The 126415-nt window shown below is 36.4% G+C and overlaps 6 protein-coding genes and 1 non-coding gene across 11 annotated transcripts; 6 read left to right on the forward strand and 1 right to left on the reverse strand.

The window, feature by feature from the left end:
- The first annotated feature begins 36051 nt into the window (after positions 1-36051).
- LOC109001704 (lysM domain receptor-like kinase 3) lies at positions 36052-43852 on the forward strand. The gene is made up of 12 exons (XM_035695819.1): positions 36052-37065; positions 39491-39524; positions 39620-39627; positions 39753-39914; positions 40354-40544; positions 40927-41016; positions 41861-41957; positions 42043-42194; positions 42274-42365; positions 42930-43068; positions 43233-43331; positions 43415-43852. Exons 1-12 carry the CDS (start codon positions 36420-36422, stop codon positions 43577-43579), a joined length of 1875 nt encoding a protein of 624 aa, XP_035551712.1. The 5' UTR covers positions 36052-36419; the 3' UTR covers positions 43580-43852.
- Positions 43853-45935: 2083 nt separating this feature from the next.
- LOC108983025 (ribonuclease 3-like protein 3) lies at positions 45936-51212 on the forward strand. The gene is made up of 3 exons (XM_018954538.2): positions 45936-46510; positions 50285-50431; positions 50581-51212. The coding sequence occupies exons 1-3, from the start codon at positions 45974-45976 to the stop codon at positions 50866-50868; spliced, it is 972 nt and encodes a 323-aa protein (XP_018810083.1). The 5' UTR covers positions 45936-45973; the 3' UTR covers positions 50869-51212.
- A 5649-nt stretch (positions 51213-56861) lies between these two features.
- LOC118344419 lies at positions 56862-57076 on the reverse strand. Its single transcript, XR_004798193.1, has one exon. It is a non-coding gene; the product is annotated as a small nucleolar RNA U3 (small nucleolar RNA).
- A 3412-nt stretch (positions 57077-60488) lies between these two features.
- LOC108982678 (short-chain dehydrogenase virD-like) lies at positions 60489-61346 on the forward strand. The gene has a single exon (XM_035695822.1). The coding sequence runs from the start codon at positions 60504-60506 to the stop codon at positions 61344-61346; it is 843 nt and encodes a 280-aa protein (XP_035551715.1). The 5' UTR covers positions 60489-60503.
- Positions 61347-68013: 6667 nt separating this feature from the next.
- On the forward strand, positions 68014-71289 carry LOC108983016 (ubiquitin fusion degradation protein 1). Its single transcript, XM_018954532.2, has 3 exons — positions 68014-68388; positions 69297-70598; positions 70719-71289. The coding sequence occupies exons 1-3, from the start codon at positions 68206-68208 to the stop codon at positions 70944-70946; spliced, it is 1713 nt and encodes a 570-aa protein (XP_018810077.2). The 5' UTR covers positions 68014-68205; the 3' UTR covers positions 70947-71289.
- A 9342-nt stretch (positions 71290-80631) lies between these two features.
- On the forward strand, positions 80632-99820 carry LOC108982992 (CSC1-like protein At3g21620). Of its 4 annotated transcripts, XM_018954506.2 has the most exons (13): positions 80632-81193; positions 83102-83312; positions 83408-83447; positions 83716-83867; positions 84573-84708; positions 86295-86396; positions 86947-87066; positions 87202-87282; positions 87742-88082; positions 94414-94659; positions 96340-96664; positions 98682-98915; positions 99154-99820. In XM_018954506.2, the coding sequence occupies exons 2-13, from the start codon at positions 83134-83136 to the stop codon at positions 99412-99414; spliced, it is 2217 nt and encodes a 738-aa protein (XP_018810051.1). In that variant the 5' UTR covers positions 80632-81193; positions 83102-83133; the 3' UTR covers positions 99415-99820. The 4 variants fall into 4 exon arrangements, with proteins under 4 accessions (XP_018810051.1, XP_018810045.1, XP_018810058.1 ...); XM_018954500.2 differs by having other exon boundaries at positions 83102-83447; positions 83721-83867; XM_018954521.2 differs by lacking the exon at positions 80632-81193 and having other exon boundaries at positions 83270-83312; positions 83721-83867.
- Positions 99821-100368: 548 nt separating this feature from the next.
- On the forward strand, positions 100369-104220 carry LOC108982979 (uncharacterized membrane protein YuiD-like). 2 transcript variants are annotated; one of them, XM_035695837.1, is made up of 6 exons: positions 100384-100607; positions 100640-100843; positions 101385-101541; positions 102009-102059; positions 102195-102287; positions 103971-104220. In XM_035695837.1, the coding sequence occupies exons 2-6, from the start codon at positions 100671-100673 to the stop codon at positions 104028-104030; spliced, it is 534 nt and encodes a 177-aa protein (XP_035551730.1). In that variant the 5' UTR covers positions 100384-100607; positions 100640-100670; the 3' UTR covers positions 104031-104220. The 2 variants fall into 2 exon arrangements, with proteins under 2 accessions (XP_018810032.1, XP_035551730.1); XM_018954487.2 differs by having other exon boundaries at positions 100369-100843.
- Positions 104221-126415: the final 22195 nt, after the last annotated feature.

A 126415-nucleotide genomic window follows, 5' to 3' on the forward strand; every position in this document is an offset into this window, starting at 1 on the left:
TCCAACGGCAGGTAGCCCGATGCAGCCACAACCACCCACAACCATTTCGAAGCCAACGTTAAGCAGCCCGACACCAACCAATCAGCCACCACGCATTCCATCGACACCCACAACCACCATGAAGTCTGATAGTCACCAAGCAGTTTGGCGTGGCACCACTGTCGACCTCGGCGAGAGAGAGAGAGACGAGGGCGAGAGAGAGAGAGAGAGAGAGACGAGACTGAGTTCGACGAGGGGTAAATTTTTTTATTTTTTTTTTACCTGATTCGGTGTATTGCGTCTCATTATTAGTGAAATGGGTGGGTAACGTTGTCCTCTTATTGGAGGCTGTTTTCAGCCCAAGAACAAATGTACCGATTTAGGAGAGGTTTGGATTCAAAATCCACCTCAATTCATTTCAACTCATTTCATCTTATCATTATAATTTTTTTAAATTTCTATACAAAATATAATAAATAATTCAACTTTTTTAAATCCCAAAACAACTTTCTCAAATTCTCACACAAAATATAATAAATAATTTAACTTTTATTCTACCATTCACAAACCATTTCAACCCATCACAACTTATCTATGAATCCAAACCTCTCCTTAAAGATTTTCCCTTTAAAAAATCATTGCCAAAGTGTTGGTCAAGAGATGGTCTCGTTTGTATTCACAGTCCATCTCAATTCATCTCAACTCATCTCATTACATTTTATTACTATTCAGTAACTTTAACTCATAAATCTCACTACTATTCACAATTAATCTCATTACTATTTATAATTCATCTCAACTCATCTTCAAATTCAAATGACACATGCTCTTCTTCCGTATATCATCTCCCCTACCCAAAGTGCATGTCTAACATTAAATTTAAATTAAAAAATAATTTTAATAAATATACCTTTTTAAATAGGGTAAGGTTTATAGCATGTAGATGTGCATTTATACTCTTTAGTTTACAAAATTGAGTATAAGTTACAATAACAATATAAAATGAAAAAAAAAACAATATAAAATGAAAAAAGTAAAAAACTGAAAAAATAGCAAACAAAATAAAATTACTCAAAAAATTCCCATAGAGCAGCAAGTTGTAAGCTCGGTTGGCTGAAAAGAGACAAAAAAATAACCAGAAAATAGTAAAAGTACCTGGCAACACCCCCAACAAAAGAAAAAAAGGGTAAAAATATATATTTTTTTTCACTCCAAACAAAATGTACTATTAATATTGGGATAGACACTTTTATATATAGAATAGAGACTTGCACTTGCTAGCTAGTAATATTTGTCGTAAGAAAATCTCCGTTTATAATAATTTATTTACCTAAAGAATTATATATGCGATCTCCACCCAACCAAATGGTATGGAAGATAGGTTAGTTTTAAGAGGAGTGTTGCTAGGTCTCTAAATTAGATATATAAATATTAAAAAATTATCTTATAAACTGACGTAAATAGGACATATTTGAGTAATGAGATGAGATGTGAATTCTGTTAATAGTAGTAAAATAATTTGAGTTAGGATGTTTTATTGAGTTTTAAAAAATGTGAGAGAAAAATTTAAATAAAAATATTATAAAAATATAAAATTATTTTTTTTTTAATTTGAAAATTTGAATTTTTTTTAGTGTTTTATTTGGAAGTTTAAAAAAGGGTTAATGATTAATTGAAAAAGTTGATTGTTTGAAATTGAAAAGTGTTTGGTGTTTGAGTGATGTTTGAGAAGGAAATTATGAGAAGTTTTGAGATGAGATATAAGATATTTTCAACTCATCTCACTTCCCAAACATGGCAAAGCCTGGTTTGGATAGAGAAATGCTTTCACCTCATCTTATTTCATACCATTTTATCTCAATATCTAAACACCACAAACACAAACACTTTTTAATTTCAAATCTTCAATTTTTTCATCTAATCATTACCTAATTATTACAATTTTTTCAAACTTCTATACAAAACATAAAAAACAATTCAACTATTTCAAGTTCCATAACAAAAATTATATTAAAAAAATCATATTTTAACAATATTTTAACTTTATAATATTTTTATTCAACTTTTTATATTTCCTTTCCCAAAACTCCATAAAACTTTTTAACTCAAATGATTTCTATTTCATCTCATCTCAACTTAAATATCTTACTACTATTCACAAATCATATCAACTCTCTATCCAAACCAGGCCTGAGAGATTGCGAGGACTCTAGCCAATATGTGAAAGTAGTACTAAGACATGTCGGAGTGTCCTTCTCTCTTCATGTAACACCCTCTTCCCAAAGGTTAGGAGTGTCACGTAATTTTCATAAAATATAACCCGATAAGAGATCTCATATTTAATAACATGAAATTAACATTTATTTCATAAAAAGAATTGCCTAATAAAATGTCTTCCAAAAACATTAAATGAATAAACTGAAGAAAATTTGTATCACAAAGCCAATTTTATTCTAGGAAGTCTAAAATTAAATCAACAGCTAATTCTAATCCTAGTCTGCCTACTCGTGTTCATCATCCTCACTTGGGTGGTTAAAAACATAAAATAGACTAAAATAAGTCGAAAACTTATTAAGAAATTCATCACAACGTAAACATAATAAATATAAGATTTTTCATAAGAATTTTCATACTGAGAGCTTAAATCATGACTGTTCATACTAATGCTTATGCTATACATGACTGATTCATCTGAATTAACTACTAGTCTAATTTATCTGAATAATTTGACTGGCTAATACATTTAACCCTGTGTGCAAGGCTGTGCATCGGCCCCACGTCCCGCTGCAGTAAGGGGAGTCATTAATAGTATTCTAGCATAATATGGTGAACCACGCTTAAGTTCGTGGCTTATACATCTATCCTGAAACTGCATTAGTACCATGTATCTTAATAATCATCTAATTAAACTGATTTGATATTATCTTGTACTTGAACTTAAGATAGCTTGCGTGTCTTATGCGACGTGAAATGCGTGATATACATACTGATATAAATAACTGTAAATTTCTGAATCTGAACATGATGCTGAATGACATGATCATGTGTTGTGCTTGATGACATGATTGCTTATGACATGAGTGGTACATAAAAGAAAGGCTAACAAAGAATTAGCTCTAATAATAATTTATATAAGCTGAACTGTGATGATCCTAATTTGTGATCAAATTACTTACCTCGTATCGCAAATTCTAAAATCTCACTTTGTAAATTGTTACCTATACGAAATACCATATGTCACTAATTTCCTAAAAAATGAAGTGATATTCTATTTAATTAAATTGAGATCATAGGAATAATTTAATAAATATTCTGATATATGCTAAAATTAGGAAATAATAATATGATTAAAAAGTCACAACATATTCCTTTATTTTCCAATTAATAATATAGCATAATAATTTTATCAAAATCCAATAAAATAAACATTGGAAATTCATTTTATTAATTAAACTTGATTATACCTAAAATTCAAGTCCTTGTAATTTCTTATCATAATCAAATCATAAATGAATACTTAATATAATTTAAATTGTATACAAGGTATAAGTGTCAACTATATACAGCATGAACCAAATTAAAACCAAGTCAACATATTATATTTGTAAGTAAACACAGGCCAACGTAAAGATACCCATTTTAAACACATTTTGTCATGCCCACACAAAAGCTAAAAAGGTACTATTTCAAAGATTTCAATAGACATTTTACAAAAGTTGAAAAGTGGAGTGAAAAAGGTTGGAAGACATTATTTTGAAATAATCAAAAAACTTGTAGGACTTATGGGAAAGCTGATACACAAGCTCAAATAGTAGTTTTATAATGAACTAAAAAGCATGAAAATCTTTATGGAAAAACTAAACTAAGTTAGAAATGGTGATAAATGACAAAACCTAAAGGGAAAAAATGGGATTACACAAACAATGAGGCTTCCGCTTTTAGAGACTTTTTACAAAAGTTAAAATATATTGTATGAAGGGTAATTTGGTAATATGCAAAGAGGTGCATGACTTTATTGGACAAAACTGAAATAAAAGTAAAGTAGATCTGACACAAATGCACGAAAACATAAAGAGATGAAACACTGGAGAAGAAATACATCGTGCGAATCAGTGAGGTGCTCGAGCTTACCGTGAGAGAAAGTAGAAGCCGTGCGACGATGGATTTGGGTGGCTGGAAAAAAGATCATTGATGGCAAAGCTTCAGAAGCAGATAAATATTTTTAGCTTGAAGAAAATGATGGTGAAGCAAAGCAGAGATATCGATGTGGTCTTACCGAGAGGATGCCAGAGTGCAACGGTGGTGGCTAGTGGCTGGAGATCAACGACGATGGAAACTCTGAGAGATAAGTGGGATCTGTGTTGTTAGCTCGAGAAGGAGAGGGTCAAAACGAAAGAGAGTTTGGGCGACAGTTCAACTCACCCAGGGACAACGTGCGGTGGTGGGTTTAGTGAAGATCGAGGGCGGCGAAGAACACTGTGAGAGGCCTTTGTTTGTGGCATAATATCGAGAGAAGAAAAGAACAAAAATACATTTAGTCTTGATGTTGGTTACGGAAAAGGAATTATATGGAGGAAGTGTGTAAATCGACGATAACTTACCACAAAAGAGATGGGAAGTGACGAAGTTGGATGGCGATCTACGCCAATCACGACTCGGGTCTCCTTCAAATGGGGTGGTGGAGAAGCACGGACTGGCTAGTCTCTATTTGTTTTTGTGGAACAGAGGTTGATTTCTCAATTGAGTTTGTGTTGTTTGCTGTGTCAGTATGTTGAGGAGTTGACATAGGGAAAAATATATAGATGGAGATCGGGGTTTGACGTGTTTAAGTCGGAGTGGTTCTAAGAATTCCCGATGGGAGGGGGACTTAGTATGGTCACGAGATTGGAGGGATAAGCGTGGAGGAAGTGGTCTTGGCAGTTTGAGTCGTGAGAGAAGTGCAGTTTGCATTAAACATGTTTAAAAATACAAAAAAGTAAAAATTTTGACAGGCTCTTAATTTGTAATTAATAATTGATTTAAAAATGTTTATGAAACAACTGAAATAAATAAACATATAAATACTTTAAAAATAATGAAAATAATAATAATAATAATAAGTAAATTTAATTTATTGTCAAAATTTTGAACCTGCATGTTACACTCTCTCTATCTCCCTGCTCTATTTCTCTATCTCTCTTTCTAGATGGGTGTCCTCCGCTCAGTAGTTTTTCCCTAAACCTCTTCGTCACTTTTTGCCCAACCTACATGTAAATTACACTGTCAAACCTTTTACTCATCTTAAACATCCAGACATGAAACAAACACCCTTTTATGTTGACCTACTCATCTCCTAAATACATGCTTAAGAAAAATAAAGTGCTCATAAAATTTTAATGAAAATGCCAGATTGATTAAACCTACTTACCTCGATCCATTAATTTCCACTTGACAGCGATAACAGTATCACTCAGAATTGAGAGGAAGGAAAGAACTTGTGACAGATATGAGAGTTGAGGTGAGAATGCCGATGAAAAGGTGATTTCCTATTGTTCGGAACGTGAAGAACGAGAGATCGATCTGCCAAGAACACAATTTGAGAAGAGAGAAGTTTGTGTAAGTGGCGTGCTTCATCCTGTGCCTAATTATAGGGGAAAACATCATAATTTGGGTGGAGAAAACTAGGGCTGAAATTTATTACAGGGACCCATTATGAAACGACGACAACATACAAAATTCGAAGGGTTGGCGGCACTCGAACATTCTAAAATTATTTAGCATCGTGTGACATATCAATTTAATGGAGATTTGTGTGTGTGTGTGTGTGTGTGAGAGAGAGAGAGAGAGAGAGAGAGAGAGAGATGAACGAGATTACTAGAATGAGAAAGCGTGACTTGCAGCAAAGAGATTAAAGGAAGAAGAAGAGGCATGGCTGCTATGTTTCACTTAGGCACACAATTCATCTTTATATGTGTGTGTATATATATATATATATATTAAAAAGAGGAAGTCACCTCTAAATTTATTAAAAGTTCTCACTTAAGGTGGAGGAAAAACCGTGGAACACAACTAAAGATAAAGAACAACAACCAAAACAAAAGACTATGCAACAACCCAAAACAACCAAACTCGAGTTTTAGGGTTAATTACACTTTGCCCCCTCCAACTATCACTAAATTCACAATGTGCCCCCGAAACTATTGATTGCATAAAAGTGGACCCTCTTACTTTAATAACGTCCCAATCCCCCCCTTCCGTCTATGATGAGAGTTAAATCAAACGGAAAACTCACCCACGTGCTTCTCACATGCTAATCCTTCAATGCAAAGACAAAATCACCCCTCACTCCATCGGTTTCCATTTCCCCAAACTGAACTTCATATTCAAAAATCCCCAAATCTGAAATTCGAAAACCCTAACTCGGAAACCAGTGACCATCGATCGATTGTTGTTCGCATTGGTGTTCGTTCGTCCTCGCACCAATCTTAGTGGCTTCATAAAATATTTTCGTTCATCTTCATCGAGTTGGTATCTGTCTTCTTCGCGCAGTGGGTGTTGCAGAGGTGAGTCCATCTCAAAATGACTCCATCTTTGTCTTCATCGAATTTGTATATTTTTCGTGTAAAACTGAGTAATTTGGAATGTTAAAGTGTACTATTTTTTATTATGTCCCCCTCCAATATTGCACATAGGTGGGTCCAATGTTGTATGCTTCCTAATATGACGCTAGTGCATTGCTGAGTGGCGTTAGTTGTCCCAGTTTGAGAACACAATAACATGAGTGTGTTGTTGTTATCTTTATTGTCGGGTTGTGACAGAGGGACCACTGAGGTGGTCTCTTGCATAGGAAAATGACCAAATTTATCCGTTTGGTCCAATAGTTTACTTTTGTTTACTTTATGGTTGGTCTAATAATTGACTACGGTCCATGACTAATTTAATAGACAATATTTTGTAGGATGGCTACGAGAAATTTGTTATTTCAAGTCCATCATGGTGGGATAATTGATAGGCGACAGAATGAGGAATATGTTGGGGGTAAGACTGATGTGTACCATGAACCATATGATGAGGATCAACTATCATGGATTGAGATACAGACGATTATGGCCAAGTATGGTTACCATCCAGGTGACCTAGTCTACTATAGACACCCTAGCTTGAGAATGCACAATGGTCTTAAATTGCTTACATCTGACCATGATGTGCTGTCTATGGTGGCTGCGCTTCAGGATCAACAAGTGGCTCATTTGTATCTTGTGTCTCATTCTCGAACTTCAGTGCACCAGTCTTCTTTGCATGATCATCATGTCGAGGAGGATGTGAGTGAGGATGAGGAGGAAGAAGAAGCACGTCGCCTTGGACTTAATGATCCATTTTGGAAAGAAGTGTTGAGTAGTGAGGATGAGTTGTATGACATTGATGTCAATACAGTGGGAACATCGAGGTCAAAGCCTGCACAACCAAGGAGTAAAGGTGTTGAGTCTCAAGTGACAGTTGATGATAAAGAGCCACAATCTTCCTCAGATGCTGAGGATGAGGAGGATGAAGGGAGGAATCAAGACAGAAGTGGTCCAAGGTGGCCAGAGGAGGATGACATAGGTATACTCTTCTATTTTCTTGTTTATTATTTTAGTGTTCATTTTTCAGAACTTGCTAAACAATGCTTGCTTTAACAATTAGCAGGTAATTGTTCTGATATGACACCAAGTGACGTCCTTCAATCTCCTGTCCATAGTGGTGACGAAGGACATCATGATTTTAAGTTTCCCGAGTTTCAAGCTGTTGACTTGGAGAAGCCAAAAATATCTGTTGGAATGAAGTTTGGATCTACAGCACAGTTTAGAGAGACAATAAGGAGGTTGAACTTAAATATAGGTAAATCGATAAAATTTGCAAAGAATGATGGGGATAGGGTTACTATTGTCTGCAATACCCCTAAATGTCCTTACCGGGTTTATGGGTCTTGGATTAGAGGGCAACAAACTTTCCAGATAAAGTCTATAAACCCAAGACATGATTGTAGTAGGAGTTATAAGAACCCCATTGTCACATCATCTTGGATTGCAGATAAGATGATGCCACTGTTTATAAGCCAACCTAATGTGCCTATCAAAGCACTTGCTGATGAGATTAAGAGAAAGTGGGGAGTGGAAGTTCCTAAAATGAAGTTGTATCGTGCTCGAGCGAAGGCTCAGTTTACCATATTTGGCAGCCATAGAGAACAGTATGCCAAGGTATGGGACTATTGTGAAACCCTGAAACAAAGGAACCAAGGTAGTTTTTTGTTAGTTAGGGTGGAACGAATAGCTCCTGAGTTACCTCCTATTTTTCAAAGGATGTATGTAGGATTGGCAGCCTGTAGAGAGGGTTTTAAGGCTGGTTGTAGACCATTGATTGGTTTGGACGGTTGTTTCTTAAAAGGACCATTTAAGGGGCAGCTCCTATGTGCTGTTGGTAGGGATGCAAATGATAACATGTACCCAATTGCAATGGCCATTGTGGAGGTAAAGTTAAAGGATAGTTGGGGATGGTTTATTGAGACACTTATATCCGATCTTGGACAGCAACCTGAAGGTGGGTGGACATTTATCAGTGATAGACAAAAGGTAATTTTATAAATATTTTAATATATTCTATTAACTAAAACTTATTAAATGAGCCACTCATTGAATATTTTTTGTAGGGTTTAAAACCAGCAATGGAGGAGTTGGTGCCTTACAATGACAGCCGTATTTGTGTCAGGCATTTATATGCCAATTTTCGAGATGCTGGCCACAGGGGTGTGGCTTTAAAGGAGAAATTGTGGCAGGCAGCTACAGCATACACAAAGAGGGACTTTGAGAGAGCTATGGAGGAACTGAAAGCCCTCAGTCAGCCTGCATATGACTACCTAAAGGTTATAGACCCATCACAATGGTCTAGAGCATGGTTTAACACATTTTCATTATTGGTCAACTGCCACCCAAGCCCCAAGTGCCTCCTGCCAAGGCTAATGCATCAGTGCAAAAAGGGAAGAATGTAGAGTCATCTTCACGTGTGGAGAGGATGAACGAAGATAAAAAGGAGAAACAGAAGCGACCAAATTGGCAATATTGACTTGTTGTTATAATGGTGTAGTTAGGGCTTAATGACATTACTGTTATTGGAAAACTTTTGTTGTAATGATCTATAGTAGGGTGACATTATTAGAGTGACAATATTTGTTGGCAATATTGACTTGCTGTTCCAATTGAGGGATTTTGATATGTAGGGTGATATTATTATTAATCATTATCAACACAGTAAGTTGTTGTCACAAAATTCACTCCATAACCAAATTACATACAACAAGTGATGTTCAATACAACAATTAAATTCAAAACAACAACCACAGTCAATACACATCCAAAAAATTACATTAACCAATCCTACGCTATCATCAAGTAACGAGGACCTTCATCAGCATAATGAGACATTTTCATGTAGATAACAGCAACAACTAGAACAATTACAATGACACCACACCATGTGCAATTATTGTATTTCTTGTGCAAATATTTAAATTTTTCTTTCTCCTCATACAAAAACTGTTGGATATGTTTCATGTGCTCCCTCTCCATCACTAACTTAGCCTCCAATTCCGTAGATTTTTCCTTCAACTTATTGCATAACTCTTGGATATGCTCCCTACGCTCCCTCTCCATCACTAAGTTAGCCTCCAATTCAGATTTCTCAATCTTCAACTCACGACTCCGTATCCGGAGTCTATCTCGTAGCTGGCCAACCACATCTCCGCACGTGGAGCAATGGTCATCATCTACCCAATAAAAAAATGTACAAAACCTGTCTCCACTCCCATGTTGACAACCAGGAGTCCAATATGGGCATCTCCAGAACTTCCTTTTGTAATTATCATCAGTAGTTGACACTCTTAGAGGTGCTCGTAGATTGCAACGGCAAAATGGGCCATCTAGTGGTGCTTTACCACCCCAGCTTGTACTAGATGAACCAGTAGACATCTTTCACAACCTGCTGAAATATGTCAGGATTATGAGTGTAGAAATGAAACAGTTAAAAGAGAGGTTGATGAGCCAAAACATTTCTACTCTATAGACTTGAATCAATATTATTCTTTACAGACTACTGCAGCTTTATACAAAAGGAGAAAAGAATCTTAACAAACTGAACTAGAACATTATCTAAGCATGGTATCGAATCAATATCATGGCAATTAAATTGGAACATTGTTGAGTTACAATGTGCAATCATTTATAGCATTCTTGACCTACAATAAACTCGAATCATTTTTTCACCTTACAACGTACAGTCATTTATAGTATTCTTAAACTACATCAAGGCGGGAGATTTGTTATCAATATTAACAATCACTAAGGTACCTGCGATGGAGAAAGCAATTTGAATGAGAGCTCTACAAAAAAACTCCTCTGCAATGGAGTCACTAACAGTTCGAAGGGAACACCGACGTCGTGGTCGGCAGCTCACACCGTGGTTGGCAGCTTTGTTAGGGTTCGTCGTTGCCCACCTTCTTTGCAGTTGACCCTAGCTTATTTCTCCATCGCTCCTAATGGCTTCAAGACAGACGTTCTTCACTTTGAAACAAAACCATTTTTCGGCATTAATAAAACGAGTCGTTTTGGCCATGGATTTGGGGATTTTTGAATATGAAGTTCAGTTTGGGGAAATGGAAACCGATGGAGTGAGGGGTGATTTTGTCTTTGCAATGAAGGATTAGCATGTGAGAAGCACGTGGGTGAGTTTTCCGTTTGATTTAACTCTCATCGTAGACGGAAGGGGGGGATTGAGACGTTATTAAAGTAAGAGGGTCCACTTTGATGCAATCAATAGTTTCGGGGGCACATTGTGAATTTGGTGATAGTTGGAGGGGGCAAAGTGTAATTAACCCCGAGTTTTATGATCAAATACTTGGGAGCCCCAACTTGTCCAATCTAACGATTCCCCACAAAAGTCTTGGCAAACTCTCATCAACACCAAACCTATAATTCAGACCTTCCTTACCCATTCTAGCCAAAAAATCAGTTGCTTGGTTACCTTCCCTGAATTGATGCTCCACCTGATAATTTATTCCTTCCAGTTCTCTAAGGAGCTCATCCCAAAAATTCCATAAATACCACAAAGAGCACCTACGGGCAGCAAGCCAATCCACCACCACCTTGGAATCACATTCAAAAATAACCTGTCGGCAACCCATCTCCTTATAAAGAACCACCCCTTGCAGTAAAGCCTTCAACTCTACCTAATTATTAGTACCAAAACCAAAGTGAGCGGATAAAGCTCCCTTTACCTCACCTCTAGGGTTCTACAACACTCCTCCACCACCATAGCTTCCCAAATTCCCTCTGCAACTACCATCAACATTTAACTTCCACCAGTTGTACTGAGACTTAGTCCATGCCACTAAAACTGCTATCTCAACTAGTGATAATTATTCTGAATATCCAAAGCTCGTAGGATCTGATCATCAAACGACGATAGGGCCCTTTTATTTTCAATCCCATTCACCACTTTCCCTAGCCATAGACGAACTGACAACCATACCCCCTCAACACTGTCATGGACCCCTTCCATCCTAGCCTTATAGCGTCTTTGTCATAGGCGCCAAGTTAGAATGCTTGGCAACAACCCAATCAACAAATCCCTTTTAGTAGATTTTTTTCGCACAAGCCATCCATACTACTACGCGATTCCACCACATAGCAGAGTGCATGCATGGTACTCCCAGTGCCACAGCTGCCATTTGCTAAACCTTCTGTGCAATATCTCCTGAAGCAAGGACATGGTCTAGCATTTCCATTTGAGGAAAGACACAACAATCACAACTAGAAGCTAGAATAATACCACGAGATTGCACTCTATCATCTATAGACAGGCATTTGAAGCGGGCTCTCCACATGCAAACCAAGATCTTTTTAGGCAATAAACGATTCCAAATCCAGTCCATCCATGGAGAAATCTCACCCTTGACTCGGATTAATTCCCATGCACTAGCCGATGTAAATAGACCATCCTTTGTTGGTTTCCATATTAACTTATCATGCACTACCTGCACAAATTCTCTTTTGCACTTCCTCTGCAGTCTCAGCCGTAACTAATTACTTTAAAAGCCCTGAGTTTCAATCATCTCTAGTCCAAACATATTTGACTTGCAGGTTAGGATTCCCCACCATATTAACTTTGTCACATAAAGGGCCATCCGATATCCATCTATCGAACTAGAATGAAGCCCATCCCTCCCTCACATTGATTTTTACATGCTCACATACCTCTAAAATGACCGAGACCACTAACCTCCATAATCCCAACCCAGTTTGTGGGCAAGCCACCAAGGAGTTATGACCTTTTTTCACATATTTAGCCAAGAAAAATCGTGACCACAAAGAATCCGTAGACATAAGACGCCAAGCCAATTTCATATGCATAGTAGGTTGAATTTCCGAGAAATCTCTCAACCCCAGGCCTTCCTCACTTGTTGGCTTAGAGACCAAGCACACCATTTAGCTTTAGCCTTCCCACTCTATTCTCTCCAAAAAATGTAGAAAGTACTGCATTAATCTTTTTAATAACAATCTTTGGCACATCCATGACAACAAGCAAATGAGAAGCCATACTAGAGAGTACATGCTTGAGCAAAACGAGCCTCCCACCTTGCGACAATAATTTCGTCTTCCATCCCGCCACTTTTGATTGAACTTTAACAACCAACTGCACCAAATGACAAGCCTTGAGCCTACCATTCACCAATGGAACTCCCAAGTATATCACAGGAAAATAACCCTCCACAAAACCAGTAATCTGCACCAGGCCACATCTCCTAGCTGCACTAATGTTCTTGGCAGTGTATATGGCAGACTTCTCTTTACTAATCAGTTGCCCAGACCACTTCTCATAAATAGACAAAGTGCTCACAAGCCTTCTCAATGATCTTTTCTCTCCATTTAGAAAAACCAAAATATCATCCACATAGAGGAGATGCGATATCAGAGGGGCTCCCATGGGGTGATGGAATTTCCCAATGCGCCCCTCTTCAAACTGCTTACTTAGTAGATGTGATAAAACCTCTTCCATCAAAATAAACAAATAGGGAGAAAGAGGATCCCTTGATGAAGCCCTTTTCTAGGCAGGAAAAAACCTTTATAAGTATCGTTCATCATCACGTAATACCATGAAGACTTCACACACTCTGTCACCAATTTACAAAACCTGTGAGAAAAACCAAAACCTATACGGATTGTGAAAAGAAAATCCCAATGCACCCTATCATATGCCTTTGTCATATTTGTCTTTACCATAACATTCCCTCCTTGAACCTTTTTATTAATGGCATGAGCCATCTCTTGTGCAAGAGAAATATTTTCAAAAACATTACACCTAGGTATAAAAGCTCCTTGCTCAAGGAGATCAAATGAGGCAATAATCTTGTCAACCTATTCACTACGGTCTTTGATAAAATCTTGTACGCAACCGTGCAAAGACTAATTGGCAGAAATTTATCAAAACTCTTAGGATCAGGTACCTTTGGAATAAGGACAATATACGAAGAAGCATAATACCTCGGCAACTCAGATCCATTGAAAAAATCCCTTGTCACCTCCACTACATCCTCCTTCACAATATCCCAGCAAGAGATATAAAAAGAAGAATCGAAACCATCCAGCCCTGGGCTACTCTGCCTCAGAATGGAAAACATGGCTGCCTTAACCTCTTCCTCCGTCGGCACTTGACATAAACCTAGGTTAGCATCCACCAAAGCCATAGTATTTAACAAAGACGAAAGATCAGCTTGCTCTACATCCTGCTTAGTCGAGAGAAAATGTTTAAGTAATCCAACAAAGTCTCATCCGCAAGCTGCATATGTGTAATAACGGAAGCTTTTTGTCGTTGATTAACCACAACATGAAAAAATTTGGAATTCTGGTCCCCCACCTGAAGCCATTTCTTCTTGGCTAATTGGGCTAGTCTAATCTCTTCTCTTTTCTCCCAAACATCAAGTTCGAGCTTAGTGACAAGATAATCAGTTTCAGTCTCCTCTGAGTAACCAAATTGGAGTTGTTTCTCGAGTGACTCTAAGCTTTCTTCAAGGTCTTTTATATTTACATCCATATGACCAAACACAACTTTATTCCAAGTAAGAAGTTCAGTCTTTCTTCTTTTCAGTTTAGCCACCACTTCACAAAACCCGAACCATGAGTAGGCTTCTCCTAGACTTCCTTCACAAAACTGAGAAATGATACATGAGAACATCACATGTTTTGAAACTGAAAGGGAGAAGAACCATACCTCATCACCACCCTTGCTAATTGAACCACCATAGGACTATGGTCCGAAGATTTCCTCTTAATATACTCCAATTCTACCGTCTCAAACTGAAAAGAGAATGCCATATTGACCAGCGCCCTATCTAGATGTGCCCATCTTTTTGCATTACCACCAATTCTTGAGCAGTCCTCCCTAATTATGTTGAAGTCCCCCACAATAAGCCAAGGGTGATGACTCATATGGATAGCCACAAAACTCTGCCATAAATCCCTTCGTTCTACTTAAGTGCACTTAGTGTAAATAAAAGTCACTAACGTCTTCGTAGATGCCAAGAAAAACCATCCAGTCAACATCTGATTAGACAAACTCAAGACTTCAAGAACATAAGGATCCCTCCATAACAACCATATTTTACCCCTCATCCCTTCATTATAGCAGTAGCTATTAAAACCCAAAAAACTAGCTAACTGCGGCAATTAATTCACTCTTGCAAAAGGCTTGAAAAGAGCTACAGTAGCCCTATTATACTTAGTAACCAAACTATGCAACTTACGTCTAGAACTGCCTAACCCCATATGTTCCAGACAAGAATGGCGTTCGTCATAAATTTAATTTCGCGGTGCAGGTAGACATATGTTGTGAGTGACGTACAACCTGATTCTTCTCCTTATAACTTAACGCATAGCCATGATAATTCTCTGAGTCATACCCATTTTGCTTTGCTAACCCTGCAAGGTTTTCCTTTTCCTCCCCCATCAGAACTATGCGATTCACAGACAGACTCATCCTCCATATGCGATTTCAGCAGAATTCTACTTTCCATTTGTAGAGCTTTTGTTGCCCTAGCAGAATGACTACATTCCCCACCAGGCGTCATATGAGGGCCAAAACATGATGCTCGTCCATCACACTAATAGTGGGAATATCAAGCAATTCCCAGGACTTCACGATCGCTAGATGAATATCATCAATAGGTGGCCTAGATCTCACAAACTTCAGGACAAGAGCAAAATAAAAGTTTTCTATGGCCTTCGACATCTCTGGCTCCATGAAGACGAAACCAAGTTCTCCATCAACATCAACAGGATAGCGCATCTGAAGCTTAAAGGAAGATTGTGCCGCTTCCTTGGACACAAATTGAACATACGATAAAGGACCCCCATCCCCTGCATGAGCCCTCGCCGAGGAAGGAGGGGCGGAGGGCGCCGCCATGGGCTAACCCTAGGCGAGAAAACCAACGAAAGCCAAAAAAGGAAATCCCGAATTCTACGAAGCGATTTCAAAAGCCCCCCCTCCAACTATTTTATTGCAATGTCTTTTTTTTCCACAAATTTTTAAAACAATGTTGGGCTTAGGGTTTGGGGCTTGGGCATTACAAACCCACTTAGTCAACTCAACCAACCTCTCACAGCAGACAAGATAACCACTTTCATGCATGTGGCCTCTAGAGAACTTCATCATCTTTGTTACCCTAGCCTCTTTCACAATTTGAAACAATGCCTTTAATTCTTCCTAGTCACTTTCTGCACCAAAGTCAAAACCCTAGGTTCTCTCAGTGTTCAACTCTGAATCATCTATTTTCAAACAGATAATAGCTCAACTCAAAAGCTTATCAGGCCCATTGGAAATTCAGCCCCAAAGTCAATAAATTTCTCTATTGATAAACCCATCTGGGAAACCCTGCATAGCCTTTAACCCATACCAACTTGAAAAACGTCCAGCCTAACTTCAAAATCAAAACATCAACATGTAAACTCCTTCAATAATCCAAACAGAAGTCCCCTGCCTTATAAATGAATCTCCCCTCTCTGAAGAACACCATAACAAAACATCAACCTTGAAGAGGAGGATAAATCACTCACCAGAGAAAAGAGCTCAACCTCAACCTACAAAAATTTCTTTTATCTCAAATCGATTATCCCAATGACTACTGAAGAAGAAGAAGACTTTTCAAGCAAAACTCATCCTGCAGTAAACAAGAAGTTGAGTAAATAGAAGATCCTCAATATGAAATTTTGATTGCAAAATACATCAAGTCTGCTGGAAAAAAGAAGGGAGCACCGATGCGTCACTCAAAGAAGAATCGATTTTCTCCATACCAACAAGCAGAAGTAGAAAATTTGGGTAACAAGTCTCAGACCCAAATTATGAATCTTTTTTCGCTTTCTCCAATGACCAATATGGCGGGGCCAAAACTGCCACCACCTCAACCATGAGGCTTCTAACATAGAATAGCTTGGGAATAGCCCACCCCTAGGCAATTAGAAGTTTAAGGAAAAATATCAGGACTCAAAATCTTGATCTTGTTTTCCTATTAGAATATCTATGTTGTGAATAGATAATTTTTCTAGTACGTACATTTTTCCCTATTTGGAAAATGGGGAGGCCTTTTGTTTATGTGGAGTCAGGCTTTGGATGTTCTAACATATGGATCCTTAAATTAAGGCATAAAATAATTTTAGTCTATTTATTTAATTTTAATAATTATCATAAATACTTTTTGGATTATTATTATTATTTTAGGGGATAAATGTAGTTAAATTATTAGTTTAGATTGTACTAAGTTTTGAATCCAAATCCATTGATTGAGTTCCCCTTAAAATTTACTACCAACTTTTATCTAAAACTCTCATAGTTCTTAAAATCTTAGCCACTGATTGGATAAATCTTACATGTTTAAGTTATCGCCAACCAAATTCCTCTCAATCCCACAATGCCACAAGTATCGTATTATTCAAGCAGTAGATCATGATCCTCACAACTTCCTCGTATAGTTTCAGACCTTCACAAAAACTCCACGTCTGTCACCCTTCCTCTTTTCTCAGTGTTCGTGACCGAACTTCCCTCTGCGTCAATCACAAATAGAATTCCATCGAAACTCGTCAACGCCCTTATCCCGTCTATATATCTCCCATTCCTCTCAAATTTCAAAACACAGACCCAACTCTCTAAATTTCATTCTTCCTCTAGTAAGTCCCTGCCGAGCAGCCCTTCGTTTTTGAATGTCTGCTTGGTCTTTTTGTGATAGTTGAAAGTGGGTTTTTAAGTTTTTTATATAAAGCCTGTTACGCGTACGGAAGTTAATCCTTTTGAATAATATTACCCTTATGTGCCTAAAATTATAGCTTTTGTGGTCTGTAAATTTCTTATGGCAACATGTGGTACAAGTACTAGGGCTGGGCTTCGACTCGATGGAGTCAAAAAGCCCGACTCCGATTATAAGCAAACTCTGACTCCGATCGAAGTTATCGGAGTCGGAGTCGGAGTCAGAGTGTTGGAGCCACACAGAGAGAGAGAGAGAGAGAGAGAGAGAGAGAGAGAGAGAGAGAGAGAGAGAGGCCTTGGTGGCTGCCATCGTCGAATGACGGCAGCGTTAATGCTGCTAAAGCCAATGGAGCCACCTTTTGGGAGAACTTAAGTTGCCATTATTGCCTATCAAACCACTATCAAACCATCTCCAGACTAATGGGTTTGCTGGCCATAGAGACTATACTCATCAGAGTCTAAACCACCTGTATTTCTCCTTTTGCAAGATGGTTGCACAAAAACATAAAAGGAAATGACAGAGAGCAGAGACTCGATGTTGACGACGAATAGGAGCTCGGATATGAGAGACCAAAAAATAGGTATAAACAAACGAAGGGTGGGGATTGGTGCCTCGAAAAACACTAACGGTTTGAAACCTTGAATCAAAACTTTAAAAATAAAATAAAACAAAACAAAAAACTCAAAAAGAAAGAAAGTCTTGACAGTGATTTGAAAAGTAAAAACTCAAAAAAGATAAAAAGATAACATCATTTCATTAGTGCACTCAGAGCCCTAGAATAGAAATAAAAAAAAAAAGAAGAAAAAACTCAAAAAAATGAAGAGTAAAGTAAACAGAAAGGGACAAGATAGATGGACTGATAGACAAATGCAAGTCTCAAGACAGGCATAATGGTACATTGATAGAAAATATACTAAAAAAAAAAGACGGAGAAAGGCAATAGAAAATCGCTTTAGAATATTTTTTTTTAAGTCAGAGTTCGAAGCCAACATGGGCTCCAGACTCCAACTCCAACTCAATATAGAAATCTTCAGAGTAATTCAGACTCCGTGAGTCAAAGTCTTGTCAAAATTCGAACAGATTCGGAATGGGCGGAGGTTTTGCCTGCCCACACGTGGGTACAACTTGCTTTTAAATTGTTTTTAACGAGAAAAGACAACTCACTTGCTTTTGGAGAAAGAAAGTATCGTAGCTCTTTAAACCATGCACTTCCCTTATTTATGGTAATGCCATTCATAGATTTTACACAAAATTCCATGAAGCTCTTGTCATGAAGTTATGTAGAACATTTGAAAGATTTTTATTGATGTTTTTTACACGAGTTCCTCTTTGAAACTGTCCGGCTAGTTTTGGGCGTTTAACAGTCCTCAATCAAAGAACAACACATAAGCAAGTCTACACTAAATAACATAAAACTCTTAACACCAGATCTCCCCCTCTCAGCCCTCCAAATCTCACATTCGCAGCTGAGTATGAGACCCAAGGTCCTTTCGCAACCACCTATGGACCACCTTCATCCTCTTCGTCTCTGCCTCAGATCGATGCCTCAATCCCTGATACCACCATCGATGTCTCAAATCAACATTTGATGAAGTTGGATTTTTACACAAAACCCATTTGAATTACCTTTAGTTTTGAACAAAAAATCATAGCATCAAACCGATGACGATGGTGAGGATGATGATGCAAATGACGCTGTATTCGCCAAGTTAGTCTCCGTCAGGATGAGAAAAGAAGAATAGGTTCGCCTCGAGAGGGGGTCTCGGATGGGGAGGGGCTCGCCATGCAAGGTGGTGGGGGGTTCGAGAAGCAGATTTCTCCTAGGGGCTAGTGGGATGGGTTCGCCTCAGGGGGGCTTCCGTGGGTGAGAGTTTCCGAGAAAGGGTGGGGGGAGGCTCGACATCGGCATGAGATGCTGGGGGGAGGGTCCGACGCCAGTGTGAGGTGGTTGCGAGAGGGGAGAAGGTGGAGAAGAATTTCGAGAGAGGGGAGAAGATTTCTAAATCCTCTGTGGTGCGGTTACAATGTTGATAAAATATAACTCATACGTGACATTTTTTCGTTGAAGGGCTGTTATTTGAAGAAAAATAGATCGACCGGTTCAAAGTTTTTCTCTTTTTACATTATTGCCATTAATATATAAACCATGGCAGAAGACACTTTGGGCTGGGCGTTATCTTTAAATTTGGGTTTGAGTTTTAGAATCGGGTTGGGCTTGGCTATACTTTCATAGAAAATCATTATATATTCTTTTACATGGGCTTGGTTTTACTTGGGCATATACTAGCCCATAAATCTTAATTTTCATTTTTTAGAAAATATTTAGAATCTAAATTATGTATTAAGCATTTATGAATTTAGGTATATAACATAATAATTATTAAAGTTTTTCCTATAGTATCTATTTAATTAAATAGCGGTACTATAACATGTTTTCTATAAAATTTATTGATGCATAGTATATCGTATAGTTAACTAGTTAAGAAGTGAGATTTTAGAAGCAGCGCCACAAGGTAAGTAGTTTGATCATAAATTAGGATTACCATATGTTAACTAGTTATATATATTATTATTAAAGTCAGTTCTTTGAAAGCCAGTATTTTTGTACCATGCATGTCATGATATTTGCAAGCACGTCATTCTGCATATTTCATTACGCATATTATAGTTATTTATATATTATGCATCTCATATTTCATAAAACACGTAAGCTTTCATACGATGAAGTGTAAGATAAGCTCAAAATAGTTAATCAGGTAGCTATTTAGATCCATGGTACCAATGCGATTTATGGATAGACGTGTAAGCCACAAACCTAAGGGGATGTTGCAAATGTAGACCTTGTTAATATCTTTAGTAATATTATTGCTTTCTTAGTTTACTTTGATCTTTTACACGTTCCTTGGCTTTTGAATTTAGTTTATTGCCTTGTGCAAAATGTGCAAAAACCTCATTTTTGAAATCTCATCAAGTGGTAGACATTTTGCTAATACTTCTACCCCTAATAGTCTCCATCTCTTCGTGGATAATAATGGTCTAATAGACTTGGGGTACTCGGGCCCAAAATTCACTTGGTCAAACAATAGGCATGGACTTCAAAATATTAGGGAAAGGCTAGACAAGGGGATAGTAAATCTCCAATGGAATACCCTCTTCCCTGATGCTTCCATAAAAAACCTTCCTATTGTTTCCTCGGATCGCTCCCCGATCTTACTTGATACAACAAACACTTGGAACTCTCCAAAATCGTTCCAGTTCAAAGACTTTTGGACTAGAGATTTATCAAGTATTGAGGTAGTAAAAAGAAGCCTGGAATTTCCTTTTCACAGGGACTCCAACTTTTATCTTGACTAGAAAACTGAAAGCCACAAGAAAATCCCTAAAACATTGGAACATCACTTGCCATGGCTACATTCTATCTACTATCAGAGACCTTAATCTTACCCTCAATGAAATTCAGTCTCAATTGAATACACCTAATTCTATCTTTTTGGAAAAGAATATTAAAGAAATCATAATGAGCAGTTTAGAAGAGAGAAATCTCTTTGGCATCATATATCAAGGATCACTTGGTTAACTACCTCATATTTCAACACAAAATTCTTCCATGCACCCACTTTTATTAGGCATTGCAAGAATAATATTGAAAGCCTTAAAATAGGGACAAGGCAATAGACTTCTGACCATTTTGTAATCAAATCAAAGTTTCAAGAACATTTCCAAAAGATCTTCAAATACTTAAACCGTGAAATACAAGATGATCTAGGAAGTACTTTTCCTAATAAAATTTCAAATTTTGATAATGAATTCATTTGTGAAGTCCATTCTAAGGAGGAAATCCCGGATACCATTAGCAAGACTCCATCTTCAAAAGCCCCAGGTCCAGACGGATTTACTGGTCTCATTCACCAATCAAAGTTGATCTCTTAGCAGCCATAAAAAGTTTTTTCACTCATGAAAAATTGCTCAAGGAGTTGAATAATACTAATATAGCACTTATTCCCAAAATTGAATTCATGAATGTTGCTCATCAATTTCATCCAATCGGTCTCTCAAATGTCTATTACAAAATCATTGCAAAAATTTTGGCAAACAAATTAAAGACCATCCTTCCTAGTCTCATATCCCCTTATCAAACAGCATTTGTGCCATGCAGACTAATTCCAGAAAATACTATATTGGCACAAGACGTTTTTCATCCCCTGAAAAAAAAAGGGGGAAGAAATGTCTTATGACCATAAAAATTGATATGGAAAAAGCTTTTGACTTCATGAAATGGTCATTTCTTCTTTCTATTTTCCAAAGTCTTGATTTTAACCAGTTTTAGATTAATTGGATTGAAGAATACATCTCTACAGTCTCTTATTCCATCATGATCAATGGATCACCAACCGGATTCTTCCATCCATCTCGTGGCTTACGACAAAGAGACCCTTTTTTTCTCCCTTTCTCTTTATCCTAGGAAGTGAGGTTTTATCCATGTTGATCCTCATAGAAGAATTGCATAACAACATGGAAGGAATCAACCTTTTTAGGAGTACTCCATCCCTTTATTATCTCCTTTTTTAGGATGACCTTATCCTTTTTGGAATAACATCACCACAAACAACTCAATCTTTTGCAATCTATTTAAACTTTTACATTTCTTGGTCAGGACAAAAAATAAATCTTGAAAAATCATCAATCTATTCTAGCAAAAGCACTTCTTTAAGCACCATTAGAGAAATAAGAGAGTTTCTAAACTTTAAAGTGTCCCCTTCGAAACTTGGGTATCTAGGTCTTCCTCTTTACATTGGGAATTTAAAAAAAAAAAAACTCTCTTCAAAGAAGTTCAAGAAAAAATACAAACCAGATTGCAAGGTTGGAAACCAAGGATCTTATCTCAAGCTGGTAGAACTAGTCTAATCAAATCAGTAGCCAGCTTTATTCTATCCTACATCATGTCAACTCTTTGGGTTCCAAAATCAATTACTAGGCAAATTAGTGCTTCCTTTAGACGATTTTGGTGGGGTATTGATACTCACAATCTTCATAAATATATCCCAAAATCCTGGTAACCCATCTGTATGCCTAAGTCCTTTGGGGGCCTTGGTCTCAAAAGTCTTTCATTGGTCAATGCAGCCCTCATTTTAGAACTTGCATGGTACCTTATTCATGGTAGCAATAGTCTTTGGAAGTAGTTTCTAACTAGAAAATATATGGAAAATTCCACTTTCTTGGAAGTATGTGCTAAACTAACAAAGATTTCATCAAATCCAATATTTGTTACCAGATTAACAATGGATCTTAATAAGAGATTGGAAAGATCCTTAGATCCGCTCTTTACAATCCTTCAAGCCTCAACTAAATCAAAACAATCCCATAATTGATCCAAACATGAAAGTCGGAATTGATGCCTGGAGAACCAAGAAGATGGAACACTTTTCTTCTTCAGGCTCTAATCTCCCCAAAATCAGTCAATGAAATACTGAAAAGTCATCTCTCAATTTATAACTACATTTGTATTGGAGATGGGCTTAAATGGACACACCATTATACTAGAAATTTCTGTCAAATCTACCTATGTTGCCTTGCTTAACTTCCATAAGCCTACAACAATGCACCATACATTTAAACATGAAGGAAACCCTGGAGATTAAAACTTCAAGATAGATTAAAACTCTTCCTTTGGAAGGTCTTTAATGACATTCTCCTAACAAGATCCTTGTTAAAAAGAGTTATACCTTTAGAGGATGAACAAGTTCTCTGCCCACTTTGTCATATTGAAGAAGAAAATCTTTCCCACTTGTTTTTGAATTGTACCTTTCTAGGATACATTGGAGGTGGTCTAATTGGCCCATCAATATCCTCTCATTTTGCCTCAAAATCTATTTCAAACAGGATCTTAATGATTCTTAATCCTTCAACTGAATTAGCAATTTCTAAAGAAGACATTCGATCTTTCCAGCTAGTTGCCACAATAGCCATGGATAACATATGGTTTTTAAGAGAATAGGTAATCCATAACTCTTTCTCCATCACCAAATTGGTTTGTGTCAAAAGTCTCCAAAAACTTCAGGGAACACAACAATACATGGACCACAAAAATACAATAAAAAGAGGCTAAATGGCAACTCCCCCCAGCTCCCCCAAAGTATTTTCTTCACTCTCTCATTTGATGTGGCAGTTAGAAGCAATGGAAACACAATAGCAGCAGTTTGCATATCTGACATTGGCACACCTCTTTTTGTTTACACAAGCTTCACAAACACCATCAATCCTAATATTGGAGAAGCCACAACAAAATTAATGGCAATCCAGGAAGTAGTGAATAGAAATTTGAAAAAAATTGTCATCGAAAGAGACTCAAAGCTAGTAGTGTAGGCAATTTCCAACCAAAGCATGCAATAGATTGGACAATGTAGTCTATCACAAGAGATATAGAATATTTGTAACATTCCTTTGATGAATGGAAAGGGTAAAAAATTAATCAATCTCAAAATCGATGTGTGCATAATATTGTGCAAAGGGTAGCTTCCAACCAAATTTATGGAAGCACCCCGCTCATCTATATTCCCTAATGTTTATTAGAATTTCATAGTGGGAACGACCCACCCACAAGCATTGTATAATTATCGTTTCTCTTGTAATCGTACTTTGGTTTAATTTCATCAATGAAGCTTGCTTAGGAAAAAAAAACTAGCCTATACACAATAAAAAAATAACATTTGAATCTAACTATAGTTCCTAAAACGACGAATAGATACGAACAGGAAGTTCTCATCTCAAATTGTGAGTAGATTTGAAAGAGAACAAATTAAACTTGAGCCTATAATTAAAATTAAGAAAAGGGCAATGGTATCAAGAAAATGACCCGAGCCTATATTCCATGGCTATGCCAAGGAAATAACCCTAAAAGAAAGTAGCTTTTGTTGCAATCCTATGAGAGAAATATTGAAACAATGCAACTAAAGTCGGTAGCAAAGGCCATGTACTTGACTCCTTCAATTGTTAGATGGAGTGGCAAGTGGGCCCTATGCGCTGCTAGGTTAAATTCTTGCAAATAAGTGTCTAATTGCTACGAAATATTTATTTCATTGTTAATAATAAGTATTTATAACGGTTTTTTCTCCTTCCAAAAGAAATTTATCTGTAACGGGTCAAAACTCGTTGCAAATAACAAGTTTTTCCAACGAAAAACTAAATTGTTGCAAATAAGTGTGTATGTATTTGCAACGACTTTTATCATTTTCTTGCAAATAATAACTTTTTCCAACGAAAAGTTAAATCCTTTTAAATAAGTGGTATGGGTGGGGCTACTATGCCGCCTCTCCTTTATCGCTGGGCGTACTACCCAGACATTTTTTTTTTATATTTTTTAATACATTTAAATATTTTTAAAAAATAAAAAATATATAAATACATTTAAAATCATTTCTTTAATCATTAAATAAAAAAAGAAAAAATATTTGACCAGCGGTCAAACCAAGTAGCCATTCCTCCTTTGCCGTCTCTTTCTCTTCATGTATGTTTGGTTTTCTTGTAGATGGAATCTAAGATCTTTGAGTTTGTAGGTATGATTTTGAATTTTTGTCTTGTGCAAACTTGGGGATGGCCGCATATTTAGGGCTTTTGTTTTATCTTTCTTGGTTCGGCAACTCGCAGCACTTGTTGGTCCCCTCAGTTCAAAATGGTTTCTTTCCATTTTATTCTTCATTTATAGTTGAATATAACAATAACCCATTTCAAATTATGGTTCAAAAACCAAGTTATTTGATTTTGTTGTATGAATCGAGGTGCAAGAGACGTTGGTGGATTTGTTAGGCGTGGTGGGACAACATCCATGCCTGTCGATGGCCTTTTGTGCTATACTTCCAGCATCAAGCCTGACGTCGTCTGCTCCGCCATATCCAACCTCCCCTATATTTCTTGGCTCCTTTGGTAACTCTTCTTTCTCTCATTTTCTTTGATAATTTGGGTAATTTTGTATTGTAATTAGTTGCATATGTTCCTTTTAGTTTCCTGTCTAGTAAGTTGTGTTTTGTTAACGTTCACCTATAAAAGTAGCGATATAAAAGAGCATGCTGATGAATTTAGTTTCCCTTTGTTTGGTGTAAAGTGACTTATTTTTCCTTTGTTTCACTGAAAGTGAGACCGTGGCCGCAAAGTATTAGATGATACTTAAAAGGGTGAGAAATATATAGTACTACTGAAAAGTATTAGAATAATTGTTAAGCCAATCACCAAATATATTGTAAAATATATATAGTAGTTGGAATATTATGGAAATATATAGTATTTATATATTGTGACTGGACAGCAATAAACATTAATCTATTCTAGGGATCAGATTTGCCTTTGAATAACTTATTATTACCGCGTGCCTGCAAAGTCTTGCATGTGAGCCTCGAACATATAATGTAAAGCTCGAGGAATGTCAAATCTTCCTCTTCAACATTCTGATTTTAAGTCCTATATACTAAATAAATTACTTGTGGAAAGAACTGGATTAGAGCCTTGTGAAAATATAATGTAAAGCTGATTCAATGGACTGCATATTCTCTTCATGTAGTGCAAGAATGAGAATTTGCCCCCAAAACCTGCTAATGATTGGCTGAACTTTTATGTCTTGCATTAAGGATTATGTTGATTAGGAAGAGTTTCATTCTTTTTTAGTTAGAGGTTTTTCATGCATGACACTGACATCATTGACATGTACATTACTTTCAATGCGAACAAAATATCAATGGCATCCTGGATGGAAGTTGTAGAGCACCTGTCAGTTATTTATGTTTCAAGCTACTAAAGGCAAGTTTTGATGAGGTCAAACAGCACTGTCCTATAGGTAATTGTACTTGATCAATTTCCCGGTGAAGCACCTTATTTGTGTAAGTATCTTTAATAGTTATCTTTTATTTAAGGATAAGCATCTTTAATTGTTCAAAACTCATTCATTTTAGGCATTTTGCCAATTCTTCTTGAAATGACCACATTTCCAAAAAGATTAAATCTTTCACAATTCACATATACGTTTCTCACTGTGCTGTTGGGGTTTAATCCTTGAGGATTGGGGCTTTTTCCCCGTTTTGATTAGGTGTTGTATTTGAGTCTTTGGAATAAGATTGGATGACCGATTTTTTCATTCAAGAAATGATATTTGCAGTCGTGGAGTACGTAAGTAACGCACAATCTTTTTTAAAAAAGTGAGTAAATATGAGATTCACATGAAAAAAAAAACCTAATTTTTTAACAGTGGACCTTACTCTTTTTCAAATTCAAAGCAACTGCACGATACTTGCGTACTCTACAACTGTACGTAGCATTACTCCTTTCATTTGCATTTTGAGTTTGTAACAAGTAAATTATGGATATTGTGATTGGGATGTAATTTAACTTTTCTGGTACTGTTAATTAGAATTAATCATGACCCTTTATTTTATTTCCGTTGCGAATTATAGTTGTACACCATTTATTTTAAGCATGTGCGCAAACACTTGTTGTCACGATGAGCGAGGGGTGTATGACCCGTGTGGCCAGCATCCATTGCGGTCCTTGCCGAGACAAGGGTTGGGGGTGCCACAAACACCTCGAATTCGGTTGTTTTATCTTTTCCATTGAATTCAGCCTAATGTGTGATATTCTATTTTTTTCTCTTATGTAAGATTATTTGTAGCGAGATACATTCGCTGCAAATAGCTTTTTTCATTGCAAATAGCTATTTGCAACAAAATACTATTTGCAACGAAAGTATTTCCTTGTAAATAAACATACTCTTTTGCGACGAATGTATATTTCGTTGTAAATAAACATACTCTTCAACAACTGTACACGAATGTACATATTATCGTGAAGATAGTAGCAACGACGATAAATTTATTTGTAACAATAAAATGAGTTATGTGACTTGTATCATATCACCTATTATTTATATGGGTCGTGCATGTTAGGGTTTTAGAGTTTGACCTATTTAATTAATGAATCCACTCGAATTGATCTACATAGTCTATAATACTCATGACTTGACAAGACACACACACAATCCATGAATATGCATGTGAGCTTGCATTCTATATATATTGAAACCCTATGACAATGTAAGGAATTATACATTAATTGATGAGATTCTCGATACCGAAACTTTCAAAAGAAATGTACGTTGATCTATTGTTCTTGTATGCATGCGACAATTCAAACAATTGCAATGCATGCATGCACTCTGTTGCATGTGCTGTTGGAACTTGGTGATCTGGGTTTTATTTTTGGAAAATGGTCAAGTTGCTTTGAGCGAGCTAGCTAATGTATGCATGTGGTGTTTCAAAGTGCATGTGGGATTACTTGGCTTTGGCAATTCATACTGAATTAGTTGGAAAGTTCATCATCTTGTTGGCTGAATATTTATAAATGTTAATTTTCTGGAATCAGTTCTGCTGCATACAACCAGTGGTGGGAAAACCGGGTAATCAAACGTGGCATCATGTCAACCGATATATTAAAAAAAAAAACAAAACTGACAAAGGTTGTCGAGTGTATGTTTCTTCTACATGATTCCTTAACAATTTCTTTAATAGGAGACATTTGACAATTTCACTATTTGAACAAGTTTTTTTACTTGAATTTCATGTGATGGAGGTTAGCAGCAAGTTTGGGTCTTTTGTGAGTGATGGCATGGGTGTTTGCCGTGGTCTAAGGTGAGGTCCGGTGGTCTGCCCGTAAAGGCTGGCTGCTAGGAGCTGGATGACAATGACACAAAGAGGGGCAACAAACCCCAATCTGAACAGAGATCGAGAGAGAGATTGATTGAGAGAGAGAGAGAGAGAGAGAGAGAGAGAGAGTTACAGTTGGGCACAAAGGAGATTGTGAGGGAGGGAGAAATCTAGAAAGGGAGGTTATGGTGACCTTGATGCCGTGGGATGCTTGACTCCAGATGGGCGGAGTACGACTTGCAGTGGAGTGGTTCTCAACCTGCCATGACTTGAGGCTGGCGGTGGTGGCAATGGAAGGGAAGAAATTGAGAGAGTGTGTGTGTGTGTCTGAAACTAGATCGATGGCTTGGGGAAAAGAAAATGAGAGAGTGGAGGGAAGAAAAAAAAATCTTGAGAAAATGAGTACACGAAAAAATTGATAGAGAGAGAGGGAATGAAATGAAAGAGTGGGAAAAAATAAATTTTTTATGCAACTGCTTATGCGAGAGTTTCTTAACCGGTTGCAAGTATAGTTTTTCTTCTGGAATTGACATAGCCTTTAAATTCAATGTAGATATATATATATTAATATATATATATATATATGTATGTATGTATATATAACATGCAAGAATACTCTTCCATAATTCCATTCAGCGTCAGTACGGTGAATTATTGGCATGTGTTTTGGACTACCCTACTCGATCAGGCCGCCATCTGGCTGCTGACGATGCACACGTTGATAAGGTCCCAATATAATATAATTAAGTACTGGCCTTGAGTTATTTGACTATTCTTAATTTATGTCTGAACGTGTATTTGAATACAAGGGGCATCCCTCGTCACCACCATATTCTTTACTTCATTCATATATATATATATATATATATATATATATAAACTAATAGTAGGGAACGTCTAAGGGACATTTACCTAATTTATTATTAATATTCTTTATTATTAATATTTCTTTAATTAAATTATATAGATTAACATTACTTATATTATAATTTATTGATAAAATTATTGCATTATCATTTACTTTGGACGATGCATGATAGATGTTTTGATCTGTCATCGGTTATAAACTACTGAAAGAAACTAAAGAAATTGAGAAATTTTGTAATTTCTTTCATCTCCTACACTCTTTTATTTGGCAACCAAACAAAGAAAACCTAAAACAAATACCTTACGTCCTTTGATGAATTTTAATTGTTCATTGTTTAAGCCACTTTGTTTTTTGGACGTTGCTATGTCCACAGAAAAGTTTTATCGAAATTCTTTATTGAATGTTACAAATCTTTTTTTTTGTTATATTTTCTTTCACTATTTTTTAAAACTATTTAAATATTTTTTAAAAATAAAAAAATCACATATTCATTTAAAAACACTTATTTAATCATTAAGTAAAAAAATTAAAAAAAAATTCGGTAAATGATTTCGGTAGACATGTTCTGCAGGCATAGTGTTTTCCTTCATCAAAACCCAAGATCGGCAACACCATTTCTCCCTCACGCCACCTCTCCTCAGCCAGCCGCCGTCGCATGTTGACAATACCACGAAATGTAAAGATAATATGATTTTTTAAATAAAATTAATTAGTCAATAATTTAATGCACATGAGTAGAAAAATAAATTTTAACAAGCATTATAATGATAACAAAACGTTACAGTAATATGAGTAATATGAAAATTAAAAGATTTTGAATATTCTAGAAATAATTTTCTTAGCAAAATATATGAATTGTAGAATTCAACCACACTACTCAATGACTCAGGGGGCACTGAAAAAATACAGAGTCTTTTATTCTATATTGCTCTCATATTTTTTCATTATTAAAGTAAGTCTATTCTATTTTGGAAACTCCAAAAATATTATAATTGTAGAAAATCATTTTATCTAAATGATTTTAGTTAATTAAGAATATTATGAGATTTAAATTTAATTATTTATATGGTTCTACTCTCTTAAAAATATTTAACAGAACTCTATTATTTATTTAATGATGAAAGATTAATATTTTATAAATTAAAATTGAATTTATATTTTAATTATCTATTTTAAGTTAGTTTATTTTTAATGTTTTAACCTGCACTGTTGGATCAATTTTAGAAATTCAAGATGAAGGGTTGAGATTTAAAATCACAAACCCTAACTTTTCCTTTCATTTTTTCCTCTTCCCTCTCTTTCCTCCCTCCCTCAAGCCGCACGCTACTCTCCCTCTCAATCTCTCTTCTCCTCGGCTCCTCCCAGCGCCACTGGCTGCCGCTACCCCGCCACCACCAAGCCCAGTCACCGGCGACCTTCCCCACGCCGATCTTGTCCCCACAGACCTCTCTCTCTCTCCCCCCGCAACAGGCCGAAGCCCTTAGCCCTTAGCCCTCTCTCTTCCTCTACACACACAAGTTTCTCCTCGTATCACCGCCGTTAGTCACCCCTATGGCATCGTACCACCACCACCAGCCTCGTCCTTTGCCGGGCGACCAAACCCCACCGTCGAAGCCCCTTGGCAGATCCTCCCTTAGCTGCACGCGAGCAACTCGAAATGGGTCTCAACGCACGGGTTCTCCACCATTGTGCCACTATGGCTCAGCCCCTGCTCCACCAAACACCACCAACGAGTTCCCTTCACGCTGTGAATCACTTCTATAGAACTCACCACTCGTAGCTCCTCCCTAGCCCCACCATGCAGCGCCTCTACACGCACGGGTTTCTCCTCATAACGTCGCCGTGCCCAGATTTTGTAAATTTGTACATTTTGTGATTTTGTAGAATTAGAATGATTTACAGTAAGTTTGTAATCATCCTTTGAGATGATTTCGGTGAGTTTGGTCTGTGCTTACTGTGATTTTGTGATTTGTTGTTATGATTTTATGATGATTTTGTGTGGTGATTTTGTGATCTGTTGTGGTGATTTTGTGATGATTTTTGTGGTGATTTTGTGATCTGTTGTGGTGATTTTGTGATCTATTGTAATGATTTTGTGATCTATTATGATGATTTTATGGTATTTTGTGAAGAATATTGATTTGAGATGTAGAGGGATGGAGAAGAAAAGCTTAAAATAAGAGTATTGTTCATTACTATTTATACTATTTATTGGGCGACAGATGCTTTTAAGTATAAAGAGATATTATATATATATATATATATATATATAATTGTTATTACTTAAGCTGTCTAAGATAGAGAATAAAATCAATCGATGATGAGCTCGATGCATGATCTGGCCGCAGCAAAATTAAGCAGCCGATTCCACATGAGTAGTTTTGGCCAGGCTTATTTGGTTGATTGATTCTCCAGATCATGCATCGAGCTCATCATCAATGATTCCCCAGTTCTGATTAATTGATCATGCATGGTCTATTTTTGGTTGCAATTAATGCCTGATCACTCTTTCAAGCCAAGCTGGTGACTCAGATCATCATCATGATCATCTGACATTGATACTTAATGATCAGACATTTTTGCTGTAAATTAATTATACCTTAAATTTTTGTAAATCTCTGGTGAATATATATATATATATATATAAAGATCGTTGATGATCAAGAGTAGCTAAAAATTGTGGAATATATATATATATATATATATATATATATATATCTATATATATGTTTATATAAGATCATCATCAAAGATTCAAAACTCAAACGTACGTACGTGTTGGTTTAGCTTCAAATTAAGATGTTTAATTGGTGTGTTAAGTACGCGCGGTTGCTACCTGGAAATGAGGAATGATGACCCATTTATGCAGCTGGCATTCTAGTCCACGTACGTACATTCTTGACCATTTCTAGTCTAATTGCTATTTAGCGACCCATAATCATGTAATCAGAAAAATATTTCATGTTAAAAAGTGAATAGATGGAGTTTATTTTTATTTTTACTGCAGGCTATAAGCTAAACTGATTGAAGTTGCTACCCGTCGGTAATATATCTTCGGATCATGAAAAGGTTCATCAGAAGATTAATGGGTCCGATTTCAACCGTCTTTGTATTTTATATTACACAATAAAATATATAAAAGAAAATTGATGGATTCATCCTCATCGTACATGCCAAAAAAGAAAAAAAAAAATTATGATGAGGATATTATCGTCATTCTTCCAATTAGGTAGCGAGTCCTCGGCAGGAGAATATTGTCCAAACGAGTGGTGCGTGTGTCTCACGCATGACTTACAGTGTACATGAGATCCACGCGCTGGAGGAGTCATCTGCTGCCACGCGTGGCACCACCAGGGTCAGTGGCTTCAGCTCTCTCAGATCCGAGCGTTTTTCATTTTTTCTAGTGTGGCGCGTGATCTGCATGCGTAACCACTGCCGGTGGTGGTTCTATGTATCAGTTTATCTGTAGGTTGCTATTCTTCTATATTTCTGTTTTTCCTAACCACTGATCAAAATAAAATATCGATGATAGTCTCTCTCAGTCGGACCAAATCAGTAAGATGCAGCACACTCCTTTCGACTGTAACTTTTAGTTGTAATTTTATAATCTGTTTATCAAATAATATAATTGCTTTTATGCGGTATTTTCTTTGCGAGATATGGACTATAGTCAATCTTTTAATTCGAGAATTTACTTTTTTATTTTTATTTGTTGGTGTTGTTTTTATTTATTTTTGAGTTCTTCTATACAACTCCCCTACTGTTCCTCAACCTCCGCATGCCAAACCTACGTGGCATTTATTTATTTATTTTGTTTAAAAAACATGAAACGTACGTTTTGATTTGTGGAGGGATCCAAATTCAATTCAATTACATCCCCCCCCCAAATTGTTCTCCCCCGCGTTCTCACCCCCCACCCCCCAGCTCGTTTTCCTTACGCCGGCCTCACTCCTCCACCCGTATTCTTGCTGTCATTATTGTCCTTTATCTACTTCCGGTACCGTGTGGCTCCGCCGACAAGATTAACAAAAGTTCGAAAATGGTTTTTTTTTCAAATAATCTACTCAACCTCCAGCTTCACCATTCTCGCATGGCTTCACCCCTCCACTCGCATTCTTGTTGCTGAAATCATCACCATCCGTCATCTACTTCCAGCGGCGTCTAGCTCCGCCAACAAGGGTAAGAAATGAAAGTATAAGGGTTTTTATTTTTCTATTTTCGTCTCCTAGTATCTCTCCATTTCTAGCATTACTCATATTGTGTGTTTTTGTGTTTAATGGATCTGCGATTTTGTATTTGTTTGATCTGTGTTTTGTGGGTTTTTTAGTTGTTGACTTTTTGGGTATTTTATCATCCGAGAATGGCATCAACTGTCCACAGCACGCATAAATTTCGTATACCATGCCACATAACGCATCAACTGTGTTTTTTGATTCCTGATTTTGGTTTTTGGGTTGTTGATGTTATATACCATTCATTGGTTTTTGGTTTGCTGATGTTGTATTCCATTCACTGGTTTTTTACTTGTTGATAATAACTGAAATTGTGTAGCTAATTAAATATTAAATCAAACCAAGATTTAGTTACCAAAATACCAGCCCCTCGTAAACATGTTCTGCTTGCTAAGGTCTGCTATATTGGTCAAAGGAACATCATTTCACCAACAAAATTAGTTAACTTTATCCATTTTAAAATTGATTTATGAAATAAAATAAATCTGAATGTGATTAAGCCATATAGCTATGGTCTTGAAAAAGTTGGACTTGAAAAACTATATAGGCTGAAAAAATAAACCAAGATATTCGTACTCTTCATTTCCAACTTCTCTAAGGCCTCATTTGGATGTTGCTTTTGAGATGGTGATTAGTCTAAGGCCTCATTTGGATGTGGCCCCCATGATAATGAATTTATACTTTTCATCCCCAGGAGAAAGTCATCTAATCTTTAGACCTGAACGCTTCATTTGCTTTTACTTTTGGTGATTAAAATGTATCTTCTAGCATATCTAGATTTTCACCAGCTAGTGAAAATATGTTCAATTAGCATGTCTTATGTTTAGTTAGCATTTTATTTTTCCTTTGTTGGTACATGTATAACTAATAACATTTTATTTGATTTTTTCAAGATGTTAGTTAGTGTTAAGTTTAGTTATTTGACTTTTGAATTGTTGGCACAGGTATAAACCAGATACGGGCGAGCATTATGCGTATATATGTTTGTGAAATCAGATATGGGCGTGCAAAGGATTTATGCTTTCCGTATACACGAAGGATTATTTTCTTGAAGTGTAATATTTCTGGAAGTGTAATATTTTCTTGTCTGTAAAAGGGGTAAACCAGATATGTAATTTGATATGTAAAGTGCAATATAATATTTTCTTAAAGATGGTTTGTTTCCATTTACATTATATTCGTGGATTGGCTGCTACTTCTCATATTGCAGTTTGTTTTCACAATCTTTGATATAAGATTGCAGCAGAATGTATTTCTTCTATGTTTTGTTAGTTTAGGAACTTGGTGAGGACAAAGTTTATATGAGTGAGAACATATTGGCCTTTGAACCAGAACCTTTTGCTGATTGTTCAAATAAATTGTTGTTAATGGTTCTAGTTGCTGACATTTCGAAAGTGTTTAATTTGTGAGTGAAGATGGAACCCACTCAACTAAACATGCCATTTCAAAAGTGGAACAAGTTAAATAGGCAGGTGGCAGAACAAAACTAAGTAAAGATTTTCCATTAACAAAAATTTGCTATGCCAATATGCAACTATTTAATGGAATAACCCAAACACAAACGCAGAAACTCAAAGATTGTAACAGGTCAATTTTCTGCATTTTCAAAGTAGGTTGTTTTCTACAAAACTATCAACCACATGAACTCAAAAATATGAGAGTGACTTAAATGAGCTGCAACATGCAAGAACAACAATACAAAATAAAGTGTTCCATCCTGATGCTATTTTCCTTAAACTTTTCAACAAAATAAGTAATATCTTCATTTGCAACAGCTTCTCCCGACACACTTGCAGCTCGAATAGATATCATGATCATTATGATGCTTTTTAATTTGGTTGCAAAAGATATCATCCCTAACCCATACTTTCTTGCCAAGTTCTTTGCAAATGCATTGCTTGAAATGAAGCAAGCCATTGCAGCCACCTACAAAATCCAGGAGGAATTTATTTATTAGTATGTTGATCAATTCACCTGAAAAAACTTGCTTTGTAAGAAAATTTAGACTGCAATTATTTTCTTCTATGTTTACAATAATTATTACTCATCCAAGAACTTTTGACTCGCACAAATCAATAGTAATATCTTAATCATTCACTGTAGAAAATGTTGCCATGCATCAGACAAGAATGGCACCAAGTCTATTAACCTTCATCTTTGACAGCCACTCGTGAAGAGATGGACATAAATCTTTATGTTTCCCAGGTGCTCACAAAGAGCCTTCCATGAACAAGATAATAATTAGTAATTCAACCACCTGCGATGTGTCCTAATGTAGGACTCCAAACAAACCATTCCAAAATTGGAGCTCCACTTTCAATTCATTAAGACCATACCGACCCCTAATTTCAAACACATGCTAATAATCAAGAACGTCCTTTCAAACAGGAATCCAGTTTATTGTAGTAAAATATACAGCTAGCTTCCAAATTACATATATCTATGCTTGAAAATGGATCTACGTACATGTTTATGCTTAAAAATTTTGCTTTTATATTTTGAAAACTGGACCCTAATTTTGCTTGAAGATTGCCAGTGCACCAACCACAATGATTGTGGGATATATCTGCAAAATAAGGGTAAAGGAGTTTGTGCTAAAAAAATGGTAAAATATGAGATGCGCTTTTGCTTGAAATACCTATTCGCCACAATGCAGTGCATAAATTGAGGGAGAAGATATGGGTGCTAGGGTCGGAGAAGAGATGGGTTGAGGGAGAGGGCTTCGGCGCCATGGATGAGAAACTCATAAGGCTGGAGTCTGAGAAGAGGGAGAGGTCTGTGTCGAGTGGGAACTCTGAGGGAGAAGGGGGAGAATGAAGGAGCTCGGGAGGAATGAATAATAAACCGTGATGTGGCGACAAACCGGGTTCACCACGTCAGGAGTGTGGCGTGCGTTTAGGGGACCGGGAGTTGGGTAGCTTTTTTCTTGATTTTTTGACTAGTGTTAGAGACTCCATCCCAAGGAATCAGGTAGCGAGTTCATCTTCGTTACCTTCTCAAACCACCCAAAGATAACACTCCCAGTCTTCCCAACTGAAATACGTGGGAATTTTACTTTTACTTTTCTCAGGTCGGCTCCAGACACCGAAGACGACAATCAAACATTTGTTTAAACCTAAACAATGTGTCTGCTATAAGAAGCAAAAACCTCTTATTATTTCTTCCCCGCCAATCCCCATCCTTCACGTCAGCTGCAGATTTTAGATTTTCAAACCGCCCAATAACTCACCCAGTCAACGGTCCGAAGGATTCAACATATTCCATTTAAATTTGTTTCTTTTATCCTCGATCGCCTGAAACCCAATTCTCGATTTGCCAAAACTTCACACATTAGGGTCACAATTCTGCCAAATCCGATGAAACCCAAATTGGGATTTTTGGTATTGGTCTTGGTCGCGATCTTTTGTTCCATAGCCGAATCCAGATGTAGTAGAGAATGTAATTTAGCTTTAGCTTCATACTACGTGTGGCCGGATTCAAATCTCACAACCACAATCCTAGCTCAACTTTTCCAATCTACCCTTAGTATTGACCCTGAAACTATCGTGAGTTACAACAAGGAAAAGATACCCAACAAAGACACTTTCCAACAGAATATTCGTGTCAATATTCCATTCCCATGTACATGTATCGATGGCGAATTTCTGGGTTACACGTTTGATTACACGGTTCAATCCGGTGACACCTACGATACGTTGGCGCGGCAACGGTATGCGAACCTGACCACAACCGAGTTGTTGCGGAGGTATAATAGCTATAACGACAATAATATACCGGATACGAATGCGAAGTTGAACGTGACAGTGAAATGTTCGTGTGGGGACAGCTCGGTCTCGAAGGATTTCGGGTTGTTTGTTACATACCCACTTCGGCCAAATGACACTCTGGAGTCGGTAGCGGAGGGGGCTGGTCTTAATTCCAGTTATACAACCTTGCTGCAAAATTACAACCCGGGTGTGAATTTCAGCCAAGGAAGTGGTGTGGTGTATATTCCGGGCAAAGGTGACAATTTCTTTTTCCCTTTAGCTTATTGAATTCACAGGTGTTAAAAGTAGTCAGGATTTGATTTCTTTTAGAATTCACAGGTGTTAAAGTAGTCAGGATTTGATTTCTTTTAGCACTAATTGGATACTTTCTTTAACGATTACATATTTCTTAGAAGTTGTTGTTCTCTATATGTGAATGATGTAAAGAGATGCTATGGTTCGTGGCTGTATAAGAAATGGGCTCCCCAATTCTTCATTTTAGGAAGTGGTGGAAGCTTTTATGCTTACAAACTTGTAGAAAAGATATGTTAACTGGAATATTAAGGGTAAATTATAATTTATGTTCATGTGGTTCTTGCCTGATTAAGTTTATGGTGTATCTTGGTGTATCTCACCTTTTAATAGTGGTGGGTTTCTTGGTGTATCTCACCCCTCCATGTAACCTTTGATTGCCCAGCCATAAAAGGAAACGGTTGCTTCAAATTACTAGGCCTCACCGCCTGGGCAAATGAAGGGGAGAGTATGTGCCCACATTGGTGCCCCCCTCTTTATTACAATATATTGTGGTGAACCAGTCAAGTGATACTATGTTATCATTTATGTAACACCCTAGTTGCACATAACATTTCTTCCTTTGTTTTCAGAAAGATAAAGTGTAAGTAGGGTAATCACTAGAGATAAATTCTAACTAACCTTAAGATCATATATCAAAGTTTGTTGAGCTAAACATCGATTGTTTTGCCTGTAACACGAGTTTTATATCAAAATGTTTTATCTATCCCACTTCGTATAGGGTACACAATATAACCCTCCTCTATGATCTGTGCCCTCTCCAAGCAGATTAGCCACATAAGTATCTAAAATGACAGCACATCTAGCATAATAGTATCTACTGAACACCATCTACTCTTCCTAAGGCACCTGCAACTGTAGCAGTTATCAGATATTACTCCATGCACCCTCCCCAGCCTGCTGCTCTGCCCACTGTCACATTTTTTACTTTCTTTGCAGTGTCAGCTATGAGCCATGAACACAAAGAATCAGTTACGGGCTGTTTAGAAACATTACTCTAGCTTGATCTTCCCCTTTAGTGATAGTGAGATAGCTCCTCCTCCTCTTCTTCTGCTTATCAATAGGGAAAAGGCAATATGACCAAGTTGTTTGGTCCATACTTGTGTTGAACACATATATGAGTAGTGTCTAAGTCCAAGCTGACTGAGTCCTGTCATTAGAGTATTGGGGATGCTGCACGTATATACAAATACAGTTCCACAAGTCATAAATTGATCTCATACACTTCAGGTGCTAAGTGGACACAGAAACATAGAACTTGAACTTTAGGAGGTCACTCTTGACTACACTTTTTCTTTGGGTTAAGTTTTCATGAGAGACTGTTGAATGGTTTAATTTTTGGGATAAAATGTCTTATATTTAACAAAAGTGTTCATCTGCATTCGAATCACACTAATTTCATTTGAATGGTCAATCTAGGATTAGAAATAGAAAGCTCCCTTCAGAAGGTGTTAGATATCTCACTCTAATGTGGCTTCAAGAGCACATTATATTTGAAAGTTTAGTTCTAGGTGCATTAGATATCTCCAAAAACACTAGGTTAAATGGTCACACACATTGTGGTGTTCCAAGTTTTTTTTTTATTAAAAAATCTCAGATCGGTCTCATTTGAATCATCTTCGGAATTCATTTGAAGCACTGTTTTGTTGGTTAAAACGCTAGAGAAAACACTACTAGATTATGATAGAGAAATTGCATGAGGTCATTTCTGCACAAAGAATTGAAGAGTACTGAGGTTCAGTGCAGATGCTAAGGGGTTGGCACAGAGAACTTTCATGAATTTGATATATGGATATCAATGAATGAAGAATGAGGATCAAGAGGGTAGCAATCGGTGAACTAGCGTGAATAGTAAAGCATACAATTCGGGGGCTTGAGTTGGTTTCTAATTATGAGTGCCACATAGGTAAGTTTGTACCTGTGTCTAGCTAGTAGTGTAATCTCTTTTGTATTGGATTAGGTCCCCTGTTTTTTTTTTTCAATTTGGTTCTCCACATAATATATACAGCATGCGTTTGTGACTGTTAAATATACCAACGTATTTAGTCATCTGCACAACGAGATTTATCTTTGATATATGAATTATGCAATGATCAATTAATCTGGTTTTTATGTTATGACCGGTATATGATAGTAATTTGATAGATTTTCATTCTATCTTTCATGTTTAATTTACTCAAATAGTCAAGTTAAAATTTTTGTTAGCTTTTTTACAAGTAAACTTGATCTTTGGTATTTTTACAAGTAATTTCATTAAGTTCAAGAATCAAGAGTATATCATTTTTCCTTTCAATGTAGTTTCTTGAGGCTATGATTTTCATTAACTAACTTGCCTTTTCCTTTTTCTTTTTCTTTCTTTTTATTTGCAGATCAAAATGATTCGTATCGACCCATGCCTTCAAGGTAGCTTCTATAAGTTTAATATTCTTAACAAACTTAAAATTACATTTGTTTCTATACTCACAAGTTTTGTTTTGTTTTCGTTCTCTTATTTGCAGCTCAACCGGTTTGGCCTAATCCTACAGTTGGTTTTATAATGATTATTTACTCTGATATTTGGAGACAAATATTAGATATTAAAGTGAGAGCCAATGCTACTTTTAAGCTTGATGTGTGCTCAAACGTAACCAGGATTAGCGGTTGGAGTTATTGCTGGCATAGCTATTGGAGGAGTAGCTGGCGTGGTGTTATTTGCAGCTTGTATATATCTTGGATGTTACCGAAAGAAGAAGGTGGTTGAAGCAATGTTGCCTTTAGCAGCATCTGAGTATCTATCTTCTCAGAATGGGCATGGTATATATGCTTTCTTCATAATTTCTTCCCCTCCCCTTCTTGTTTGCTCTTATAGATGTATGTCAATGAATGAGTGCTAAGCATGCTCTTATGAACCCCAAAAAAAAAAAAAAAGTTACAATAGGTTTATGTTAGATAGTATTTTTATTTCTTTCTCACCAGAGTGGATAAGTTTATCTGATGTTGCTGAGAAATTTCACTCTTTCTCGGAGTTTGATCAATTTGTTCAGAACTCTGATCTATCATGGTGTTCTTCAAAATAGTGCCAGAATAATCTTGGGGATCCCATTTAAGCAATGACACTGAATGCTTTTAACTTTTTATATAGATTAATCATGGTGACTGATACAACCGATGAAATTGATTATATTTACACTTGTTTTAGATGGAAAATTAACCATGGTTGTTCTTATTGGTCTTCCCTTTATTTTTTATTTAGGCCATGGAAGCCCCTCCTACAAGGATGAGGAATCAACTGGTCCAGCTTCTGGTCTTGCAGGCTTAACAGTCGACAAATCAGTAGAGTTCTCATATGAAGAACTAGCTACAGCTACTGATGACTTTAGTTTGGCTAATAAGATTGGTGAAGGTGGTTTTGGGGCTGTTTATTATGCAGAGCTGAGAGGTGAGGTATGTAGCCATTTGTATTTTTATAAATCATAGGTGCATTGCACACTAATGATGCATGGAATATTTGCTCATTATGTAATTTTCTCTGCAACTTGTCCGATTTTCTTAGTCAGTTGTCGTTACGGTAGTGTCCAGGATTTACATCCTTTTGAGAAACCTGCTTGCTAGGAATATATTTTAAATAGAAAAACTATCAGATCCTTTGCACAGGTTAAAGATGGTATGTACATTCATCATCTTATATGCTCAATGTTGCATGTTGCCTTTTTTAATATCCTACGTGGATAATTATGCATGCACACCAGATTTAGGCATGCTATCTTGTTTATTTGCTTTATCATTTTCCTCTTTCCTAACAGCTCCCATCACTCTATCTGTGCAGAAAGCTGCAATCAAGAAAATGGATATGCTCGCATCCAGAGAATTTCTTGCTGAATTAAATGTTTTAACACGTGTTCATCACTTGAACCTGGTAATGTACTATCTTTCCCAAGAACAGTATATTTACTGTCTAAAAGCCTGCTTGGATTATATGTTGTTTTCTAATTTTTGTTGAAACATATCTTAAAACCTAAATCAAATCATATCCTTTGGACGATGCTCACATAAGTGAGAAAGCTTTCTAGAAATGTTCATTCTGTTTTACATGCTGGAGAGATTATGCTCACCTCTTTGAAATTATCTAATTTTAGTAATGAATTTGACATAATTCCCAAGTGAAGCGTCAAGGGCCCTTTGGTTAAAGTTTATGTTGTATGGTTCTGTGACTGTTTGTCCATGCAGAGGTATCCATGTGAATTACAGCACTACCGCACTAACAGACTCTTTTGCATCATTACTATATCTGTAGACAACCACTCCATGTAGGCAAACTCACTCGATATATCCCTCATGGATCAATGATGCCATTTATCCCACTGTCAATGCCATCCGCTACTAAATAACAGCCACTGAATGATGATAGTAAGTAGAATAGCTTCACATAAAACCACATATACCTTGGCCAAGAGGTCTCTCATGCAATCTAAATGTTGATGCCACAGTAAAAGCTAGGCAGACACAAGAATCAAAATAATAACAGATGGAAGTCCTTATACTTTTGTGTGATTATGTTTTTTGAGATTATAGAATGGAATATAAATAGTTAAAATGTTCTGCTGGGAGGCTTTTTTGATGACTCAGCTGTGTATAAGTCGTAAGATCACACAAGTCATGCATTAGTGCATTTTTCTCCGAAACATATATGGATCTCTAAATTTGTGATTTTTTTTTTCTCTCTTCCATACAATACATATCACTTGTATAAATCATGGCAGGTGCGCTTGATTGGATATTGCGTTGAGAGGTCCCTTTTTGTAGTCTACGAATATATTGAGAATGGAAACCTAAGCCAACATTTGCGTGGCTCATCAGGTAAAATCACATTTGCATTGTGAGGATCTGTATAATTGACGTCGCATAGAGATTAATGGTTATGATTGTGTTGTCATGTTTCCAGGGATGGACCCATTGCCATGGTCTACTAGGGTACAAATTGCCCTTGATTCAGCCAGAGGTCTTGAATACATCCATGAGCATACTGTTCCTGTCTATATCCATCGTGATATTAAATCAGCAAATATATTGATAGACAAGAACTTTCATGGAAAGGTTGCATTAGTACCTCCATTGTTATTATATATTCTCAAAAGTTTGTTCAGGTCATTGTACTAAAATATTTGAATTGCAGGTTGCAGATTTTGGATTAACTAAACTGACTGAAGTTGGAAGTTCCTCACTCCCCACCCGTCTTGTGGGAACATTTGGATACATGCCACCAGAGTAAGTTGGTGTTTGTTTGTAGATCTGTAAGGTAGTAGAAAATACAGTGATTAGAGGTAAATTTGGGACGTCGTGGCAGATGCAAGCTGTTAGCAGGACTATATATTCCCAATGAGCAGTTTATCTGGAGAAGTTTTTGCAGATCTCACCCAGTCTATAAATTAATTTCCAAGGACTTAGAGAATTGTGTGTAATTGATGAGAAATTTCTAACATTAGATCCATATCTATGAGATATTTTGGGCCTGCTGGTTAGCTAATTTCACTAGTGGTTAATGGCACATGGCAGCTGCCATCAGGAATTTTGGAGGCTCTTTTATTGTAAGAATTTTTGTGTAGGGTTTTGGGTGCCAGGGTATGCAATTTTTTTTGTAATCCTTGCAACTTCTGATGTTCTCCTTAAAAGTGGTTTATTTTAGCACCTTGGGAGTGGGTTTAACGAAAATGAGTTTTGCTTCTCTGTACCCTCTGATCCCACGGGACTCCTTTCAAATCGGGGAGGAAAAACTTTAGTTATGTCTTTTGTCTGTATGAAATTGGAGTAATTTTTACCATTTGTGTGCAGATATGCTCAGTATGGAGATGTTTCTCCCAAAGTAGATGTATATGCTTTTGGGGTTGTCCTTTATGAACTTATTTCTGCCAAGGAAGCTGTGGTCAAGCCGAATGGTTCTGATGTTGAATCTAAAGGCCTTGTTGCTTTAGTAAATATTCTATCCATCCTTCTAATTCCCTTTCTTCCCCCCCTTGCTGTTCTGAGAGCTTGATTTGTAGCCTTTATTAGGCTTCCTCGTCTGGTACCACTTACAGATTGATTCTTGGAAAGCAACCTGGAACATATACTTAGTGTATTTTCTTTGTTTCACAGTTTGATGATGTTCTTGATCAACCTGATCCTGTACAAGACCTAGGCAAACTAGTTGACCCTCAGCTTGGAGATGACTACCCACTCGACTCAGTCCGGAAGGTGAAGCAATTTCTTATAAAGAAGCCTGTTATTATTTGTTTATATAATTTCAATTGGATCAAAGCTACATGTTTGAGTTGCAGGTGGCCCTGCTTGCCAAAGCATGCACACAAGAGAATCCGCAATTACGTCCAAGTATGAGAGCTATCGTGGTTGCCCTGATGACACTTTCATCCACAACTGAGAATTGGGATGCTCGCTCCTTCTATGAAAATCCAGCTCTTGTCAATCTCATGTCGGGAAGGTAGAACCTAGACAGTGCAATCTTACTTGCATAGTTGCATAGGAGTTTTTTTCTGGTGTGAACGATGCCAATAATAAGCTATTCCAGACATAGTCATTGTAAATGCTTATAATTGAGAGCTAGGGGATCAGGGTTTGTAAATTGTGTTTAGTTTATAGTTATTGTATTCATAAATAGATCATGTATGCCGGATTATGTTCATGTTCACGTGTCACATAAATTTGTGGAGTTCATTAAGCTTTTGAATTTGCAACTGAAACATATCTTTGTTTTGGCATGTATTTTGTTTGCTTTAAAGCATTGAATAAATATTGGGGTGCTTTTGTGTTTATCAGATAGGAAAATGATACGTAGCACCCATTTGACAACCATCGATAAAATTTATTTATTTATTACTTTTTTTAATTTCCTTAATTTTCTTGAATCAAAAGTCACTCATTTTCATTTAGAAACTTCACGAAATTAAAAAAGAAAACTGCAAAAAAAATAAATATTTATTGATGATTGTCAAATGTTGGGATGTCAATATATGACACGAACCGTGAATTTAACACGAACACGATATAAAATAAGTGGTTTAAGTTTAACATAAATGGGTCTAGGTAAAAATAGATTGACTGGATAAGACACGATTAATAAACAGGTCAACCTGCTAAACCCACAATCAATCCGTATAAAATGAATAAATTATATTTTAAAGAGAAATGATATTTGCAATCCTAGGGTGGGCAAGTCATGCGCACTCCATTTAAAAAAAAGTGGTAAATTTAGAATATATATGAAAAAATTATTTTTTTAATAGTAGATCTAACCTTTTTTCAAATAGAGTACATGAGATTTGCAAACCCTATGACTATATCTAGCATTAGTCTTTTTTTAAATTTTATAAATACTTAGTTTTATGTCGTTTTTTATCATTAAGAATATGTAATATTAATATTAATATTTCATTATATTATATCTCAAATTATTAAACCTTTTCTTGTTGACATTGATATTGGTAATAAAATATTTTATCATAAATTCAATTATAATTGTGAATTATTTATATAGTTATCCTCATATTATATATGAAATTATATTAATTGAGTTAAAAAATAATATATGGGTCAGTTCAACCAATTTATATGAAACAGGTTAAACGAGTAAATAGATCATATTTAGATTAATCTTAATAAAAATAAAGTTAATTACTAAACAGGTTAAGCAGATCGTGTCGTATTAGCCATTAATTAAATTGGTCGGATTTGGATTTAAGGTCTAATACGTTTACTTAAATAGGTTAGATTCGTGTTGACTTATATAATCTAATACTCATGTATTGATACGACAGAAACACAATCCACATACATAAATTATCATTCCTATCAAATGGAATGTACCCTAGCATGATCCTTGGTACATGGATATATAATAATAGTTTTTTTTTTTAAATATAATATTTATTAGATAGCGATGATGTTGATGATGATGGATAGTTTGTGGGAGAGTAGATAGTATATACTTTGATTAGTTAATTAATCTCCTATAATTAATTAAGGAATGAACCAACCGATTTATTTTCTGCCTCATAAATTAATTCTCAATGTTGATTTATAGCATTAATCCAATTACATAACAGTGTACTTACTAGCTAGTATTTATATATTTCATAAATATTATTATCCATGTACGTTTTTTTAAAGGAGGGCTGCTAATTCCTATCTAAAAGACTGGTAGCTAGCATTGAATTAATTTCAGAGCTTATAACCTAATTTAATATTAAAATCTGATATAAATTTTTGAATTATTTTATCTGATCATATTAATTAATGAAAAGTTGTTTTAAATAAACTCTAATAAAATTATTAAGCAAAAACTAAATTACAAAATTAACTTGTCTATTAATTAGAGACTTCGAAGAACTCTCTAGTCTTGTCTAGAAATGACTTGAAAATTCCCTTCTCAACTTACCCCATGCAAGAAAGTAATTTTATTTTATTTATAAAATAAAGTCAAACTTTCTGCTCCCATTTTCACGCCGTTCAGCCAATCCTTTTCCATCCTTTATCTTGACCCAACTCGTAATCTCTTTACAACTCATCATCTATTTATATTTCTCCTACCTTCCCAACAACCCCTCATTTAATTTTTTTTTTATATATTTATATATATATATATATCTATTATATATAACTCTTTATTATATATAATTATTTTTTAAAATAACGATTTTTTTATAAAATAATATATCTCTCGTTCAAAACATGATTACGCAGAGAGTTTGAAAAAGATTCGTGTATTATTTCATTTGTGTGTGTATATATATATATATATATTGTTTTATAATTTCCTAATTAGTCTAATCTGGCCTAGTCGAGATCTTTCGTCGATCTTTATAAAAGAGTCACGTAAATATATGGTGCAAGTTGTCAACCGACTTGCATCATCATCTCTTTCAGGCCTGCACGCTCACCGCATGCCCGCCATGGAAGGACGACAATGTGAAGAAGATCAACAAGAAGAAACTCTTCAAATACAACTCCAAAACCTTCAGAGACAAGAAGAAGAAAAACCGATCAGCAATTGGCCTGTAGAGGCCGAGGATCAGGACAACAAGTCGTTCCAGAAGGAGGAGTGTCTCGGCCGGGACCTGCGCGAAGTAGAAGAGATATTGGGGTACAATTTTGAGAACAAAAGCTTGCTGGAGCAGGCATTCACGCATTCTTCGTTCTCAGGGGATTGCAACTCGTATGAGAGGTTGGAGTACGTGGGGGACGCGGTGCTTAACTTGCTCTTCACGAAGGAGCACTACTTCTTGTACCCGGATTTGCCTCCGGGACCGCTGACTCGTCTCCGGGCAGCCAATGTCGACACCGAAAAACTCGCTCGGACGGCCATTAAACATGGCTTGCATAGGTATCTCCGCCACAAGAAACCTCTTCTTATGGAACAAGTAAGTTAATTACATAGCTTATTTTTTTGAAAAAAAAATAATAGAATTCAATGTTTATTGTTTCTATATTTATGGATTTTTAATTATTTGGTGTTAATGTTGCACTATTTGCTGAATAAATCGCACCTTCTTAGAATTGTAAGGTAATGTGATTGATAATTTCAATCAATAAATTTGTGTAAATATATAGAATAATTCTAAACATAAATCTTATATTTCTGTATACCACTTAAAAATATGTAATTTTATTTTTTTATTTTTATATTTAAGAAATATGAAATATAAAATATTATAATAATAAAAAATTACATATTTTTAAATAGTATATAAAGTGTGATGTTTCTATATAATACATTACAAATATATAAATAAATATATATATATATATATATTACACAGTACGCCACCTTCAATTTATTTTAGGAGCCCTTCTCAGCATAGTAGTTTTTGCGTTGTTGAAAGTAAATAATTTTTCCTTTGAATTCCTCGACATTGCAACCCGTATCAGTAAAAAGATATTATTTTAGGAGCAGTAGGCTGGTTGAACGAAGAAGATTGATAGAAACTCACAGTTTAATTATAAGTAATTAAGTATTATAGGGAATAATTAGGTGTTAAAATGGTGAGCGGTGATGATGATATATATGTATTTTCCGGCTTGGACGGCACGTTTTGGCCAATTGAAGGATTATATTGTGTACTCTTTTGCTTTAGAATTAATGGTTGAGTTGGACTCGTGCAGCCTTCCCTGACTTTGAATTGTTCCCAGTCTCCAATTTGGAGTACTTAAGTCTTGTACGGCACGTTTGGGTCCAACGCAACGCAATAACGATTATTGCAGTCAAACTGAATTGAACTATATTATTAAGATATTATTTTTTATTATTATTATTATTTTAAAATTTTAAAAAATTAAATTATTTATTATATTTTATATTAAAATTTAAAAAAATTATAATAATGAATTAAAATGAATTGAGAGGAATTGAAGATCCATACATATCTTAAAGATTTTTTTTCAAAACATTTAATAAAGTTTTTATATGAGCGATTTATCGTATTTTTTTAAAAGTTATTATATTTTCAATCATGTGTAGGGTATATTATCTATATTATTTAAATAATATAATTTATACATTGATTTGAGAATATAATTTTTGTTTCTATTTTTTAGAAACATAAGTTTTGTAGAATTATTTTTTTGTGTAAAAGATGTTTGAATTTAAGGTACTGTAATATTTAAAAATGATAGTTTTTTTATAAGTCAAAAAAATAAATGATATGATTTTTGTATGGAAAATAATTACACAATGTACGTCTCTCTTTAGTCTTTATACCAAACTCTATATACATCAAGGGTAATGTTATAGTCATCGTTCCCCTTTTCCACTTTTGCTTCCAGCTTGACGTGGTATTTTATTTTATTTTTTCCTCACTTACCGTTTTGTCTCCTCCTTCTAGAGAACATTTCGTTTTTCCTTCCCCCTCCACAGTCCATTTCGTCTTCCCTCTCCAACCCATTTCCCTTTTTTTTTCTACCCGTTTTGTCTTCCCCTTTTTCTTTTTTGGCCAGCATTCGAGACATTTGCTTGAGAAGAACTTTGGGATCCTTTTGCAAAAAGCAATATACATTGTTCACATCCTAACTCTTTGCCACGAACTTTGGCATGTTTTAATATCTATTTGTTAAACTCGCATCTTGAGAAAAAACCTCTAAGCCAAACTTTCATAATTAGATAAACTCATTCTAAAAACTCTGTTTAGAGACCCATAAATAACACTATTTAGAGGTGCCATGCAATTCAGAAACCCAGGTCTTAAGTAAAAAACATTCTGAGAGCCATCAAGAGAGTTTTGGAAAAGATGAGAATTTGTCACAGCCTTGACATGGTTAGCTGAGATCCTAGAAGATATTCTATCTGTCAAAATCTGGGAAACGGGTTAGAGGGGAAGACAAAATGGACTTGGACAGAGAAGATCACGAAACGGTAAGTGAGGGAAAAAAAATGCATGACACGTGGCATGCCCACGTCAAGCGGGAAGAAAAAATGGGAAGGGGGAATGGTGGGTCTAGCATTTTCCATACATCAATCATTTTTGTTATATCATGACCTGATCAATAAAAAATCTATTGCTTAATAATTTAAAACATAATTAATTGTAACCTGAAACATAAGTGCCTCCTTCCCTTTCTTCTCAAAAAAAGAATTAAGGGCTCCAGATCTTATTTTTGTCAGAGGGGGAGGAGGTATCGGCTTCCTCTTCTTTCTCCTTCATCTCCTTCCTCTATTCACCTACTTTGTCTATCAAGATTTCTTTTACTTAATTCTTTTTTGCTTTCTTTAAGGCCGAAAAAGACAAATCTAAAGCTTTTCGACAACTCCCGAGAGACACGCACAACATAAGCAAATTCACAGGTCGGAAATAGTTCGAAAGAAAGTGATGATTTTGTAAAAATTACCATGTGTGGTTCTCACATGCCACCCACGTTACGCTCCACCCCTCCCGACAACTCTTTTTGACACACCAGCCAAATCACCAGACTCGCCACCACCAAACCTTTCATATTTGACCTTTGTGGCTGAAAATAAACAAGTGTGTTGATTTCACGAGCCATCATAGATTTCAAAGTCTACCGGAGTCGGTCAAAACTGTAATATGTCATTTTTCGCATTTATCTTACTGTTTTTCTTTTTTATTTCCTTATTGTTAATTAAAATAAAAAAATAGTTAAGACACTTTTGTCTGTAGATGTTGAGTCATCTCCTTTTATGAATGGTGGGGTTTAGTTTCTGTTTAGACAGAAAGTGTTATCTCTTGGACGATTGTCTGTGGAGAGTAAGTATGAAAGTTGGTCAGTTTGGATCAGAGAACCAGACCCGAAACCCGGACTGGTCGGTCTCGGTCCCTGAAATAGAGGATCGAGACTTTTTGGTCGAGTCCCTAGGGATGTTTGGTTTAGTCCCAGTCCAGGGGTTTCCCAACCTGAACCGACTGAATTTAAAATATATATTATTTATATAATAATTATATAATTAGTTATGTAATTTTCATCTAACATATCACATTCAAAAATATAAAATTTTAAATATGTTATTAACAAATTAATATTCTATCAATTAACTAATTATATAAGTTAAGAATATAATTTTCATCTAATTTATTATCATTGACCATATAAAATAATTTTTTTATTGAGTTAGTTACATAATCTACATTAATAATTTACTTAATTTTAATTTAGTATTTTAAATAAATTTTTTTATTAATTAATTTTAGAAAAAGATGAAAAATAATAATTGGATCTGATCGAATGGACCGACTGGACCGATAGCTATAGATCCGGTCCGGTCCCTAGGGGTGTTCAGTTAGGGGAAAGTTTTGGACCAAAAATTTTGGTCCATCACCACCCCAGACCGGACCGATTTACACTCCTAGTAAAGAGTATTAGCAATAGTGAAGACTAAACCAGTCACAAAAAGAATAATGTATTAGTGGAATTTCAAATGCATTATTTTAGTTTATGATGTCATGTTTGATATGGGAACATCTCATAATATATTCGATCGTGAATGTAAATTTCTCTGATGAATGAATGATGACAAATTTCATTAAAAAAAAATCTAGTCATTAATTAATACAGACAAATAATAGGTGACACAATACATTAATTAATATTTATCTCAATGGTAAATTTGATAGAACATTGCTTGCTACTTATATTTGGAGAAACTTTATAACTGTATCTAACATTACTGATGAATAATATTACAGATTCAAGAGTTTACAGTAGGGATTTCACAGTACCCTTTGCATTCCAATGGGCTGATTGACGCACCAAAGGCACTTGCAGATATTGTTGAATCTTCCATTGGGGCAGTTTTCATTGATAGCAATTCCTCCATGGACACTGTGTGGACGGTACGTACCTACTACAATATCTACATGTCAGTAATCTGATAGTCGATCTGATCAGTATCCCCATGATAATATATATATATATATATATATCCATGTGATGATTATAAAATGATTGAAAAACTATTGATTAATTGTTTTGGAATTCACAGGTGTTTAAGCGATTGTTGGAGCCTATAATAAACCCCACAACCATTGGAAGACATCCTGTGACTGAGCTTTATGAATTATGCCAAAAGAGAAATATGAAAGTAAAGTTTGTAGATTTATGGAAGGAAGTTACGGCGTTTGAGGTTCTCATAGACGATAGGCAAGTGGGAAGGGGTGAGTATGGTCTTAAGAAAGAAATTGCGCATAACAGAGCGGCAAAGAATGCGTTGGAAAACATGGGAAGAATACTTGGGGACAACTACAAAGATCATATTGTCGAAGATCGATGATCACCATCCATCGCGACTGCATGCATGCATGCATGCAGCATGAATAATAACAAGCAACCTGCGCGCAGGAATGCAAAATACTACTGCTGAATCGATCGATCATGAACAGTACCCGATTACCTTTTTTGTCTGTTGTCAAGTAATTAATATTAACCTCACGTTGTAACAGTACTATTAATTGCTATAATATTGTATTAACACACACACACACAGACACACACACATATATATATATATATATATATATATATATCTGAATCATTTGTTTTGAGGTTATTTTGGAAGAGTTTACCGGCCATATATATATGGACGGGATAACGTTGGAATGTTATATGTATTTATTATGACATTCATGTCCTAGCGTTCATTAATTAATGGAGAGTCTAGATTTTGGTTTCTTTTTTTTTTTTTTTTTTTTCTAGAATTTGGTAATCAATTATTTATAAGCGACAATAAAGTTTTACTTTACTATATGATATACATCTTTAACTTCATAATCTATAGTAGTTTGGAAATATCAAGTGCATTGATTCGTGAAACAAATTAAACCCAATAAAAAAAAGTAACATACGAATGTGGGCGTCATTTTGGTACAACATTACCAATCAAAAAGGGGAACTGAAATTAATTGTCTTTTTATAATTATTTGACACTCCTAACCCTTGGGAAGGGGGAGTTACAATTTGGTGGCAGTACTTGTAGAGATTTTGCAGACTTTTTTTTTAAAAAAAAATAATTTTATTAATTCTAAGATAAAATCACCCAGGATGCTCCTGACCCGATCGAGAGTTATTGGAATATTTCAGATTAAGATAAGTCACTTGTTAGCTTTCGGTAGATAGCACTATGATGTTGTTATTGTTCTCATAATTACTGTTATTATTATTGTTTTAATTTTTTGACATACTAGTTATTGTTTAACTTAGAATATGACATCTGACACCAGATAATTTTATATAGTATAGATATTTAGAATTTTATGGATATTATGTATACTAGATTTACATGTTAATATGGTTAGGACTGTGTAATTGATTGAGTTAATTACTATTGGATTGGTTATGAGTCATAAGCATGTTAAAGTTTAGAAAATGTGTATACTTCTAGGCCAGTCACCAGATGATGGAAAGTGAAACTAAAAAGCTTTTGCTTTTAAGATTTATGGTGAATTTTGTTCATGAGAGTGAATGGAAATTGTCTTACATTGCTCAAGATAGCCTTAGTACTATCTCTTTACCATTTTTCTACAATTTCTTAATAACATAAACTTTTTAAACTATTTATTTTAATTTTGATTTTAATTTGATGTATTTAAAATTTTATAAAATATTATTTTATTTAAAAGTTGTAGAAAAATTATAAAGCGGTGGTAAAACTATCATTAATTGCTCGAGAAATGATAGCCATGCTATCTCTTTACATTTTTTTATACCATTTTCTAATAAAATAATATGTTCTAAAGCAAGAGAGGTATTCAATATGACTAAGAGCAATGATAGCTTTTTACCATTTCTCTTAAATTAATCATTTCTCTTTATGGTTGAATTGGACTCGTGAAGCCTTCGCTGACTTTGAATTGTTCCAGTCTCCAATTAGGAGTAGTGGTACTGCAGAATCGGTATATATTAATTTTATATTTTTTAATATCGATTACACATTAGTTATCTTCTTAAATCAATACTTTCGATTTTACCAGTTCGGCTCAGTTTTTTTATTTTAATCAAATGTAAATTTATCATAAAAAATCTGTTTATATTAAAAATTGCTTTTAAAAAAAATTATTAAAAATCTATAACTATTTACAAAAATCTGCTTTATAAAAAAAATCTGCTATGTAAAAAAAATCTACTATAAAAAGATGTTATAAAACAAAAAATGAAATAAAAAACCTACTGTAAAAAAAAAAAAAAAAAATCTGCTATAAGCCTATAAATATAGCTGCTGCAAAAACTAAAAACAAAAAATCTGAAATAAAAACAAAATTCTATTATGAAATAAAATAAGTCTAAAAGCCTAAATTACAAGTCTAAAAGTCCAACAAATTACAACACCAAATTAAAAGTACAAATTACAAGTCCAAATGAGAAGTCCAACTTACAAATCCAAATTACAAGTTCAAATTGCAAGAACATCCAATAAGAAATTTTACAACTAAAACAAATAGCTATGCACCATGCCAATTGCCACCAAGCCACCAACTCCAATAGTTCATTTAACAAACCTTGCAATTGTATGAAAATAAATCAAGCAGTTAATTTCAATAAAAAAAATTATTAATAACATTAAATGAAAAAAAAAAACTATACGAAAGTTGTAAAAAGATGACCTATCTTAAATTTAATTATCTTCAACTAAAAAAGTAGGTCTTGAAGAACTCTCTAGGCCTTCCATGAGCTCTACACAAAAGGGGGAAAAAAAGAATAAGCCTAATAATTAAAACAAATCAAAATATGATATACACTTTAGAGACAATAAAAGAAAAGGTAAATGATACCACATACCTATATCAAATTTCTCAAACTCCTCAATATCATCCATTAAACTGTGAATAATTGAGGCAGAAGAAGAACAGAGCCCATTTTGTGTAGAAATAAGGGCTTATACCATAAGTGGAGATAAGCTACTGCGGAAAGGATCAAGTACTCGACCTGCTTTGCTAAAAACCAACTCAGAGGCAACTCTAGACATCGGAATTGCAAGAACATCCTACACAACTTTTGAAAGCATACGGTATCTAATGGAGTTAACTTTCCACCAAGTCAACAAGTTGAATTTAGCATCATTTTCTTCATATTTTTTAGACAAATACCTCTCAACTTCATATTTACTCTCCAAAGAGTTTTCCTACTCCAAACGCTTCTTAAATTGAGTCAATTTAAATGATATGAAATCAGCTGCCCAAGCAGTTAAACTTGTAGTACTAGCCATTCTCTCGCTTGATTAGTTCATAGTTTGATCTTGTGCCCTAACATCACCTTCGTCATTTTCACAATAACTATCGTATAAACAAGTCAATACATCTTTAACTCGATCCACCAATATAAGAAATTTCGAACTATTATCATCATATATTCATTCAAAACAAAATGCTAGACAACGCATTTTATATCAAGGATCAAGAACCAACCCAACATACAATAAAAGAATCATTTTTTCAATATTTTTCCAATACTTCTCAAATTTAGATTTCATATTAAATGCCATTGTCCTCAAATTATGAGCCCTTCCACACACTCTAAATTAATTGCATCTTAAATTGTCGCTAGCTCAAATACAAAACAGTTGCAAGTGACATAATTGGCTCCCGAAAAATGCAAGGTTGCATCATAAAAAAGTTTAAGAAACTTTACAAACAACCTACTCTTATATCAATCATCCTTGGTTAGAGACCCTAACTTGGATGCCCCTCCTTTACTCAACTCATTAACACCATCATCATCCTCCCCAACACTCTTAACATATCCTGAATTTTCATCCTCTAGCCATTGAAATGTTTTTTAAAACTTTTCAGCTATATCCAACATCATATATGTGGAGTTCCAACGAGTCGCTACATCTAAGCATACACTACTTTTACAAGTAACATCCTTTTTATCACCACATTGCTTAAAATTGTTGCACCTTTATGGAGAAGATTTCACATACTTCACAGCTCATCTAATTCATGCAATTGATTGATCAAATTCTTTCAACCCATCCCGAATAATTAAGTTTAAGATATGAGTACAACATCTCATATGCAAGAACTCATGTTTCAAAATCGTATTATTTCTATTCATTGTCTTTCTTTTGATATAAGAAATTGTCCCATTATTTGAACTTGTATTGTCAAGTGTAATTGTAAATATTTTGGGTCTCCCCCATTCAAGCAAATACATTTCAATTTTTTTATCTAGTGTATCACCCTTATGGTTTTCCACCTTATAAAACTAATAATTATTTTGTGCATTATCCAATCTTCATCAATAAAATGTGTGGTGAGACACATATAGTTAAAATTTTACACAGATGCTCATGTATCTGTGGTTAGATAAATGCGTTGTCCCTTAAGAATACTTTTCAACTTATCTTTCTCTCTCAAATAAAGATTAAAAACATCTTTTGCAACCGTTACATGGGATCCATCTAGGTTGCACAAAAAACATAAATTTTTTAAACCCCACCCCTTCCACAAATCTAAAAGGAAGTTCATCAACAACTAACATTTCTACTAAGACTTTTTTACAAGTCTCAACACTAAAAGTAATAGGTACAAGCCCCCCACTGGTTTCTCCAGGCTTGAAACCCAATACAGATTGGTTTCTATCCATATTCCTAAGTGGAGACTTTTTACATGTTTTTTCTAAGTGCTACAACATTGATTTTGTACCATTTATATTAGGATAGATCACAAGCGTAGGTAGTCCCACAAAAGTTACATGCAGCCCTAAGTCTCGAATTATCCTCACTTTTAATCTTTGTAAAATACTCTCAAACTATAGATTTTTTCCTACAAATGCTACCACTAACATGACTAGTAGATGGTTTACTTACATTATATTTGAGAGAAAACGGATCATTAGTCACTATTGATTTCATGGTTCCTTCCATTGAAGGTTGAACATCACCGGGTGTTTCTGTTTCATTTGAATGATACATCTGTAGTAACAAAAATAAAATTATAAAATATTAATATCAATATTAACAAAAGTCTCTAATCTGTATTAATATATTTATTAAAAAAAATCTATATAATCTCTAATCTAATTTCATTTGAACGCCAACCGCCTATTTTCCGTCCATATATATATAGGAATGGAAAATTGCTCAGCTCGACCCACCTCTTGATCTTCTCCCTCTCTCTCCATCAATCGCTCTCTCTTTTTTTACTCAAGCACGTTTCTCTGTCTCTCCTCAAGCCAGGGTCGGCTTATCCATTTGGCAAATTAGGCAATTGCCTAAGGCCTTAACGGAATAAGACCCCAATTATATATATATATATATATATATATATATAAAGTAGAATTTTTAAAATATATATATATATACCCAATAAAAAACTTTAATTAACTCAATGAGAATGAGAATATAAATAAGATCAAATAGATATTATATCATTATTAATTTTTAAAAGTTTCACATATAATAATTATTTTACCTATTTTCCTTCTAAGAATACACTTCTTTTTTGTTATTATTAGTTTAATATATAATTAATGTGAAAATTATAAATAGTAAAATTTAATTTTTCAGTGTTCATAAAATGTTTTTGTATAATCCTTTGAAGAGGCAATGACCCATTTTTTTTCAAATGTGTAAGTTGCTTATAGAACTTTATTAACAATAATGATTATAATTGTGTCTAAGAGTCTAAAATACTTGTAAAACTAGATTTGATAAAATTTTCTCTAAATCAAAAATTTTCTAATAAAGATTAAAATCAGTTATTAATTAAAAATGTGGTTTAAAATCTTAGTCAATAATTTTACTTTAGAAAATGATAGGAGTTTTCTTAAAATAAATTTATTTAATTTTACTTCAAAAAAAAAGCACTCACTCATAATTTTAACCCTACGCCCCGAACATATTGAGCCGACCCTGCCTCAAACCCGAGTCCCCAGAGCTCTCCGTTTCTCCCCTATCAGTCGCCCTCTCTCTCATCTCAAGCCTGACTCTCTCTCATTGAAGTGGCCTGGCCACGGCAGCTCAAAGCAAACAGCTCATTGAGAGAGAGAGAGAGAGAGAGAGCAACTGCGGGGAATAAAGGGCGGGCTCCTTCCTGGGAGTCTGGGACTTGGGTTGAGGAGATAGAGAGAGACAGAGATGGGGTTCAGGAAAAAGAGAGGAGGGAGTGATGGGATCTTCAAACCGGATAGACAAATCAGACTTTCTCATATCTGAATAAAATCTAAAGATTTAAGTAAATACTTAAATTTGGTCTACTGGGAATATTTTTTTCAAATTTTTACAAGTAAATATACTTAATACAAATAATTATTAAAAAAGATTGGTAAGGTCTGTCAGACAACCGTGTAACCATCACAACCAGACATTTGCTGGCCACGAACGATCCTCTACTGCATTCATAACCCCGAAGACCATGATACCGTTAATCACGCTCTGATCACACGGCCTTAGTTCATCCACCAGACTTGAGATCCTGTCTCCTTAGTAATCAAGGATACAGCAGTACGAGCCTATAGAACAGATCCTGTTCAAGTAAGGTCGTGCCTTTTAATAGGGAAGTCTTGCTATTAAAACAGCCATTTTCTTCTTCAAGTTCTCGATGTGGGATGCTATTTGGATTACCTTTTTGTCAGGTTCCTGATCACAAGGCGTATACTGTATTACGTTATAACCTTTTCCTTTCGTTAAAACTTAAAATATATGACGCTGGTTTATCGGTTTCTTCTTGTTTTGAACTTTTTGTGCTGAGCTTTTAAGAGGATTTAATTTCTTTTTGTCAAATGCTTCTAAAGTCTATTATCCTTTTGAAAACAAAAAACATGCCCAGGATTCATAAACTTTCTGTTTAACCAGAGAACAGATGAAATTTCTAGCTCCTCTCTTAAAAAATTTAGCTAAAATTCGAACTTGATTTGAAGGTTTGGATCACAAATTTTGCAGGTCTGGAAGGTGGAAAGAGGAAAGAAAATCCTAATGGTTAAAAATCAATCCATTTTTTACTGAATTTTTTTCTAATCATTATAATTTTTTTAAATTTTTAAATAAAACATAAAAAATAATATTATTTTTTAAAATTTTAAAATAAAAATCATATTAAAATAAATTTTAATTTTATAATATTTTTATTTAAATATTTGCTACTTATGTTCAGAGCAATTATTTGGCAGGTAGGAAACAAAAATTATCGATTCGGGCCAACGTAAGATATCTTAAGTACTAGTAATAATACCTTGATCCTTGACTTAAAATCTAAAAGCTGCAAGATCCTCTAAGAGTTTGACACGATCACTGTCAAAATTGGAGTTGGGGGGGAGAGGAGAGAAACTGGGGAGAGAAGATCAGAGAAAATAAATTAACTAATTTGTATTTAATAGCTGTCGTCGGTAGTTACAATTCTAATAATCACTTCTTCAAAAAACCAAATAAACCAGCCAAAAGGTCATGGCTGCAAATCCTCTTCAGTCAACTCATCAACCCATCCCAATGCCCCTATAAATATGAGAATTCTCAAAAAAAAAAATCACATCATAGTTCCCAATATCCGTTAAGGATAATGCTGAGCGTCTCCCAGCTCCTGGTAGCTACTGTTGGTATTTTATTTATTTATTTTATAATTAAAAAATATTTTTTAATAATATTATAATTTATTTTTAAAATATATATTTAAAAGTGTTAAAAAAATACATAAAAAAAAACTCATCAAAATAACTATGGGAACTATTTTATTTAGTGATTAGGAAATATTTTATTTTTTTTTTTTTCTATTTTTTTTTACTTAATGATTAAGAAAATATTTTTTAATAATATTATGATTTTTTATTTTTTAAAAAAATATTTAAAAGTATAAGAAAATACATGTAAAAAAAAAAAAAAAAGAACAATAATACTAACGGTAGCTCCCAACGATAATTGAGATTGGTGGACATAGCACAATCCTATACTTTAAATATAAAATATTTTTTAATTTTTAATTTTTAAACTTTTCATCTAATCATTATCTAATAATTATTCAAATACAAAAATTAATACAACTTTTATAAATTTTAAAATAAAAATAATATTAAAAATTACATTACAATAAATTTTTTAACTTTATTTATTTACTTTTGCAAACTCCAATTCAGTACTTAGTTTAAGATATACTTTTATTTAATATTTTCTCTCTCATTTTATAAAATCTAATAAAATATTTACATTTAAATCATTTCATTATTATTTACAAAATTTTAACATACTTTAGAAAACGTGCCATAAATCTCAAACAAGAATACAAGAATACCATTGACTGTGAGATTTTACTTTGTATAAAGCATACTTGGCTTCCTCCAGTTGTTGTTGTTGTTTTTTTTTTTTTTTTTTAAATATAGGGCCGATATCTCCGGTGAAGATTCATGAATGGTCAGTGATGACTATAATTTTAACTGTCGTGTAATATTAACAATAGTAAAAGAATTTATTTCTCATGTTCTTTATACTATAACAATTAAGTGTCGTTTGGATAATGAATTGAGATGAAAGATGAAAGTTGAATAAAATATTGTTATAATATTATTTTTTAATATTATTATTATTTTAGGATTTGAAAAATTGAATTGTTTATTATATTTTGTGTGAGAATTTGTGAAAGTTATAATGAAGAAATGAGATAAAAAAAAAAAAAAAAAAATCTCACTATCCAAATGGGACCTAAGACTCTCATGTCCATCTCTCTCATATTTCTTGTTTAATAACAACTAGATCAAGAGCAAGAAGTTGAGACCCCACTGGATTGTAAAATAAAAAACAACCATAAGTGATAATTGGGTCTCAAGAAGTTAAGAAGTATGTTTGTAAAGGGTACAAAAGTTGTGCATTGAGAATATCTCATCAATAGCTATGGTTTGAAATAGAAGATGGAAAATAAGAACAAGAATAGTACATGTGCAGCTATGGGTTCCCAATTATAAGAGAGAATAATGTAAGGAAATATTGCAGTGTTTTCATGATGTATTTGTAATCTAGTTTTCTTTATGAAATAGGCTATCATGGTTGTCGATCCAGTTGAAACTATAGGACAAGTATTTGTAAAAAATACTCAGAATGTGAAGTAATTGGATGTCTTGTTCTAGTTTGTGATATATATTGTACGTATCACTCTCAAATGTATAATTAACAGTTATATCTATAAAGTTTGGCTTTCGAGAATTCAGTTTTAAACAATAGGCATATTGTAAAACTTGACTTGAGCATCAATGCACTAGTATTCAAAATATAACACTACACAAAAATTAAAATAGGACTTTATATATATGAGTATACGTCAAAACATAATGTTTTGAGTGAGTTCTTTCCGGAGCATATAAGAAAGGATTAATTTTTTTTATCAGTCATTATTCACTGTCCCATATCTTATACCTTATAAAAAAAATGTCAGGTATAGAATGTGGGGATGAATAGTGGCTGATGTAAAGCAATTCTCGTAAGGAAAACAATGACTTTTTACATTGCTTTTAGGCTTTTAGCATTCTCGCGCCAAAAACAAATTTTCTACGCAAAGTGGGTTTGGTTAAAAATTAATTTTGTGATCATGGGCAATTGAATTTAATTAACAGAAGATGTTCTATGACTTTTGCATAAGGAGGCAAGCCGGGCACATAATAGTACCGCTGCTAGCTGTACATGACAAAATTGCGTGGGAATTATGAGTTTTTTTTTATGCTGTTTTGAAGCTACTATATATATATATATATATATATAGACATGATATGCATGCATCACATGTATATCCGTTCCAAAGATGAAGAGCCAAAGTTTAAGCCGGCCCATCTTCATCAAGGAAGCATATTCTCTGGACATTGAAGCATATTCAAACAGACTAGACCTAGATCGATAAACAAGAAACATGCAGGCGGAGATATCGTAGCTCCTTTCTAAACCTTATATTATGCATGCAAGAGTGAGGATGAATTATGAAACAAGAAGAAGAACACATGATGGATGACAAGAAGGTTGTTTTAGTCACTGGCTGTGCCAAAGGTGGCATTGGTTACGAGTATTGCAAGGCATTTGCAGAGCAAAATTGCCATGTCTTTGGCTCCGACATACCCCAACGCATGCAGGACATGTCAGACCTCTCATCGGACAACATCGAGACACTCGAGCTTGACGTCGCATCTGATGAAAGTGTAGCCTCAGCCGTGAACACTATTTTATCCAAGTGCGGACGCATCGACATTCTAATCAACAATGCTGGAATCGGAAGCACCGGTCCTTTGGCTGAGCTTCCTCTTGATACGATTAGGAAAACTTGGGAAATTAACACCTTGGGGCAGTTGAGAATGGTGCAACAAGTCGTGCCTCACATGGCTTTGCGACGCAGCGGGAGCATTGTAAATATTGGGAGCGTCGTGGGAAAGATACCAACTCCATGGGCAGGATCCTACTGTGCTAGCAAGGCAGCGGTGCACGCCATGTCAAACACCTTGCGTGTGGAGTTAAGGCCATTTGGCGTCAATGTCGTGCTAGTACTGCCCGGGGCTGTGAGATCAAACTTCGGAAGGGCTAACGTGCAGAATTTGAAACATAATGATTGGAAACTTTACAAGGACTTCAAGGAAGCCATTGAAGAGAGAGCTAGGGCTTCACAGGTAGGTAAAGCCACAGATGCTACAATATTTGCAAGGCATGTGGTGAAGAAAGTTCTGGGTCCTAAACCACCAAAGCAAATTGTATTTGGGCACATGACGGGTTTGTTTGCCATCCTTTCATGGTCTCCACTTTGGGTGAGAGATCTCTTCTTTTCAACTCGTTTCAATGTGAAAGCAAAGCTTTAACTCTAAGATACCTTCGTCATATTACGATCGTATCTTAATCTTTTTAACTGATTGGTGCAAGCAAATATGCCTTGTTTGAATTGAATGCTTGTAAGTTATCCATACATAATATTGTTATATATATGAAGCATGCACCCATGCTCATGAGTTGTTAAATCGTGAAGGGCTTTCTGATCAATGCGCGCAAAAGATGTGAGAAATTGAGAATCCTATGCTTAAGCTAGGGTATTACTTGTGGCACGGTTATGTATCTTGAAATTGAATGAGATTATTACTTTATTTGTATTTAGATATTATCGAATAATTAATTACTCGAATGAAAATTTTTACTTAAACTTGGTAATTAATCTGAGTTAGACACCATGTGTTACGTATACGGACTATGTTGATGTAATGCACAAGATGATCGGCCTCCCATATAGGGTAAAACAGGATGACATGCATTAGGCAAGACTTGAGTTAAAGCAGGCCGCCGATGCCTACGCGGATGATCAGGATGCTAATTTTAGAACACCCCCAATGGATTTTGTATCTTGTTATTTATAATATATAACAAAAATTCATTTTTTATATTTTACCTAATGACTTTTATATACTAAAATATATCGGATTATCTATTTTTTTCTATATCATTTAAATAATATTTCTTAATCTTTTTATTCATTTTAAATATTTTCTCTATCTATTAATGATTTACAATATTCTCATACATTTTGATATCTCCCTATATACAATATGACATAATTATGTCCTATACACACAAAATATAAATATAATACAATTTCTTATATGTTTCAAGTACGTGTACATGTGTGTATATATATACACACACACCATGTTTGGGTGTGAAATATTGTGCCTGAATTTTGAACTATCATAAAAAATTTCAAGAATCATAATAGTCGGACAAAGCAATAATCTCAGTCTCTGTGGATATTATAATTAAACATCCATGCATGAATAGTTTTTACAAATCAAAGGGGCTGAAAATAAAATAGGAAGAAATAAAAAAAGTTTTACATGTACGAATAGTGCATGATAGATCTAACTGTCGTCCCTCCCTTATTTATTCTCCCTTCATGCCCCTAAAATGGCCTTCGCTCTCTTTCCTATTTTTGCTCCCCTTGTCATCGTACTTTCTTTCTGCTCCCACGCTCCCTTTACAGATTCCTTCCCAGATCCGTTTCCTATGGCCTCTAGGAGCACTTCCTATTGCGAATCTTTCTCGTACAACGAACACAGGCAGTCCATAATCATCAACCCTACGACCCTTAATGTTCTGCATAACTCATACAAAATCCCAGAATCGATGGCCTTGGAGGTTCTAGCATCGACCAGTGGGGTCGTTGACCTCGAGGGCAACTCCAAAAATGTGGCTATGTACTCTGACATGTTCTCACAGGGTGTGAGGCTCCCTTTTTGCCGCTCAATGCGCGACATCCTGGACTTTTGGGACATGGTTCTAGCTCAGGTACACCCCAAATGTTTGGAGGATCCTGACGTCATGCTGTGTGGCATGGCATATAGTCTTGGAATTTGTCAAGGAGGTATATCCAAACCTAAATGCTCGAGTGTTTCTGTTACCCTTGCGGTCGGCGTGTTGAAGGGGAACATTTGTAGTTTCCGTTCCCGCCCTAAGTTCCAACTTGCTAGGCTTAAGGGCCTAAGGCTCATCAATCCAATGCCAGGGAGAGGGATAGGAGTTACCGCTCAGGAGTTCCCTATCCGGTTCGACTAGGGGTCATTCTCGACAATAAAAAGATCAAGTTCAACCTGTTCGAGCTTGAGCAGACCCGCATTCAGCTAATATACTCCTAGGTCTGGGAGCACAAGGAAAAGGCTGGGACCAACATCCTCCTGACTGAGGAGAACATTGCCCAATTTCTTGTTGCACTCGACCGGTCTCACATGGTGGGTCACGACTTCTTGGGGAAGCACCCGATGCCTTAGGGGGGTGAACTGGCCACCAAAGGGCCTATCGGGGAGTGTAGCGAAAAGGTTATGTCCGGAGGATGAGACGATATCTTTTGAATTGGAGGGCATGTTGGTGGCTCGAGGCGGCCTGGATCTTCTCCTCTAGAGGCAACACCTACCCCACCATTCTTCCAGGATGTTCCTACTACCCCTTCGGGCGATCAGGGGGATGCCCAGCCATGACCGAGATGACGAGGAGCTGGAGGCTACGTTCTTTGAGGCTTTGCGTCAATCAGGTTTCGGCTTACCCAGGGTCGTTGCTGTCGAAGAGCATTAGGAGGTGTCTGGGCCTACTTACACCACTTTGGGATCTGGTAACCGAGAGGTTGTGTCGGCCCTGATGAGTGCTTCTTATCAACTGGTGGGGACTGCCTAGGATGGTGGTGATGATGGCCTGTGTCCCACTAGCGCCAACTCGGGCGCGGCTTTTGTTGGTGGGACGCACCCGGAGCCCTTTGCTCCCAAGGACCTCTCTCTTGAAAATCATGTGTTGCTGAGTGAAGATGGGTACTCAACTGCTTCGTCCTCGACCAATCCTTCGGTCAAGCAGGATTCTTCCTCAACCACTAGTCTCAACGACGCTTCTCGATCAACTGGCTCCGTAGATGACAGTCCTTCCTTGTGGTCAGGAGGGGGGACAACTCGCAACATCAAGACAGAAGAAACCATAACGACGCATGCTCCGAACACTTCTCGAGCCTCTGCCCTCAGTCTTCCCAATGGAACGGGACCGTAGAGCGAGGATGGCACTTCTTCGGAGGGGATGCCGATTGTGCCTAGGCGGAGGTGATACGGAGGATGGTTGACCAACTTAACAGCATCCTTTCCCTGGTGAAGCTCTTCTCCCAATTTTATTTAGCATGCAAATTTGCTTATGGATTTTGGCTATCTAAGTATTTCTACTTTCCTTGATAAAGGTTCAAATTCTTGGCGACCTGGGTCATGGACGGACGAGTCGAGGTAGAGAATGAAACCAAGACCTTGCATAGGTTGGGCAAGCGAGTATGCCGCATTGAAGTGTGCCAAGATAGCTTACGAGGAGATCGAGGTTGAGAACGAGCACCTATAGCAAATCATTACGGACCTTCACAAAGAGGGGTCTGACATTTGTGCAGACAGGGAGGCGATGAGGCAGGAGGTGTCCCGCTTTGAGGCCGTTGTCAGGGCAGTTGCAGAAGAGAGGGATCAAGAATAGACACGAGTACTCCGCCTAGAGGAAGAGGCGAGGGTGGCTCAACAACGTTTTTTGGACTACGTTGCCACACTGACAAAAGCTACAGATGTCCACCGCAACTTGGAAGCACACCTCTAAGAACTCTAATCAAGGAAAGATGCATTGGAGGTATAGAACACGGCACTCTGGATAGATAAGGAGAATGATGAGGATCTGTACATCGAGTTGTCCGCTTCCCATCTGCAGCTCAAGGAGGAGTCAACGTCCCATGAGCAGTGGATGAAGAAAATGGAGGCTGAGCTCACTGCCGACCATGAGAAACTTGTTAGGGCCACATCCCAACTTGCGACAGCCAAGCGACTATGTGACCAGGCCTAGAGCCATGGGTACTTTTGAGGGCTGGAAAGGGTAAGAGGGCATCTAGAGGTGAACCACCATGATGCTCTCGAGACCTTAGACTTGGCCCGGTTCGTGTCTACTCAGGAATATCGCAACTCTCTCAATTCTTTTGGGAGGGACTTGATGCCCAATGTCTTTCTTGACCTCGCTTCTCGCCCTTGATTGTATAGAGTGATGTTTATTCTTATTCGTCTTCTTTTTTTATATCACCCAATATTTGGGGCTATGTACTCTATAACGCTCTGACCATATAATAAACAGTGTGGAGCATCAACATAAGTAACCAGGTGGGATCTAAAATCAACAGCACTAGGTAGCGATTGGTCGTCGAGGTTCGAGCGTGTAACATTGGCCTGAGTAACGAGGCAGGATTTGAAATCGACCGTACTAGGTGGCAATTGGTTGCCGAGGTTCGAGTAAGGAGTATTGACCTAAGTAACCAAGCAGAATCTGAAACTGCATTGAGTGGTGATTGGTTGCCAAGGTTCGAGCGTGGAGCATCGACCTAAGTAACCTGGCGAGATCTGAAATCGACCGCACTGAGTGACGATTGGTCGCTGAGGTGAGTGTTGCGTCATTCAATCCACATACATAAGCTTATGCTTGGAAGTATCACTTCTTATCATTCTCATTGTCGGTTCTTTACATAGGAGGGTCACTAAATGCAAAGAAAAAGATGAAAATAGGACTTCCACCCGCATCAGGATGCCTTGGTTGATGGTTCGCGGGACTCTGGCTTGGCCTGCCTGGGAGTGGCTCAAGAGATGAGAGGCTAGCTTTCCTTCCCTCCGCTAGCTGGACTTGGGCTCGTCGTGTTCCTTACCTCGCAAATCTTGCACGTAGCATTCGTTTGCCATCACTTGCTCATCGCACACCACTCCTACACTATCCCCTGTTGGAAATTTCATCTTCAAGTGGTAGGTTGAGGTCACCAACTTCAAGTTGTTTAGCTTCGGCCGTCCAATTATGATGTTGTATGAAGAATGGGCCTTGACTACAATGAAGTCCGCCATGGTGTTCATCATGAGCCTTCTTGTTCCGACAGTGACGGGTAGCGTTATGGACCCCAGTCATTGTACCATCTTGCCAGAAAACCCCCTCAGTGGTGTAAGGGATGGCCACAGTCTGTCTTAATTGATCCCCATTTTGGAGAACGCCTCTTAGAAAAGGATGTCGGCTGAATTTATGAAATCTGTGTGGTGGTTGAGGTTGCTCTAATCCCGAATATCAAAGTTCCCACCAAAGTCTCAGAATTCATATCAATTAGTCTTTGCAATGTGTTCTATAAGATCATAGCAAAAATAAGATCATAGCAAAAGTACAGGCCAATAGATTGAAACTAATCCTCCTTATGATTATTTCTACACACAAAGTGTTTTTGTTCCTGGAAGATTGATCTCAAACAATATTATTGTGGCCTATGAATCAATGCAATCTATGAATGGAAAAATGAAAGTCAAAGCTTGATATGAGCAAGGCATATGATATAATACCATAGGATTTCTTGAGAGCAATAATGGAAAAAATGAACTTTACTAGTAGGTGGATTGAGCTAATAATGAGGTGTGTCAAAACACTCTCGTACTATCAAACAGTCTCATAAATGGCTCCCCTAAAAAAGTTTTCAAACCATCAAGAGGTATTAGGCAAGGTGATCCCCTATCACCTTACCTATTCATTATATGTTCTAAAGTTTTAATTAATCTCCTCAACAATGCAAAAAAATCAAGCCAAATCACAGAAATTCCAAAGGCTCGAGGACAACTACACATTAACATCTTATTTTTTGCAAATAGTTTACTCTTTTGTTAGGCTAATTCTTTATAGCGGAGCAGATTTCTAGGATTATTGGTGACTTATAAGAAGGCATCAAATCAAAGCTAAACAAAGACAAAACCTCCATTTTCTTCAACAGGAACACAAGGCAAGAAGTCAAAGACATCATTATGAGCATTGTAGGAATTAGGTCATCTCTTTCCTATGAAAAGCATTAGGGGTTATCGGCTCTTGTTGGTAGACCTTGATCAAATTCCTTCAAAAATATTCTGGATAAGTTGAGAAACAGAATCAGCAATTGGGAGGTGAAGTTTTTGTCTTAAGATGGAAGGGAAATCTTGCTAAAGTCAGTCATACAAGCTCTTCCAACTTATTGCATAGGAGTTTTTAACCTTCCAAAATCTATGCTAAATTAAATCAATAGAATCATGCAAAATTACTAGTGGGTTCAGAAAGAGAATGAAAGGAAGGTTCATTAGGTAAAATGGAACCAAATGAGAAAGGAAAAATCAATAGGAGGCCTTGGTTAGAGACTTGGATAATTTCAATATTGCAATGCTGGCTAAGCAAGGTTAGAGGTTGAATTCCTTCATGATAAATTAGGTAGACGCCCATAATTTGTATGGAGAAGTTTTCTGGCAACAATGCACTTTATTGAAGAATGTATCATATGGAGAATTGGGAAAAGAGAAAATGTCAAGATTTGGAAAGATAAGTGGTTTCGTCAACCAACATGATATTTCAGGATTCAAAGTGTAATGAGGATATTACATGAAGAAGAAAAGGTTGCAGTTCTCATTGACACAGAAGTAAAACAATGGAATATTTCACTAGTTAAGGAAGCTTTCTAGAACTTTGAATATGAGATTATAAGAAGGATTCCCGTTAGTCTTTGTAATAGTCCTAATAAACTAATTTGGAGATGCACATCAAATGGCAGATTTTTAGTGAAAAATGCATACCACTTGCATGATTCTTAAAATAAGATAGAGGGTAAAAATGACAAATCAATTAGGTGGAGATGTGTGGTGTAACACTTTTACATAAAATTTCTCTTATAGAATATAAATATATATATAATATATAGTATTACCAAATCGTAATACAGAATTTCCTATACATAAAAAACAGGATTGTGGTTCTTTAAAAAAGAAAAATAATTGGGGCTGTTACACGGTTGTCACACGGCTGTTAAGAGAAAAGCCTTGTGAGTTTGGGCCTCGTCTAGAACCCAGTTAGGCTTTGTGAGCCCCACAATCAAGACTCCTAATTTGACCCGTTCCTAAACTAAAGGCCCAGATCCTTCCAGAAATTTAACCCAACACCAACAATCTTCAATCGCTTCCTTTAATCCTTAACCAACCCGAACTCCTGCTCCGAAACCTAAACAAACCGACGGAAACTTCTTTATAAAAGTTCCTCTCGTCTCGACTCTCCACAGCAGACCAGACCAGACCACCTCAAAACAACGAGAGAAAACTTGTGGTTTAAGATTCTTTTTCATATAGAGAGTTTTGTAGACACAGCGAGGGAGCCATGGATTTCGAGCTTAGGAGAGCCAGAGAGAAGTTGGAGAAGGAGCAGAAAGAGAGGAAGGAAAAGGCTAAGGTGAAACTGGATAGAGAAAGGAAGGGTAAGGAGGAGGCTAAGAGGCAAAGAGAAGCCATTGAAGCTGCTCAGAGATCGAGGCGCCTTGATGCAGCCGAGGCCCAACTCAAGGTCCCTCTTCCTCACCTACCCATCTAATCTGACCAAATCGTGACCCCCTTTGTGTGTTTTAGCTTTTTTTATTTTGCCATTTTTTTTGGATTCTCTAATTGGTTTATGATTAATTTTTCATGATAATCAGATTGATTATATGGATCAGAAAACTCATTTTTCATCTGGTTTATTAATAATTTATTAGTTAGGTTCCGTTTCTTTCTTGGCAAAGTGGCGTCCTAGAGTTTTTTTTTTTAAATAGATTCCATTGATTTTGGCGAAGTGTTTTGTGAAGCTTTGGAATATTTATTATGAATTTTTTTTAGGTTTGGATGAAGAAAGTGTTTCTTTCCACTAAATGTTTACTTTTATTTGAGGCGAAGCTTTTTCTGGCAAGAATTATTGTTGAAAGGAAGGAAGTCTTAGGAAATCTGGCACTTTAGAATTGAATTCATTGTCGTATATTCTTTTACATGCGAATGTTATAATTACGTTTGCTATGTAGGAAGCAAAATGGATGAAACATTAGTTACTGAATTTATACGCATTCTTCAAATGGAAAAGGCATTCTTTTCATCTTAAATGCTAAGCCAGTCTTTTTTAATTTCCAGATGTAATGTATCTACTATTGGTAGTATGCTTATTGTCAAAACAAGCTTTTCTGATATTGTTTTTTGTTGAGACCATGCTCCCAGATTTTTATATGTTTCTCTTTCAAATTACTCTTTCACTATATTTTGTTCCCTTTAATCGGTAAAGATAAATTCAATCTTCTGCATGGATGATGATGGAATGATTTATTACAGGCTTGGCCTTTGCACGAAATCTAAAATTTACAGTCCTTTTACATATATTGTAGTACGAGATAAACTTATTATGCCTAATATCCAGAAGTAAACGTTACCTTTTGAATACATTGTTTTTAGGCTGATCAACAAATGCAAGAAAATGTACTTGCTGGAAGAGGAATCATGTTTTACCGGCTATTGGAAGCTGTACCGTATCAGGGTATTGGAGATAAGATCAAACTGCCTCCATCCTGCTTCACTGAATTGTCTGATCAAGGTGCTTTTGATAAGGGACCAATGTACTTCCAATTGTCAGTAGTTCATCAGGAGGTTTCTTCAGACACACATGCCACTGATGATGAAAATCTTCGGAATACCCATTCAGGCGTTTTGGAGTTCACTGCAGATGAGGGTTCCGTTGCACTTCCTCCTCATGTATGGCACAATTTATTTCCAGGAGAAACTCAAAAAACTTCATTGATTGAAGTTCGTTATGTCTGGCTGCCAAAAGGAACTTACGCAAAACTTCAACCTGAGAGGATAGGTTTTTCAGATTTACCAAATCACAAGGCTATCCTTGAAACAAGCCTTCGCCAGCATGCTACCCTTTCTCAAGGTGACATATTGACAGTCAATTATGGGGAGCTAGCGTATAAGCTACAGGTCCTTGAGTTAAAACCCTCATCAAGCATATCTGTTCTAGAAACAGATATTGAAGTCGATATTGTTGGTTCTGATTCAGCTTCTGAGAGAACAGATCAGCATGTCCTCAACCCACTAGTACTTGGAAATTCTGAATCTGGAATCATTGGCGAAGGCAATTATATGTACTACAAGTTCTCAATAGACAATGATACGTTGGGGAGAATTGCTACAGGAGATGCCAGAATTGAGGTAAAGATAGAAGCAGAAACAGATGGTGGAGATACTGATCTTTACATTTCCAGGCATCCCCTCATATTCCCAACTCGGCACCAGCATGAGTGGTCTTCCCATGATATCGGTTCGAAGACCTTGATTCTTAGCTCTAAAGATGAGAACTTGGGGGCAGGTACTTATAGTGTTGGTGTATATGGCTTCAAAGGAACAAGCAAATACAATATTTCAGCGAGTGTTCAGGATGACTACAAGCTGAAGGTGGGTCAACAGGCTGTGTCTTCCGCATCTCCTATGGAGATGGATACTGTAGAGTGTAGGAATTGCAAGCATTATATTCCCAGTCGGACTATTGCACTTCATGAAGCCTATTGCAGCAGACACAACATTGTTTGTCGCCATGCTGGTTGTGGAGTTGTTCTCAGGGTTGAGGAGGCCAAGAACCATGTGCACTGTGACAAATGTGGGCAAGCTTTTCAGCAGGGAGAGATGGAGAAGCATATGAAAGTGTTCCATGAGCCACTTCACTGCCCATGTGGAATAGTCCTTGAGAAAGAACAGATGGTGAGCAACCCTGTGGAGTGGCTTTCTATGTGCTTCATAGACCTCATATGCATCTTCTGACAGTCTTAATTACTTTTATAAACTTGTACTAATCTTCTTCTTCTTTGCTTATTTTGGCAGGTGGAACACCAAACTTCAGTTTGCCCTCTCCGCCTAATCAGTTGCCGGTTTTGCGGAGACATGGTTCAAGCTGGAAATTCTGCTGTGGATGTTCGGGACAGACTAAGAGGATTATCTGAGCATGAAAGTATTTGTGGGTCGAGGACTGCCCCATGTGATTCATGCGGGCGTTCAGTCATGTTGAAGGACATGGACATCCACCAGATTGCTGTTCATCAAAAGAGCTAAGGCGAAGTACGACTTCCCAGTTTCAATATACATAGATAGGGCCGGTTTGCTTGGTTGTTTAGTTTTAAGTGGAGAACTTGCAGCGCTGCAATGGAATCCATGTACAAGCAGAGAACTCATTCCTGTAAAAAAAAAAAAAAGGTAAAGGAGGGGTAAATCTTGGTGTATTGAGAGCAATGAGCAGCTTGAAATACCTTTCGACTGTTTGTGAATGTGAATAAGACAATGTAGAAATTGTTGATTCTGTGAACTGCAATTGTGATTCTGATTAATATTACGAATTAAGATATTCCAGTTTGGATTAAGGAACATTCTTTAATGTTCCTTCCATTTTTATCATTCAGTTTCTGAGATATTTGCGATCTGATTTTCATACCTGCCATGTTCTATATTAACCCGGCAATGAGATTTTTATCATTTTTAGCAGTCTTGTATCGTGACATTAATTGTGTTTGTGACCTTTCAGTGAGCCAATGCTTGCAAGAAGTTGGACATATAAGATGGCATGTCTTCGGCACAATTAGATGTGGCCACAATCTGACAGATCTAATGGGACAGCCGCTGACCGGTTGTCGTGTTTCATGAAACAGTGGCACTTGTAAAAGGTCGGGTGCAAAGCAATTTGTTTTACTTAATTACAAACTAATACGAAAGCCTGAAGTCTCCTCTCTGGCCTCTCTCTCTCGAGAGAACAGAGATGGTGTAAAAGTTTTAAGTGAGCGAGTTAAGCCCTATTTGGATAGCGAAAGTATTTCATTTCATTTCATTTTATCATTACAACTTTCTCAAATTTTTAAATTAAATATTTTAATTTTTTCAAATCCTAAAACAATAATAATATTAAAAAATAATATTCTATTAATATTTTATTCAACTTTCAACTTTCATATAAAATTATTTCATCTCATCTTACTATCCAAATGAGACCTTAGTCTCCGTTCTGGATAGAGATGAGTTTCTTTAGTATTACATTCATGGAAGCTATCGAAGAAAAGTGGGGCTAGTTAAGACTCACAAAGGAAGAGGATGCATCAATTGAACTTGAGGGGGATGCAATGGATGAGGTGCAGCGAAAGGAGAAAGGTGTTTGATTGGTAAAGTTTGTTCTGAGCGATCGGTTGTTCTGGAGACCACCATGACAAAGATATGGAGGTTGAGCAAGCCATCAATTTTTCAGGAACTCATGCGGATAAGGAAAGGATAGATGGGGGAAGGCCATGGTTTTTCGACAACGCTTTGTTTATCATTAACCCGTATGATGGCTTCACTCAACCACAACATGAAATTTGATAGAGCAGCTTTCTGGGTCCAATTACATAATATGCCCCTAGTTGGTATGAATAGAGAATGTGGTGAAAGAATTGGAAGATCTATTAGAGTTGTGGAGGAGGTGGATGTGGAGGAAGATGACGTGGAATGGGATACGTTCTTACGAGTAAGAATCCTACTCGATCTCACTAAACCACTTGCAAGAGGACGTGCTGTCACGATAAATGGTTCAAAATTCTAGATCCCAGTGAAATATGAAAAACTATCGCGATTTTGTTTCAAGTGTGGCCAAATTCTTCATGATACAATGGGATGTCAACTAAAGGTTCATCAAGGTTCAAAGACTATCCAATTTGGCCCATGGCTCCAAGTAGAAACAGGTATAACAAGACACTGGATCCCAGTGGAGGAGAACCACAGAAAGACGAATTGGCCAAAGAGTAAACCAGTGGAGCACGGTGCTCAAAGGTGGTGAGGAGGAGATTGAGCAGAATCATAGAAGGACGACATATATGGAAAGTGAGCTAGAATATGGTAGAGACGACAAATCAAGAGGAGAGGATCGGCAAGAGAATTCTTGCAGGGATACCACGTTGATTGAGGAGACTAGTAAGGAGATCTCAAAATGGAAAAAAATTTGAAAGAACGAGAGGATTTGAGGGAGTTATGTGAGGCTGAAATTATGGGCAATAACGCAAAGGAAATAATGGAAGGGATAGAAAATGAAAGAGGAAGTAGTGATGGAAGTATGGGTGAGGGTTTGAATATGGTGGACCAATGTAGAGATGGGCTTATTCTAAATGGGCCAAATATGTGTGATCCAAGGCCTAAGTTACCCCCAGAAAGGCAGGCTGAATGTGTTCCAATGGAGGCTCAACTAAGCTGGGGCCTAGTATCAGCAAGTGACCAAGTCAACCACCATTAACCCATAAAACCCAAGCACATGGCAGTAGGAAGAAGAGAGCTCAAGCTACAAGTACAGTATCTGATTTTAGTCTTAAAGAAATAGGAAAGAATAGGGTACTGGGGGAAGAGAGTGAGCTGAATCCTCAATCATGTTTGTTTAAAAAGTATAGAAGAAGTGATGAGGTTAACTCCTCTTCTAAATTGAAACAAAATCATATAGAGGAAGATAATGTGGATTTTAACATAACTATATCGGCAGAAGCTGGTTCTCAGCCCTGCCAAACGCCATGAAAATTATAAGTTGGAATTTCGGTGGGCTTGGAAACCCACAAGGAATTCGAGCTCTTCGTGATTTGATGATGAAGGAAGGTCCCGAGGTTTTATTTTTACAAGAAACAAGACTAGTTGCTAGAAGAATGGGATTGCTGAAGCTGAAGTTGGGTTTTGAGAATTGTTTAGCAATGAATTGTGAAGAAAGAAGTGGAGGTATCACTTTATTATGGAAGAGTAGCATCAAGTTAGAGGTGTTAAATTTCTCGAAGTATCATATAAGTTGTGTTAAAGAAGAAGGAGGTGAGGAAGCAAAATGGATGTTAAGAGGAATTTATGGCCATCCTAATACCACAAAAAGACATGAGACCTTGAATCTAATAAGGACTCTGAAAGGGTCAAATGAGCAAGCATGGTTAGTTCTTGGCGATTTTAATGAGATTCTAAGCAATAGAGAAAAAGAGGAGGTAGACCTCGACCAGAGAGACAGATGTATGACTTTAGAGCTGTTGTAACAGAAGAGATCTAGGATATTCAGGAGTCTAATTCACCTGGTGTAACACAAGAGATAATGAATATAGCATTAGTGAAAAACTTGACAAATTTTTAGCAAATCTGAGATGGAGCTCTCTTTTTCCCACTACTACTGTTACACATGGAGTAGCAGCTCACTCAGATCATCTTCCTATCATATTGAATCTGAGTGGAGAGAATCTCACATAAGGGAGATTAGACTCTTTAGATTCGAAGTTATGTGGGTAGAGTCAGCAAATTGTGAACAAGTGGTAAAGGAGGCATGGCAAGGGGGTCAGGATCTAAAGACCTAAGTCTGTGATGGGGAAAATCAAGAGTTGCAATGAAAAACTTGAAAGGTGGAATAAAAGTAGCTTTGGGCAGGTTAGACAAAAAATACAGATCTCAAGATCACATTTGAAGAAGTTGCTAGATGATGACCCTCAATGTTTAAATATTACAGAATACAAAGAAGCTAAAGTTGAAGTACAAAAGTGGCTAGAAAGAGAAGAGATAATGTGGAGGCAAAGATCAAAGGCTTTGTGGCTCAAGGAATGGGACCAAAATACAAGATATTTTCATCACAAAGCTACTCAGGGGAGAAAGAAGAACTTGCTAAAAGGTATCTGAGATGAAGATGGGACTTGGAGAGTTGAGGAAGCTCGAGACAAGGTGATACTAGATTATCTTAGCAAGTTGTTTACTGCATTAGGCCAGTATGGGGATATGGATTTCTTAGAAGGCCTTAATGGAAGAATTACAGTAGATATGAATGAGACTCTACACATATGTTCAAAGCAGAAGAAGTTTATGAAGTATTGCAGCAAATGAATCCCATAAAAGCACCTGGGCTTGATGTCATGACCCCACTGTTCTTCCAAAGATATTGGGATATTGTTGTAAAGATGTCACTTCAGTAGTGTTGGATGCTCTAAACAATAGTAAGTTCTCAAAGGATATTAACAATACTTTCATTACTTTGATTCCCAAGAAGAAAAAACCTTAAGTAGTGGCTGACTATAGACCTATCAGTTTATGTAATGTGATTTATAAGCTGCTGTCAAAAGTTTTAGCAAACAAACTGAAATCCATTCTACCCACAATTATTTCTTCTTCACAAAGTGCTTTTGTCACGAGAAGACTTACAACTGATAATATTATTGTTGCTTATGAGCTGATACATTTCTTAGATAGAAGATAAGTGGAAAAACTTGTTACATGTCCCTTAAGCTAGACATGAGCAAGACATATGATAGAGTGGAATGGAGATTTCTAGAACAGGTAATGAAAAAGTTGGCTTTAATGAAAAGTGAGTGCAATTGATTATGTTGTGTGTGAGAACTATCTCTTTCTCTATTCTTGTTAATGGTTAACCAAAAGGCCCAATAATTCCATCTAGAGGTTCGAGACAAGGGGATCTTCTATCTCCTTATCTATTTTTACTAGTGTTGATGACTCTTTTACAAAGGGTTGAACTTGATAAATCAATGGAAGGTATAAGAATTGGGCTAAAAAAATAAACCATCTTTTGTTTGGTGACGACATTTTTTTTTTGTTTTGTAAGGCAAGTTTGGAGGAGAATCAGAGGATCCAACAACTGCTGAAAATTTATCAAAAAGCATTTGGTCAAAAGGTTAATAGGGTGAAAACTTCAATGATGTTCAGTAAAATTGTTGACACTAGGCTGCAAGAGGAATTAATGAGGTTTTGGGGTGTGCAAACTTTCTAGCAATATGATAAATACTCGGGATTGCCTCCAGTGGTTGGTAGAACCAGAAATTCTACTTTTTCTGATCAAAAGCACAAAATTTGGAGAAAAGTCCAAAGCTAGAAGGAAAAGCTACTATCCCAAGAGGGAAGAGAAGTTCTGATCAAAGTTGTGGCTATGTCAATACTTACCTACACCATGAGTTGTTTTAAGTTATCTGAAAATTTTTGCTCTGAACTGGAAAATATGATGGCTAAGTTTTGGTGTGGACAAAGAAAATATGAGAATAAAGTTCGTTGGGTAAGTTGGAATAAGATGTGTGAACCTAAAGTAGCAGGGAAATGAGATTCAAAGACTTGAGAACTTTCAATATGGCTATGCTAGCTAAGCTGAGGTGGAGGGTTATGAATGAAGACTCAAGTCTGTTGCATCAAGTTCTGAAAGCTAAATATTTCTCCACTACAGATTTTAGAAATGTTCAACTTGGTGTATTGATATATGGACAGACAAGTAGATACCAGATTATAGTTTCCCTCGACTATGTGAGGATTAGCACAGAGATCAAAATAAAGGGATAAAAGTGGCAAGCCTAATTGATCCAACAAAGCAATGGTGGGATGTGGAGAAAGTTGGAAGCATGTTACCCCTAGAGCAGTAGCTGAAGTGTTGAAATTGTATTGGCACCAAGGAACATAGAAGAGAGACTTCTATGACTTATATGGGATCATCAGAAAGATGGCCAATATAGTGTGAAAAGTGACTATCAATTCTTTCATTCACTTGGTCAATCCCTACATGCAGGTGAGAGTTCAAATGCCACAAAACAAAACCATTTTTGGAAGAGACTTTGACAGCTTCAACTACCAAGTAGGGTGAAGGTCTTTGTATGGAAAGCTTGTAGAGATGGGCTGCCAACTCTGCATAATTTGAGAAATAAAAGGATCCTCATGGAGGAAGGTTGCAAATTCTGTAGTAAGGGTGTGAAAGATGTGCGTCATGCCCTTTACTACCGTTCTTCTATAAGGGACTGCTAGACCCAACAGCTGAAGTGTCTACCATCAGAGGACTATCAAGAATATTTTGTGGAGGTAGCTAGGAAATTTATAAGCAAAGGCAACAAATAAGACTTGAAGATATTTTTTCTAATTGCATGGGGACTATGGTATAGACGAAATCAGAGAATACATGAAGAGAAAGTCCTATTACCTGAGCAAGTGGTGGAACATGCTTTAGCTCTGTACAAAGATTATAAGGAGGCTTGAGGTTAACCAATGAAGATGGCTCAAAGACAGTGCTGCCAGCATCCTCCACTTGCAGGAAGTATGAAATTGAATGCAGATGGGGCAATGTTTATGGATTAGCAAAAAACAGGTGAGGGTATTATTCTTAGAGATTCACAAGGAAAGATCATCATGGTTGCTAGTAAAAAGGAGTATGAAGTGAAGGATCCAGCTGAAAATGAACTCTTGGCAATCTTGAGAGGTCTATAATTGTGTGTGCCTCTTAGATTGCATGAGCTAATTATTGAGAGTGATTCTCTACTTCTGGTAAGTGAACTGCAGCAGGATCGTGTATCTTTTGCTTTTTTGGGCAACATTATAACAGAGATAAAAGATTTGATGAAGAGGTTCCAGATTTGTATTGTGCAACATATTGGGAGGCATGGTAATGAAGCTGCCAATTGACTGGTTAGACATGCTTGGCATGTTGATGATATATTGGTTTGGTGGAATTATTTTCTAGAATGTATTTCACAAATTATTTGGTTTGATAAACAATTTTAATGCTTTTGTTTTGATAATGAAAGGATGCTTTGCAATAAAAAAATATATATGACTTTTTTTTTTTTTATTATTGAACTTATATCATTCATAATGAATAAAGCAATGACAATGAAATATAATTACAAATCAGCATCTAACAAGACAGAATAACATCTCGATATTGATGCCACTATTGAATAGTGTCATCCACAAAATGAGCATGGCTTGCAAGTATGGGTGTAACCGGGCCGGTTCGCTCCGGTTATGAACATTTTTTTAGAACTGAACCGGTATCCACCTGTTTTAAAAATTTTAAAAATGGATAACGGACCGATTAACCACCAAAATCGAAACTTTCGATTTTTTCACTTTTGGTCCGGTCTAGTTTTTCTAGATTTATGGTTAAACAAAATCATATTGCAACAAACTATAACAAATGATTGACTCATATCCCTCATTTTATATATTAATATCAAAATTCAAATGTTATATAAAAAATATAAGATTAATTTATGTTATATCATAAACCGAATGTTATATTAAAACTTTTAAGATTAGTTTTATGTTATATAAAATGTTATATGAAAATAATAAAATAAAATAATTTTATATTATATTAATTAAAAATTTAGCATATAACATATATAATATAAATAATATTTTATATATAACATATAAAAAAATTAAAAATATATCGGTTGGGTTCGGTTCAAACTAATTTTTTAAATATAAAAACCAATATCAGACCGGTTTAGAACCAGTTTCAATTTTTAAGAACCGGTTATGAACCGGACCAAACACATTAGTCCGGTCTAATTCAACCAATTTACCTTCTTTTTTTTTACACTTCTACTTGCATGCAAGTGAGCTACTTCATTTCCTTGCCTACTAACATGGAGCACTTCATACTCATTGAACCGGTGAAAGAGACTTTGAATTTCTATAATCACATTCTCTTGTCTCGAAAAATTAGGTTCCTTAGAACCAATAGTTTTAATAATAGACAAAGATAGCAATTCCAAAATCAAATTAGGAACACATAAATGCAAAATTATCTATAAACACTCAATGCAGTCAAAGCTTCTATATCATCGACTTCAAACACTCCATTTTCCTTTCGGCTTAAAAGTCAATAAAACATCACCTTTATTATCCCTTAAAATAACATCAATATTAGTAGTGTCAGAAAATCAAAACAAAGAGCCATCAAAATTAAGTTTAACCTTATCCTGGGATTGAGGTTTCCAAGATAGCAAAGTCTCTTTAAAGACAACCAACTATTGAGTTGTAAGAGTATATAGCTCTCAACATACACTAAATAATTATCAATAATCAGAATTTTGAAATAACTTAAAATTTTTATATTTCCATATACTCCACGAAATAGTAAGGAAAATAGAAGCTAAATTCAAATCAAACCTCATTAAGTCCCAAACCATATCAACAACATGACCAGCTACCTCCAAAAAAGAAAAACCTGAGGACCATTTAATATGATATATAATATTAGTTGGCATTAAGTCATTTAATTCTGCTATATAGTTGGCATTATGTCATTTAATTGTGATATATAATACTTAGTTATTCTATTATTAAGTCAATATATAAACACATCATCCATATTACTTAAACAGTAATATTTTTTTTGAAACGATTAAACAGTAATATTTGATTTGTAGGAATAAATTTTAGAATTTATATTCCAAATCAAAATATGTTATGTAAACATTTTATACATGACCACATTTGGATAGTGAAAGTATTTCATTTCATCTTATCATTACAACTTTTCTAAATTCTCATATAAAATATAATAAACAATTTAACTTTTTCAAATCTTAAAATAATAATAATATTAAAAAATAATATTATACAAATATTTTATTTAATTTTCAACTTTTATCTCGACTCAATATTCAAATGGCACATACTCTACTCATCGGCTTGAAAATATTATTTTTCTATAACAATAAATGTTTGCGCATCGCATACAATTATAGAAGATCATAGAACAACTTGTATGAATTATGAATACTTATTATCAATTAAATTCAGAAACTTTCATAATTCACCTTCCTTATACAACGCTTTGCTTTTAGTGCAAATCTCAAAACCATGATACATTATAGATCTTATTTATAAATTTGGTCAAGTATTTAAAAAATCCTAATTTTTATACATTTATCTTTTCACCCTTGACTTTTCAATTTTATTGTATTTTTTATTATTTGCCAATTTCTATCAATATGGTACTTCCATCGTATTTCTATTAACAAAATTTAAAGGAAATGTGCATGTGACGTGTAGTGACGATGCGTGACATGCCACATGTCTACAAAAATAAAAATACAGACAGTGTAAAAGGCTAAAAATCTTTTAAAAAATTAAAATACCTAAAGGATTTCTAGAAATCCTAACAAAAACAAAACTTAAATGCATAAGAAAAGAATTTTAAAAAATTTATAAGAAAATATAAAGAAATATATTTATAACATGCAAAAACGCAAAAACATAAATAAAAACTTTTAGTTAAAAGAGATTTATTATGTATCAGTCGCTATTTATTCTCACATTTCATATCTATAACTTTTTTATAGGGTGGGGTGTGGGGTGGGGTGAGATGGTGAATAGTAATTAGTGTGAAGAATTTTTCTAGTTAAAAGCTTGAAATAAAATTAAAGAGAGAGAAAATGTTAAAAAAATTCATGTTAACATGAAAAACATTAATTAAGCTATATACAAATTTATCCAATATGTTGTTTTCAATTTAATTTTTTATTTATTTTATATTATAAAAAACAATAAAAATTACTTCAGATATGTGGAATCTATGTTATAATAATAATCTATAAAATAAATTTTTTAGAGTTTCTTTTATAATCATTTCTTAAAAATAAATAAATAAAGAGTAATGTCACATACAGTCATAAAATGCACAAATATCGTACAATCGTTTTGAAAAAAAATAAAATTCACTCATAAAAAATTAATTTCTTTTCATATAAATTCTATATTTATTTATTTATTTTTAAATAAATATACAATACTTAGACACCTATAAAGATCATTTTTCATAAATAAAACGATGAAAACTGTATGTCGGCAATGAAGCTTTTTATCCATGATCTGACTAAAAAGTCAAAAGCAGGCGAGACTGTAGACATTCTGCTGTGCGCGTTCACATGCTATAATAATAATAAAAATTAAAAATAGTAGCCGTTGAAGACACCCCCGCCCCTATCTGTATACTGTTCTCTGCACCTGCCGGCAACTAAATCCCGAGTGGTCCACGTCCTCCCCTATGTATTTAATCCTTTCTTTATTACTTTAAATTAAAATAAGCAATTCAATATACCAAACCTGAAACCTGAAGCGACAGCCGGAAGGTATAGTAACGTCACCGGTGCCTCCTCACTCCCAGTTCCGATTCACCTTCCTCATTTTAAGAAACGCACCGCACTACGACACTCGCTCGCTGTTACTCTCTCTCTCGACGGACTCTATAAACGCTGCGGTTTTTTCTTTTTCCGTGGAGTGGGGGACCGGGGCTCTTTTCAGCTTTTTCGAGTTCCCTCTACTTCTCATTGATCCCGAAAACGCTGGGTTTTGGTTTTGCTAGCTCTCTGAGTCCACTCCGCCTCTGATCTCTTGTTGCTCCTCTTCATCCTCCGCTCTAAAGATTGAAGCACTTGGTCTCCGTGAACTCTCAAACTCCGAAGGATTCAAGCATCCGCTCCCGTTGAACCCGAGTACGCTCTGTTTGGGCTCTGGTCTTCCACGGTTCTTGTTTCCTGAGCAGAGTTCCTGCGGATAGAGTGGTAAGGGTGGGACCAAGTTTGCGTTTTCTGCTTGATCCAATGCCTGTTTGGTTGTTAAGGAAATGTGCGCAAGTTATAAGATGTTATTCTTTTTTAGGGTTCTTAATTTCGGAACTCTAGTACTTACTATCATGATAAAATAAAATCGAACACTAATAACAGTGCGGTAACAGTCTGAATTTTTGGCTTTTTACTGTCTGTTTGGCTGCTTAGAACATGATATTTTGGTGTTTACGAGGATTATATATGTTTGTATTTAAGTCTGTTTGTATCTATACGTCTTTTTTTTTCTTATTTCTAATGCTTCAAGAATTAAATTTTAATGCAATGGCCGTTTGGTTCTGAGTATTTAATCTTCTGACTTCACTGTCGTTTTGTTGCTCTCAAAACGAGGGTAACTACAGGACAATAAAACGTAAATTTCTTTTTAAATATATATGGGGACACACACACGCATATATATGTGTCTCTTGCCTCAACTCTGAAAATAAAGTACCTTCTGCCTTTATTTATAATGATTAATCAACTTTTCAATAATTGAACTCTATCTATGCTGAATTTGGTTGCTGAAAGGTGGAGCAAGTGTTGACTGCTGAAATTTATGGTGTTTTATTCCAGTTGAAATTTCATTTTAGGATTATTTGCTTTCCCCATTTTTCTTGGCAACCAAAAAGATAATGTTTGAGTTCCAGTCTTATGTCTAGTTTCCGTGCTTTTTGAATGTGTTCGCGCGCACACACATGTTTTTGCGTCAAGGACTTGACAGGTTATGGAACAAACCCGAGTTTTGTCGTGCTGTCTTCTCCTTTTCTTTATCTATTATTTAATTTCTTGAGAAAATATAAATAGTACTCTACTGTGCATAACAGCCGCTGCACACTAAGTGTATTGGATGAAAAAAAAAAAAAAAAAACCACAGTACGGGTGTGCTGCGGCTATGGGCTGATGCCCAGAATAACTCGTGAAGACTAGCTTTTGTTCAAGAAAAAATCTTCTTTGCAGCCTACTGTTGGGAGAAGCCCCAGCACACTCAACGTGCTGGGTTAAAAAAAAAAAAAATTTATGTGAGGTGTGTGGAGAGTGCAATGTACAGTAGGCTGATGAGTAGCATTTCTCTTTGTTCAAACCATGCTTTTCGGCTGCATTCTATTCCTAATTTTATTTAGTACTCCTTCATGAAGATGGACTCTCCTTCATGAGTTCCAGTCTTATTCAGTGTCCAAAGTGGTGCCCTGTGATTGTTCTTCAGGTGTATATTACCTTGTTATTCTCTTATAAGCCTCACTTACTGGTATCTAATCAATTCTTCCTGTTGCTTATACTGGCGTCCTTCTTGTATCATCAAACTGTCACCCATTAATATATCACCAACTTCGTTTGATTCCAAATTCAAAGTACGTTCTAAACTATAAATTATTTTAATTGATAATATTGGTCTGGATACTGCCCTCCGAAAACAAAATAAATATAATTGCATTTCGTGCTCCTTGTAAACTCTAATTAGGTTATTCTCATGTATACTCCATGTGTACTTGGGCGTTGCCTACTTCTATGAATAAAACTTCTTGATTACCTATCAAAACAAATTGCATTTCATGCTCCAAATTTTTAAGTCAATCAATCTTTCTTGGGCGAAAGAGAGGATATCTCAAGCGACCAGCTCAGGTGCAAGATACTATCATTAACGGCTGGTATTTTAGGAAATTATCATTTTTTGGGGGGAAACTATCAAAGCTCCAAAAGTAAACATTAGTTTTTGTTCAAACCATACTTTGGGGCTGCAATCAATACCTGATCTTATTAAGGTGGTGGAATCTCTTTTACCAAAAACAGGTCGAGTCCAAAGTGGTGCCCTGTGATTATTCTTCAGGTGTACAGTACCTAGTTATTCTTCTTTTTTTTTTTCAGGAAATCATCATTGCTTTCTTTGAGGTGCTCATATGGCTACACTTAAGGATATAGAAGTTGCAGCGGCTATCAATATCCTCACTGCATTTGCTTTCTTTGTGGCATTTGCCATACTTCGGCTTCAACCCATCAATGATAGGGTCTACTTTCCAAAATGGTATCTGAAGGGTTTAAGAAGCAGTCCACTCAACAGTGGTGCATTTGTAGGCAGGTTCGTTAATTTGGACTTCAGGTCATACATCAGGTTTTTGAACTGGATGCCTGCTGCATTGCAAATGCCAGAACCTGAGCTAATTGATCATGCAGGGTTGGATTCTGCTGTTTACTTGAGGATCTACTTAGTAGGGTATGCTCTTAAATGCTATTTTTCTGTAGCTTGCAAGGTTGAATGTTAACTGTCTTTTTATAGTCTAATGTCAATCCAAGGAGTTTTGAGTAGTCATTCTACATTTTCCATGTGCAGAGCTTTGTGCTAATATATTCTGTGGATTAACTTTTTTCCCACATGTTTGCATTGGGAGGATGTGACATTTTAACTGAATATTTTTCTTACTTCGGACTTTAATTTGTTACTTTGTCCTGTTGGACTGATTCTATCATTTCTGCTATTGAAGTGCAGGCTAAAAATTTTTGTTCCTATTACATTCCTGGCTTTTGCAATCATGGTACCTGTCAATTGGACTAATGTCACCTTGGAGCACTCAAATTTAACTTATAGTGACATAGATAAGCTTTCTATTTCAAATATTCCAATTGGATCTCATAGGTATGCAGATCTTTCTATTGCTATCTATTGTGTCTTATTTTATTCTTTATACGTTCTTTCCTATGCCATCCTTATCAAATGTTATTTATGAACTTTTTGTTGACTTTAAGTTCTACTTGCTAACTGTAGCCGTCTTTTACTACAGTTCTACTTCTTAATAATGAATGCCTCCTTTTCAAATTTTTTTTTTTTTTTTGGGTTAGTAAAAAAAAGAATCAAAAGGCGAAGATTCTTATGTTAGTACTAATACTGTAAATGACATATTGTCAGCTCAAAATTGTTACCAACACCGGGTACTTGGGCTACTATTTATATCATCAATAAAATCCTTTTTTACTGAAAAAAAAAAGGGATATTACATTTTTCTGCAAGTCCATGTGCAAGGTGGAATGATGTAACTGGACGATTATTTTGTGACTTAGTATGTTTGATACTTATATCCGCTATCTTTGTGAGCATTTGGTTAGCCCTCAATTACTTTTCTCATTCTAATGACTGCTTCTGTTGTCAATCGTAATAATAAAATATGTTAGTTATAGTCTACAACTCTTTGTTTTTATGGTTTCGAGAGCAACTAGCGTACTGGGCTATTGAGTGAACAACAGCACATCACCATATATTTAGTTTTGTACATAGATTTTTCCTACTGTGCATAGCATTCCCATTAGTTTTTTTAATTAATTGTATAAAAAATATCTCTTGCAGATTTTGGACCCATTTGGTAATGGCATATGTTTTTACCTTCTGGACATGCTATGTTTTAAAAAAGGAGTATGAGATAGTTGCATCAATGAGATTACATTTTCTTGCATCAGAACACCGGCGACCTGATCAGTTTACAGTAAGTTCAAACTTATTGTGTAATCAAATTAGTAATATATTGACTTCCAGGTCATGTCCTTGTAGCACAATTGCTAAGTCATGACATCTGAAAGCTTAATACGGAGATCATGCATTCAAACAGCCTAGAAAAATGTTTGTTTTTCTCTGAAGTGATTCCTTTACATTGTTGTAGGTAAATATGCAATCTTATATTATGCCCAGAACTTAATTAGTTTGAACTGTATTGAGGAAGGTAAATGATGAATTGAACCATAAGGAGTTGTCGGATGTTGGATTTTGCTTAGGTTACGTTTGCATTGATCCTTACTTTTCCTTATGTTTGTGTCAATCCTTATATTTTGACTTGTTGAGTTGACCCAGTAATAAGGCATTGTTCTTTTTAAGTTAATTGAAACTCAAGCAAGAATGTTGAGGATAAAGGTAGAGGAATGGTGAGGATTCAACCTTGCAATCCCTGGGTGGTGGTAAGGTGGATAAGATTCAAGGGTTTAATTTGTGCATCGGTTGGAGAAGGGCAGTTTATAAGTCTGAAAATGAGTTCCAGGAGGTTGTCGAGGACATATGGCACTTGTTAGTCACATGTTGTATTTTCAATCCTATGATTGAATTAGATGGTAGGGCATCTTGCTACAGTTATTTCAATTGGGGTATCATTTGAACAAATTGACTATCAAATATGGATTTTGCATGAGGTGAAATTATTAGGTATTAAATTTGAAGGAAAATTTGTCTCAACCCCTGTGGTTTTATGAAAACTTTTAAGGAAAATTCAAAATTCTGGTTTTATGAAAGTGAGGTTTTGAAACCCCAGTATTATACTTTTGATTCTAAAAGACCTCTTGTGGTATTTTATGTGAAAAAAAGCAATCAAAACTACTTTTAGAGACCCTCTAAGGAAAAAAAAAAGCAACAGTGACTGTAGGGTAGCAGCAGGGATCCCCCCTCCATGCGGCCAGCCATTGCGAGGAGTTCCCCCCTCCGCACCCCATCCCATGCAATGGGGATCTGCCACCCACCATGAGCAGCCACTCATTTTTTTTCTAGGTTTGAGGATATGAAGTGATTTTGATTATTTTAATAAATCATCATAGGTCCTTTAAAATCAAAAGTAAAAAAAAAATAGTGTTTCAAATCCTAAATTTTTTAAAACTGGGGTCTTAAAAAAGTTTTACTTTTGATTTTAAAGGATCTCTTATGGCTTTTTATTGAAAAAAAAGCACTTGGAATTCTTTTATATTTTTTGTTAAAAAGTCAGTTAAGTCATTTAAAATTAAAAGTGAAAAGTTGTTTCAAATCTTCACTTTTTAAGTTGGGGTCTTAAAACCCAAGAGACCCAAATCACACAGGTGGTGTAAAGCATATTTTCAATCAATTTTCCCCCCTCCCACTAAATTTTCAATTACTAAGATACAAACAATTGTGTGTCTATGCATCCATTTGAATAGGGTGAAGAGTAACGAGGTAGAACATATGTATGGTACATCTATACTAGTAATTATTGGCACCATTTATGATGAAATGCTCCTAAACCTTGAGATTATTTTTCTTCATATTACTTAAATCTTGATTTCTTTGGTAACTCAGGTAATAGTAAGAAATGTGCCACCAGATCCTGATGAGTCAGTTGATGAGCTTGTGGAACACTTTTTTCTGGTCAACCACCCTGAACACTATCTCACCTATCAGGTTGATTCTATACTTCTCCATACAAACAGATAAATAAGTGAAAAAGCATGCATAGAATACATAAATATGTGTACTCAAACACACAGATGTATGCATATCTACATAGATGCATACACCCGCACTGAGACACATACATAGATACATACATTCATTCATTCATATAGATGGTCATAGTTTGAAGTGGTGGTAGTCTTTGTTCATGTATTAGAGGATGAATATTGTTTGCTGCACATGTTCATGATTCCCTTTTTTACCAACTTGATTTGCATATCCAGTTAAAGAGTAGAGGTATGGGCTGCAATCAGTGTGATTTTTAGTATGTTATAGTCATTACTTTAGTTTGATGAACATCATTCCAAATTATACTCCTAAATAAGAAATTTTGGTTTGATGTACTATTGATAATGGTGAATAATGGTATTGGGATATGTTTGGAAGAATAATTAGAATGACCGTGGGATGGTTGTAGGTTACATATGCTTATCTATGTTTTCAAAACTTGAAGTGCACAAGCTTACAATCAATTGCTATTTGGAGTATCCACCTGCAGGTAGTTTACAATGCAAACAGACTTTCTAATCTTGTTAAGGAGAAGAAAAAATTGCAGAACTGGCTTGACTTCTATCAACTTAAATATTCAAGAAATCAATCTATGAGGCCATCTTCAAAGGTATCGTATTCCTCCAGTTTTGGTTTGTTCTTCCTAACTCAGATATTCTGGACTAGTGTTTTTCATAATCAAATACTGAACAATTGGCATCATATTATTCTCATTTTTCTTTTGTAAATAATGTGCTATGCACAGACTGGCTTTCTAGGTCTTTGTGGTGAAAGGGTGGATGCAATTGATTTTTATACATCTAAGATTGAAAATCTCTCAGAAGAGGTAAGCAGCATTCAGTTTCAGTAAATATCTTGATTTTTCTTATTTGACATCATTGAAAGCATATACCAAGTCCTTATGTCTGTGCTACAATAAAAGCATTATTCATCACTTCAAGTTAGGGTATTCTTGCCACCTTAATTGTTCTACCTAATTTACTCCTTGTAACTGTTTCCATTTTAAATTGGAGCAACAAGTCAATGGCCCAAAATGATATGTTGTGGGCCCACCACTCTAGTTTTATTGACGCATCACCCATATTAAAGAAAAGCTTATGGACAACTCAGCTGATTAGTCTTGATCTTCTAATGTGAGTTTAGTGCTCTAAAACTGTGGTTGGGGAAAAAACTCTGTTCAAAGGTGTTCCTTTTACCAGCTCACTGACATGATTGCAATTGAGCTGTGCATTGATTTGAAAGCAAATATTTAATACTGTGTTCCTTTTTAATGAATAATTATCAGATAGCCTCAGAGAGGGAGAAGATTATCAGCAGTCCTAAATCAATCATGCCAGCAGCATTTGTTTCTTTCAAAACTCGTTGGGGTGCTGCTGTTTGTGCACAAACTCAACAATCGAGGAATCCGACTATATGGTTAACTGAGTGGGCTCCAGAGCCACGTGATGTATATTGGGATAACTTGGCGAATCCTTATGTTTCACTCACAATTAGGAAGCTTATTGTTGCGGTTGCTTTCTTCTTCCTTACCTTCTTTTTCATGATCCCTATTGCATTTGTACAGTCACTTGCAAACATTGAGGGTATTGAGAAAGCAGTCCCTTTCCTAAAGCCCATAATTGAAACGTGAGTGTCTTCATCTTCTTATTCTTTGGATTATTATTTTGGTTTACATAGAGAAAGTTGAAACATATAGAAGTGATTTTAGGAGTGGTGCCTAATCTATCTGTGTCTTCTTTAATTGCTTGCGTCTTTTTGGCATTTAGCATATCATGAAAGTATATCAGAGAAGGAATTTCAGGAGAAAAGAAAGTATGAAGGTTGAGATTAGGAATGAGGCAGCAGTTCAGTTGGCTTATAATAATAAGCCCTCGGTTTACAATTCTCATAGATGCGGTACATTTGTGGTTTGCCTTAGCATATGCAAGTATCTGATGGAACATTTAGAAATTGTTATTAGTCTGTAATTGTTAGTTATTAGTCTGTAATTTTTTTTTTTATAAGTAATAATTTTTATTGATGTGAATGAAATTAGGCAATGCCCAAGTACACAGGAAATATACTAAGAGAGGCACCTAATTACATTCTAATAGACTAGAAAGAAGATAAGAACTCATGAACATTCCCTCCCCTCAATACAATAGCAGAAAACCACTGGAAAATAGAGAATACAAAGAAGTTCCAGATTTCCCCCATTGCACGCTCCTTGTTATTAAAACATCTGTCATTCCTTTCCAACCATAGCCACCACATTAGGCACAAAGGAATCATCCGCCACACGGCTGCTAATTGGGCACTACTATGAGACCTATTCCAACATGCTAATAGGTCCACCACACTCTTGGGCATAACCCAACTTAGCCCAGCTCTACTAAGAATACCAGCCCAAAGCTCCCCAGCCACCTCACAATGTAAGAGCAAGTGATCTACCGATTCTCCACTTTTTTTACACATGTAGCACCACTCCATGATCACCATACCTCGTTTTCTTAAATTGTCAACCGTCAATATCTTCCCATGAGCAGCTGTCCAAGTGAAAAAAGCAACTTTAGAAGGCACTAACACCTTCCATATACTCTTCCATGGAAAGAAAGTGGGCTGTAGGACTGTCAAAGCCTTATAGAAAGATTTAACAGTAAACTTCTCTTTCCTCGTGTGAGTCCACAACATACGGTCTCCCCCATTGGCCCCTAACTTTGCTGAATATAAGTGACTGTAAAACTCTGCCAGCTCTTCTAATTCCCAGTCCTGAGCATTTCTTGTAAAAGTGACATTCCAAGTGACCATCCCATTGGCACGACATAGAACTTCTGAAACTGGGGCTTGCTGATTTCCAGCCAAATTAAAAGCACCTGGGAAAGCAATGCAAAGAGGGCTCTCCCCACTCCATACATCGAACCAAAAGCGGGTACGTGTTCCATCACCCACCTCAAACTTAAGATGTTTTTCAAAGGTATTCCACCCCTTCCTTATGAATTTCCACAGGCTTACTCCGTAAGACCCCCTACCCTCCTTAGAGCACCATTCCCCCCACTCACAACCATACTTATGATCAATAACCTCTCTCCACAGCGAATTCCCTTCCCTATGATACCTCCACAGCCACTTCCCTAGGAGTGCCTTATTGAAAACACACAAGTTTCGTACCCCTAACCCCCCATTCGCCAATGGACAGCACACCCTTTGCCAACTCACAAGGTGAAATTTGGATTCCTCCCCCATACCACCCCACAAAAAAGCTCTAAACAACTTTTCTAACCGGTTTGCTACGCCCACCGGTAAGGGAAATAGAGAAAGATAGTAAGTGGGAAGGTTGGAAAGAGTGCTTCTAATAAGGGTTAATCTCCCCCCTCTCGATAAATTTAGCCGTTTCCATCCTGAAAGTCGTTGCTCAACCTTCTCTACCACCCCATCCCAAATGCTCTTTGCTTTGAAAGACACCCCTAAGGGGAGTCCAAGATATGTCATAGGGAGAGAGGCAATTTTGCAACCTAGTAGCTCCGCTAAAGAGGCTATATTGTTCACCTCCCCCACCGGAACCAGCTCCGACTTCCCCAAGTTCACCTTGAGTCCCGAAACAGCTTCAAAACACAACAAAACTGCCCTTAAAGCTTGAATCTGGCCACTTACAGCATCACAAAAAATGAGCGTATCATCAGCAAAGAGTAAATGCGAAATGGAGCTGGTATTACTATTGCTGTCCACTGAAAAACCAGCAAGAATTCCCCCCTTACAGCGGCCTCCACCATGCGACTCAATGCCTCCATTACAATGACAAAAAGGAAAGGGGATAGTGGATCCCCTTGTCTCAAACCCCTGGAAGATTGAAAAAAACCACAAGGTCTTCCATTGACTAGGACCGAAAATCGAGCGGTTGAGACACAATGTTTAATCCAATCACACCATCTATCCCCAAAACCACATCTTCTAAGCATATAAAAGAGAAAATCCCAACATACATGGTCATAAGCTTTCTCCATATCGAGCTTGCAAAGAACCCCCGGGGTGCCCTCTCGCAACCGACTATCCAAGCACTCATTTGCTATCAATACTGAGTCCAGAATTTGCCGCCCCTTTACAAATGCATTTTGAGGTTTGGAAATGAGTTTGTCCATGACCAAACTCATTCGATTAGCTAACACCTTTGATATGATTTTATAAATCCCCCCTACCAAACTAATAGGCCGGAAATCTTTCAATTCATATGCACCGGCTATTTTCGGAATGAGAGCAATGAAAGTAGCGTTTAGTGACTTCTCAAACTTTTGACTAGAATGAAAAGTGTGGAAAATCTGCATCACTTCCTCCTTCACAATGTCCCAACTCTCTTGAAAGAACGCCAAAGAGAAACCATCCGGACCGGGTGCTTTGTCTCTGCACATACTCTTCACCACTAGATGCACCTCCTCTTCATCAAAAGGCCTCTCCAACCATCCAGCTGCATCCAAATCCAGTTGAGCAAAGGGTAAACCATCTAGTTTGGGGCGCCATTCTTCTTTTTCAGCAAGGAGATCCTCATAATACTGCACTATGTGGTCTTGGATTTCTTCGGAAGAATGTAACACACTAGGACCGGTATGGAGTACTTCAATGGCATTGTTGCGCCTATGTGAATTAGCCACCTTGTGGAAAAACTTAGTACATTTATCCCCCTCCTTCAACCAAAGTGCCCTTGATTTTTGCCTCCAAGATATTTCTTCTAGCAACAATACTTTCTCAATTTCTGTCACCACCACTTTCTTCCGTAATAAAGAGTCCGCATTAACTACCCCTTCCTCCAAAGCCTGCAGCTCATCCCAAAGGATATTTTTCTGCACTTCCGTATGTCTAAATTCTTCTTCATTCCACTTCATCAAGTCAAACTTGAGAGCTTTAAGTTTACCCGCCACTTTGAAACTAGGGGTGCCCTCAAAAGAATAACTGTCCCACCAAACCTTTACCTTATCCGCAAATCCTTCAACTTCCAACCACATATTCTCAAATTTGAAGGAGCGTCTACCCCCACGAATACCACCACAATCAAGCAAAATTGGAAAATGATCGGAACAAACACGTGGTAGCCTTTTCTGACATAGGTCCGGAAAATGTGTCTCCCAAGAAGAGGAGACTAGAAATCTGTCCAGCCGGGACCCCCCTCGACTATTAGACCAAGTGTAGGCCCCCCCAATCAGCGGAAGATCCACAAGATTCAGATCAAAGATCAACTCTGAAAAGGCTTCCATTGCCCCTGACGACATAGAGGCCCCTGTCCTCTCACTTGGAAACCGAACAATATTAAAATCTCCGCAAAAAACCCAGGGTAAATCCCATAAGGAGTGAAGACCTGCCAATTCCTCCCATAAAAAGCATCTATCTCTTTCTACATTGGGCCCATACACACCCGCTAAAGCCCACAACCACCCATCCTCAGTGTTCCTAAAAGATACAGCCATTGTGAAATTCCCCATGCAATCCTCGACCATCTCCACCACACGCTTATCCCACATTACCAACACCCCTCCCGAAGCCTCCGATGAGGGTAGAGAACACCACCCCACAAAGGAACAGCCCCACAAGCTTCGAATTATGTATCTATCAACGCCACACAACTTAGTCTCTTGAAGGCATATGTCAGCCTTCCAACTCCGAATGAGGGATCTAATTCGAAGCCGTTTGTTCACGTCATTGATCCCCCTTACATTTCATGAGAGGATTTTAGGTTTCATTAAAAAACAAAATGCCCTTACCCTTCAACCTCTCCCTCCCCACACTTCCCTCCTTGTTGTCGTAATTAATGGAGCATTTGAGACGTTTCAACTCCCGGTCCCGTTTCACTGCTGATTTCAGAACCGTTGGTCTCCCGGCCTCCATTGCAATCAACAGGGCCTTAAACTGTTCTTCATACCCAGCTAACGAGATTCCCACACACTCTTGAACTTCCTCTACTTTTTTTAACAGCCAATCGTCTGTTATATTGTACACTGGCTTTGGGGAAATAATACGTAACGGGATAGGACTTTCCAACTCATCCTTATCACCCTCAAAGCCGCTGCCCATGAGCTGATCCATTGGTTGGACCATAGAAACAGCCTCCTTCAACACCACTGAATAAGACCCAGTGCCCCCATTGATCCCCCCTTCCATATCCTCCACCCACAAGTTCCGAGTGTTACACACCTCATCCACCTCCCCATCCACCAAAGTTTTCTCAACAGGCTCATCATTTTCGACCTCCACTGCCTTCAAAGCCTCTTCTTCCACTTCCGCCAACATGGGCAGTACCTGGGCTACTCCTAAGCCCTCGACGGTGGTCGGCAACGTGATCTGAGCGTACCCCGACGTGATCTGATCTGAGCCAACATCGGCTACCTCTGTCGCACCCAACGTTGCAGGTCCCGAAGGTAGATCCATGACCATCGCCCCGGAAACTTCACTCCCCAGTGGACAGAAGTGCTGCAGTAACGTCGAAGAGACCTCAGAACCCTCCGTCGCAACTTTCTGTGGTTGCTCCGATGAATGAGCACCTCGGCAACCTCTGACAACCTCCATCGCACCTTTCTCCCCTGTTTCTCGGTGCTCTGCCACTGTTTCCAGCACCCCAGGTGACGACGGGAGACCCACCCCCTCTAACGGCGGCCCCTGGTCCATTGTCGGCGGCGGGTGTTGAGGCCCACCCAACGACGAAGGAGTTTCGGCCCTTGGAGGCCGACGTCTCCACGCAGACTCCACGGCCTGTCGCGACACAGGCTGGGCCTGTTGAGCCAAGCAGGGGACCTGTTGGGCCTGCTGGGCGAAACCTGGCCCATATGAGAGGCCTTTCCCTTTGGAGCAAAACCCATCTTCCAGCCCCACGCCCAACTCCCTCCAACCCCCCTCCACAACACTGCGTTTCACTTTCTCCAAATTACTTTGCAGAGAATTAATTTGAGCCTGCATATCTGACAAGAGACCAACCATACCTTCCTTGTCAAAGCCATCACGTCTCCTGCCATCCTCTCCACTACACTGCACCCCAACCAAACCACCATCCCTCCCATGCATGTCAGGACTAGAGCCCAGTCTAACAGTACCTCTAGTAATGTCCAGATAACTCTGCTTCTGTAAAACATCCATGGTGCCGCTGGAGAAATGAGGCAGCACTGCCGTCGACTGGAGTTGTTGAGGCAGCACCTCCCTCAACACCTCCATCAACCTCCTCCATCCCGCTCCCTCATGATCCTCAGGAATGAAAATACAGTTCCGACGGCCCCCTTGTTTGTATTCCAGCAATGCCATGAATGTTCCTTGAGGATTAGAACAACGTTGGGCTATGAAACCCCTATCTCCTTCCCGATGAGCTGTGTAGAACTCTCTTCTCCTTAACTTCAAGCAGTCGTTCAGTGCCTTGATAAACCAACTAGTTGCAGCTGAACCCAAGTGCAGTTTTTTTACAAACTTCCAACCACGTTCAGTGATTAGCACCCCAGGACCATCTCTCTCAACCACAAAAGACTTAAATTCACTGAAAACAACATTCGAAGCTATCTTCTTCCTATTCATACCCTCACCCATCTTAATCAACTAAACTACAGAACCAATCAACGTAACAAAGCAACAAGATGCATGTGTACGGAGAGAAGATGACCTAGAAAGTCACTAAAAAACCATGCATTTAGTCTGTAATTTAAGGGTGATGAAAACATTTAGAAAGCTTTAATACTTCCATGTATCTAGTTTTCGCTATCAAAAGCTGTTATTCTCGTCGAAGAACATTTGTACAATATAATAAACAACTTTATAGGTATTTCCACTTACTAGCTTTACTTTGATGTTAAAATAAATTCCATGATGTTCCTTGAAGGTCTCTAAACTAATTAGTTGTAGCTATGAAAACTAGAATAGTGTTTGTTCATGATTGTTCTGCCCTATTCTCGCCTAGCTATTCTACTTGTCATTCTCTTGCGGTACAATATGTACTAACATCCTCTGCTTTTTGCAGAAAAGTCATAAAGTCATTTATCCAAGGTTTCCTTCCAGGAATTGCTTTGAAGATTTTTCTCATTTTTCTACCGGCAATATTGATGCTAATGTCAAAATTTGAAGGATTTATTAGCATTTCTGCTCTAGAGAGGATCTCTGCAACTAGATACTATATTTTCCAATTTATTAATGTCTTTCTTGGGAGCATAATTACTGGAACTGCATTCCAACAACTAGATAATTTCATCCACCAGTCAGCGAATGAGTATGTCCTAAATTATACACTGGATATTTTCAATCGGTATTTGTTTGGATCTGATTACCATTTCCAAATATCTTATGCTGTGGATAATTGCTTTTACCAATTTAATGAGCTTGGCAACTGTTGCTCGTTATTGAAATTATCTAAATAAATGGTTTTTGATCCTACCAGCTTCATGTAGCTTTACCGTTGCAATGCTCAGATGAGTTCACATGATACAATTTTGTTCGTTGTAGATCATTTGGAGTCTGTTATGCACATTGTATTTCCATCGTGTCAAGTTTTCACACAACTTGATTTCTCCAAACCCCCGACCAATCTTTCTTATTTCCCACGACCCCAGGATCTGAAAAGCTCCCTCATATTTGTGTTTATAGATATTGTGATAAGTATCATTATTGTCCATGACTTATACCATGCATACATAGTAGCAGGTATGGCTATCATGTGCAGCCATAAAATGATTTCTCCGCCAGCTTTGTCCTGCAATTGTTTCCTCGGTTTCTCTTTTGTCAAAGTTATCTAGATAATCTTCTTATGTTTGATAAGTAATCGAGAAGTTTATTGAACTTATCATTCCTTTCCCTCCAAATAAACCACATTAGATAGAGAGGGGCCATCTTCCTCACTGCTGCGATTTGTGTGTTGCCATATAACCCTCTTCAGCTTACAAAGAAATCTACAAACCTTCTGGGTATAACCCAAGCCAACCCTACTCAACTAACCTTCTGGGCTTAACCCACCCCGCTTTTTCTGCGCATTCAGCACCAATCAATTAGAATGATATGATATTTCCTTGAGGTTATCCATTGCGAGTTTCTTCCCTAAAGAGGATTTCCAAGTGAAGAAAGTTGCTTTTAAAGGTGTCTTAGTCTGTTAGATGCTCCTCCAAGACAAAGAATTACTGTCCTGTGGTCTAAGGATCTGATATAACAAACGGTGAACTTTCTTTTCTTGGAAATGGGTCCAGATGATTTTATCAATATTATATAGTGGAGAATGAAAATTTCTGTGAAGGCATCAACCTCCCTGGTCTTGAGCTGCTCTGGAAAAATGGACATTCCACTGAGGGAGCCATTGGATAATTCCAAGTTAGCCATTAAAGCCTCTGCGGGTGGTTGATTTACTTGCTTGTTGGAAGGAGATTCAAGGCTGTCCCCAAGTGGCAGCAGTATCGAAGATGATTCCATTGTGCATTATATGTGGTGTACTTGGTCGGAAAGGAATGCGTTGTGCTTTGAAGATAGGGAGTGCACAATGATGGAGCTTCAGAATTTTTTTGTACACACATTATTGCTTTGGTTTTCAGCCATTGTGCTTAATGGAAACAATGTTCATGACTTCTTATCCTTAATTTAGTGATTCTAGAATGTATTTAGGTATTCTTTTGTATACCTCCTGTGTACATGGACTATGCCTATTTCATTCGTATTAATAAAATTTACCTCATAAAAAATTAAAAAAAAAAAAAAAAAAAGCCTCTTGCTCACGTGCAATGTTATGCATCTCTTGGAAAGCTTCCTTAAGGACTATGTCTCTACTTTTTAAGACATGCCAAAATCTAATTCTTGAGCCATGGCCATACTTGTGTCTTGTGTGTGTGCTTTATATGCTTTTTATCTTATGTTATGTGCTTCCTTGATTTGAGAATTTGTAATATAACATTCTTGTCTAATTTTGCAGTATCCCAAAGACAATTGGTGTTTCCATTCCGATGAAGGCAACCTTCTTCATAACTTATATAATGGTTGATGGGTGGGCTGGTGTTGCTGGAGAAATTCTAAGGTTAAAGCCATTGATAATTTATCACTTGAAAAATTTTTTACTGGTCAAGACTGAAAAGGATAGGGAAGAGGCAATGGATCCTGGTACCCTTGGTTTCAATACAGGAGAACCTCAAATACAACTTTATTTCTTGCTTGGCCTTGTTTATGCCGTGGTGACTCCCATTTTGCTCCCTTTCATCATAGTATTCTTTGGCCTGGCATATGTTGTATACCGGCATCAGGTAAAATTTGCTCTTCTCATATGTTTGTTATGTAAGGAAGTGATAGGGAAGAGGCAATGGATACATTTTGCATATCTGTTATCTTATGAGCAAGGAAGAATTACCTTTAGCATTCAATTTGCATGATGTACTTGTTTTCAGTTCAGTGGATTCCATTTCTAAAGTAATGCTAGATACAGTCATGGGTTGTGCAAGCGCTGAACACTTCTTTTGAAAAAGAGTTGGGTCCACCATAAAAAAAATTAATTTTTTCATGTGGTCTCATATTTACTCATTTTTTCAAAAGGAGTGCACTGCGCTTACACAATCCATGATTGTATCTAGCATTACTCCCCACGCAATGCGGTCGATGCACTGTTTTTCAGCTTGGATCTTGGTGTCAAAGATATGCTTTCCATGGAGGATTTCTAGTAGGGGTGAGCACCGACTTAGTTGGAGTTGGATTCCCCTAAATCCGACTCCGACTCTGACTTCGGCTTGTCGGAGTGGAGTCGGATTTAGGCTTTCAACTTTTGACTCTTTCTTTTTAGCTTCATATTTAACCCATTTTTTTAAAAACAAAAAAATTGGGGGCTTTCAAATATCAATTTTTCAAAAAAATTAAAAACTAAAACTAAATCATTCACTGCTAATTTACTTCTATACTAATATCTAACTTGTTTTTATACTAGACATATACTATAGTGTCTAATTACATGTTATCATACTATAGTATTACATATTATTTTTAGTGTCTAATTACATGTGATTATACTATAGTATTACATGCTATTATATTATACTAGTTTCTAACTGATTTATAACTTATTTCTATATTAGACTTATTTCTAGTGTCTAATAACATATTATTATACTTTAGTAAATTGGTATTATGTGTTATTAACTTATTATACTAGACTTATTAGTTATTTCTACACTACTGTCTAATTTATTTATATACAAGACTTATACTATAGTGTCTAATTATATGTTATTATACTAATGTTTAACTTATTTCTAACTCAATTATATACTAGACTTTCTAGTGTCTAATTATATGTTATTGTACTTTAGTAAATTAGTATTATGTATTATTAACTTATTATACTAGGCTTATTTAAATACTAGTGTCTAACTCATTTCTATACTTGATTATGTATGGTAGTAATACTATAATGTTTACATATACTAAACTATCATTAGTCTATTTATATTATAGTATAAGTATATTGTTTTATAAAAATTAGCTCATACTAGTATATTATTGAATTTAACTATATAAGTTCTAGTTATATGACTATATAACTCTACTAGTATATATGATAAATATATAGAATACATATTTTTATAATATATATACAATATCGGAGTCAGATTCAGAGTTGGAGTCGGTCTAGAAATCTGACTCTGACTGAAAAATTAAAAAAGAAATCTGACTCCTACTTCATTTTGTCAAAGCGGAGCCGGAGCGGAGTTGGATTTTCGGATTTTTATTCAGCCCTAATTTCTAGTCAAAAACTTTGAGAGGTCTTTCTTCGAAATTAGATCCCTGCTCAGTTTGTTTTCCATAACGTTATATCAGATGTTTGTAAGGAAATTGATAGTTGAATTTTGTGAAATGTCTGTTTCTAAGAATAGTTTCTTCATGAATGCTGTGATTTGTCCCCAATGTGGCAAAATATTTTTCTTTATTTTATTAGTTCTGGCCCCAAGTAATCTGTTATGAATGGGAAAATATGGATGTCAGCATTATTAGCTCCTTGTTACTCAAGGATTTTTGTGATTCAAGTTTACTTGTTATTTTGTTGAAGAGGCTGGTGATATCATCATTGATTCAAATGTATTGGTAGAATCAAGATGGTGTGTATTTGTGATGAAACTTCTGTGTATTTAGCTGCACTGAGCCAAGTCAAGTGTATGCTTTTCCAACTGTTTTTACTTTCTTTTGATGCTGGAATAAATTTTTTCTTCCAAGTTCTTATGTTGCATGTTTTGACTAGGAAAGTTGCTTTAATGACAGTCTTGTATAAATCTGCAGATTATAAATGTCTACAATCAGGAGTACGAGAGTGCTGCTGCATTCTGGCCTGATGTCCATGGGCGCATAATAGTTGCTCTAGTTGTTTCCCAGTTGCTACTAATGGGATTACTAAGTACTAAAGAAGCTGCTCAGTCAACTCCATTGCTTCTCGCGCTCCCAGTGTTGACCATATGGTTTCATATATTTTGCAAAGGCCGTTATGAACCTGCTTTTGTTAGATATCCATTGCAGGTTTGTGGATGTTTCTTCTACTGGTTGGAGTGTCCGCATGATAAAGCAATTTGTTGTTGGACCTTTGGCGTTTCAAATCTACTACCGCATTTTTCTTCCCCGGTTTATATGGTGAAGACATTTTAGCTGACTAATGTTTGATCGTAATTAGAATGGAGTTTGACAGATGCTCTCCTATTCTTATTATATGGTTTCATTTATCTGAGGGTCTCATTTTCATTTTGATGTGCTTTTTTAGGAAGCAATGATGAAAGATACCTTGGAACGTGCAAGGGAGCCAAACCTAAACATGAAAGGCTTTCTACAAAATGCCTACATGCACCCAGTTTTCAAGGAAGGAGATGATAGTGAGAGTGATGTTGCTTCGGGAGACGGGAATCAGGAACCTGAGCTCGTCCCAACAAAGCGTCAGTCGCGAAGGAATACACCACTGCCCAGCAAGCATAGCGGTTCAGTGTCATCCCTGCCTGAAGTTCAGGAGCATGCTCAACTTTTATAGTGCGACTTGGGACTCTCCTCCACTTAATATGTTGGCACATAAGGTCAACAGAAGGCAGTTGTAGTTCATTCTCTAGTAAAGCAAAATAAGGAAAAATGGGGAAAAAAAAAGAAAAAAGAAAAGAAGATACACATCACTTAGTTTAGGTACGGTTTTCTAAAGTGCTTTCTTTTTTGGCCTTTAGTAACTGTGGCTTGGCATCAACGAAGTTAGGCTGTAATTAAGTTATCATCCGAACTTGAAGGTTTTAACTGAAAAGTAGCTTTACAATATTATTGGCCACTTAGCTGTCCTTAAAATATACCGGCAACAATAAGTCTATGCACCATAGATTGTAAGTAGCTCTTTATATGGTTATTTGACGATCAAGAATCCCATAGTATTTGCATAATAGTCCTTCTACATTTGGGAGACATTATTATATATACATGAGAAATGATAGTTGCAGTCGTGAGTATGTAAATATCGTATAATCATTTTGAAAAAAGTGAATAAATATGATATTTATATAAAAAAAAAATATTTTTTAATAATAAATTTTATTCTTTTTTAAAATGACTGTATGATGTTTATGCACTTCATGATTTTACGTAATATTACTCTTTAAAATTAATTATTGCATACAGAAGAAATAAAACGGATTCGTTGTTGGATGATGTACCATTGTGAACTTACTTGTGCGCTATCAGGAGGCTTGCATTTGTATAGATTTGAAGATTACGACGGTTTAAATTGAGAGATGAGATTAAATAGTTTTAAATGAGTTGAATAAAATAATATTAAAATATTTTTTTAATATTATTATTATTTTAAAATTTTAAAAAAATTAAATTATTTATTATATTTTATATAAAAATTTAAAAAAATTATAATAATAAGATGGAACGTGTGAAGAACAAATCTCAATCCAAACGGGACTACGTATAAAATGGGGGGAAGTCATTTTATTATTTTCTTGCTCCACAAATATTCCTTTCCCTCAACCTTTCCTCTGTGGGCGGATTGTGCACAGAATTGGGTTCAGAATATCACAGAACAAGCTTTATTTTGCACCCTAAAATAGACAACAACAAAAAAAAGGCACACGCACACTCACAAACACAGAGACAGCGTCGTTCCAACTCAACCCCACCCGTTCTTCTTGGCCAATTAAGACGTCTCGGAAACCTTCCAAGTCCTAACCTCTCAAGTTGGAGAGAGAGAGAGAGAGAGAGAGAGAGAGAGAGAGAGAGAGAGAGAGAGATTGCAATTCGTAAATGGAGGAGGTGATCACCGTGGCGGACACGACCTCGGGCAGCAGAACGGCGGCGTTTTCTTTGTCGACGACGACAACAGTAACACTAACCTCCTTGCTCCCTTCGAACCTCCCCCTTCTCTCGGCCTTTCTCGCCGGCGGTCTTGCTCAGTTCCTCAAGCTCTTTACCACCTGGTCCTTACAACTCTCTGTCTCTCTCAATTTCACCGAGCTTTATTTATTTTTATTCTTCTCTTTTAATTCACTTGGTAATTGCTTTATCACTCGGTGGACTTTGAAATTCCAGAGTACGATTTTTTTGTAATGATAAGCAATGTAATAGTTTCATCATAGTCTCTAAAGAAGAGAAACTTGTTGATCAATCGTATATCTTGTTCAGTTTTGATTAGAGACATGTTATTGATGGATTCAATCTTGAATTGAAAGACCATAATTTTCTTCTTCTTCTTATTTGGTAAGTTCAGTTTTTTAAAATTTGTTTTTGGAAAATTTGAAAATTGAGAGGAAATATATGCAAATTTAGTGTGAATTTTCTTTTATTGTATATATTTTGTGGGTTTTGAAAGCAATTACTGGCCTTATTGTTTGCTAAGCGTGAGATACCGAAATCGTGTAATCATACACTTCCATTGCATAATAACAGACCACCCCCCCCTCCCCCTCAACTTTTTTTTTTATAGAAGTAATAGCTCAATTATTTGTCCTAGTTGCTCAGGTATAAAGAAAAGAGATGGGATTCTAAGAGGATGCTTAATTCTGGTGGAATGCCTTCATCCCATTCTGCAACTGTGGCAGCTCTAGCGGCTTCTATAGGTCTCCAAGAAGGAACAGGAGGACCGGCTTTCGCCATTGCAGTGGTCTTGGCATGTGTTGTACGTGCTTCCCGACCATTTTCTTCGTAAATATTTCCTCCCTTATGAACATGTCTTCTTATGGCCTGATTATTTACATTATTTTTGTAATTTTTTTGTCACTAAGATAACCCAACTGCTCACTTATTATGAATTCGGCTACTATTGGTATAAGCTTGACTCATAGGCTCTTATTGATTCATGAGTGGAGGTATAAGGGGTCTGGATTTCCTTAGTAGTTGAAATGCCTGCAAAGGATGTCAATTGTTTGATGAAATGGTGCTTTCCTGATAGCATATAAACAGTCCATAAGTTCAAGCTTCCCTGAAATAGCAATTCACCAACTTCTTCAAGTATTTGGTTCATGATGTCATGAAATGTTGTCATCTTTGTGTAATTACTATTATCACTCTGGGAATTCGTTGTGAAAGGTTACTGTGCATTATTGGTGGAAGGTGGGTGTGATTGATTGTTTAACATACTTGCAGGTGATGTATGATGCCTCAGGGGTAAGGCTCCATGCTGGTCGCCAGGCTGAAGTAAGTTCTTGATATGACCGTCAATTTGCTTCTTTTTTGTTGCTTGTTTTTTAGCTTTGCTGCAGGACACTCCTGCATGATCAAAATTTATTTCGTTTATTGATTACTTTGATTGTTATGTGGTTCTCATTGTAGTTGCTGAATCAAATTGTGTGTGAGCTTCCTCCAGAGCATCCTTTATCCAACATAAGACCACTACGTGATTCCCTTGGGCACACTCCACTTCAGGTCTGTTATAATCTTACCGCCCTTCATTTCAACTAGTGGTATTTCCCTGGTCTATAATTTGTGTCTGTCTCAGGGCTTTAATGGTATAATTTAAATCACTGGTTCCACGGTGAAATCAACTTGACTATGATTACATGTGACTCTATCTGTTGGAATTCAATCACTCTGGAGGCACATATGGTTGCACCAGTGCATGCTATAGACAGTAGAATGGGTTTGGTGGAGATATGACAAAGAAACGACAAAAATAACAACACACGCTTGGATGCACAGACACACTTTACATATGTGACTTGCAATGCTGGATGAAAACTTGAAATAATAAACAAATAGGACTTTCAATGCTTTAATAATGCAGTAAGAATACAATTTCAAGATGGGATTGTTCTTCTACACACCATACTATGCAATCCCAAGAAGCAACTAGTATTTCCTGTAATACCATGGATTGTGTATAAGAAGGTAGTAAATGGGACCCCACATTGCTTGGAGGGAGAAGTTCAATTTATAATGATTCTAAGAGGCTTGAATTGTAACATTGATTGGTCCTTTTGAAGTATGGGCCAGATGTCACTTAGGCCTTCCTTGAATTGTTACAAATGCTATCAATTGCAAATCCAATTAGAAGTATAGGACTTGAGCCATGCCACCTATAACGGAATGATCTGATAAGGACATTGGGGATTTAAGTGGTGGAGATTGTATTGTCCCGGATTGTGTATAAATAGGTGGTGAGTAGGATCCACATTTCTTGGAGAGAGTAGTTCAAGCTCTTTATAATGATTCCATGGAACTTCAATTATAGCATTGTCTAATCCTTTTGGAGTATGGATCCAGATGTGGGTTGGAACTTTCTTAGGTCACTACATTTCAATTTGGAGGAAAAACACAAAAATTGAGTCTTGCGAAAGTGATCAATGCACATTCCCTATTCTTGTAAAGTATGAGGGGAGAAAAATTGAAATTATTGTCAGGAAGAGTTTACAGGGTACACGGGAAAAGGATGTAATATCATTTTCCATATATTGCTTGACCACTCGTGTTTGATGCACACAAGATTACCCTTACAAGATTGCTCGCGTGTACATGTAATGGTGCTATGGGCAAAGTTGGATGACTATTTTGTTATGAGGAAGGAAAGACACCTTTGGGTTTGCACTTTTGGCTTTTTTGAGACCGTGAGCAATTGAGATCTCAATTTTGGAGCTTGAAATTTGAAAATGCCTTTGATATTTTTTAACCAAAAAGATAAAATGTACGTTTATACTGTCCAATAAAAAGAACAATAAGGAAAAAAAGGTGGCTCCCCAACCAGTGCTCACAGTAATCAGTGGATGGCAGGGATAGCCCTTCGTTTGGCCCAACCCACTAAGGGGTGGCTGTGCGGAGGGTTGTGAGGGGTGAGATTTCTAACCCTGTGAGGTGGGCCGCTTGGGGGTGGAGGAGATCCCCCCTCCATGCAAGGTTGGGGTCTCTGCCCCAATTCTCTTGGTTGACCACGTGGGATCTATCCTCTCCCCTTATGCCCACCATGGGGAATCCCCACCTCCAGTTCCCAGAAGCTAAAGGTGTCAAACGATAGGAAGTGTATGGCATAATTTTCCTAAAGTTATCTTTTCTAATAAATATTAATCTCTAGGTACTTGCTAATGGTGAACAATCCTTTTATTTGGTCTGGTACAGGTGGTTGCTGGTGCTGTGTTGGGATGCCTAGTAGCATATTTGATGAGAAACTCCAATTAGGATATCAAGTGGCCTTTAATTCTTTTTCCATAAATTGGATACATTTAAACTGTGTATCCGTGATGTTGTGTATACTCTTATGGTGGAACTACCATTCGTGAGCTCCTACTCAACCATGGAGTTCCTCTTTAATTCATCACTCAAAATCTCGTTCAGCACAATGAAATGGTAGTGCAGCAGCAGTATATCATGTCTTTTGTGATTCTCTTGATAATTTTAGCTTGAGCAAGGGGGTAAAGAAATTTTCAAATTATGTCTGCTGTCTTTGAGAGAAGTGAGCTATGCTCGGATAGAAACCCTAGCCCTAGGTGATCTGACTCTATTAGCATGAGATGTCAATCCCACTTAACGTCCAACACATTTTGGCTAAATATTTGGGATGAGAAAATGCTAAAAGTGATGTCAACTGAACGAACCCTAGACAGGTTGCGTTCGGATAATGAGGTATTTTCAAGTATTCTGTAAATAGTAATAAAAAAATAATAGTAGAATATTAAATAGTAGTGAATAGTAAAAAGTAATAATAAAATAATAAATAGTAGTGAAGTATTCTCAATATCTAAACTAAGCAAGTGTGTGGCTCAAAATGGGATGCTAAAAAGGCCCTATGTGGTTTCACTATTTTTACAAGTTTTTAAGAAGGTTGATGCTACTGCCGCTAATAATGTACCGTTGGGCGTGTCTTTAGTGTATTTATATTTATATTTTTTTCTTTCAAATATTTTTTAAACACCTTTAAACATTTAAAAAAATATATACAAAATCACTAGTAGTCACTTTCTTAACTATTAAGAAAAAAATAAAATACATGAGCGGTTAAACTCAGAGAACAAAATCATGGGACAACCTAGCATTTTCCTTTCGAGAATGTTTTTTAAAAAAGAAATTCAACCTCAGTCCAAATATCTTTTAAATCCCAAAGAAATTTCCTATTTCTTAAAAATTGTCTTTCATCATTTGTTTAGACTTCCATGAAAAGAAAATTCAAAACCAACTCAATAAGCTTACAACTTTGCTCTTCAAAATTGCAAACAACTTTCGCGAAAACTCAAAAAGAAAATCTTTCACACAAGTTTTTTCAAGCAACTTTTTTTGTAAAAAAAAAAAATCAGTTACTTTTACATGTCCAAATACAAATCAAAATGTATATCCAAGGAATTTTTTTTTTTTTTTTCTATCCATTTACATTATACTTAAATATGATCTCACGATGCATGGATAACTAAGGTTGTTGACGTGTATTGGAATATCACACGGAAGAAAAAGGAGGTTTACAAACGAAATCTTTTACTTAGGTTTCGTTCGAGTCTTTTTAGGTATAAATAATCTCTATTGGTTATTGGATTAAAAGATTTTTTTTTTTTAATTATCTTAGATGCATTTGCGAAAAATTCATTACCGAGGACCTGCACACTGCTGGAATTAATTGGGACGATGTCCTTGGACACTTAGTGCCAATAAAAACAAAATATTTTTCTATTCTCATGGAAAAACCTATGAGCCCTTCTCGTTTATCAATAATTCTCATTTTGATAATAAAATTAAATAATAATGTAAAACATCGATTTTTAATAACTTGGATGCAAAGTACAAAACATTTGATAATTTAAAAATGTAATATGTATATTTTCCTTCTCTCGTTCCTTCTTTCCTATGTTACTTTTAACATTTGGGCCTATTTTAAATTATTATAATCTTAAATTAGAAATTATTATAAATTTTTCCTTTTTTGATTAAATTATTATAATTTTATTTTTTGTTCAATTTACCTTTTAAAATAAAAATTAGTTTTCACGTGGTAACCCGTGTGTTTTGTTAATTAAGGTGGACAAAATTTATAATGTAAGTGACAAAAAACTTGTTACAGCATAGGATACCATTCTTAAAAAACAAAAAGATAATACAAGAGGTAAATCTCAATCTGATCAAAACAGGAGGAGTTATTGACTAAAATTCCTAAAAAATAAAATGAGAGGATTTTTTTTTTTTTTTTTTGAGTTGGGGGAGGTGGTTTCAAACTCCAAACTTTCATTTTAGAAGCTGAGAATTATGCCAATAAAATCACATGCCGAGAGGAATTACATTTTTCACTCATAAAGAATCACTTATTTTTCAATTTGCAGCGTACGATTATAAAAGTCCCATTTACATCTCGAACTATCAATAAACTACCCTTAACACATTGGATCATGTGTCGCGATGTTAACATAGTATACAAAATACATTCATGCTACATTCATAAATACATTTCATAAAATTAAATTTATAAATTGATGTAGCGTGATGCGGTATATTGATTATAAATTTCTTTTAAAGTAGATGTAATGTATAACATCAAATTATATCAATTTAATTTAATTTTTTAATGTCTCTTTGTCAGCGATGCATTTCTCATTTTTTGCGGTGTTCTTGTGCACAATTGTTTGTAGAAAAAATTTATTCTTAAATTGATGTGAAGAGTACACCTGATAAATTCTTTATTATATGACATAATTTGTTTAAAAGAGAATTTTAAAATTTAAATCTTATAAATTATATTTTATTATTTAAATAACGTGAATGTTGTAGTCTATATACGGACCTGATAATAGATCAAGTCTCTCTTTTAAATAATAATATTGAGTTGTCCTTTTTCCTTAGAATTATTCTTTTGCTTAATCCTGGAAGCAGCCTTACACCCCACCTCTCTAGTTAATCAATATTTGTTTTGTTACTTTTATCTTTTTATTTTAATACTTAAATAGATGTATATTTAGAGCTTGTTTGAATATATATAGAATCTTATCTTATCTCATTATTATAATTTTATCAAATTTTTATATAAAATATAATAAGTAATTTAATTTTTTCAAATTTTAAAATAATAATAATATTAAAAAATAATATTCTAATAATATTTTATTTAATTTATTTAAAATCATTCTATCTCATCTCATTTTATTATCCAAACTAATCTTTAAATAAAAAAACAAGAATAATAAATTATATGTTAATTACGTTAATGTGAGCGCTGTAATGTTTCTTTGCAGTATTTCTTTAAAGTAAATTGTCATCGATTTTTTACAAACTCCATTCATCTCTCTCTCTCTCAAACGGACACACACCTCCTGACAATGCAGATGAAAGCTTAGGACTGAACCATGACGAAGAAGAGAGCATCATCACAGATACGTACGCCACCTCTTGAGGTTTTTCTCAAAGCTCATTTTCTTTTTCTGTGTCTTGCTATGTCTATTGGCTTTTCACAGGTTGCAGTACTCTCCGTCCAAGCTCCAAGCACCAATCTTTACGTCTCGAATTTCTCGTACGTTACGTGCCTGTCATCATGTTCACTTTGAAGGCCCTCCTAAGATTGCTTTTCTCTTCCTTGTCGGCCGAGACCTTCCTCTTGATTTTCTCTGGGGTGCCTTCTTCAAGGTTTCTATTGTTGGCAATAACAGAGCATTATCCTCTGGAGATAATCAAGGCAGCAATCAAACAGAAAATCAATCCAAGCATCAAGGAGCAATACACGGCAATATAGACATTGTACAAATGTATAGGAGTTGATTAGTTATAAAGATAGAAAGTGTAGATATCTTTCCTTTTATAACTTGTACTGCTATTATTAGCTTTTAATACTTGTAATAGTTTCCTATATAATGAAGAATCCTACGCCATAAGCAATTGTTGTGGTTTCACTATTGTCTCTAAAATCCTTTCATGGTATCAAGAGCACTATCGGATTAACCTCCACTCGATTCTATGGCCTCAGAAAATTCTTCTACACTCTCCTTTAATACTATGGTTCACATGGTAACAATCAAGCTATTCTCAACCAATTTTCTTCTTTGGTGCAACCAAGTAGTTCCCTGCTGCAATGTCAAAAATACTATGGATATGTTGATGGCTCAACCCTTATGCCTTCCGCTACCACTGATTCCACAGCCCACAACATTTGGCGGCAAAATGACCAACTATTCATGAGTCTTATTCTTTCCTCTCTCACGGAGGAAGCACTCTCTGTTGTCATTGGTCTTACAACATCAAGAGAAGTCTGGAATGCTCTTGAGACTGCCTTTAGTCACAAATCTAAGGTTCGTGAACTTCAAATAAAGATGAACTTCATCTCATGAAGCGTGGCTCTCGCAGTATTGAGTATTCAAGGCCTATTGTGATCAATTGTCAGCAATGGGACGTCCAGTCGAAGACACTGACAAAGTGCACTGGTATTTACGTGGTCTAGGCCACGAGTTCTCGACTTTCTCCACTACTCAACTATCTTTAACTCCTATTCCAAGTTTCAAAGATATTGTTCCTAAAGTAGAAAGCTTTGATCTTTTTTCCAAGTCTATTGATCATAATGCAGGTGGTGCCTCTGCTTATGTGGCTCATTCATCCTCTGCATCTTCCAACCGAAATGCAAGGCCAAATAATAATCAAAACAGATATAAAGGAGGCCAATCAAAGGCAGGAAATCGTGGCAAGCAGCAGTATAGGAGACCTCCTCGATGTCAAATATGTCGTGAAGAAGGCCATTATGCCACGAACTGCAAGATCAGATACACAAAATCTTATGCAAACATTGCTGAAGCACTTGCAAATTGCACCATCAGCAACGACACAGCAGATCGGTACACTGATACAGGAGCATCTGCACACATGACTTCCGATGTGTCTCAACTTGATAAGGTGGAACTTTACACTGGTAAGGACAGAGTGATTGATGGTAATGTCTGAGAACCGTAATGTCTGCAGGTTCTCAGACATTACCATCAATCACTCTATCCAAGTCATGTAAATCATGTGCCTTGGAGTTGAACACATCTCGGAGTTCACCAATATCACTGCCTCATGTGCCTACTCCAATAGCTGAGCAAGTTCCAGAATTGCCGCTTGTGCCTACTTCAAGAATCGAGCCTTTTTCAGATATGCCGACTGCACCAGCTCAAAATTCTTCAACAAATCAGAATTCTCATTCCATGTTAACATGTGGAAAAGCTGGTATCTCAAAGTCTAAACATTACAATTATGTTTGTCAACTTCCTTCTTCTCCTTTATTATCATCACTATTAGTGATGAAGGAACCAAAAGGATTCCAAAGTGCTGCCAAATCACCCGAATGGCTAGCTGCAATGGAGGATGAACTTCGTGCTCTCACTCACAACCAAACATGGGAACTAGTTCCTAGACCACCTGCTACTAATATGGTTGGATCCAAATGGGTTTTTCGGATCAAATATCATTCGGATGGCTCCATTGATAGGCTCAAAACACGCCTTGTTTCCAAAGGCTATACTCAACTCTATGGACTTGATTTTAATGACACATTTAGTCCAGTTGTTAGAGCTTCTACAGTTTGCATTGTACTCTCTATTGCAGTATCTCGTGGCTGGAACATACGTCAACTTGACGTTAAAAATGCATTCTTGCATGGTCTTCTATAAGAAGAGGTTTATATGGAACAACCACAAAGATATATTGATGCTTCCCATCCAAACCATGTTTGTCGTCTCAAGAAGGCAATCTATGGTTTGAAACAAGCACCGAGAGCATGGTTCCATCGCTTTAGCCATTTTTTAATCAAAATTGGTTTCAATGGCAGCAAAGCCGATTCTAGTTTATTTGTTCATTCATCAGACAATGGCATCATTTACTTACTCTTATACGTGGATGATATTGTCATCACAGGCAGCAATGTGTCTCTCATTGACACTTTCATTAACAATCTACGGCAAGAATTTTCTATGAAGGATCTTGGCAATCTAAATTATTTTTTGGGCCTAGAAGTAACTCATTCTAAAAAGGGAATGTTCCTCAGCCAAGTGAAGTATGCAAGAGATATTCTTATTCGAGTTGATCTCCATGATTCAAAGCCAATTGCAACACCAATGATTATCTCCAATCATTTGACTACTGATGGTCCTCTCTTTCATTCACCAACAACTTATCGATTCCTTGTTGGTGCACTGCAGTATCTCACCATTACTCGGCCGGATATCACACATGCAGTAAATTCAGTAAGTCAATTCATGCATGCACCAAGAGAACAACATTTTCAAGCCGTAAAAAGAATTCTCAATTATGTTAAAGGAACTCTTCATTTCGGACTCAACATCAGTCCATCAAGCAATCTCAACATCTCGGCTTTTTCAGATGCCGATTGGGCTGGTTGTCCAGAAACTAGTCGATCAACATCAGGATATGCAATTTTTCTGGGTAACGATTTAATCTCATGGACTTCCAAAAAGCAGTCCACAGTATCTCAGTCTTCGGCAGAATCTGAATATAGAGCATTAGCATTCACTGCAGCTGAAGTTAAATGGTTGTTAAACATTCTTCATGATTTACAAATTCAACCAACAAAACAGCCAACTTTACTCTGTGACAACACAAGTGCATTCATGACTCGAAACCCAGTAGCTCAACGAAGGTCTAGACATATTGATATTGATATTGATATTGATATTCACTTTGTTAGGGAATTAGTCTGCAACGGTATATTGAAGATTAAACATGTGTCATCCACCTTACAAATAGCAGACATATTCACCAAAAGTCCATCAAAACCCCTATTTCTGCTATTCCGATCCAAGCTTCGCGTGTTGCCAACCACGCTTGACTTGAGGGGGGATGTTGGCGATAACAGAGCATTATCCTCTGGAGATAATCAAGGCAGTAACCAAACTGAAAATCAATCCAAGCATCAATGAGCAATACACGGCAATATAGACGTTGTAAAAATGTATAGGAGTTGATTAGTTGTAAATATAGAAAGTCTAGATATCTTTCCTTTTATAACTTGTACTGCTATTATTAGCTTTTAATACTTGTAATAGTTTCCTATATAATGAAGAATCCTACGCCATAAGCAATTGCTATGGTTTCACTATTGTCTCTAAAATCCTTTCATCTATTACCTCAAGATTATATGGTTGTGATAAAAAATTATAACAGCAAAAGAAAAAAACGGAAATCACGATATGGATCTCTAGAAACAGCGTAGTGTATTGTGATCAGAACACCTGCTAAAAGCATATAAAATCAATTTCGAAAAATTCGACAGTATGTTCATGTTGTATATAAAATGTAAGAGCAGAGTTCCAGAAAATTATATGCTTCGTGAGGTTTTGATTTGTTTGTTTTGATTTGGATATCGTGAACTCTTTTATAGAATGGTGATGTTGCAAATTTCTCCATCTATATTCATTCAGAGCCAGGTTTTGTATTTAAAGAGACAACTACAAGTTTGGCATTCTTTTATGGCCAACAGTTGAACAATAGCATTAAGGTACTAAAAGTTCGGCGTTCTTTTACTTTGATGAGCAAACTTGTTCGTGTTTTGTTTTGATTCTCCCCTAACCACAGTTTGACTGCCAAGAAGAATGGAGGAAAATATTAGAAAACAAGGGTTGTGTATCGTGTTTTACTTGACAAATTAATCTCCCATCAGTGTGTCCCAGTTGAATGAAATTTCTTGGGATCCAAACGGATCGAGTCACATGGAATGATTTTGTTACAAAGTTTTCTCATACTAAAATTTATTTGAGTATTCATATAGCAGGTAATGTGGGGAGAATCGAGTATGATAGAGGGGGAAAGGTTATTGCTTGAAAAAGCTCTTAATGATGCATCCAATCAGAGATTTGTCCTTCTCTCCGATAGTGACTTGAATGAGAATGATGCATCCAATCAGAGATTTCTCATTCCAACAGAACTAGAATGAAATTCTTTACTAATAATAGACATATTGCTTATACTCGTGTGGCACTCGGATGTTTCTGGAAAATATGGAACAAAGAGTGAATCTGAGTTTTATGTACTGTGTGACTGTTGTAGCTTTCTTGATGTCAAAGATAATCATTACAATTCCAAGATGTCACTGACTATACTAGATAAGAATTGGCGAAAAGGATCCCAGGTTTTAAATCTCCCCTGTCAATTTATTTCTTTCTTCTTACCAACAGTGACAATAAATGATGGGTATTGCAACTGATTAGAACATTATTTTTCACCCACGTAATGAACTTAAGAGTTACAAAATTGTTCATCATGGTCCTACATTTTGTATCAAAAATGTGCCTCTGAAATGCTGCTCCATTTAAGCCACTGAGATGATTCAAACACTTGAAAAATTTGCTTGGACAAAAGCTTTCTTTTTCTAGTTATTAGTTCCAAATACCATCGACTTTGAGATTTTGTCCATATTTATCTCAGTGGGTCATTTTGATCAGAAGACATGCCGAAATAGTCATGGACGATGATATTATTCTTCTTGTCTTCAGGGAATTTTGCAAGGTATGCAGGAAGACACCTTGTTGGGTCCTATTTCATATTGTTTCAATCTAATAAAGTTGCAAGAAATTCTCTTCTTTAACAAAGCAATTAAGTTGGTCATGAATTTCTCTAACATAGTTCTATATCTACTATATAATAAAGAAAATCCAGTTTCTAGCTGAGTCGCTTGCCATTAGTTCAGTTGCTAAATTTGAGACAACTGACACTTCTATTAATGTCCTCACTTTTCAGTGATGGCCACCTATAGACTCAACCAAGGGAAGGCAACTTCTAGTAAGTGAATACTGTTGAATAATAAACTTAATTTAGTAAATACAATTGTCTTTTAGTAGATTCGTGAACTAAAGTCCAAGTTCATCTTGGAAGAAGTAATCCATGTATTTGGAGATTTATGTATTTGGGTATTCATGTACTAGGGAAGTTCATGTATTAGAGTAAATGCTAGGTGAATCTATAACCCTATAAATACCCATGTATGCATTGGCACAAAGCAAGCCACTTGGGAAGTAATTCACTTAGAGAAATTTCAGAAATAGTCTCTCCTCTCTTCCTTCTAGAATAGAATATCAATTTTTCTCCTCCAACAAACTGATATCAGAGCGCCAATCTTTTCTAGACCCTGAAGATGGCCAACTCGACGTTTCCATTTCAATTTCCCCATTTGACAAAGGAGAATTATGAGAATTGGTGCATTTGAATGAGGGCTTTGCTTGGATCTCAAGATGCATGGGAGATTGCAAAGAAAGGCTATGAGGAGCCTAGAGATGAAGCTTCGTTGAATCCTAATCAAAAGGAGGCTCTGCAAAAGTTGCGGAAGAAGGACCAACAAGCTCTCACACTCACCCATCAATGTTTGGATGAAGCAATGTTCAAGAAAGTGGCCAATGCCACTACTTCCAAGCAAGCATGGGAGACCTAACAAAACTCCTATCAAGGAGTTGATAAAGTGAAGAAGGTGCGGCTCCAAACGCTACAAGGTGAGTTCAAAGTCCTTCGTATGCAAGAATCTGAGACGATTGCAGATTATTTTTCAAAATTGTTGGCCATTGTGAATTAAATGAGGAGATATGGAGAAAAGCTGGAGGATGTCTGGATGGTTGAGAAGATTATTCACTCGTTGCATTCAAAGTTTGATTATATTGTGGTGGCTATTGAAGAGTCAAAAGACTTGGAGACGATGACGGTTGATCAACTCATGAGATTTCTCCAAGCCCATGAAGAGAGACTTAAGAAAGAAGAACCTATTGAGTAGGTTCTCGCCACAAAGCTCTCAGTAAAAGAGAATGAAGGAAAACACGATAGAAGTCAACGAGGAAGAGGATGCGGCCATGGACAAGGAAGAGGTAGACAAAGCAATCAAAATGCCAACCATGAAGAGAGAGGTTAATGCTCAAGAGGTTGTGGAAGAGGAAATTTACTCAAGGCAGAATGGGAGACAATATGATAAGTCCAAAATCAAATGCTACAATTGTCAAAAGTATGGCCACTATGCTTCAGAATGCTGGAGTTCTCCTAGCAATGCTGAAGAGAAGGCGAATCTCATTGAAAATGAGGAAGCGGAGCCCACTTTGCTACTAGTCTACAAAGGAGAAGAAACTAGCAAATCGAATTTGTGGTATCTTGATAATGCTGCAAGCAATCATATGTGCAGAGATAAAAGCAAGTTCGTGGAGCTTGATGAATATGTGAGCGGGAGTGTCACTTTTAGAGATTTGTCAAAAGTTTCCATCAAAGGGAAATGCATGATTCTAATTCGGTTAAAAAATGAGAGCCATTAATTTATGTCAAATTTTTATTATGGTCCAAGTATAAAAAGCAACATTTTGAGTTTAGGGCAACTCTTGAAAAATGACTATGAGATTGAAATGAAAAATCGTAGTCTTTTTTTAAGAGATGATAAGAAGAATTTGATTGCTAAAGTATCCATGACAAGCAACAGGATGTTTTTGCTTGATATTCAAACTGATGTGACTAAGTGCCTCAAAACTTGTGTGAAAGATACGTCTTGGCTTTGGCATTTGAGGCTTGGGCATGTGAATTTTGGTGGATTGAAGTTGTTGGCTCAAAAGGAGATGGTGAAAGGCTTGCCGCCTATTGATCAATCTGATAAACTTTGCGAAGGGTGTCTTGTTGGCAAACAATTTTGGAAGAGCTTTCCAAAAGAATCATTTACAAGAGCAAATGAGACGCTCCAACTTGTTCATACCGATGTTTGTGGACAAATCAAGCCTTCTTCATTTGGTAAAAATCGATACTTCCTCCTCTTTATTGATGACTTCAGTAGAAAAACATAAGTATATTTTTTGAAAGAAAAAGCTGAAGTGTTTGGTGTTTTCAAAAAATTCAAAGTACTTGTTGAGAAACAAAGTGGCTATGAGATTAAGGCTTTGAGATCAGATAGAGGGGGTGAGTTTACATCTAATGAATTTAATGACTTTTGTGAAGCACATGGGATTCGTCAGGCTTTGACGGTTCCGAGATCACCTCAACAAAATGGGGTGGTTGAAAGAAAGAACAGAATGATTCTCAATATGGCTCGAAGCATGTTGAAGACGAAGATGATGCCTAAAGAGTTTTGGACGAAAGTGGTTGATTGTGCTGTTTACTTATCAAACCGTTGCCCTACAAGAAGTGTAGAGACCTCAACTCCCTAAGAAGCATGGAGTGGAAGAAAGCCAAGTATTTCCCATTTAAGAGTTTTCGGAAGTATTGGCTATGTGCATGTGCCCGATCAAGAAAGATCCAAGTTTGATGATAAAAGCAAGAAGCACATCTTCATCGACTATGATCAAAGATCCAAAGGCTACAAGTTTTATAATCCAAGCACTAAGAAGATGGTCATTAGTAGAGATGTGAAATTTGATGAAGAAGATTCGTGAGATTGGAGTGATCAAGAAAATGAAAGATATGATTTCTTTCCCTTCCCTGAAGATGAAGATCAAGGAAATAATGTACAAGAACTCATGACACCTCCTCAATCACCAATAATTCCTAGTACTCCTTCATCATCTTCTTATGAAGGAAGTTCTAGTGAAAGGCAATCCCAAATGAGAAGTCTCCAAGATCTTTATGAGGTAACGGAAAATTTAAGTGATGATCTAACTCTTTTTTTGTCACTTTGCCGATTGTGAACCAATAAGTTTTGAAGAAGCGGTACAAGAGAAAAAGTGGAGAATTGCCATGGATGAGGAGATCAAATCAATCAAGAAGAATGATACTTGGGAATTGAAAACTTTACCAGAGGGACAAAAGCCCATTAGTGTGAAGTGGGTTTTCAAAGTAAAGAAGAATGCCAAGGGAGAAGTAGAAAGATTCAATGCGAGATTGGTGGCCAAGGGATATAGCCAACGTCCCGGTATTGATTATGGAGAAGTCTTTGCCCCTGTTGCACGATTAGAGACAATCTAAGTGATTATTTTTCTTGCAGCTCAAAAGAATTGGAGGATTCTATGTTATCTAAAAGGTACTATTGATTACAGACTTCTTTATTCATTTTCTAAGCTTGTGGGGTATAGTGATAGTGATTGGACCGAAGACTTGGATGATCGGAAGAGCACTACCGGTTTTGTGTTTTATTTGGGAAATACGGCATTTACTTGGAGTACTAAGAAGCAACGAATTGTAACGCTCTCCACATGTGAAGCTGAATATGTTGCTTCAACATCTTGTGTTTGTCATGCAATTTGGCTGAGAATGTTATTGAAGGAACTACTCATGCCACAAGAGGAAGCCACAAAGAATTTTGTTGATAACAAGTCGGCACTTGCATTAGTGAAAAATCCGGTCTTTTATGATAGAAGCAAGCATATTGATGCAAGATTTCATTTTCTTCGAGAATGCATTGTCAAGAATGAAGTACAAGTCAAATTTGTGAAGACCCATGATCAAGTTGTAGATATTTTTACGAAGCCTCTCAAGTATGATACTTTTAACAAGTTGCGGATGTTGCTCGGAGTTACCAAGAATTAAGTTTAAAGGCGGGTGTTGAATAATAAACTTAATTTAGTAAATAGAGTTGTCTTTTAGTAGATTCATGAACTAAAGTCCAAGTTCATCTTGAAAGAAGTAATTTATGTATTTGGAGATTCATGTATTTGGGTATTCATGTACTTGGGAATTCATGTACTAGGGAAGTTCATGTATTAGAGTAAATGCTAGGTGAATCTACAAGCCTATAAATACCTAGGTATGCATTGGCACAAAGCAAGCCACTTGAGAAGTAATTCACTTAGAGAAATTTTAGAAATAGTCTCTCCTCTCTTCCCTCTAGAATAGAATATCAGTTTTTCTGCTCCAACAAACTATTTGCACTTTCAGATGAAGAAACAAAAATAGATGATTTACCTCATGCCTTTTGAAAGGGCATACTACTGTACATGCTGCCTTTTTATGCAAGCACGAATTCAGATTTATATTTCCATGGCTGAAAGTTGAGAATCACCACAACTGTAGCCCTGATGAACATTATGTGTAGACATTACTTGAAGTAAGCAATTCCTTTTCTTCTTTACATAGTTATATTTGGATTGACAGTTCCATAAAAAAAGGTAGAATAGATTGTCATTACCAACTTTTCATTAAAAAATGTGTCTTTCATGGGCATAGATTATTAGAATAGATAGTTTTGATGTTCCTTAGATAATACATGAGCTGAGCATTACCTCAAGCACATGATGTGCACTCTTTGTACATATCGTAGACAATATGTTTGTTGTTGTCTACGGTTGCCCATAACAAACTTTATTCCTTATTTGATTCCTTAACAGTGTATATATATATATATGCCTGTACAATATCGCATTCAATACAACAGAGAAAATATTCCAAATTCCATTGTGTACTCTGCTCCTTATTCTTTTTAGTTTGATATAGATAAGCATTGTGTCCATTTTTTTTTCTTTAGTTTCCCTTATTGGCATCATATGGTTGTTTTCTTTTTCTCTGGAAACAATCAGGAATAGAATTTTCATTTTGGGCATTTCATTAAAAATATTTTGTTTGTGTTTCACATAAAATGAGTGAGCTTGAAGATGAACTTGAACGAAGGACATTGACCTACATTTCATGGAATCAGTCTGCATGCAATGAGAGAGGTAGAAAGCTCTTGGCACCTTATCACGTTCCATTATGCAGATGCTGGTCCTAAAAATATAAAGAAATAAAGGTGAGTTCTCGTGCCAAGTTCAGTTCAATTTTAGGCACTTAATACATAAACCCACAATGTATTAGAAGAAGAATATTCCATATAAAAAGTCTGATTCTGCTTTATACGAATTTTTGGATATAAAAAACATAGATGTCCTTGCAGTACTTAGTATATACTTGCAACTTGAAAATTTATAATGCGTTAACTTGACCTATAAAATCCTTGTGCTCAGGGAATTGGTAATATGATAAGCCAATCCAATCCAAGTCAATTATTATTTGCAACCTGTGGTGTGCCATGTTTACGTAGATGTAAACCAACTACTACACTCCAGCTTGTAGTGTTCCTATGCCCGTTTTGACCATAAAGTTTTTCTGGTTGATCTGGATTACTTTTCTTACCATTTTCTCACAGGATATCAACCATCTCTACTATGAATCTGAACACCGAACTGAATGGTGCCAAATCCACTCCAATCTCACTCCATGTTTCTTATTTGCTAGAAAGTTCACTCGTGGGGCAGCCATTCGCCTTTTGAAAGAGGGATTAATTGGTTCCTATGATATAAATGAATTATCAAATACAACAACACCATGGATGACTTCATTCACCCGGAAAAGAAAAAGTGACCAAGCTATGTAACTCTTCTAGCATTGTGAAGTAGTTGTACAAAGAAGTTTCTTATACCACGTGATTGTAGAGATCTGTACAAGTGGAGATGGTGGTGCAACTGAGAAGTGAAGAGGAAAAAGTGGGATAAGGTGACGCTTGGAAGTGTTTGAAAGGTGAAATCATGAGTACCAAGTATTTCACCGTAATTTTTCTCTGCTCATTTCAAAACCCCTTTAGTTTTCTTTTCCTTGGACTAAAATTGAATAGAGAAAAGAAAAGGGATGACGATCTCAGGAATTTTATGAGAGACGTTAGAATGGTTTAGAAAGGAAGCAAATATATTGACCAATGTGAGAAAGCTTCCTGTTTTTTTGCAATGAATGTTAAGATCCAAAGAGAGCTAATATTTTAGATCAACATGGTAATATTTCCATTTCGGAATGCATCTTATGGCTTCTACTATTCACAAACAATGGAGTTCTGGAACATATCAAACACTAAAAAAAATGAGAATCTCCAACCTCACAAAATATGTTAACATGCAATGTTATAGGTTTTCATGATTAGATAGATACTATCATTTTCAAGTGAAATGAAAATGAAAATAACTTACTTTACAACCAAAATTATCACAATTGAGGTTATTTGTAATCCTTCTAACCTTTCATCTCTTATTGTCTTAATTTCTTTTTGGGTAAACTTGTATTTAGGCTTGATTACGCTTAACTTGATTTCCAAAAAAATGGGTTAAGCTTTGTTATGATTCATACTAAATTAATTCATTTTGGGGAACAATAAAGTCTATCATATCATGTCTAACGTCCTTTGAATAGGCCTAATCTCCAAATGGAAAAATCAGTTTTGAAGCCCCACCCCTATATATATATATATATATATATATATATATATAAATTATCATATAATGACGTGACATCAATCGATTGGCTCACAAAAGTATCTCAATTTAGTGCAAATTATATGTTCTCATATATTAAAAAAAGAAGAAGTGTTACAGCCTCAAAAATATCACATAATAGTAAAATCACAAACTGATATAGTTTCATATGATACGTTAGATCTACAAAAATACTTTTATAATCTAGCATACCATATCAAGTAACGTCAAGTTGTGGGTTTACTTTTATGGAATCTTTTTATGGCTAAAACATTTATCTTAAAAATATATATATAATTAGGTCAAACAACATGATGGAAAGTAAAATTTATACTAAGAGTTTATCTTCAAAACAGACGAAGTGCTTTGGGCCTTTTACACCTTCCAATGAGAGGGTAGTGCATCATTAATCCATTATACTTTAACATGGGTCTACTTACACATTAAAACCGCTCTTTTGCCTTGAGTTCATTCCTCCCTCTCTCTTCAAGTTCACTTTCTCAAGCTTGAGTTCGTTCCTACTCTCTTCCACACCATCAATCTCTATGTCCTTGAGCTCCCAATGCCTTCTCACCAAGTTCGTTCCTCTCGTTTCTCTCATCGTCGCTTTCTCTCCTGGCGCTTTCTCACAAATTTTTTGGAATTGTGTTGTTTTCCTTATCACCCTAATCATGTCAATTTCCATCCTTCCATGGCCAAGACTCCCCAAACATCCTAAAGCTTTCATAACCATTTGATAGAACTCCACAAAGAGAAAAATTTTCAAAACATTGATTACGACAGTTTCAATGGATTTCTATTACAAGGCGTGACAAAGGGAGCTAGGGTTTGGAAGGTGATGGAGTTCAGAGATGAGTTGAAGTGAAGCGAAATGGGTGTCGTGGGTGTTGTGGGTCGTGGGCCTTGGTGCGCATGGGTCCTCAATAAAGTCAAGTAAGATTTGTAAGGTTGGTAGCATTTGATCATTAGAGGTTAGGCCATTGGGTTGTAGGTCAACTGGGCTATAGTGGGCATTTATCTTTTGTTATGAATTGTTATTTTGTATTACGTCTATGTAGTATTTTAATTTAAATTTTCTTAGTGGCTGAGAGTCAAGTAGTGGAAGGAGTGTCAGGGTTTGTTATATGCGAGAGTAGAGGGTTGTTAGAGGGTAAGTAGAATATTCCAAACTTTATCTTTCCCTATTTTCTAGAGGTTGCTCCCCTCAAAATGGGCTGTATCCCTACGTTTGACAGTAATTCCATAATTTTCTCTCATTTTCTATCATACTTTCTATTACACTTTTCTGGGTTTATTATAATTGGTATCAGAGCAGTCTGTTCTTTGTGCAATCTAATTCACATGGCAGAAGGCACCCGAATTAATCAGCTTCAGGATGGTCTCGACTCCCTGAAGAAGTCCACATAATCTCAATTCATGGTTGTCAAGGTTCAAATGTAGGCTTTGAGAAGACAAGTTGAGAAGTCTATAGAAGTGGAGATGCAAGCTATGCGTAAACAGGTGGAGGCAGTAACACATCAGCTTTCTTCTCTAACCCTGGAGCTGTAAAGAAATAACAACACCCAATTCGAAGAATCATCTTCAAATCAAAGGGAGTCAAGACATGATTTCGGAGTAACATGCATGGGGGAAGTTCAACCAAGGGCAATACGATTGGATTTCCCTACTTTTCATGGGGAGGACCCCTTGGGGTGCCTGTATAAAGTAAATCAGTTCTTCACTTTCCATAACACACCACTATTACACAAAATGAGGCTTGTATTTTTTCACATGGAGGGCCAAGCCCTTGTGTGGTTCCAGGACTTGGATGAGTCAGGAGCTTTGACAAATTGTGAGGAGTTTGTTAAGGCATTACTTGTCAAATTTGGTCCTAGAAGTTACGATGATCCGATGGAACAATTAACTCGTTTTAGACAAACGAGCACTGTGGAAGTCTACAAGGCTAGCTTTTAGGCCTTATCAAATAGGCTAAGGGGGTTGTTTGAGAAGTATAAACTCAGCTATTTTCTAAGTGGATTGAGGGATGATATAAGGCTGCCTATTCATACATTCAACCCCAACAATTTAACTGCTGCCTATAGCCTAGCTAAAATACAGGAAGAACGTGTAAACCTACACAATAAATTAATCAACCATACCCTAAGCCTATACACTATTGAATTAGCATCCTTGAAACTCCAACCCACCCTACACCCAAATGACCCTAACAAAAACCAGATTAAGGCCATTGTCCCAATGTATAAAATTAGCCAAGCTCAAATGAAGAACAAAAGGCAGAAAGGTTTATGTTATTATTGTGATTCCAAATGAAGAACCTGAAAATGCTCAATGAAGAAAACCACCAAAAATCTCACTACATGCGATTATGGGTTCCTAAAGTCCCAAAACTATGAGAGTTAAATGGAAGATTGGCATACAGTGGGTAATCATTTTTATAGACTCAAGTAGTACCCACAACTTTGTAGATCCTGCTATTCTTAATTGAGTCTCATTACCCTTGGTTATGGAATAGAATGTGAGGGTTAAAGTAGCCAATGGGGAACAAGTAGACAATGAAGGGAAAGTTATGGGGTTAATGTACAGGTACATGGCATTGACATGTATTTGTTGGTTTTAGCAGAATGTGACATGGTACTTGGTATACAATGGCTTCAAGGGTTGGGATCCATTTTATGGAATTACTTGTAACTTACTATGTAGTTCTTACACAAACACAACCCAGTGAAGTTAAAGGGGTTAAGTGTAAATACTTGGATCGAGGAAAGGTCTGTCAGCATTATGCATCATCTGATTGAGGATTCCAAAAGTATAGCAGATCAAGAGATTTCCCCATCTATTCAGCAGCTGCTCAACCAGTATTTTGACATCTTTGCCTCCCCAAACAGCTTACCACCTACAAGATCCATGACCATTCCATTAACTTTCAGCCTAGAACCAACCCAATTTGTAAGACCCTATTGCTATCCCTATTTTCAAAATAATGAAATAGAAATGATAGTTAAAGAAATGTTAGATTCAGGTATTGTGAGGCCTAGCCAAAGTCCCTACATTCTACCCGTGTTGCTAGTGAGGAAGGTGGATGGGACTTGGAGATTGTGGGTAGACTACCGAACCCTTAATAGTGTGACTATTAAGGATAAGTTCTCTATTCCGATAGCGGAGGAGCTAATGGATGAACTGTTTGGAGTTAAGATCTTCTTTAAGTTTGATTTAACGTTGGGCTACTATCAAATACGTGTGAAACCAGAAGATGTTCCAAAGACTGTCTTTCGCACTAATGAAGGACACTACGAGTTCTTAGTTATACCATTTGGCTTAAGTAAGGCGCTCTCAACTTTCCAAAGTTTGATGAACGAGATTTTTAAGCCCTATCTCAAAAAATTCCTTTTAGTCTTTTTTGATGATATTTTAATTTACAATAGGGATGCAGATGAGCACTTACTTGTTTGGTTATGTAGTTCAAATAAGATGAGATGCGGTGTTTTGTTGAAAGTTGAATAAAATATTATTAGAATATAATTTTTTAATATAATTTATATTTTAGGATTTGAGAAAGTTGAATTGTTTATTATATTTTGTATGAGAGTTTGAGAACGTTGTAATAATGATATGAGATAATTTTGTGTATCTAAACCGGACCTTAATTCACTTACAACTTACCTTTGACACCTTGAGGAAGAATAAACTATTTACTAAAGTAAGCAAATGCATATTGGCCTGTGAGAAAATTTCATATTTGGGGCACTTAATATTTGTCTAGGGGGTATGAGCAGACCCAGAGTAGCTAGAAGCTATGTTAAAGTGGTCCAAACCCAAGACCCTAAAGGCTTTGAGGGGTTTCTTGGGCCTGACAGAGTACTACAGAAGATTTATAACGAATTATGGTGGCATTATTGCCAAGCTCACCAATTTGTTTAAAAAAATACAGTTTTAAATGGGATGAAGAAGTACAAGCAGCATTTGATAAGCTGAAGTCAGTCATCACTCAACCTCCAGTGTTGGCACTACCCAACTTTCAACTTTCATTTACCATTGAATGTGATGTTTCAGGGGATGCTATAGGTGTAGTGCTGATGCAAAAAGGTAGACCCTTAGCATTCTACTATAAAGCCTTGAAGGGAAGAGCCTTAATGTTATCAACCTATGAAAAGAAATTATATGCACTGGTGTTTGCAGTGCAGAAGTGGTGCCCATATCTGCTAAGGTTGTTTTTTTTGGTCAAAACTGACCACTAAAGCCTCAAATTTTTATTGGATCAAAGGGTGGGAACTACTATACAACAAAAATTGGTGTCAAAATTAATGAGGTATGACTTTATTGTGGAATACAAAAAGGGAAGGGAGAATGTAGTAGCTGATGCATTATCTAGACAAGGGAAAGAGGAAGTGCGGGTGGCTATGCTCTCACTGCCCAATTTCAATTGGATCACAGATATTAAAGCCTCCTATATCTCAGATGCTAAGTTGAAAGAGCTATTTAACAAGTATCCTGGAAGGGACTTGCTAGCCCTCTATTGAGTTAAGGATGAACTCTATTTTTACAAATGAAGGATGTATATCCCTGTTGACTAGACCCTTATTAAGAAGTTGCTGACCTTGGTGCATAGCAACCCTATGAGGGGACACTTGGACTTTGAAAAAGCTGTCCACTGATTAAAATGGGACTTCTATTGGTCTGGGTTAAAGTCAGATGTTAAAAATTTCCTTAAGTGTTGTGATATTTTTCAAGTGGTAATAGTGAACAATACATTTCCTAGTGGATTGTTGCAGCCTTTGCCTACACCACAAAAACTATGGACAGACATAATAATGGGTTTTGTAGAGGGGTTGCCTTTGTCTGGGGGATTTAACACAATGCAAGTCACGGTGGACAGATTCACCAAGTATGCACACTTTGTGCCACTGTTCCACCCATACATTGCAAGAGTAGTAGCTCAATTGTTTATGAAGCACATCTTCAAACTACATGAGATGCTGGGTTTTATTGTGTCTGACAGGGACCCCATCTTTACTAGAAAATTTTGGAAGGAGTTCTCACTACAGGGTGTTAAATTAGCCTTAAGCATAGCTTACCATCTACAAACCGAATGGACAAACCAAGGCAATCAATAAATGGTTGGGGAACTACCTGAGGAGTTTTACCAGTGATAAACCTAAGGATTGGTCAAAGTGGATGGAGTTAGCTGAGTAGTGTTACAATTCTAGCCTACATGCCTATTCCAAAGTATCTCCCTTTGAGGCATTATACGACTACAAACCCCCTAGGCTACTTAATTACATGATAGGAACTTCTAGATTGGAAGAGGTAGATTTGACACTAAGAGACATAAATCATCTCTGGACTTTACTCAAGGAAAATATCACCAAAGCACAAGACCGTATGAAACGCTATTCAAATTAAAAAAAGGAAGGAACATCAATACATAGTGGGTGTTTGGGTATACCTGCGGCTTCAACCGTATAGACAGTCCTCAATCCACAAATGTTGTAATCTAAAGCTTTTCCCCTACTTCTATGGTCCTTTTCAGGTGGTGCAAAGGCTGGGAGAAGTGGCGTACCGCCTGACATTACCAGACACGGCCTATATCCACGATGTCTTCCATGTGTCTCAACTCAAATGTAAATTGGGACAAGACATCAGCTTAGTGTCGACACTACCTAGGGTTGTGCAAATCCTCCGCCAGCTCTGAATTCGGCTGACGCCCGCTCCACCTCCGACTCTTACGGAATCAGAGTAGTCAAAATTCGGAGTTGGAGTTCGAATCATTCCGAAATTTAATGTCAGAATCGGAGACTGTATGGGCTCCGATCTATGACCAAAGATTTCGTAGAAATCCTCTACCATTTTCTATTAGCTTGTTTTAATTGTCTTAACCAACTTTATTACTTTTTATGAGGTTATTTTTAAGAATCAGCATAAAGGCTAAAGTGTCTTTCTCCTCAAGCAACTTGATCAACTTTACTTTTTTTATGTACTTTCACTTTTTGGTTGAAAACTTGAAATCACTGTCGTTTTTCATTTTTATTAATTTATTATGTTCAAGCTAGCTGGTGCAAACTGCAAATTCAAGTGACAAGAAGTCTCCTTTTATTGACATTAAAGGAATTGTGCCAGCTGAAAGACTTCTCTTTGATATTAAAAGAGATTCGAAATCACCAAAGGCATAAAGACTTCCCTCTAGCTCTGAATATAAAAAAGAAAGAAAAAATAAACTTCCCTCTTCAATGGCTCCAACACGCAAGAAAGCTCCTTATCATCAGTATTCAAGCTCCTCTTCAACACCGTGTCTCTACCCATTTCCTTATATACTTTTGTGAAATCATCATGTAAATGGAGAAATGCACCGGAATACATCTTGTATCACCTAAATTTACAGGCTCAATATCATCACGGTGGCATTCAACAACGACGGCTGACTTAGTCCTCTCTCTCTCTCTCTCTCTCTCCATGTGTTGCTCATACGCTTTGACTCCGAAAAATCCGATCGGAGTCGGATTTGGAGCCCAACTTCAATTCTGACTTTTGTATGAATCAGAGGTCGGAGTTGGGCTTTCCGACTCTATCGGAGTCGGAGCCCACCCCTAACACTACCCCTTGTGAATGCTCAGGTGATCCTCAAACCATAACCTGAAGAGGTTCTAACTTGTTGCATGGGGAAGAGAAAAGGACAAGCCTTTTGTGGAGATCCTCGTACGCTGGCAAGGCTAGGCAACACACTAAGGATGCCTCTTGGAAGCCTTACTACCACATGCGTAAGGATTTTTCCCACCTTGTGGACAATGTGTTGTGAAGGGGGGATGTTACACAACGTGACAAAGGGAGCTAGGTCTTGGAAGGTGATGGAGTTCAGAGATGTGTTTAAGTGAAGTGAAATGGGTGTCGTGGGCTGTGGGCCGTGTTGTGCATGGGTCCTTAATAAAGTCAAGTAAGATTTGTAAGGTTGACAACATTTGATCGCTGGAGGTCAGGCCATTGGGTCATAGGTCAGTTGGGTTGTAATGGGCCTTTATCTTTTTTTATGAATTGTTATTTTGTATTACGTTGATGTATTATTTTAATTTCTATTTTCTTAGTGGTTGAGAGTTAAGTAGTGGAATGAGTGTCAGGATTTGTTATATGCGAAAGCAAAGGGTTGTTAAAGGGTAAGCAGAATAGTCCAAACTTTATCTTTCCTTATTTTCTAGAGAGTAGAGGTTGTTTCCCTCGAAGTTGGTTGTATCCCTACGTTTGATAGTAATTCCAGAATTTTCTCTAATTTTCTATCATACTTTCTATTACGCTTTTTTGGGTTTATTACAATTTGAACAAATATACAACCTGCATTGTGATGAGACAACAAGGGAATTGACAAAAAACAATCACTATCTCAAATTGGATTGAATCTAAGGAAATCAACCAGTCACTTTCTCAGACTTGTTCGAGGCAATCTAAAACTTCACTCCATATTTTTGTAGT

This window comes from Juglans regia, chromosome 1, assembly GCF_001411555.2.
Source record: "Juglans regia cultivar Chandler chromosome 1, Walnut 2.0, whole genome shotgun sequence".
Taxonomy (NCBI): Eukaryota; Viridiplantae; Streptophyta; class Magnoliopsida; order Fagales; family Juglandaceae; genus Juglans; species Juglans regia.

Coding starts and splice junctions, on each gene's coding strand:
- LOC108982979 (XM_018954487.2), top strand. CDS start 100,671: ATGGAGGAGGTGATCACCGTGGCGGACACGACCTCGGGCAGCAGAACG. Junction 101,542..102,008: donor CAGTGGTCTTGGCATGTGTT/GTACGTGCTTCC, acceptor ACATACTTGCAG/GTGATGTATGATGCCTCAGG. Junction 102,288..103,970: donor TTGGGCACACTCCACTTCAG/GTCTGTTATAAT, acceptor GGTCTGGTACAG/GTGGTTGCTGGTGCTGTGTT.
- LOC108983025 (XM_018954538.2), top strand. CDS start 45,974: ATGGTGCAAGTTGTCAACCGACTTGCATCATCATCTCTTTCAGGCCTG. Junction 46,511..50,284: donor AACCTCTTCTTATGGAACAA/GTAAGTTAATTA, acceptor ATAATATTACAG/ATTCAAGAGTTTACAGTAGG. Junction 50,432..50,580: donor CCATGGACACTGTGTGGACG/GTACGTACCTAC, acceptor TGGAATTCACAG/GTGTTTAAGCGATTGTTGGA.
- LOC108982992 (XM_018954500.2), top strand. CDS start 83,134: ATGGCTACACTTAAGGATATAGAAGTTGCAGCGGCTATCAATATCCTC. Junction 83,868..84,572: donor ATTCCAATTGGATCTCATAG/GTATGCAGATCT, acceptor TATCTCTTGCAG/ATTTTGGACCCATTTGGTAA. Junction 84,709..86,294: donor GGCGACCTGATCAGTTTACA/GTAAGTTCAAAC, acceptor TTGGTAACTCAG/GTAATAGTAAGAAATGTGCC.
- LOC109001704 (XM_035695819.1), top strand. CDS start 36,420: ATGAAACCCAAATTGGGATTTTTGGTATTGGTCTTGGTCGCGATCTTT. Junction 39,915..40,353: donor ATCTTCTCAGAATGGGCATG/GTATATATGCTT, acceptor TTTTTTATTTAG/GCCATGGAAGCCCCTCCTAC. Junction 40,545..40,926: donor ATGCAGAGCTGAGAGGTGAG/GTATGTAGCCAT, acceptor CTATCTGTGCAG/AAAGCTGCAATCAAGAAAAT.
- LOC108983016 (XM_018954532.2), top strand. CDS start 68,206: ATGGATTTCGAGCTTAGGAGAGCCAGAGAGAAGTTGGAGAAGGAGCAG. Junction 68,389..69,296: donor CAGCCGAGGCCCAACTCAAG/GTCCCTCTTCCT, acceptor CATTGTTTTTAG/GCTGATCAACAAATGCAAGA. Junction 70,599..70,718: donor TCCTTGAGAAAGAACAGATG/GTGAGCAACCCT, acceptor TTATTTTGGCAG/GTGGAACACCAAACTTCAGT.
- LOC108982678 (XM_035695822.1), top strand. CDS start 60,504: ATGATGGATGACAAGAAGGTTGTTTTAGTCACTGGCTGTGCCAAAGGT.